Here is a 136,075-nt window from a genome sequence, read left to right on the forward strand (position 1 = left end):
CCTGAGGCGCAGGAGAAATCCGCCTTTATCACCCCCTTTGGACTGTACGAGTCCACAGTCATGCCCTTCGGCATGAAGAATGCCACTTTCCAGTGGATGGTCAACCACCTGCTTCGGGGACTGGAGGACTACGCGGTGGCGTACTTAGACGATATCGCCATCTTCAGTTCCACCTGGGAGGAACACCTTCAGCATCTCCAGGAGGTGCTCAAGCATCTTCACCAGGCAGGCATGACTATCAAGCCGGGAAATTGCCAGATGGGCATGCGCGAGGTCCACTACCTGGGGCACCGGGTAGGCGGGGGTTTCATGAGTCCGGAGCCAGGAAAAGTGGACGCAATCGTCCAAACGATGAACAGGTGAAGTCCTTCTTGGGCACTGCAGGGTACTATAGGCGGTTCATACAGGACTATAGCGCCCTTGCAAAACCCTTGACGGACCTCACCAAGCAGAGGCTACCCCAAACAGTCAACTGGACAGATGACTGTGAGGCGGCTTTCCAAGCTTTGAAAGCAGCCCTGTGCAGCTCTCCAGTGTTGAGAGCAGTCGACAGCAGTCGCCCGTTTCTGGTACAGACCGACGCCAGCGAGTTTGGCCTCGGTGCTGTGCTCAGCCAGGTCGACTCGGGGAACCAGGAGCACCCCGTGCTGTACCTGAGCTGGAAACTTTTGCCGAGGGAAGTGGCATACTCGACCATCGAGAAGGAGTGTCTGGCCATGGTGTGGGCACTTCAATGTTTGCAGCCTTACCTGTACGGGCGCACCTTCACGGTGGTAACCGACCACAACCCTTTGAGCTGGTTGCACACAGTGTCCGGAACCAATGGAAGGTTGCTCCGCTGGAGCCTTGCCCTTCAACAGTACGACTTTATTGTAAAACACAGGAAGGGCAGTGAAAACGGCAATGCCGATGGGTTGTCCCGCCGGGGCGAACCCGCTGAGGTGCGCATGGCCGATTACCGACAGGTAATTCTTCCGTAGCGCCCTCTTAAGGGGGGAGGTGTTATATACAATGTCTGAGAAGCATGAGTTTTTTTTAATCTTTTCTGTAAAAGATGTTTCTAGAACTTTCTGGAAAAATCTGGCTTTCTATGAGAAAATAGACTGTCAGCAGCTGCAGCCGCCCCCGCTAACCCCCCTTTCTCTTTACACACACACACACTGCTAGCTGTGAATCCTGAACCAGGACACTTTCTGTTACAAACATTTGGCTTCTCTGCAAGCCAGGAATGTTAATTAGTTTGAAGAAAAAAAAAGAGGGGAAAGATCTTTGTCTGAAAACCACGAGGCTTGATTGCAGCTATGGGTGATATTAAAGAGACCGCATATTAAAAACCATACATAGCAGAGACAGAACAATTATATTTTTGCGATCTGCGCGGTCCCAGCTTCAGTACCATGCCTCTCGCGTAGTCCTCAGATGTCCAGAGACCGAGATATGGAGTACACCCAAACTGAAGGTCCCAGTTATGCCATGTTTGGTATTTTCGTATTCTATTCGGTGAATCACAAACAATGATGCCCCATGTGGGTCGGTACGGGTTTTTACCGCTTAGATATAGCTATTCTAAGTTTTGTAGTTTAATTCTAAAGCCAAGAGGGAGAAGGTGGGACTTCTCCAGACTGCCCCTTCGGTGATGTCACACAGACTCTGGTCTATAGCATTCCCTGTGATATCCCAGCTCAGTTGGACCAGAGTTTTGAGCTGACCAGAACTCAGATGAGCGGAGACGTGTGGCTCCGCCTTCTCCCTGCAAGCCGCATGGCTGCCTGATCTCCAAGCACACGTGAGTGTATTTCTACTTTCATGCATATTTTGTTTATACTTGTCTACTGTACATGTCTTATGTCTCAATTTTATAGCAACTTTTATCTGTATAACCACTGCCCTACTTTTTCGGGGAATAAATGATTTAATATTCAGTCTGTCTTCATGCTCTAAGAAACGAACTAAGCGCCTCTTTTAGATAATCGCTACTAATTTGGGGTTTGCCACGGACCCTCTTAATTAACTCTGTGAATTAAGTAAACCGTGACTGGTGGCAGCATTGTGTACGGCTGTTGAGGCTAGTGGCAGTCCAGAAGGGTCTTATATTGCTGAATGAGGGGCTGCGGCCACAGCATTGATAATTCCCTTACTGCAGTAGCCTAACCGCCGGCCCACAACCAGCAGCCCATCCGGTGACTAATTATCCTAGGTGCAGTTCCCTGACTGACCTGAGGGTAAGTGGGGTGCCGGAGAGCTGCGAGTTCCAAAGTGGAACTGAGAAAGAGGGATATACATAAATCCCCGCAGTTCGTAGAAGACTGATAGCAGTGGTGGGGAACCCAAAATACCCCCCTGCGGCAAATTGTTAGAGCGAGATTAGCTTGCTGGATATTTTTGTCACATGGTGTCAGTGGTGGGATAACTAAGATAAGCCCCACTGTGCCTGTGATAACCGTGTGCCGGCAGTGTGTCCAAGTCCCTCCGTCCACTGATACACCCGTGTCAGTGGTGGGACAGTGACATAGTGGTTGTGACGAACAGCCCATGGCCGTTCGTCCACTTACGGAGGCGACTAACGGGGGCCCTGCTGCCACCAAAACGCGACGGACAGCGGACCCTGTGTCACCACTATGTCACAGTCCCACCACTGACACGGGTGTATCAGCGGACGGAGGGACGAGACACAATGCCGGCACACGGCTATCACAGGCGCAGTGGGGCTTATCTTAGTTATCCCACCACTGGCACCATGTGACAAAAATATCCAGCAAGCTAATCTCGCTCTACAATTTGCCGCAGGGGGAGTTTAATTTGGATGCCCCACCACTGCTATCAATCTTCCAAGTACTGCGGGGATTTATGTATATCCCACTTTCTCAGTTCCACTTTGTAACTTGCAGCTCTCCGGCGCCCCCCTTACCCTCAGGTCAGTCAGGGAACCGCACCTAGGATAATTGGTCGCCGGACGGGCTGCCTGTTGTGAACCGGCAATTAGGCTTCTGCAGTAAGGGAATTATCAGCTGTGGCCGCAGCCCCTCATTCAGCTATATAAGACCCTTCTAGACTGCCAGCAAGCCGCAATAGCCGTGCACAACGTGCTGCCACCAGCCACGGTTACTTAATTCACAGTGTTAAATTAAGAGGGTCCGTGGCAAACCCCTTGAATTAGTAGCGATTATCTATCAAAGGCGTACAGTTCGATTCTTAGAGCATAGAGACAGATCTAAATAATTATTTATTTTCCGAAAGAGGACAGTGATTACAGATAAAAGTTGCTATAAAATTGAGACATAAAATATGTACAGTACAGGTATAAAATAAAAGTGGAGAAAACAAAGAGAGTACACTCACAGTTCCATATTGTTCCTTAGGCAGACCATGCGGCTAAGGTGGGTGGAGGCGGAGCTGCACTTCTCCGCTCATCTGGGGATCTTTCTAGCACGACGACTTGAGCTGTTCAGCTCTGGTTTTGTCCAGGAAATGCTTTATAGACTTGCTATGTGACATCACGGAGAGATGCATGCTGGGTTAATCCCACCTCTCTCCTTTGGATGTAGAATTACACTAGAAAACTTATACTAATCATAACTCCGTGGGGGCAGCCCGCAGAGACATATATAGGGCATCATTGGTTGGGATTTGTTGAGTACAATAATTCAAGACCAAATATGCAGTAGTTCTGATACACCGTTTAGCTGGAACACATATCTCCGGTTCTGAAAGGATTACGCTTCGCCAGAACCACGGCAGCGACGCTGTGACCGCCCGGATTACAAAAATGTGATTTTCATATCTCTAGGGTATTTGGTTCTTATGGTATAGTCTCTCATAGTTTTATTCGTTTCAAACAAAGAAGTTTTTCCCGCTCTGAAGAGGAGAGAAGGAAACAAATGGTTGTAGCAGCAGGGGGGTCTCCTATTACTAGTGCGAACACAGGCTGTAGAGGAGGGGGGGTGGCACTGCTCTGTGTGTGTGTGAAGGGAGGAGGGATGAAGCTGCAGAGCTAGCAGCCTGGATTGTCATATCTGCCGGATCTTTCTGGAAAGTTACAACAGAAAACATCATATTTTGTGGACAAAACCCCATACCTCACAGACATTGTACATCACAGTGGTGACACAGGGTCCGCTGTCCGTCGCGTATTGGTGGCAGCGGGACCCCCATTCGTCACGCAGTGGGGAACAGCGAACGGGCTGTTCCTCACAATACACATTATAGATGGCGCACTCTTCATTATTGTATAGTAATTCTACATAATATACACATTATAGATGGCGCGCTCTTCATTCCTGTATAGTAATCCTACATAATATACACATTATAGATGGCACGCTCTTCATCCCTGTATAGTAATCCTACATAATATACACATTATAGATGGCGCGCTCTTCATCCCTGTATAGTAATCCTACATAATATACACATTATAGATGATGCGCTCTTCATCCCTGTATAGTAATCCTACATAATATACACATTATAGATGGCGCGCTCTTCATCCCTGTATAGTAATTCTACATAATATACACATTATAGATGGCGTGCTCTTCATCCCTGTATAGTAATCCTACATAATATACACATTATAGATGGCGCGCTCTTCATCCCTGTATAGTAATCCTACATAATATACACATTATAGATGGCGCGCTCTTCATCCCTGTATAGTAATCCTACATAATATACACATTATAGATGATGCGCTCTTCATCCCTGTATAGTAATCCTACATAATATACACATTATAGATGGCGCGCTCTTCATCCCTGTATAGTAATTCTACATAATATACACATTATAGATGGCGTGCTCTTCATTCCTGTATAGTAATCCTACATAATATACACATTATAGATGGCGCGCTCTTCATCCCTGTATAGTAATCCTACATAATATACACATTATAGATGGCGCGCTCTTCATCCCTGTATAGTAATCCTACATAATATACACATTATAGATGATGCGCTCTTCATCCCTGTATAGTAATCCTACATAATATACACATTATAGATGGCGCGCTCTTCATCCCTGTATAGTAATTCTACATAATATACACATTATAGATGGCGTGCTCTTCATTCCTGTATAGTAATCCTACATAATATACACATTATAGATGGCGCGCTCTTCATCCCTGTATAGTAATCCTACATAATATACACATTATAGATGGCGCGCTCTTCATCCCTGTATAGTAATCCTACATAATATACACATTATAGATGATGCGCTCTTCATCCCTGTATAGTAATCCTACATAATATACACATTATAGATGGCACGCTCTTCATTCCTGTATAGTAATCCTACATAATATACACATTATAGATGATGCGCTCTTCATCCCTGTATAGTAATTCTACATAATATACACATTATAGATGGCGTGCTCTTCATTCCTGTATAGTAATCCTACATAATATACACATTATAGATGGCGCGCTCTTCATCCCTGTATAGTAATCCTACATAATATACACATTATAGATGGCACGCTCTTCATTCCTGTATAGTAATTCTACATAATATACACATTATAGATGGCACGCTCTTCATCCCTGTATAGTAATTCTACATAATATACACATTATAGATGGCGCACTCTTCATTCCTGTATAGTAATTCTACATAATATACACATTATAGATGGCGCGCTCTTCATCCCTGTATAGTAATCCTACATAATATACACATTATAGATGGCACGCTCTTCATCCCTGTATAGTAATTCTACATAATATACACATTATAGATGGCGCACTCTTCATTCCTGTATAGTAATTCTACATAATATACACATTATAGATGGCACGCTCTTCATCCCTGTATAGTAATTCTACATAATATACACATTATAGATGGCGCACTCTTCATTCCTGTATAGTAATTCTACATAATATACACATTATAGATGGCGCGCTCTTCATCCCTGTATAGTAATCCTACATAATATACACATTATAGATGGCGCTCTTCATTCCTGTATAGTAATTCTACATAATATACACATTATAGATGGCACGCTCTTCATTCCTGTATAGTAATTCTACATAATATACACATTACAGATGGCGCGCTCTTCATTCCTGTATAGTAATTCTACATAATATACACATTATAGATGGCGCGCTCTTCATTCCTGTATAGTAATTCTACATAATATACACATTATAGATGGCACGCTCTTCATTCCTGTATAGTAATTCTACATAATATACACATTATAGATGGCGCGCTCTTCATTCCTGTATAGTAATTCTACATAATATACACATTATAGATGGCGCGCTCTTCATTCCTGTATAGTAATTCTACATAATATACACATTACAGATGGCGCGCTCTTCATCCCTGTATAGTAATTCTACATAATATACACATTATAGATGGCGCGCTCTTCATTCCTGTATAGTAATTCTACATAATATACACATTATAGATGGCGCGCTCTTCATTCCTGTATAGTAATTCTACATAATATACACATTATAGATGGCGCGCTCTTCATCCCTGTATAGTAATCCTACATAATATACACATTATAGATGGCGCGCTCTTCATCCCTGTATAGTAATTCTACATAATATACACATTATAGATGGCACGCTCTTCATTCCTGTATAGTAATTCTACATAATATACACATTATAGATGGCGCGCTCTTCATCCCTGTATAGTAATTCTACATAATATACACATTATAGATGGCGCGCTCTTCATTCCTGTATAGTAATTCTACATAATATACACATTATAGATGGCACGCTCTTCATTCCTGTATAGTTATTCTACATAATATACACATTATAGATGGCGCTCTTCATTCCTGTATAGTAATTCTACATAATATACACATTATAGATGGAGCGCTCTTCATCCCTGTATAGTAATTCTACATAATATACACATTATAGATGGCACGCTCTTCATCCCTGTATAGTAATTCTTCATAATATACACATTATAGATGGCACGCTCTTCATTCCTGTATAGTAATTCTACATAATATACACATTATAGATGGAGCGCTCTTCATCCCTGTATAGTAATTCTACATAATATACACATTATAGATGGCACGCTCTTCATCCCTGTATAGTAATTCTACATAATATACACATTATAGATGGCGCACTCTTCATTCCTGTATAGTAATTCTACATAATATACACATTATAGATGGCGCGCTCTTCATTCCTGTATAGTAATTCTACATAATATACACATTATAGATGGCGCTCTTCATTCCTGTATAGTAATTCTACATAATATACACATTATAGATGGAGCGCTCTTCATCCCTGTATAGTAATTCTACATAATATACACATTATAGATGGCACGCTCTTCATCCCTGTATAGTAATTCTTCATAATATACACATTATAGATGGCACGCTCTTCATTCCTGTATAGTAATTCTACATAATATACACATTATAGATGGAGCGCTCTTCATCCCTGTATAGTAATTCTACATAATATACACATTATAGATGGCGCGCTCTTCATCCCTGTATAGTAATTCTTCATAATATACACATTATAGATGGCACGCTCTTCATTCCTGTATAGTAATTCTACATAATATACACATTATAGATGGCACGCTCTTCATTCCTGTATAGTAATTCTACATAATATACACATTATAGATGGCACGCTCTTCATTCCTGTATAGTAATTCTACATAATATACACATTATAGATGGAGCGCTCTTCATCCCTGTATAGTAATCCTACATAATATACACATTATAGATGGCACGCTCTTCATTCCTGTATAGTAATTCTACATAATATACACATTATAGATGGCGCGCTCTTCATCCCTGTATAGTAATTCTACATAATATACATATTATAGATGGCACGCTCTTCATTCCTGTATAGTAATTCTACATAATATACACATTATAGATGGCGCGCTCTTCATCCCTGTATAGTAATTCTACATAATATACATATTATAGATGGCACGCTCTTCATTCCTGTATAGTAATTCTACATAATATACACATTATAGATGGCGCGCTCTTCATTCCTGTATAGTAATTCTACATAATAGTATTAAGTTACGTACCGGTAACGGTATTTTTCGGAAACCCATGACAGCACCACGAGAGAGGGGATCCGCCCTTCGGGAACAGGAAACCTACAGATACAAAAGGGCGGCACCTCTCCCACGCATCAGTTGGATTACAGAGCTTGAGAGGCTACCATGGTTAGTACACCGCATATACACAATCTATACAACCTATCTATCCTATTTACAATTCTTTAAACCATCTCCCACATAAAGTGAATGTGCAAAAAAAATCCTCTAAAGGGGTGCACCCTTATACGTGAACAAGGGAGGGAACTAAGGGTGCTGTCATGGGCTTCCGAAAAATACCGTTACCGGTACGTAGCTTAATACTTTATTCGGACTCCCATGACAGCACCACGAGAGAATTACAGAGATGTAAACTAATTTAGGGAGGGACTACAGCCTGCAGCACCCTTAGCCCAAAGGTGAAATCTGAGGAGGCACCCATGTCTAACTGATAGTGGTTAAAAAAGGTGGAAGGAGATGACCAGGTGGCCGCCTTACATATCTGGTCAATTGATACTCCAGATCTCTCTGCCCAAGATGATGCCATGGCACGAGTGGAATGCGCCCTCAGGTTCTGTGGAGCCGGACCGCCACCTGCTGTGTAGGCAAGAGAGATAGCCTTGCTAATGTGCGCTTTGACACTCTACACCCTTTCCTGGGACCTTGGAAGGATAAAAATAATGCGTTCTCCCTCCTCCAAGGATCCGTGGCTGCTAAATATTTAAGTAGGCATCTCTTAACATCTAGAGCCTGAAGTTTTTGTTCTTTAGGATTGGTTGGATTAGGGAGGAAGGAAGGCAGAACTATTTCTTGTGTCCTATGAAAATGAGATGCTACCTTGGGAAGGTATGCCGGGTCTGGCCTTAGGATTACTCTATCCTGTAAGAATTCTGTGTGAGGGGGCAATCTGGAGAGTGCCTGTATGTCACCTATTCTACGTGCAGATGTTATTGCTACCAAAAAGGCTGTCTTAAGTGATATCATTTTTAGTGAAGCAGAATCCAGAGGTTCAAACAGTTCTTCTGTCATGGCTGTCAGGACTAAATTTAAGTCCCAAGGTATACACCTATCTTTGCGTATGGGTCTCGATCTGGTAACTGCCTTAATGAATCTCGCCACCCAATGGTTGCCGGCAATGTCGCATGCAAATAGGGCCCCTAAAGCTGAAACCTGTACTTTCAATGTACTAGTGGATAGGCCCAACTCGAGACCCCTCTGGAGGAATTCCAGAATCTGTTTTACAGGTATTCCATCTCTGATATTAAACTCAAAGGTGGACAGGAATTGCCTCCAGGTTCTAGCATAGATACCTGTGGTGGTTTGTTTCCTACTTTTTAGGAGTGTATTGATTACATTTTTTGAGAAACCTCTATCCCTCAATAGTGTCCTCTCAAACACCATGCCGTCAAACGGAGTCCCGCTACTTGTGGGTGGTTGACTGGCCCCTGGTAGAGGAGATCTGGAAGGTTCGGCAGTACCCAGGGATCGCTTACTGACATGGTCCTCAACCATGCAAACCAGGTCCTTCTGGGCCAGAAGGGGGCTATCAATATGACTCTTGCCCGATCTTCTCTGATCTTCCTCACTACCAGAGGTAGAAGGTTCAAAGGCGGAAAAGCATAAGCCAGCCAGAAGTCCCATTTTATTAGGAGGGCGTCCACGGCCAGTGGAATTTCCCTGGGATTTAGGGAGCAGAAAGTTTTTTCCTTCCTGTTTTCTTTGGTGGCAAAGAGGTCCACCTCCGGTTGACCCCATTTGCGGACAATCTGGTTGTAGATGTCTGAATTTAAAGCCCATTCTCCCTGCTTTAGGGCCCTGCGGCTTAGAAAGTCTGCCTTCAGGTTGTCTTTTCCGCTGATGTGGAGCGCGGTTAAAGATAGAAATTTTTTCTCGGCTATCTGAAGGAGACGTTCCGTTATCCGCATCAGGGCGTTGGAGCGGGTTCCACCTTGGTGGTTGACATAGGCTGCCGCTACCTGGTTGTCCGAGAGTATCCTCACATGATGGCCCTGTAGATACATAATGAGTTTTTTAATGGCCAACTCAATCGCCAGTAGCTCCCTCTGGTTAGATGAGGTCTCAGCATCGGAGTCCCACTGTCCCTGTACCTCTATGTCCCCCATATGGGCTCCCCAACCCCAAGGACTAGCGTCTGTGGTTATTACGCGGGTTATCTGTATCACCCAGGGCACCCCTTAGGCTAAATTTCCGACATCGAGCCACCACCTAAGAGATGTAATAGTTGAGGGGCTTAGCAATACTTGACCCTGCAAGGAGCCCTCTAAAGTCCTGCTATTAATCAGGACGTCTTTCTGAAGGGCCCTAGTGTGGAATTGTGCCCATTTGACCGCTGGGATACATGAGGTTAGGGAGCCTAACAGGGACATGGCCTGCCTGAGGGTCATGGAGGGTTTATCGATTGCCCGAAGAACCTGCTGCTGTATCTGCTGTACTTTATCTACGGGTAACAGACACTGCTGAGTTTCTGAATTTAACAGCAAGCCTAGAAACTTCTGGACCTTTAAGGGCTGAAACCATGATTTCTCGTAATTTATTATCCATCCGAGGTTCTCTAATCTAGACTTAGCTTTTTCTATCTGAGATAGACAATGGCCCACTGAATTTCTCACAATCAAAAAATCATCTAAGTATGGGATAATTAAGATGTCAACTTCCCGTAAATGGGCCATAACTTCGGCCACTATTTTTGTAAATACCCGGGGCGCTGCTGAGAGACCAAAGGGAAGGGCTCTATATTGATAATGACGGATTATACCGTCTATTGATACCGCCACTCTCAGGAACTGCTGGAAATCTGCGTGGATGGGCACATGATAGTATGCGTCTTTCAAGTCCTCGACCGCCATAAAACACCCCTCAAACAGCATCTTTATTGTAGAGTTGATGGACTCCCTTTTAAAGGTGCGATTAACCAAAAATTTGCAAAGGAAACGTAAATTAATAATCGTTCTAAAAGTTTTATCCGGTTTTTGGATTAGGAATAAGGGAGAGTAGAAACCTCTTCCTCTCTCAGATTCTGGAACCTTTATCAGAACGTTTTTCAGGCACAGGTTCAAGACCTCTGCTTCTAAAGCCGCTTGCTCGAGGGGTGAAGACCTTAAGGGTGTTGGTTTAAAGGTATCTCGTGGGATCTGAGTAAACTCCAACCTGAGTCCGGTGGATATCACATTCCGCACCCAGTCACTATTGGTGACCCGTGACCATGCTGGGAGGAAGGATGACAGTCTACCCCCCACGGGAATTGCTAGTCATTGGTTCTGTCTTTTCCGCTCTCTTGACGAGCGCCTCAACATGAAGCCCGTACCTCTTCTTCTTCTATCCTCCCATCTGGGACGGTCTCTATTAGGTGAAGGATTGCGCCTTCTCCCTTGACCGAATCTCCTTCTATTAAACGGACGTCAGTAAGATGCTGACCAAAGATTTGGGAATTTTTTCTTATCATCCCCGGCCTTCTCCAGCAGTTCGTCCAGGACTGCTCCGAATAAATATTCCCCCTCACATGGGATAGTACAGAGTTTCACCCTGGACTGAATATCTCCCTGCCAGCCGGGCCGCATTAGAGAGTCCCGCTGCCCTGGCAGCCATTCTGACTGCACCAGCCGAGGCATCTGCTAGGAAGGCTGCGCCATCCTGGATTATTGGTAGGGCCCCAAGGATTGACTGTATGGATGTTGCTTGTTTCAACTGCGACTCTAACTGGTCCAACCAGACCATCATGGACCTGGCCGTGCAATTTGATGCTACTGCTGGTCTTAAGGAACCGGCTGCCATCTCCCAGGTATTCTTAAGGAAGGTATCTGCCTTCCTATCTAGAGGATCTTTAAGGGACCCCATGTCCTCAAAGGGTAGTGAGGACCTTTTTGAAGCTTTCGCAATAGCTGCATCTAATTTGGGGGCTTTGTCCCAAGTATTTATTGCAGAATCGTCAAAGGGATATCTCCGCTTGAGGGCTGGTGGTAGCGACCCTCTTTTATCTGGCTTTTTCCACTCTCTGTGGATGAGATCCTGAATCTTTTCGTTTAATGGGAAGACTCTACGTTTCCTCTGCTCCAGCCCCCGGAACATGACATCCTGCATGGATAATTGAGGCTTCGGCTCCTCCACCTCCATTGTCCCTCTGACTGCTTTCACTAACTTGTCTACTCGGTCAAGCAGCAGGCAAAACCGACCCGAGTCCTCTTCTTCTGAGGAGGACGAGGGAGATGAAATATGGGAGTCCTTACTTCTCCTCCACTCTGTCGAGGAATCCGACTCCACCGGGTCCTCACCCCTTAAACTTTCTGGTTGGGACAGGGATTTTAGGGTTTCCTTCATCTCTGCCCTAACTATATCCCTTAAACACGCCGCTACTGCGGGCGACTCCTCCGCCACTGTCTGCTGGATACAGGGGGGACACATCCTTTTGGGGCATGGGTCTGGTATCGGGCATGCACAGAGTGCGCATTCCCTGTGTTTGGTTTTAGTCGTAGCTTTCTTCCCCTAGAATGAAACACAGAAGGAGGCCCCGTCACTGAGTGAACATTCACGAAGATCACTTACCAGTGCCACAATCAAGTACCGGAGAATGAGGGGGATTTTTCTCAGTCGACGCTCCAGTCCGCCTAGAGGAGCCTTTATGACTGGATTGGTCACTTCTTCCCGGATGTTCCTCACTGTCACGGGTCTCTTTCTTCTGTCTGACCTGCCTAAGGTCATCCAGGGGCGGCAGTGAAGATTGTCGCTGTTGCCGCCGTTGCTGCTGCTTTTGCTGCTGCTGCTGCTCCTGATTGCTCTCCATTACTGCTCGCAATAATGTGGCCAAGGCAAGGCACCCATCTAGGGTCCTGCCTATATACCCCTCCTCCGGACAGCAGAATTTCTCCTACCGCGCCCTCCCCTAATAGGGCCCCCCTCCCCAGCTGGCGCCGCTTTGGCAGGAGAACCGACGCTTACCAGTGTCCTCCCGATGGGCGCCGCCATCTAGGGGACCCCGCGCCTGCACAGTGGCGCCGCCGACCAGGAAGCGCCCCCAGACTCCGCCCCCTAACGTCACCGCGACCCCGACGTGACCGGAAGTCACGCGGGACGCCCGGGCGCTCCACTATGGAGCGCTCCCCGGCCCCAGCGCCCTGCAGCCGCGCCGGCCCCCCCCAACCACCGCGATCGCCCCGCTGGAGATGGGAACCCCCGGGGGCATACTTACTGGCGGCGGCTTCCACTCCTGGAGACGGATCTCCTCCGGACGCCGCTCCCTGCTGTATACGCCACCACCGTGCCACCCAACCTGGGCCACCGTGGCATCCTCCAGAAGCTCCGCACCAGGCCGAGGTAGGAGACCCCCGCGCTACCTGTACCAGCCGGCCGGCCGGCCTGGGCTCCGGTCTGTAGGATCCCATCCCCTCAGGAACAGGAAACCAACTGATGCGTGGGAGAGGTGCCGCCCTTTTGTATCTGTAGGTTTCCTGTTCCCGAAGGGCGGATCCCCTCTCTCGTGGTGCTGTCATGGGAATCCGAATAAATACACATTATACATGGCGCGCTCTTCATTCCTGTATAGTAATCCTACATAATATACACATTATAGATGGCGCGCTCTTCATTCCTGTATAGTAATTCTACATAATATACACATTATAGATGGCACGCTCTTCATCCCTGTATAGTAATTCTACATAATAGACACATTATAGATGGCGCGCTCTTCATCCCTGTATAGTAATTCTACATAATATACACATTATAGATGGCACGCTCTTCATCCCTGTATAGTAATTCTACATAATATACACATTATAGATGGAGTGCTCTTCATCCCTGTATAGTAATTCTACATAATATACACATTATAGATGGCGCGCTCTTCATCCCTGTATAGTAATTCTACATAATATACACATTATAGATGGCGCGCTCTTCATCCCTGTATAGTAATTCTACATAATATACACATTATAGATGGCGCGCTCTTCATCCCTGTATAGTAATTCTACATAATATACACATTATAGATGGCGCGCTCTTCATCCCTGTATAGTAATTCTACATAATATACACATTATAGATGACGCGCTCTTCATTCCTGTATAGTAATTCTACATAATATACACATTATAGATGGCGCGCTCTTCATCCCTGTATAGTAATTCTACATAATATACACATTATAGATGGAGCGCTCTTCATCTCTGTATAGTAATTCTACATAATATACACATTATAGATGGCGCGCTCTTCATTCCTGTATAGTAAGTCTACATAATATACACATTATAGATGGCGCGCTCTTCATTCCTGTATAGTAAGTCTACATACAGTGGGGAAAAAAAGTATTTAGTCAGTCAGCAATAGTGCAAGTTCCACCACTTAAAAAGATGAGAGGCGTCTGTAATTTACATCATAGGTAGATCTCAACTATGGGAGACAAACTGAGAAAAAAAAATCCAGAAAATCACATTGTCTGTTTTTTTTTTCATTTTATTTGCATATTATGGTGGAAAATAAGTATTTGGTCAGAAACAAAATTTCATCTCAATACTTTGTGATATATCCTTTGTTGGCAATGACAGAGGTGAAACGTTTTCTGTAAGTCTTCACAAGGTTGCCACACACTGTTGTTGGTATGTTGGCCCATTCCTCCATGCAGATCTCCTCTAGAGCAGTGATGTTTTTGGCTTTTCGCTTGGCAACACAGACTTTCAACTCCCTCCAAAGGTTTTCTATAGGGTTGAGATCTGGAGACTGGCTAGGCCACTCCAGGACCTTGAAATGCTTCTTACGAAGCCACTCCTTCGTTGCCCTGGTGGTGTGCTTTGGATCATTGTCATGTTGAAAGACCCAGCCACGTTTCATCTTCAATGCCCTTGCTGATGGAAGGAGGTTTGCACTCAAAATCTCACGATACATGGCCCCATTCATTCTTTCATGTACCCGGATCAGTCGTCCTGGCCCCTTTGCAGAGAAACAGCCCCAAAGCATGATGTTTCCACCACCATGCTTTACAGTAGGTATGGTGTTTGATGGATGCAACTCAGTATTCTTTTTCCTCCAAACACGACAAGTTGTGTTTCTACCAAACAGTTCCAGTTTGGTTTCATCAGACCATAGGACATTCTCCCAAAACTCCTCTGGATCATCCAAATGCTCTCTAGCAAACTTCAGACGGGCCCGGACATGTACAGGCTTAAGCAGTGGGACACGTCTGGCACTGCAGGATCTGAGTCCATGGTGGCGTAGTGTGTTACTTATGGTAGGCCTTGTTACATTGGTCCCAGCTCTCTGCAGTTCATTCACTAGGTCCCCCCGCGTGGTTCTGGGATTTTTGCTCACCGTTCTTGTGATCATTCTGACCCCACGGGGCGGGATTTTGCGTGGAGCACCAGATCGAGGGAGATTATCAGTGGTCTTGTATGTCTTCCATTTTCTAATTATTGCTCCCACAGTTGATTTCTTCACTCCAAGCTGGTTGGCTATTGCAGATTCAGTCTTCCCAGCCTGGTGCAGGGCTACAATTTTGTTTCTGGTGTCCTTTGACAGCTCTTTGGTCTTCACCATAGTGGAGTTTGGAGTCAGACTGTTTGAGGGTGTGCACAGGTGTCTTTTTATACTGATAACAAGTTTAAACAGCTGCCATTACTACAGGTAATGAGTGGAGGAAAGAGGAGACTCTTAAAGAAGAAGTTACAGGTCTGTGAGAGCCAGAAATCTTGATTGCTTGATTCTGACCAAATACTTATTTTCCACCATAATATGCAAATAAAATGAAAAAAAAACAGACAATGTGATTTTCTGGATTTTTTATTCTCAGTTTGTCTCCCATAGTTGAGATCTACCTATGATGTAAATTACAGACGCCTCTCATCTTTTTAAGTGGTGGAACTTGCACTATTGCTGACTGACTAAATACTTTTTTTCCCCACTGTAATATACACATTATAGATGGCGTGCTCTTCATCCCTGTATAGTAATTCTACAAAATATACACATTATAGATGGCGCACTCTTCATCCCTGTATAGTAATTCTACATAATATACACATTATAGATGGCGCACTCTTCATCCCTGTATAGTAATTCTACATAATATACACATTATAGATGGCGCGCTCTTCATCCCTGTATAGTAATCCTACATAATATACACATTATAGATGGCGCACTCTTCATCCCTGTATAGTAATTCTACATAATATACACATTATAGATGGCGCGCTCTTCATCCCTGTATAGTAATCCTACATAATATACACATTATAGATGGCGCGCTCTTCATCCCTGTATAGTAATTCTACATAATATACACATTATAGATGGCACGCTCTTCATCCCTGTATAGTAATTCTACATAATATACACATTATAGATGGCGCACTCTTCATCCCTGTATAGTAATTCTACATAATATACACATTATAGATGGCGCACTCTTCATCCCTGTATAGTAATTCTACATAATATACACATTATAGATGGCGAACTCTTCATCCCTGTATAGTAATCCTACATAATATACACATTATAGATGGCGCGCTCTTCATCCCTGTATAGTAATTCTACATAATATACACATTATAGATGGCACGCTCTTCATCCCTGTATAGTAATTCTACATAATATACACATTATAGATGGCGCGCTCTTCATCCCTGTATAGTAATCCTACATAATATACACATTATAGATGGCGCGCTCTTCATCCCTGTATAGTAATTCTACATAATATACACATTATAGATGGCGCGCTCTTCATCCCTGTATAGTAATTCTACATAATATACACATTATAGATGGCGCGCTCTTCATCCCTGTATAGTAATTCTACATAATATACACATTATAGATGGCGCACTCTTCATCCCTGTATAGTAATCCTACATAATATACACATTATAGATGGCGCGCTCTTCATCCCTGTATAGTAATCCTACATAATATACACATTATAGATGGCGCGCTCTTCATCCCTGTATAGTAATTCTACATAATATACACATTATAGATGGCACGCTCTTCATCCCTGTATAGCAATCCTACATAATATACACATTATAGATGGCGCGCTCTTCATTCCTGTATAGTAATCCTACATAATATACACATTATAGATTCCGCGCTCTTCATCCCTGTATAGTAATTCTACATAATATACACATTATAGATGGCGCGCTCTTCATCCCTGTATAGTAATCCTACATAATATACACATCATAGATGGCGCGCTCTTCATCCCTGTATAGTAATTCTACATAATATACACATTATAGATGGCGCGCTCTTCATCCCTGTATAGTAATCCTACATAATATACACATCATAGATGGCGCGCTCTTCATCCCTGTATAGTAATTCTACATAATATACACATTATAGATGGCACGCTCTTCATCCCTGTATAGTAATCCTACATAATATACACATTATAGATGGCGCGCTCTTCATCCCTGTATAGTAATTCTACATAATATACACATTATAGATGGCGCACTCTTCATCCCCGTATAGTAATCCCACATAATATACACATTATAGATGGCCCGCTCTTCATCCCTGTATAGTAATCCTACATAATATACACATTATAGATGGCGCGCTCTTCATCCCTGTATAGTAATTCTACATAATATACACATTATAGATGGCACGCTCTTCATCCCTGTATAGCAATCCTACATAATATACACATTATAGATGGCGCGCTCTTCATTCCTGTATAGTAAGTCTACATAATATACACATTATAGATTCCGCGCTCTTCATCCCTGTATAGTAATTCTACATAATATACACATTATAGATGGCGCGCTCTTCATCCCTGTATAGTAATCCTACATAATATACACATTATAGACGGCGCGCTCTTCATTCCTGTATAGTAATTCTACATAATATACACATTATAGACGGCGCGCTCTTCATTCCTGTATAGTAATTCCACATAATATACACATTATAGATGGCGCGCTCTTCATTCCTGTATAGTAATCCTACATAATATACACATTATAGATGGAGCGCTCTTCATCCATGTATAGTAATCCTACATAATATACACATTATAGATGGCGCGCTCTTCATCCCTGTATAGTAATTCCACATAATATACACATTATAGATGGCGCGCTCTTCATCCCTGTATAGTAATTCCACATAATATACACATTATAGATGGCGCGCTCTTCATCCCTGTATAGTAATTCCACATAATATACACATTATAGATGGCGCGCTCTTCATCCCTGTATAGTAATCCTACATAATATACACATTATAGATGGCACGCTCTTCATCCCTGTATAGTAATTCCACATAATATACACATTATAGATGGCACGCTCTTCATTCCTGTATAGTAATTCCACATAATATACACATTATAGATGGCGCGCTCTTCATCCCTGTATAGTAATTCTACATAATATACACATTATAGATGGCACGCTCTTCATCCCTGTATAGTAATTCTACATAATATACACATTATAGATGGCACACTCTTCATTCCTGTATAGTAATCCTACATAATATACACATTATAGATGGCGCGCTCTTCATCCCTGTATAGTAATTCTACATAATATACACATTATAGATGGCACGCTCTTCATCCCTGTATAGTAATTCTACATAATATACACATTATAGATGGCGCGCTCTTCATCCCTGTATAGTAATCCTACATAACATACACATTATAGATGGCGCGCTTTTCATCCCTGTATAGTAATTCTACATAATATACACATTATAGATGGCACGCTCTTCATCCCTGTATAGTAATTCTACATAATATACACATTACAGATGGCGCGCTTTTCATCCCTGTATAGTAATTCTACATAATATACACATTATAGATGGCGCGCTCTTCATCCCTGTATAGTAATCCTACATAACATACACATTATAGATGGCGCGCTTTTCATCCCTGTATAGTAATTCTACATAATATACACATTATAGATGGCGCGCTCTTCATCCCTGTATAGTAATTCTACATAATATACACATTACAGATGGCACGCTCTTCATTCCTGTATAGTAATCCTACATAATATACACATTATAGATGGCGCGCTCTTCATCCCTGTATAGTAATTCTACATAATATACACATTATAGATGGCACGCTCTTCATCCCTGTATAGTAATCCTACATAATATACACATTATAGATGGCACGCTCTTCATCCCTGTATAGTAATTCTACATAATATACACATTATAGATGGCACGCTCTTCATTCCTGTATAGTAATCCTACATAATATACACATTATAGATGGCGCGCTCTTCATCCCTGTATAGTAATTCTACATAATATACACATTATAGATGGCACGCTCTTCATCCCTGTATAGTAATTCTACATAATATACACATTATAGATGGCGCGCTCTTCATCCCTGTATAGTAATCCTACATAACATACACATTATAGATGGTGCGCTCTTCATCCCTGTATAGTAATTCTACATAATATACACATTATAGATGGCGCGCTCTTCATTCCTGTATAGTAATTCTACATAATATACACATTATAGATGGCGCCCTCTTCATCCCTCTATAGTAATTCTACATAATATACACATTGTAGATGGCGCGCTCTTCATTCCTGTATAGTAATCCTACATAACATACACATTATAGATGACGCGCTCTTCATCCCTGTATAGTAATTCTACATAATATACACATTATAGATGGCGCGCTCTTCATCCCTGTATAGTAATTCTACATAATATACACATTATAGATGGCGCGCTCTTCATCCCTGTATAGTAATTCTACATAATATACACATTATAGATGGCACGCTCTTCATCCCTGTATAGTAATTCTACATAATATACACATTATAGATGGCACGCTCTTCATCCCTGTATAGTAATTCTACATAATATACACATTATAGATGGCGCGCTATTCATCCCTGTATAGTAATCCTACATAATATACACATTATAGATGGCGCGCTCTTCATCCCTGTATAGTAATCCTACATAATATACACATTATAGATGGCACGCTCTTCATCCCTGTATAGTAATCCTACATAATATACACATTATAGATGGCGCGCTCTTCATCCCTGTATAGTAATTCTACAAAATATACACATTATAGATGGCGCGCTCCTCATTCCTGTATAGTAATCCTAAATAATATACACATTATAGATGGCACGCTCTTCATCCCTGTATAGTAATTCTACATAATATACACATTATAGATGGCACGCTCTTCATCCCTGTATAGTAATTCTACATAATATACACATTATAGATGGCACGCTCTTCATCCCTGTATAGTAATTCTACATAATATACACATTATAGATGGCACGCTCTTCATCCCTGTATAGTAATTCTACATAACATACACATTATAGATGGCGCGCTCTTCATCCCTGTATAGTAATCCTACATAATATACACATTATAGATGGCACGCTCTTCATCCCTGTATAGTAATCCTACATAATATACACATTATAGATGGGGCGCTCTTCATCCCTGTATAGTAATTCTACATAATATACACATTATAGATGGCGCGCTCTTCATCCCTGTATCGTAATTCTACATAATATACACATTATAGATGGGGCGATCTTCATTCCTGTATAGTAATTCTACATAATATACACATTATAGATGGCGCTCTTCATCCCTGTATAGTAATCCTACATAATATACACATTATAGATGGCACGCTCTTCATCCCTGTATAGTAATCCTACATAATATACACATTATAGATGGGGCGCTCTCCATTCCTGTATAGTAATTCTACATAATATACACATTATAGATGGCGCGCTCTTCATCCCTGTATCGTAATTCTACATAATATACACATTATAGATGGGGCGATCTTCATTCCTGTATAGTAATTCTACATAATATACACATTATAGATGGTGCGCTCTTCATCCCTGTATAGCAATCCTACATAATATACACATTATAGATGGCGCGCTCCTCATTCCTGTATAGTAATCCTACATAATATACACATTATAGATGGGGCGCTCTCCATTCCTGTATAGTAATCCTACATAATATACACATTATAGATGGGGCGCTCTCCATTCCTGTATAGTAATTCTACATAATATACACATTATAGATGGCGCTCTTCATCCCTGTATAGTAATCCTACATAATATACACATTATAGATGGCACGCTCTTCATCCCTGTATAGTAATCCTACATAATATACACATTATAGATGGGGCGCTCTCCATTCCTGTATAGTAATTCTACATAATATACACATTATAGATGGCGCGCTCTTCATCCCTGTATCGTAATTCTACATAATATACACATTATAGATGGTGCGCTCTTCATCCCTGTATAGCAATCCTACATAATATACACATTATAGATGGCGCGCTCTTCATCCCTGTATAGTAATTCTACATAATATACACATTATAGATGGTGCGCTCTTCATCCCTGTATAGCAATCCTACATAATATACACATTATAGATGGCGCGCTCTTCATCCCTGTATAGTAATTCTACATAATATACACATTGTAGATGGCGCGCTCTTCATCCCTGTATAGTAATTCTACATAATATACACATTATAGATGGCGCGCTCCTCATTCCTGTATAGTAATCCTACATAATATACACATTATAGATGGCGCGCTCCTCATTCCTGTATAGTAATTCTACATAATATACACATTATAGACGGCACGCTCTTCATCCCTGTATAGTAATCCTACATAATATACACATTATAGATGGCGCGCTCTTCATTACTGTATAGTAATTCTAAATAATATACACATTATAGATGGCGTGCTCTTCATCCCTGTATAGTAATCCTACATAATATACACATTATAGATGGCGCGCTCCTCATTCCTGTATAGTAATTCTACATAATATACACATTATAGACGGCACGCTCTTCATCCCTGTATAGTAATCCTACATAATATACACATTATAGATGGCGCGCTCTTCATTACTGTATAGTAATTCTAAATAATATACACATTATAGATGGCGTGCTCTTCATCCCTGTATAGTAATCCTACATAATATACACATTATAGATGGCGCGCTCTTCATCCCTGTATAGTAATTCTACATAATATACACATTATAGACGGCACGCTCTTCATCCCTGTATAGTAATCCTACATAATATACACATTATAGATGGCGCGCTCTTCATCCCTGTATAGTAATTCTACATAATATACACATTATAGATGGCACGCTCTTCATCCCTGTATAGTAATTCTACATAATATACACATTATAGACGGCACGCTCTTCATCCCTGTATAGTAATCCTACATAATATACACATTATAGATGGCGCGCTCTTCATTACTGTATAGTAATTCTAAATAATATACACATTATAGATGGCGTGCTCTTCATCCCTGTATAGTAATTCTACATAATATACACATTATAGATAGCGCGCTCCTCATTCCTGTATAGTAATCCTACATAATATACACATTATAGATGGGGCGATCTTTGTGATGTACAATGTCTGCAAGATATGTTTTCTGTTGCAATGTGCTAACAAACCCTCCATTTTCTTTGAGAAGCTGCCTGCCAGTGTCTCAGTTACATTGCACACTACAGCAGCTTCCCTTCCCCCGAGTGCCATAAACCAATTTCCTGTCACCCCATTTGGCTTCTCATGTGCCTCGGCTGAAAGAGAAGAAAAAAAAGTGCGGGAAAAACTTCTTTGTTTGAAACAAATTAAACTATGAGAGACTATACCATAAGAACCAAATACCCTAGAGATATGAAAATCATATTTTTGTAACCTGAGCGGTCCCAGCTTCGAGACCGCGTATGTTTCGAAGTTCTACCCTGTCCAGAACATGAGATAGGATTTGCGCCCAAATGGACGGTCATATCGCATAGATGTTTGATGTTTTCTTGATGGGCTCATTACGCTGGGAAACATGATACCACTGATGAGTCCATACCAGCTTCTCCCATAAAGTTATAGCTAATCTAAGTTTTGTAGCCAAAACATAACTTGGATAAGAGAGGTGGGATCAACCCAGAATGCACCTCTCTGTGATGTCACATAGGAAAGTCTATAAGGCATTTCCTGGGCAAACCAGCTCAGAACAGCTGCAGAGTCCGTGCTGACAAGAACTCAGATGAGCGGAGAAGTGCAGCTCTGCCTCCACCCACCTTAAAGCCACATGGTCTGCCTAAGGAACAATATGGAACTGTGAGTGTAATCTCTTTGTTTTCTCCACTTTTATTTTATACCTGTACTGTACATATTTTATGTCTCAATTTTATAGCAACTTTTATCTGTAATCACTGTCCTCTTTCGGAAAATAAATGAAATAATTATTTAGATCTGTCTCTATGCTCTAAGAATCGAACTATACGCCTTTGTTAGATAATCGCTACTAATTCAAGGGGTTTGCCACGGACCCTCTTAATTTAACACTGTGAATTAAGTAACCGTGACTGGTGGCAGCGCGTTGTGCACGGCTATTGCGGCTTGCTGGCAGTCTAGAAGGGTCTTATATTGCTGAATAAGGGTCTGCGGCCACAGCATTGATAATTCCCTTACTGCAGAAGCCTAATTGCCGGTTCACAACAGGCAGCCCGTCCGGCGACTAATTATCCTAGGTGCAGTTCCCTGACTGACCTGAGGGTAAGGGGGGCGCCGGAGAGCTGCGAGTTCCAAAGTGGAACTGAGAAAGTGGGATATACATAAATCCCCGCAGTACTTGGAAGATTGATAGCAGTGGTGGGGCATCCAAATTAAACTCCCCCTGCGGCAAATTGTAGAGCGAGATTAGCTTGCTGGATATTTTTGTCACATGGTGCCGGTGGTGGGATAACTAAGATAAGCCCCAACGGTGCCTGTGATAGCCGTGTGCCGGCATTGTGTCACGTCCCTCCGTCCGCTGATACACCCGTGTCAGTGGTGGGATTGTGACATAGTGGTGACACGGTCCGCTGTCCGTCGTCTTTTGGTGGCAGCGGGACCCCCGTTAGTGTCGCCCGTAAGTAGACGAACGGCGGTGGGCTGTCCGTCACATATTGGTGGCAGAGCGGTGGGATAATCCTAGAGCATTAGTGATTTGGTTTGAGCAATCATTCCTCTCACTAAAAACCTGCACGGTTCCTGCGGGAATCCTGCATCATAGGTTTTGGAGAACAGACTCAGTGGTTACTAGTCCTAAGACATTAGTGTGTACTTGCAAGTATCCCCCTCCCGTTTCTTCGTTTTTCTTTTTCTATCTTTTATTTGGCAACCATGGCGGCAAAAGGAGAACCTTGGTACAACCGGCAGACAAAGGAAGTTCTTGCTGCGTTATGCACGTACCAAGGCCTTGACGCCACGAACAAAAACAGAGCTCAAATGATCGCGGCTCTAGTGCAGCTGGACAACGACCAGAATCCAGCGAGCGCAGAAGTTGGCCCAAGTTGCAATGGGGCTGCAGCAGAGGCTCCACTCCTGAGCGCTGGCCCCACATTCAACCAGAACGGGGTGGACCCCTATCTGCAAATGGCCTTGGACGAACTCCCCGCCGAAGACAGGGATGGGAGGGTGAGGCTGATCCAGCAATATCGGCAGGAGGCCCAAGCCGAACGTGAGCGCCAAGCTGAGGCTGAGAGGGTCGAGCGTCAAGCCCAGGCTGAGAGAGCTGAGCGCCATGCAGAAGCTCAGAGGGCCCATGAGCTGAAGCTGCTCCAGCGGGGGTGGAATGCCCCCACAGCCCGAAGCCGTGAGCCCAGCAGCGTCCAGACTCCTAAACCCCGGCCAGAGCATTTTCCCGTGATGGAAAAGGATGGGGACTTGGACACGTTTCTGCGAGCCTTTGAGAAAGCCTGCAGACAGTACCGACTGCCCGAAGACCAATGGGCCAGGTACTTGACCCCAGGGCTAAAGGGCAAAGCTCTGGAGGCGTTTGCTTCTCTTCCGCAAGCGCATGATGATGACTATGACGCCATAAAGCAGGCGCTGATCGCCAAATACCGTCTGACACCTGAGGTATACCGAAAGAAGTTCCGGCACCTCCAACGTGGCCCACACGATAGCTACAGTGATGTGGTGCAAGGACTCAGGACCCACTTTGACCAGTGGATCCATGGACTGTCCGTTGAAACCTTTGAGCAGCTACGGGACCTGATGATCAAAGACCAGTTCCTGCATCTCTGCCCAGCTGAGGTCCGACAGTTCATCCTGGACCGCGAACCAACGAACGCGGACAAAGCGGCGCAGATTGCCGACAACTACGAGGCCAACCGGAAGCCAGAGACGCGGAGGCCAGTCACCACCAGCTGGAGAGGGGGTAAGCCTGCACCCAACCCCAATGCCCCAGCTAGCCGTCCCTCCGGAGGCCCTGTCCCTGTTGCCAACAACAGGCCGGCTGCTGACTGTCGCCTGTGTCAACACTGCAAGCGGCCTGGTCACTTCTCTTACACCTGTCCGGATAGGCCGAAGAACCCCCCAGCCAAGGCCCCCGGGCCCAACGCCTCTGTTCTTTTGGTGGGAGGTGTGGTTGGGAGGGCTGACGACAACGTTCAACCTGTTCAGGTGGGGGCCCGTCTTGCTACAGGCCTCAAGGACACCGGGGCTGAACGAACCCTCATCCGTCCTGGACTGGCGGCCCCTGAAGAGTTTGTTGAGGGGAAAACCCTGACTGTCACCGGGATTGGAGGCACCCGTTGTCCCTTGCCAGTGGCACGAGTTTATCTCGATTGGGGTGCTGGGAGCGGGTTGAGGGAGGTGGGAGTGTCTGAAAATTTGCCCACTGATGTTTTATTGGGGACTGACTTGGGGAGGATGGTTGCATACTATGTCCCTGACACCCTTCCCCAAACTGATAATAAGGGTAACGTTAACCCTGATGATGTTGATGATGGGAAACTGAATGTGTTACCTGCTAATGCCTTGATGAGTAATGATGCAACTAACAACCATTCTTTCCCAAGGTATGATGCTGATGCTGATGTGAATGTACCAAAGCAAACTGATAACCATTCTTTTCCTAGGAATGATGATGTTGATGTATCTGTGCCGACTGAACCCGTTAACCCTTTCTTTGAAACGGTAGATGTGTCCACAGGTACCGAGGTGCTCAGCCCCGTCACTCTGCGGAGTGAGACGGCTGAGGAACCCCTGGCAGGAGCAAGCAACGGTGCTCAAGAGAATGGGGAGGTGCATGGGGACCATGAGGAAGGTAATGCCATGCAGCTGACCAGTGCCACCGAGGAAGGTGTTGGACTAGTAGCACTGCTCCTAAAGTGTTGGGGGTGGATGGGGAGGGAGAGCCCAGGGCAGCACCGGCTGGTGGGTCTGTAGAAATCCCCAGGGAGACAGCATACATAGCAGCTGTCACACGCAGTCAGAGTGCCCAGATCGCAGGTAACGCACTGTCTTCTGGACCCTCTGCTGCTACAGGAGAGACTGAACCAGAGGTGAACCCAGAGCCGGTTCCAGAGGGTCCCAGTAAAGGAGGTACCCTGACGTCACTTCTGGCAGCCTCCAGCATTGAGTTCCAGGCTGCTCTGCACTCAGATGCCAGCCTGGAGAAATTGAGAGGTCTCGCCGAGACGCCCACCTCCAAGCCTGATAAGGAGAGGGTGTTCTGGGAACGAGGAAGGTTGTACCGGGAGACAGTACCCGGAGATCCTAAAAAGGAGTGGTTGAGGGAAAGACAGCTGGTCGTCCCCTATCAGTTCAGAACCGAGTTGTTGCGGATTGCCCATGAGATTCCACTCGCTGGACACTTGGGGATCAGCAAAACAAAGGCACGGCTGTCTCAACACTTCTATTGGCCCAAGATGGGGACAGATGTAACACACTACTGCCGCTCCTGCGCCACCTGTCAAAAAGTGGGTAAGGTGGGGCCTGCTCTTAAGGCTCCCCTTATTCCTTTGCCGGTGATAGAGGAGCCTTTCCAGAGAATCGCGGTGGACATTGTAGGACCGCTGTCCGTCCCCAGCAGCTCCGGAAAGCGATACATTCTCACCGTGGTAGACTACGCTACCCGGTACCCAGAGGCAGTAGCTCTGTCTTCAACCAGGGCAGATAAGGTGGCTGACGCACTGGTGACCATCTTTTCAAGGGTAGGATTTCCCAGGGAGATGCTTACCGATCAAGGGCCCCAATTCATGTCTCGCCTAATGGAGGCTCTCTGTGAGAAAATGCAGGTGACGCACCTGGTATCGAGTCCGTATCACCCACAGACTAATGGTTTGTGTGAACGCTTCAACGGTACCTGTGACGAACAGCCCACCGCCGTTCGTCCACTTACGGGCGACACTAACGGGGGTCCCGCTGCCACCAAAACGCGACGGACAGCGGACCCTGTGTCACCACTATGTCACAGTCCCACCACTGACACGGGTGTATCAGCGGACGGAGGGGCGTGACACAATGCCGGCACACGGCTATCACAGGCGCAGTGGGGCTTATCTTAGTTATCCCAACACTGGCACCATGTGACCAAAAATATCCAGCAAGCTAATCTCGCTCTACAATTTGCCGCAGGGGGAGTTTAATTTGGATGCCCCACCACTGCTATCAATCTTCCAAGTACTGCGGGGATTTATGTATATCCCACTTTCCCAGTTCCACTTTGGAACTCACAGCTCTCCGGCGCCCCCCTTACCCTCAGGTCAGTCAGGGAACTGCACCTAGGATAATTGGTCGCCGGACGGGCTGCCTGTTGTGAACCGGCAATTAGGCTTCTGCAGTAAGGGAATTATCAATGCTGTGGCTGCAGACCCTTATTCAGCAATATAAGACCCTTCTGTACTGCCAGCAAGCCGTAATAGCCGTACACAACGCGCTGCCACCAGTCACGGTTACTTAATTCACAGTGTTAAATTAAGAGGGTCCGTGGCAAACCCCTTGAATTAGTAGCGATTATCTATCAAAGGCGTATAGTTCGATTCTTAGAGCATGGAGACAGATCTAAATAATTATTTCATTTATTTTCCGAAAGAGGACAGTGATTACAGATAAAAGTTGCTATAAAATTGAGACATAAAATATGTACAGTACAGGTATCAAATAAAAGTGGAGAAAACAAAGAGATTACACTCACAGTTCCATATTGTTCCTTAGGCAGACCATGCGGCTTTAAGGGGGGAGGAGCCACACGTCTCCACTCATCTGGAGTTCTTGTCAGCACGGATTCTGCAGCTGTTCTGAGCTGGTTCTGCCAGGGAATGCCTTATAGACTTTCCTATGTGACATCACAGAGAGGTGCATTCTGGGTTGATCCCACCTCTCTTATCCAAGTTATGTTTTGGCTACAAAACTTAGATTAGCTATAACTTTATGGGAGAAGCTGGTATGGACTCATCAGTGGTATCATGTTTCCCAGCGTAATGAGCCCATCAAGAAAACATCAAACATCTATGCGATATGACCGTCCATTTGGGCGCAAATCCTATCTCATGTTCTGGACAGGGTAGAACTTCGAAACATACGCGGTATCGAAGCTGGGACCGCTCAGGTTACAAAAATATGATTTTCATATCTCTGCTTGGTACGGTTTTCGCAGGGCAGGCTCTTATAGTTTTATTCAAACCTCTTTGTTTCAAACAAAGAACCATCCCGCACTTTTTTCTCTCAGCTGTGGAGAGGAAACAAATGGTTGTAACAGCAGGGGGTCTCCTATTACTAGTGCGAACACAGGCTGTAGAGGAGGGGGGTGGCACTGCTCTGTGTGTGTGTGAAGGGAGGAGGGGTGAAGCTGCAGAGCTAGCAGCCTGGATTGTCATATGTGCCGGATCTTTCTGGAAAGTTACAACAGAAAACATCATATTTTGTAGACAAAACCCCATACCTCACAGACATTGTACATCACACCTCCCCCCTTAAGAGGGCGCTAAGGAGGCATTACCTCTCGGTAATCGGCCATGCGCACCTCAGCGGGTTCGCCCCGGCGGGACAACCCATCGGCATTGCCGTTTTCACTGCCCTTCCTGTGTTTTACAGTAAAATCGTACTGTTGAAGGGCAAGGCTCCAGCGGAGCAATCTTCCATTGGTTCCCGACACGGTGTGCAACCAGCTCAGTGGGTTGTGGTCGGTTACCACCGTGAAGGCGCGCCCATACAGGTAGGGCTGCAAACGCTGCAGTGCCCACACCATGGCCAGACACTCCTTCTCGATGGTCGAGTATGCCACTTCCCTCGGCAAAAGTTTCCGGCTCAGGTACAACACGGGGTGCTCTTGGTCCCCCGAGTCGACCTGGCTAAGCACAGCACCGAGGCCAAACTCGCTGGCGTCGGTCTGTACCAGAAACGGGCGACTGCTGTCGACTGCTCTCAACACTGGAGAGTTGCACAGGGCTGCTTTCAAAGCTTGGAAAGCCGCCTCACAGTCATCTGTCCAGTTGACTGTTTGGGGTAGCCTCTGCTTGGTGAGGTCAGTCAAGGGTTTGGCAAGGGCGCTATAGTCCTGTACGAACCGCCTATAGTACCCTGCAGTGCCCAAGAAGGACTTCACCTGTTTCTTGGTCCTGGGGGTGGGCCAGGACACGATTGCGTCCACTTTTTCTGGCTCCGGACTCATGGAACCCCCGCCTACCCGGTGCCCCAGGTAGTGGACCTTGCGCATGCCTATCTGGCACTTCCCCGGCTTGATGGTCAGGCCTGCCTGGTGAAGACGCTTGAGCACCTCCTGGAGGTGCTGAAGGTGTTCCTCCCAGGTGGAACTGAAGACGGCAATATCGTCTAAGTACGCCACGGCGTACTCCTCCAGTCCCCGAAGCAGGTGGTTGACCATCCGCTGGAAAGTGGCAGGGGCATTCTTCATGCCGAAGGGCATGACCGTGGACTCGTACAGTCCAAAGGGGGTGATAAAGGCGGATTTCTCCTGCGCCTCAGGGCTCAGGGGAATCTGCCAGTATCCCCGACTCAAATCCATGATGGATATGTAGTTGGCGTTTGTCAACCGCTCGAGCAGATCCTCGATGCGCGGCATCGGGTGGGCATCAGAGGTTGTGATGGCGTTGAGCCCCCTGTAGTCCACGCAGAACCGGGTGGTTCGATCCTTTTTAGGCACGAGGACTACAGGTGAAGCCCACGCACCTTTTGACCGTCGAATCACTCCCAGCCTTAACATCTCATCGACCTCTCGGCGCATGACTTGTTGCACCGTTTCAGAGATCCGATAAGGTGTTCGCCGTAATGGGGCGTGATTCCCGGTGTCCACCTCATGAACCGCTAACTCCGTCCTCCCAGGACGGTTGGTGAACACGGGCCGGAAGAGTTCCAGGGTGGCCATCAACTGCAACCGCTGGGACACGGTGAGCGAACCACTTATCTCCATGTCCTCAATGGACCCATTGGCCTTGGCCTGGGCCAGCATGTCCAGGAGGGAATCTTCCTCCCCATCCTCTGGCAGATTGCAGACCGGTAGGACGCAAGCTTCACGTTCGTAGTGCGCCTTCAGCATGTTGACGTGAAAGGCCTTGCGCCTACCCCGAGCATGGTCAAGCGTGACCACGTAGGTGACCGGGTTGAGCTGTTGGTGGACGACGTACGGGCCTTCCCAGGCTGCCTGAAGCTTATCCGTTGGTACAGGGACCAGCGCCCACACCTTTTGACCCACCTGGTAGGTCCGCTCCCGGGCGTTCTGGTCGTACCAGTGCTTCTGGTCAGCCTGAGCCTGCGTCATGTTGTCATGCACCAACTGCGTCAAGGTCTGCATCTTGTCACGGAAGCGCATGACATAATCCACGATGGACACTTCTGTGGGGTTTGGCTCATCTTCCCAGGATTCTCTTATCAACCCAAGGGGTCCCCGGACTCGCCTGCCATACAGGAGCTCGAAGGGGGAGAACCCGGTCGAGGCCTGCGGAACTTCTCTGTAAGCGAACAGCAGGTGTGGGAGGTACCGCTCCCAGTCGCGCCCTTGGGTCTCAACCAGTATGCGGAGCATCTGTTTGAGGGTACCGTTGAAACGTTCACACAAACCATTAGTCTGTGGGTGATACGGACTCGATACCAGCTGCGTCACCTGCATTTTCTCACAGAGAGCCTCCATTAGGCGAGACATGAATTGGGGCCCTTGATCGGTAAGCATCTCCCTGGGAAATCCTACTCTTGAAAAGATGGTCACCAGTGCGTCAGCCACCTTATCTGCCCTGGTTGAAGACAGAGCTACTGCCTCTGGGTACCGGGTAGCGTAGTCTACCACGGTGAGAATGTATCGCTTTCCGGAGCTGCTGGGGACGGACAGCGGTCCTACAATGTCCACCGCGATTCTCTGGAAAGGCTCCTCTATCACCGGCAAAGGAATAAGGGGAGCCTTAAGAGCAGGCCCCGCCTTACCCACTTTTTGACAGGTGGCACAGGAGCGGCAGTAGTGTGTTACATCTGTCCCCATCTTGGGCCAATAGAAGTGTTGAGACAGCCGTGCCTTTGTTTTGCTGATCCCCAAGTGTCCAGCGAGTGGAATCTCATGGGCAATCCGCAACAACTCAGTTCTGAACTGATAGGGGACGACCAGCTGTCTTTCCCTCAACCACTCCTTTTTAGGATCTCCGGGTACTGTCTCCCGGTACAACCTTCCTCGTTCCCAGAACACCCTCTCCTTATCAGACTTGGAGGTGGGCGTCTCGGCGAGACCTCTCAATTTCTCCAGGCTGGCATCTGAGTGCAGAGCAGCCTGGAACTCCATGCTGGAGGCTGCCAGAAGTGACGTCAGGGTCCCCTCTTTACTGGGACCCTCTGGAACCGGCTCTGGGTTCACCTCTGGTTCAGTCTCTCCTGTAACAGCAGAGGGTCCAGAAGACAGTGCGTTACCTGCGATCTGGGCACTCTGACTGCGTGTGACAGCTGCTATGTATGCTGTCTCCCTGGGGATTTCTGCAGACCCACCAGCTGGTGCTGCCCTGGGCTCTACCTCCCCATCCACCCCCAACACTTTAGGAGCAGTGCTACTTATGGGCCAGTTACCTTCCTCGGTGGCACTGGTCAGCTGCATGGCATTACCTTCCTCATGGTCCCCATGCACCTCCCCATCCTCTTGAGCACCGTTGCTTGCTCCTGCCAGGGGTTCCTCAGCCGTCTCACTCCGCAGAGTGACGGGGCTGAGCACTTCGGTACCTGTGGACACATCTACCGCTTCAAAGAAAGGGTTAACGGGTTCAGTCGGCACAGATACATCAACATCCTCATCATCCTTCCTAGGAGAAGAATGGTTATCAGTTTGCTTTGGTACATTCACATCAGCATCAGCATCGTACCTGGGGAAAGAATGGTTGTTAGTTGCATCATTACTCATCAAGGCATTAGCAGGTAACACATTCAGTTTCCCATCATCAACATCATCAGGGTTAACGTTACCCTTATTATCAGTTTGGGGAAGGGTGTCAGGTACATAGTATGCAACCATCCTCCCCAAGTCAGTCCCCAATAAAACATCAGTGGGCAAATTTTCAGACACTCCCACCTCCCTCAACCCGCTCCCGGCACCCCAATCAAGAAAAACTCGTGCCACTGGCAAGGGACAACGGGTGCCTCCAATCCCGGTGACAGTCAGGGTTTTCCCCTCAACAAACTCTTCAGGGGCCGCCAGTCCAGGACGGATGAGGGTTCGTTCAGCCCCGGTGTCCTTGAGGCCTGTAGCAAGACGGGCCCCCACCTGAACAGGTTGAACGTTGTCGTCAGCCCTCCCAACCACACCTCCCACCAAAAGAACAGAGGCATTGGGCCCGGGGGCCTTGGCTGGGGGGTTCTTCGGCCTATTCGGACAGGTGTAAAAGAAGTGACCAGGCCGCTGGCAGTGGTGACACAGGCGACTGTCAGTAGCCGGCCTGCTGTTGGCAACAGGGACTGGGCCTCCGGAGGGACGGCTAGCTGGGGCATTGGGGTTGGTTGCTGGCTTACCCCCTTTCCAGCTGGTGGCGACTGGCCTCCGCGTCTCGGGCTTCCGGTTGGCCTCGTGGTTGTCGGCGATCTGCGCCGCTTTGTCCGCGTTCGTTGGTTCGCGGTCCAGGATGAACTGTCGGACCTCAGCTGGGCAGAGATGCAGGAACTGGTCTTTGATCATCAGGTCCCGTAGCTGCTCAAAGGTTTCAACGGACAGTCCATGGATCCACTGGTCAAAGTGGGTCCTGAGTCCTTGCACCACATCACTGTAGCTATCGTGTGGGCCACGTTGGAGGTATCGGAACTTCTTTCGGTATACCTCAGGTGTCAGCCGGTATTTGGCGATCAGCGCCTGCTTTATGGCGTCATAGTCATCATCGGCTTCTGGCGGAAGAGAAGCAAATGCCTCCAGGGCTTTGCCTTTTAGCCCTGGGGTCAAGTACCTTGCCCATTGGTCTCTAGGCAGCTGGTACTGTCTGCAGGCTTTCTCAAAGGCTCGCAGAAATGTGTCCAAGTCCCCATCCTTTTCCATCACGGGAAAATGCTCTGGCCGGGGTTTAGGAGTCTGGACGCTGCTGGGCTCACTGCTTCGGGCTGTGGGGGCATTCCCACCCCGCTGGAGTACCTCCAGTTCATGGGCCCTCTGCGCCTGGCGCTCGGCTCTCTCAGCCTCCGCTCGGCGCTCAGCTCTCTCAGCCTGGGCTTGACGCTCGGCTTGGGCCTCCTGCCGATATTGCTGGATCAGCCTCACCCGCCCATCACTGTCTTCGGCGGGGAGTGCGTCCAAGGCCATTTGCAGATAGGGGTCCACCCCGTCCTGGTTGAATGTGGGGCCAGCGCTCAGGAGTGGAGCCTCTGCTGCAGCCCCATTGCCACTTGGGCCAACTTCTGCGCTCGCTGGATTCTGGTCGTTGTCCAGCTGCACTAGAGCCGCGATCATTTGAGCTCTGTTTTTGTTCGTGGCGTCAAGGCCTTGGTACGTGCATAACCCAGCAAGAACTTCCTTTGTCTGCCGGTTGTACCAAGGTTCTCCTTTTGCCGCCATGGTTGCCAAATAAAAGATAGAAAAAGAAAAACGAAGAAATGGGAGGGGGATACTTGCAAGTACACACTAATGTCTCAGAACTAGTAACCACTGAGTCTGTTCTCCAAAACCTATGATGCAGGATTCCCGCAGGAACCGTGCAGGTTTTTAGTGAGAGGAATGATTGCTCAAACCAAATCACTAATGCTCTAGGATTATCCCACCGCTCTGCCACCAATATGTGACGAACAGCCCACCGCCGTTCGTCCACTTACGGGCGACACTAACGGGGGTCCCGCTGCCACCAAAACGCGACGGACAGCGGACCCTGTGTCACCACTATGTCACAGTCCCACCACTGACACGGGTGTATCAGCGGACGGAGGGGCGTGACACAATGCCGGCACACGGCTATCACAGGCGCAGTGGGGCTTATCTTAGTTATCCCAACACTGGCACCATGTGACCAAAAATATCCAGCAAGCTAATCTCGCTCTACAATTTGCCGCAGGGGGAGTTTAATTTGGATGCCCCACCACTGCTATCAATCTTCCAAGTACTGCGGGGATTTATGTATATCCCACTTTCCCAGTTCCACTTTGGAACTCACAGCTCTCCGGCGCCCCCCTTACCCTCAGGTCAGTCAGGGAACTGCACCTAGGATAATTGGTCGCCGGACGGGCTGCCTGTTGTGAACCGGCAATTAGGCTTCTGCAGTAAGGGAATTATCAATGCTGTGGCTGCAGACCCTTATTCAGCAATATAAGACCCTTCTGCACTGCCAGCAAGCCGTAATAGCCGTACACAACGCGCTGCCACCAGTCACGGTTACTTAATTCACAGTGTTAAATTAAGAGGGTCCGTGGCAAACCCCTTGAATTAGTAGCGATTATCTATCAAAGGCGTATAGTTCGATTCTTAGAGCATGGAGACAGATCTAAATAATTATTTCATTTATTTTCCGAAAGAGGACAGTGATTACAGATAAAAGTTGCTATAAAATTGAGACATAAAATATGTACAGTACAGGTATCAAATAAAAGTGGAGAAAACAAAGAGATTACACTCACAGTTCCATATTGTTCCTTAGGCAGACCATGCGGCTTTAAGGGGGGAGGAGCCACACGTCTCCACTCATCTGGAGTTCTTGTCAGCACGGATTCTGCAGCTGTTCTGAGCTGGTTCTGCCAGGGAATGCCTTATAGACTTTCCTATGTGACATCACAGAGAGGTGCATTCTGGGTTGATCCCACCTCTCTTATCCAAGTTATGTTTTGGCTACAAAACTTAGATTAGCTATAACTTTATGGGAGAAGCTGGTATGGACTCATCAGTGGTATCATGTTTCCCAGCGTAATGAGCCCATCAAGAAAACATCAAACATCTATGCGATATGACCGTCCATTTGGGCGCAAATCCTATCTCATGTTCTGGACAGGGTAGAACTTCGAAACATACGCGGTATCGAAGCTGGGACCGCTCAGGTTACAAAAATATGATTTTCATATCTCTGCTTGGTACGGTTTTCGCAGGGCAGGCTCTTATAGTTTTATTCAAACCTCTTTGTTTCAAACAAAGAACCATCCCGCACTTTTTTCTCTCAGCTGTGGAGAGGAAACAAATGGTTGTAACAGCAGGGGGTCTCCTATTACTAGTGCGAACACAGGCTGTAGAGGAGGGGGGTGGCACTGCTCTGTGTGTGTGTGAAGGGAGGAGGGGTGAAGCTGCAGAGCTAGCAGCCTGGATTGTCATATGTGCCGGATCTTTCTGGAAAGTTACAACAGAAAACATCATATTTTGTAGACAAAACCCCATACCTCACAGACATTGTACATCACAGTACCCTCAAACAGATGCTCCGCATACTGGTTGAGACCCAAGGGCGCGACTGGGAGCAGTACCTCCCACACCTGCTGTTCGCTTACAGAGAAGTTCCGCAGGCCTCGACCGGGTTCTCCCCCTTCGAGCTCCTGTATGGCAGGCGAGTCCGGGGACCCCTTGGGTTGATAAGAGAATCCTGGGAAGATGAGCCAAACCCCACAGAAGTGTCCATCGTGGATTATGTCATGCGCTTCCGTGACAAGATGCAGACCTTGACGCAGTTGGTGCATGACAACATGACGCAGGCTCAGGCTGACCAGAAGCACTGGTACGACCAGAACGCCCGGGAGCGGACCTACCAGGTGGGCCAAAAGGTGTGGGCGCTGGTCCCTGTACCAACGGATAAGCTTCAGGCAGCCTGGGAAGGCCCGTACGTCGTCCACCAACAGCTCAACCCGGTCACCTACGTGGTCACGCTTGACCATGCTCGGGGTAGGCGCAAGGCCTTTCACGTCAACATGCTGAAGGCGCACTACGAACGTGAAGCTTGCATCCTACCGGTCTGCAATCTGCCAGAGGATGGGGAGGAAGATTCCCTCCTGGACATGCTGGCCCAGGCCAAGGCCAATGGGTCCATTGAGGACATGGAGATAAGTGGTTCGCTCACCGTGTCCCAGCGGTTGCAGTTGATGGCCACCCTGGAACTCTTCCGGCCCGTGTTCACCAACCGTCCTGGGAGGACGGAGTTAGCGGTTCATGAGGTGGACACCGGGAATCATGCCCCCTTACGGCGAACACCTTATCGGATCTCTGAAACGGTGCAACAAGTCATGCGCCAAGAGGTCAATGAGATGTTAAGGCTGGGAGTGATTCGACGGTCAAAAAGTGCGTGGGCTTCACTTGTAGTCCTCGTGCCTAAAAAGGATCGAACCACCCGGTTCTGCGTGGACTACAGGGGGCTCAACGCCATCACAACCTCTGATGCCCACCCAATGCCGCGCATCGAGGATCTGCTCGAGCGGTTGACAAACGCCAACTACATATCCATCATGGATTTGAGTCGGGGATACTGGCAGATTCCCCTGAGCCCTGAGGCGCAGGAGAAATCCGCCTTTATCACCCCCTTTGGACTGTACGAGTCCACGGTCATGCTCTTCGGCATGAAGAATGCCCCTGCCACTTTCCAGCGGATGGTCAACCACCTGCTTCGGGGACTGGAGGAGTACGCGGTGGCGTACTTAGACGATATTGCCGTCTTCAGTTCCACCTGGGAGGAACACCTTCAGCACCTCCAGGAGGTGCTCAAGCGTCTTCACCAGGCAGGCCTGACCATCAAGCCGGGGAAGTGCCAGATAGGCATGCGCGAGGTCCACTACCTGGGGCACCGGGTAGGCGGGGGTTCCATGAGCCCGGAGCCAGAAAAAGTGGATGCAATCGTGTCCTGGCCCACCCCCAGGACCAAGAAACAGGTGAAGTCCTTCTTGGGCACTGCAGGGTACTATAGGCGGTTCGTACAGGACTATAGCGCCCTTGCCAAACCCTTGACTGACCTCACCAAGCAGAGGCTACCCCAAACAGTCAACTGGACAGATGACTGTGAGGCGGCTTTCCAAGCTTTGAAAGCAGCCCTGTGCAACTCTCCAGTGTTGAGAGCAGTCGACAGCAGTCGCCCGTTTCTGGTACAGACCGACGCCAGCGAGTTTGGCGTCGGTGCTGTGCTTAGCCAGGTCGACTCGGGGGACCAAGAGCACCCCGTGTTGTACCTGAGCCGGAAACTTTTGCCGAGGGAAGTGGCATACTCGACCATCGAGAAGGAGTGTCTGGCCATGGTGTGGGCACTGCAGCGTTTGCAGCCCTACCTGTACGGGCGCGCCTTCACGGTGGTAACTGACCACAACCCTCTGAGCTGGTTGCACACAGTGTCCGGAACCAATGGAAGATTGCTCCGCTGGAGCCTTGCCCTTCAACAGTACGATTTTACTGTAAAACACAGGAAGGGCAGTGAAAACGGCAATGCCGATGGGTTGTCCCGCCGGGGCGAACCCGCTGAGGTGCGCATGGCCGATTACCGAGAGGTAATGCCTCCTTAGCGCCCTCTTAAGGGGGGAGGTGTGATGTACAATGTCTGCAAGATATGTTTTCTGTTGCAATGTGCTAACAAACCCTCCATTTTCTTTGAGAAGCTGCCTGCCAGTGTCTCAGTTACATTGCACACTACAGCAGCTTCCCTTCCCCCGAGTGCCATAAACCAATTTCCTGTCACCCCATTTGGCTTCTCATGTGCCTCGGCTGAAAGAGAAGAAAAAAAAGTGCCGGAAAAACTTCTTTGTTTGAAACGAATAAAACTATGAGAGACTATACCATAAGAACCAAATACCCTAGAGATATGAAAATCATATTTTTGTAACCTGAGCGGTCCCAGCTTCGAGACCGCGTATGTTTCGAAGTTCTACCCTGTCCAGAACATGAGATAGGATTTGCGCCCAAATGGACGGTCATATCGCATAGATGTTTGATGTTTTCTTGATGGGCTCATTACGCTGGGAAACATGATACCACTGATGAGTCCATACCAGCTTCTCCCATAAAGTTATAGCTAATCTAAGTTTTGTAGCCAAAACATAACTTGGATAAGAGAGGTGGGATCAACCCAGAATGCACCTCTCTGTGATGTCACATAGGAAAGTCTATAAGGCATTTCCTGGGCAAACCAGCTCAGAACAGCTGCAGAGTCCGTGCTGACAAGAACTCAGATGAGCGGAGAAGTGCAGCTCCGCCTCCACCCACCTTAAAGCCACATGGTCTGCCTAAGGAACAATATGGAACTGTGAGTGTAATCTCTTTGTTTTCTCCACTTTTATTTTATACCTGTACTGTACATATTTTATGTCTCAATTTTATAGCAACTTTTATCTGTAATCACTGTCCTCTTTCGGAAAATAAATGAAATAATTATTTAGATCTGTCTCTATGCTCTAAGACTCGAACTATACGCCTTTGTTAGATAATCGCTACTAATTCAAGGGGTTTGCCACGGACCCTCTTAATTTAACACTGTGAATTAAGTAACCGTGACTGGTGGCAGCGCGTTGTGCACGGCTATTGCGGCTTGCTGGCAGTCTAGAAGGGTCTTATATTGCTGAATAAGGGTCTGCGGCCACAGCATTGATAATTCCCTTACTGCAGAAGCCTAATTGCCGGTTCACAACAGGCAGCCCGTCCGGCGACTAATTATCCTAGGTGCAGTTCCCTGACTGACCTGAGGGTAAGGGGGGCGCCGGAGAGCTGCGAGTTCCAAAGTGGAACTGAGAAAGTGGGATATACATAAATCCTCGCAGTACTTGGAAGATTGATAGCAGTGGTGGGGCATCCAAATTAAACTCCCCCTGCGGCAAATTGTAGAGCGAGATTAGCTTGCTGGATATTTTTGTCACATGGTGCCGGTGGTGGGATAACTAAGATAAGCCCCAACGGTGCCTGTGATAGCCGTGTGCCGGCATTGTGTCACGTCCCTCCGTCCGCTGATACACCCGTGTCAGTGGTGGGATTGTGACATAGTGGTGACACAGGGTCCGCTGTCCGTCGTCTTTTGGTGGCAGCGGGACCCCCGTTAGTGTCGCCCGTAAGTAGACGAACGGCGGTGGGCTGTCCGTCACACTTCATTCCTGTATAGTAATTCTACATAATATACACATTATAGATGGCGCGCTCTTCATCCCTGTATAGTAATCCTACATAATATACACATTATAGATGGGCGCTCTTCATTCCTGTATAGTAATTCTACATAATATACATATTATAGATGGCGCGCTCTTCATCCCTGTATAGTAATCCTACATAATATACACATTATAGATGGCACGCTCTTCATCCCTGTATAGTAATCCTACATAATATACACATTATAGATGGCACGCTCTTCATCCCTGTATAGTAATTCTACATAATATACACATTATAGATGGCACGCTCTTCATCCCTGTATAGTAATCCTACATAATATACACATTATAGATGGCGCGCTCTTCATCCCTGTATAGTAATCCTACATAATATACACATTATAGATGGCACGCTCTTCATCCCTGTATAGTAATCCTACATAATGTACACATTATAGATGGCGCGCTCTTCATCCCTGTATAGTAATCCTACATAATATACACATTATAGATGGCACGCTCTTCATCCCTGTATAGTAATTCTACATAATATACACATTATAGATGGCGCGCTCTTCATCCCTGTATAGTAATCCTACATAATATACACATTATAGATGGCACGCTCTTCATCCCTGTATAGTAATCCTACATAATATACACATTATAGATGGCACGCTCTTCATCCCTGTATCGTAATTCTACATAATATACACATTATAGATGGCACGCTCTTCATCCCTGTATAGTAATCCTACATAATGTACACATTATAGATGGCACGCTCTTCATCCCTGTATAGTAATCCTACATAATATACATATTATAGATGGCGCGCTCTTCATCCCTGTATAGTAATCCTACATAATATACACATTATAGATGGCACGCTCTTCATCCCTGTATAGTAATCCTACATAATGTACACATTATCGATGGCGCGCTCTTCATCCCTGTATAGTAATTCTACATAATATAGACATTATAGATGGCGCGCTCTTCATCCCTGTATAGTAATTCTACATAATATACACATTATAGATGGCGCGCTCTTCATCCCTGTATAGTAATTCTACATAATATACACATTATAGATGGCGCGCTCTTCATCCCTGTATAGTAATTCTACATAATATACACATTATAGATGGCGCGCTCTTCATCCCTGTATAGTAATTCTACATAATATACACATTATAGATGGCGCGCTCTTCATCCCTGTATAGTAATTCTACATAATATACACATTATAGATGGCACGCTCTTCATCCCTGTATAGTAATTCTACATAATATACACATTATAAATGGCTCGCTCTTCATCCCTGTATAGTAATTCTACATAATATACACATTATAGATGGCGCGCTCTTCATCTCTGTATAGTAATTCTACATAATATACACATTATAGATGATGCGCTCTTCATCCCTGTATAGTAATTCTACATAATATACACATTATAGATGGCGCGCTCTTCATCCCTGTATAGTAATTCTACATAATATACACATTATAGATGGCGCGCTCTTCATTCCTGTATAGTAATTCTACATAATATACACATTATAGATGGCACGCTCTTCATCCCTGTATAGTAATTCTACATAATATCCACATTATAGATGGCGCGCTCTTCATTCCTGTATAGTAATTCTACATAATATACACATTATAGATGGCGCGCTCTTCATCCCTGTATAGTAATTCTACATAATATACACATTATAGATGGCACGCTCTTCATCCCTGTATAGTAATTCTACATAATATACACATTATAGATGGCGCGCTCTTCATCCCTGTATAGTAATTCTACATAATATACACATTATAGATGGCGCGCTCTTCATCTCTGTATAGTAATTCTACATAATATACACATTATAGATGATGCGCTCTTCATCCCTGTATAGTAATTCTACATAATATACACATTATAGATGGCGCGCTCTTCATCCCTGTATAGTAATCCTACATAATATACACATTATAGATGGCACGCTCTTCATCCCTGTATAGTAATCCTACATAATATACACATTATAGATGGGGAGCTCTTCATTCCTGTATAGTAATTCTACATAATATACACATTATAGATGGCGCGCTCTTCATCCCTGTATAGTAATCCTACATAATATACACATTATAGATGGCACGCTCTTCATCCCTGTATAGTAATTCTACATAATATCCACATTATAGATGGCGCGCTCTTCATTCCTGTATAGTAATTCTACATAATATACACATTATAGATGGCGCGCTCTTCATCCCTGTATAGTAATCCTACATAATATACACATTATAGATGGGGCGCTCTTCATTCCTGTATAGTAATTCTACATAATATACACATTATAGATGGCGCGCTCTTCATCCCTGTATAGTAATCCTACATAATATACACATTATAGATGGGGCGCTCTTCATTCCTGTATAGTAATTCTACATAATATACACATTATAGATGGCGCGCTCTTCATCCCTGTATAGTAATTCTACATAATATACACATTATAGATGGCGCGCTCTTCATTCCTGTATAGTAATCCTACATAATATACACATCATAGATGGCTCGCTCTTCATCCCTGTATAGTAATTCTACATAATATACACATTATAGATGGCGCGCTCTTCATTCCTGTATAGTAATTCTACATAATATACACATTATAGATGGGGCGCTCTTCATCCCTGTATAGTAATCCTACATAATATACACATTATAGATGGCGCGCTCTTCATCCCTGTATAGTAATTCTACATAATATACACATTATAGATGGCGCGCTCTTCATTCCTGTATAGTAATCCTACATAATATACACATCATAGATGGCTCGCTCTTCATCCCTGTATAGTAATTCTACATAATATACACATTATAGATGGCGCGCTCTTCATCCCTGTATAGTAATTCTACATAATATACACATTATACAGTAGATGGCGCGCTCTTCATCCCTGTATAGTAATTCTACATAATATACACATTATAGATGGCGCGCTCCTCATTCCTGTATAGTAATCCTACATAATATACACATTATAGATGGCACGCTCTTCATCCCTGTATAGTAATTCTACAAAATATACACATTATAGATGGCGCGCTCCTCATTCCTGTATAGTATGTGGGGATGTGGCTCGCTTAGGTGCAGCGGGAGACAAATATGAGACAGGTTCTTCAACAGTGCTTGCGGTTTATTCACAGCATAAACGCACAAGGCAACGTAACACCAAACAAATGGCCTTTTAGCTCAGGCAAAATAACACAAAATGTCCGTAGTTGTAGACTCAGAGCAGGAGTCTCAGCAAACATGGGAGGCTTAGTCCTCCCCACACACAACACCCTGGTTCAGGAGCAGGCCACATTATAAGGCTGTAGCCACACCCACAAACTCAGCAGCTGACTGGTCACCTGACTGTGACCTCACCACAGGTCCTTCACACAACCACAATAATAATATCTGGTACGCTTTACTTATGCCTTACATTATAGAGACAAGCCATTTATGAGGCACATATCTCCCATCGATTACACGACCCTTAGCCCTGCCACATACCTCCCCCCTCTGCCTAAAGCCGTGGGGCTTGGCACTTTCACCTACCAGGCAAGGGATTCTGGAGAGGGCATCGGCATTCCCATGTAGCTTCCCAGCCCTATGCTCTACATGGAAGCTGAAGTCTTGTAGGGCTAAGAACCAGCGGGTGACCCTAGCATTCTTGCCCTTTGTTTCCCTCATCCACCTGAGTGGGGCATGGTCGGATATTAATCTAAACTTCCGTCCCACCAGGTAGTACCGTAATGTGTCCACTGCCCATTTTATGGCCAAACACTCCTTCTCTACAACTGAGTAATTTCTCTCACAAGGAGTCAACTTCCTACTCAAGTAGAGAACAGGATGCTCCTCCCCACGTATCTCTTGGGAGAGGACTGCTCCTACCCCGACATCTGAGGCATCTGTCTGGAGGACAAATTCACGTTTAAAGTCTGGGGCCACCAAAACGGGTTGCTTGCAAAGAGCTCCCTTCATTTCTTGGAAGGCTGACTCTGCTTCTTCGGACCAGCTGACCATCACTGACTTCGTCCCCTTAAGCAGATCAGTTAGAGGTGCAGCCATTGTGGCGAAGTTTGGGATGAACCTCCTGTAATATCCCACAATCCCCAGGAAAGCTTTAACTTGCTTCTTTGACAGAGGTCTCGGCCATGTCTGAATTGCTTCCACTTTATTGATTTGGGGTTTGATCTCGCCACGCCCCACTACATATCCGAGGTACTTGGCTTCTTCTCTCCCCAAGGCACACTTCTTCGGGTTTATTGTAAACCCCGCCTCTCTTAGAGCGTCAAACACTGTTTGGACCTTCTCCAGGTGAGTCTCCCAGTCCGGGGTAAAGATGACGATATCATCTAGATATGCAGCAGCATATAGCTTATGAGGCGCAAGGATTCTATCCATCGCCCTCTGGAAGGTTGCTGGAGCTCCCTGTAGGCCAAACGGCATCCGGACATACTGGAAGCACCCGTCTGGTGTGGAGAATGCCGTCTTCTCCTTGGCTTCCTGTGCCATGGGAATCTGCCAATATCCCTTTGTCAGATCCAAAGTGGTTATGTATCTGGCCGGTCCAAGTCTCTCGATGAGCTCATCAACGCGTGGCATGGGATAAGCGTCGAACTTGGAGACCTCATTCAGCTTTCGGTAATTGTTGCAGAACCTCCATTCACCATCAGGTTTTGGGACCAGGACAATCGGGCTCGACCAGCCGCTCTTGGATTCCTCAATGACCCCGAGCTTCAACATATGCTGCACCTCCTTGGAGATTACCTCTCGCCGGGCCTCAGGAATACGATAGGGTTTCACGTTCACCCGCACATGTGGCTCGGTCAGAATTTCGTGCTCCACCACCTTCGTGCTCCCCGGCAACTCTGAGAACAGGTCGCGGTTTTTCTGGAGTAACTCCCGGCACTGCTGTTTCTGGGCCTTCGACAGAGTCTCCGCTATGGTAACGGCTCCAACCTCCCCTTCTAGGTTGCCCAGCAAGCACGGAGTTACCCCTGGCTCTCTATCTTGCCATGGCTTGATAAGGTTAATATGGTAAACCTGGTATGGCTTCCGTCTTCCGGGTTGGTGGATCTTGTAGTTTACGTCTCCCAGCTTCTCCACCACCTCATATGGCCCTTGCCACTTGGCCAAGAACTTACTTTCCACCGTCGGGATTAGCACGAGAACTCGGTCTCCCGGATTGAACTGCCTCACTCTGGCTGACCGGTTGTAGACCCTGGCCTGAGCCTCTTGTGCCTGGCGGAGATGTTCTTTAACAATGGGCATCACCTTCGCAACCCTCTGCTGCATCAGTGCCACATGCTCAATGACGCTTCTGTGGGGCGTGACTTCGGCTTCCCAGGTTTCCTTGGCTATATCTAGGAGACCTCGTGGATGCCGGCCGTACAGAAGCTCGAAGGGGGAGAACCCCATGGAGGCCTGGGGAACTTCACGGATAGAAAACAGTAAATACGGTAGGAGACAATCCCAGTCTCTACCATCTTCCTCTATGACTTTTCTCAGCATGCTCTTCAGTGTCTTGTTAAACCTCTCAACAAGGCCATCTGACTGCGGATGGTACACTGAAGTCCTTAACTGGGAAATTTGCAAGACTATGCACAATTCTCTCATCACTTTGCTCATAAAAGGTGTCCCCTGGTCGGTCAGGATCTCCTTCGGCAAACCCGTCCGGGAAAACACATGGACCAGCTCACGGGCTATACTCTTCGCGGAGGAGTTTCTCAGGGGAATGGCCTCAGGATAGCGTGTGGCATAGTCCAGGATGACTAATATATACTGATGCCCCCGAGCTGATTTAACTAAGGGACCGACCAAGTCCATGGCAATTCTCTCAAATGGCACCTCAATAATGGGCAGTGGCACAAGAGGGTTCCGAAAATGAGATGTGGGGGCAGTTAACTGACATGTCGGGCAGGACCTGCAATAGTTTACTATTTCCCGGTGACACCCAGGCCAATAGAACCTCTGTACAATCCGTTCCTGGGTTTTTTCCACCCCCAGGTGTCCCCCCAAGATGTGTGAATGGGCCATCTCCAACACTTTTCGTCTATAGGGGCCTGGTACTATTAACTGCTCTGCCACCTCCTCCCTTATTTTTGTGACCCGGTACAACAATTCCCCACTCAACATAAAATGGGGAAACCTTGTATCTGCTCCTGGCTCTTGTGCAACCCCATTAATGACGGTGACATTGTTAAAGGCTTCCCTTAGTGTGGGGTCCCTATGTTGGGCAGTCCCAAAATTCTCCCCGGCCACCCCTAACTCCGGGATGTCAGGTACAGGGGACCCTTCCTCTTCATCCCCAACAAGGACACATAAAGGAAAGTCGTCTGCCTCTGGTGGTGGCGATACCTCAGTGGGTTGGATTGGTTCCCTGCTCTTGCTAGCACACTCAGAACCCCTCCCCCACAGATCCCAAAACAGACAGAAATCCCGGCCAATAATTATGGGATGCAACAAGTCTCGAACAACACCAACTTCATGCGACTCGGTGCCATGCGCCGTTTCAATCTTCACCCTAGCCATAGGGTAGTCCTTTGCATCGCCATGTATGCACCGAACACCAATCTTTTTACCCGGGAGTATGTTTAGAGGAAAACTGGCCCTCACAAGGGTCACCAAGCTCCCGGAGTCCAGAAGCGCCATTGCTGCTCGACCGTTCACCTTCACGGGACACTCTTGTGGCCCCTTGTTAGGTAGCGAGTTCACACTGCAAGCTGGATATGCGTAGTATGAACTACGGCGTCCCATGCTGCAGTCCATCTGCTCGGTGGTCTGGGGACAACGGGCCGCTATATGTCCTGGCTCATGACATTTCCAGCAAATAACACCCGAGAGGACCTTGGGCACCGCCTCCCCCACCCCTTTTGACCTTGGACGCACCACGCCTTTTTGTGACTCCGCCCCCTGCTGGGACCCCCAATACGGAATGGGCTGCTTCCCCAGGGAACCTTCCATCCCCTGGTATCTCTCGACCAGCCCAACCAGTTCATCAGCATTTTGGGGATCACCCTGGGCAACCCAAGTCTGTAGAGGTCTCGGCAGAGAATGCACAAACCGATCCATCACAACTCGCTCTACCATCTGTGCCGGGGAAGCCGACTCTGGCTGCAGCCATTTCTGGACCAGGTGCAACAGGTCAAACATTTGGGAGCGCGGGGGTTTGTCCCGGTGATAGGCCCAACGATGCACTCTCTGTGCCCTGGTAGTCATTGTTACCCCCAAGCGGGCGAGAATTTCCGCTTTTAATTTGGGATACTCTCTGGCATCTTGTACCGTCAGGTCAAAGTACGCCTTCTGGGGCTCCCCCGTTAGGTATGGGGCCAGGACCTCCGCCCACCGCTCTGGCTGAAGTTTTTCCCTCTCAGCCACCCTCTCAAACACCGTCAGGAAGGCCTCCACATCATCCTCAGGGGTCATTTTTTGTAATGCGCGTCTTACTGCCTTCTCGACGTCGGTGGCATCAGCCTGACCTGGGGTTGGGGCGCTCGTCCTGCCCTCCTGGATGGCGGTTGCCAGAAGCTGCATCTGCTGCCGTTGTTCCTGCTGGCTCTGCTGGAACTGCTGCCGCTGCTCCTGCTGGCTTTGCTGGATCTGCTGTAACAACAGCTTGTTGGTTTCCTGCTGCAGTGCCTGGGACTGGACCAGGTGTTTCAGCAGGTCCTCCATGATTCCAGGCAGTGCTTGTTGCCCCGCTGCAAACTTCACCCAGGACATGCAGCAACTGTCTCAAGTCTCTGCTGGGACCGCTGCCCGCACGTGTACCACCAATTGTGGGGATGTGGCTCGCTTAGGTGCAGCGGGAGACAAACATGAGACAGGTTCTTCAATAGTGCTTGCGGTTTATTCACGGCATAAACGCACAAGGCAACGTAACACCAAACAAATGGCCTTTTAGCTCAGGCAAAATAACACAAAATGTCCGTAGTTGTAGACTCAGAGCAGGAGTCTCAGCAAACATGGGAGGCTTAGTCCTCCCCATACACAACTCCTTGGTTCAGGAGCAGGCCACATTATAAGGCTGTAGCCACACCCACGTTCCCAGCAGCTGACTGGTCATCTGACTGTGACCTCACCACAGGTCCTTCAAACAACCACAATAATAATATCTGTTATGCTTTACTTATGCCTTACATTATAGAGACAAGCCATTTATGAGGCACATATCTCCCATCGATTACACGACCCTTAGCCCTGCCACAAGTAATCCTACATAATATACACATTATACAGTAGATGGCGCGCTCTTCATTCCTGTATAGTAATCCTACATAATATACACATTATAGATGGCACGCTCTTCATCCCTGTATAGTAATCCTACATAATATACACATTATAGATGGCACGCTCTTCATCCCTGTATAGTAATTCTACATAATATACACATTATAGATGGCGCGCTCTTCATCCCTGTATAGTAATTCTACATAATATACACATTATAGATGGCGCGCTCTTCATCCCTGTATAGTAATTCTACATAATATACACATTATAGATGGCACGCTCTTCATCCCTGTATAGTAATTCTACATAATATACACATTATAGATGGCGCGCTCTTCATCCCTGTATAGTAATTCTACATAATATACACATTATAGATGGCGCGCTCTTCATCCCTGTATAGTAATTCTACATAATATACACATTATAGATGGCGCGCTCTTCATCCCTGTATAGTAATCCTACATAATATACACATTATAGATGGCACGCTCTTCATCCCTGTATAGTAATCCTACATAATATACACATTATAGATGGCGCGCTCTTCATCCCTGTATAGTAATACTACATAATATACACATTATAGATGGCGCGCTCTTCATCCCTGTATAGTAATTCTACATAATATACACATTATAGATGGTGCGCTCTTCATCCCTGTATAGTAATACTACATAATATACACATTATAGATGGCGCGCTCTTCATCCCTGTATAGTAATTCTACATAATATACACATTATAGATGGTGTGCTCTTCATTCCTGTATAGTAATCCTACATAATATACACATTATAGATGGCGTGCTCTTCATCCCTGTATAGTAATTCTACATAATATACACATTATAGATGGCGCGCTCTTCATCCCTGTATAGTAATTCTACATAATATACACATTATAGATGGCGCGCTCTTCATCCCTGTATAGTAATTCTACATAATATACACATTATAGATGGCGCGCTCTTCATCCCTGTATAGTAATCCTACATAATATACACATTATAGATGGCACGCTCTTCATCCCTGTATAGTAATCCTACATAATATACACATTATAGATGGCGCGCTCTTCATCCCTGTATAGTAATTCTACATAATATACACATTATAGATGGCGCGCTCTTCATCCCTGTATAGTAATCCTACATAATATACACATTATAGATGGCGCGCTCTTCATCCCTGTATAGTAATTCTACATAATATACACATTATAGATGGCACGCTCTTCATTCCTGTATAGTAATCCTACATAATATACACATTATAGATGGCACACTCTTCATCCCTGTATAGTAATCCTACATAATATACACATTATAGATGGCACGCTCTTCATCCCTGTATAATAATTCTACATAATATACACATTATAGATGGCACGCTCTTCATTCCTGTATAGTAATCCTACATAATATACACATTATAGATGGCACACTCTTCATCCCTGTATAGTAATCCTACATAATATACACATTATAGATGGCACGCTCTTCATCCCTGTATAGTAATTCTACATAATATACACATTATAGATGGCACGCTCTTCATCCCTGTATAGTAATTCTACATAATATACACATTATAGATGGCGTGCTCTTCATCCCTGTATAGTAATTCTACATAATATACACATTATAGATGGCACGCTCTTCATTCCTGTATAGTAATTCTACATAATATACACATTATAGATGGCACGCTCTTCATTCCTGTATAGTAATTCTACATAATATACACATTATAGATGGCGCGCTCTTCATCCCTGTATAGTAATCCTACATAATATACACATTATAGATGGCACGCTCTTCATCCCTGTATAGTAATTCTACATAATATACACATTATAGATGGTGCGCTCTTCATCCCTGTATAGTAATCCTACATAATATACACATTATAGATGGCGCGCTCTTCATCCCTGTATAGTAATCCTACATAATATACACATTATAGATGGCACGCTCTTCATCCCTGTATAGTAATTCTACATAATATACACATTATAGATGGTGCGCTCTTCATCCCTGTATAGTAATCCTACATAATATACACATTATAGATGGCACGCTCTTCATCCCTGTATAGTAATTCTACATAATATACACATTATAGATGGCGCGCTCTTCATCCCTGTATAGTAATCCTACATAATATACACATTATAGATGGCACGCTCTTCATCCCTGTATAGTAATCCTACATAATATACACATTATAGATGGCACGCTCTTCATCCCTGTATAGTAATTCTACATAATATACACATTATAGATGGTGCGCTCTTCATCCCTGTATAGTAATCCTACATAATATACACATTATAGATGGCGCGCTCTTCATCCCTGTATAGTAATCCTACATAATATACACATTATAGATGGCACGCTCTTCATCCCTGTATAGTAATTCTACATAATATACACATTATAGATGGTGCGCTCTTCATCCCTGTATAGTAATCCTACATAATATACACATTATAGATGGCGCGCTCTTCATCCCTGTATAGTAATCCTACATAATATACACATTATAGATGGCACGCTCTTCATTCCTGTATAGTAATCCTACATAATATACACATTATAGATGGCGCGCTCTTCATCCCTGTATAGTAATCCTACATAATATACACATTATAGATGGCGCGCTCTTCATCCCTGTATAGTAATCCTACATAATATACACATTATAGATGGCACGCTCTTCATCCCTGTATAGTAATCCTACATAATATACACATTATAGATGGCACGCTCTTCATCCCTGTATAGTAATCCTACATAATATACACATTATAGATGGCACGCTCTTCATTCCTGTATAGTAATTCTACATAATATACACATTATAGATGGCGCGCTCTTCATCCCTGTATAGTAATCCTACATAATATACACATTATAGATGGCACGCTCTTCATCCCTGTATAGTAATTCTACATAATATACACATTATAGATGGCACACTCTTCATCCCTGTATAGTAATCCTACATAATATACACATTATAGATGGCACGCTCTTCATTCCTGTATAGTAATTCTACATAATATACACATTATAGATGGCGTGCTCTTCATCCCTGTATAGTAATCCTACATAATATACACATTATAGATGGCACGCTCTTCATTCCTGTATAGTAATTCTACATAATATACACATTATAGATGGCACGCTCTTCATCCCTGTATAGTAATTCTACATAATATACACATTATAGATGGCGTGCTCTTCATCCCTGTATAGTAATTCTACATAATATACACATTATAGATGGCGCGCTCTTCATCCCTGTATAGTAATTCTACATAATATACACATTATAGATGGCACGCTCTTCATCCCTGTATAGTAATTCTACATAATATACACATTATAGATGGCGCGCTCTTCATCCCTGTATAGTAATTCTACATAATATACACATTATAGATGGCGCGCTCTTCATCCCTGTATAGTAATCCTACATAATATACACATTATAGATGGCACGCTCTTCATTCCTGTATAGTAATTCTACATAATATACACATTATAGATGGTGCACTCTTCATCCCTGTATAGTAATCCTACATAATATACACATTATAGATGGCACACTCTTCATCCCTGTATAGTAATCCTACATAATATACACATTATAGATGGAGCGCTCTTCATCCCTGTATAGTAATTCTACATAATATACACATTATAGATGGCGTGCTCTTCATCCCTGTATAGTAATTCTACATAATATACACATTATAGATGGCGCGCTCTTCATCCCTGTATAGTAATTCTACATAATATACACATTATAGATGGCGCGCTCTTCATCCCTGTATAGTAATCCTACATAATATACACATTATAGATGGCGCGCTCTTCATTCCTGTATAGTAATTCTACATAATATACACATTATAGATGGTGCGCTCTTCATCCCTGTATAGTAATTCTACATAATATACACATTATAGATGGCGCGCTCTTCATCCCTGTATAGTAATTCTACATAATATACACATTATAGATGGCGCGCTCTTCATCCCTGTATAGTAATTCTACATAATATACACATTATAGATGGCACGCTCTTCATCCCTGTATAGTAATTCTACATAATATACACATTATAGATGGCGCGCTCTTCATTCCTGTATAGTAATTCTACATAATATACACATTATAGATGGTGCGCTCTTCATCCCTGTATAGTAATTCTACATAATATACACATTATAGATGGCACGCTCTTCATTCCTGTATAGTAATCCTACATAATATACACATTATAGATGGCGCGCTCTTCATTCCTGTATAGTAATTCTACATAATATACACATTATAGATGGCGAGCTCTTCATTCCTGTATAGTAATTCTACATAATATACACATTATAGATGGCGCGCTCCTCATTCCTGTATAGTAATTCTACATAATATACACATTATAGATGGCGCGCCCTTCATTCCTGTATAGTAATTCTACATAATATACACATTATAGATGGCGCGCTCTTCATCCCTGTATAGTAATTCTACATAATATACACATTATAGATGGCACGCTCTTCATTCCTGTATAGTAATTCTACATAATATACACATTATAGATGGCGCGCTCCTCATTCCTGTATAGTAATTCTACATAATATACACATTATAGATGGCGCGCTCTTCATTCCTGTATAGTAATTCTACATAATATACACATTATAGATGGTGCACTCTTCATTCCTGTATAGTAATTCTACATAATATACACATTATAGATGGTGCACTCTTCATCCCTGTATAGTAATTCTACATAATATACACATTATAGATGGCACGCTCTTCATCCCTGTATAGTAATTCTACATAATATACACATTATAGATGGTGCACTCTTCATCCCTGTATAGTAATCCTACATAATATACACATTATAGATGGCACGCTCTTCATTCCTGTATAGTAATTCTACATAATATACACATTATAGATGGCACGCTCTTCATTCCTGTATAGTAATTCTACATAATATACACATTATAGATGGCGCGCTCCTCATTCCTGTATAGTAATTCTACATAATATACACATTATAGATGGCGCGCTCTTCATCCCTGTATAGTAATTCTACATAATATACACATTATAGATGGCACGCTCTTCATTCCTGTATAGTAATTCTACATAATATACACATTATAGATGGCGCGCTCCTCATTCCTGTATAGTAATTCTACATAATATACACATTATAGATGGCGCGCTCTTCATTCCTGTATAGTAATCCTACATAATATACACATTATTGATGGCGCGCTCTTCATCCCTGTATAGTAATTCTACATAATATACACATTATAGATGGAGCACTCTTCATCCCTGTATAGTAATCCTACATAATATACACATTATAGATGGAGCACTCTTCATCCCTGTATAGTAATTCTACATAATATACACATTATAGATGGCGCGCTCCTCATTCCTGTATAGTAATTCTACATAATATACACATTATAGATGGCGCGCTCTTCATCCCTGTATAGTAATTCTACATAATATACACATTATAGATGGCGCGCTCTTCATCCCTGTATAGTAATTCTACATAATATACACATTATAGATGGCGCGCTCCTCATTCCTGTATAGTAATCCTACATAATATACACATTATAGATGGCGCGCTCTTCATCCCTGTATAGTAATTCTACATAATATACACATTATAGATGGCGCGCTCTTCATTCCTGTATAGTAATTCTACATAATATACACATTATAGATGGCGCGCTCCTCATTCCTGTATAGTAATTCTACATAATATACACATTATAGATGGCGCGCTCTTCATTCCTGTATAGTAATCCTACATAATATACACATTATAGATGGCGCGCTCCTCATTCCTGTATAGTAATTCTACATAATATACACATTATAGATGGCGCGCTCTTCATTCCTGTATAGTAATTCTACATAATATACACATTATAGATGGCGCGCTCTTCATCCCTGTATAGTAATCCTACATAATATACACATTATAGATGGCGCGCTCTTCATTCCTGTATAGTAATTTTACATAATATACACATTATAGATGGCGCGCTCTTCATCCCTGTATAGTAATTCTACACAATATACACATTATACATGGCTCACTCTTCTTCCCTGTACAGTAATTCTACATAATATACACATTATAGATGGCGCGCTCTTCATCCCTGTATAGTAATTCTACATAATATACACATTATAGATGGCGCGCTCTTCATCCCTGTATAGTAATTCTACATAATATACACATTATAGATGGCGCGCTCTTCATCCCTGTATAGTAATTCTACATAATATACACATTATAGATGGCGCGCTCTTCATCCCTGTATAGTAATCCTACATAATATACACATTATAGATGGCGCGCTCTTCATCCCTGTATAGTAATTCTACATAATATACACATTATAGATGGCGCGCTCTTCATCCCTGTATAGTAATTCTACATAATATACACATTATAGATGGCGCGCTCTTCATCCCTGTATAGTAATTCTACATAATATACACATTATAGATGGCGCGCTCTTCATCCCTGTATAGTAATTCTACATAATATACACATTATAGATGGCGCGCTCTTCATCCCTGTATAGTAATTCTACATAATATACACATTATAGATGGCGCGCTCTTCATCCCTGTATAGTAATTCTACATAATATACAAATTATAGATGGGGCGCTCTTCATTCCTGTATAGTAATCCTACATAATATACACATTATAGATGGCACGCTCTTCATCCCTGTATAGTAATGTTGCTCTTCATCCCTGTATAGTAATTCTACATAATATATACATTATAGATGGCGCGCTCTTCATCCCTGTATAGTAATTCTACATAATATATACATTATAGATGGCGCGCTCTTCATTCATTTATAGTAATCCTACATAATATATACATTATAGATGGCGCGCTCTTCATTCCTGTTTAGTAATTCTACATAATATACACATTACAGATCGCGCGCTCTTCATCCCTGTATAGTAATTCTACATAATATACACATTATAGATGGCGCGCTCTTCATCCCTGTATAGTAATTCTACACAATATACACATTATACATGGCTCACTCTTCTTCCCTGCACAGTAATTCTACATAATATACACATTATAGATGGCGCGCTCCTCATTCCTGTATAGTAATCCTACATAATATACACATTATAGATGGCGCGCTCTTCATCCCTGTATAGTAATTCTACATAATATACACATTATAGATGGCGCGCTCTTCATCCCTGTATAGTAATTCTACATAATATACACATTATAGATGGCGCGCTCTTCATCCCTGTATAGTAATTCTACATAATATACAAATTATAGATGGGGCGCTCTTCATTCCTGTATAGTAATCCTACATAATATACACATTATAGATGGCACGCTCTTCATCCCTGTATAGTAATGGTGCTCTTCATCCCTGTATAGTAATTCTACATAATATATACATTATAGATGGCGCGCTCTTCATTCCTGTATAGTAATTCTACATAATATATACATTATAGATGGCGCGCTCTTCATTCATTTATAGTAATCCTACATAATATACACATTATAGATGGCACGCTCTTCATCCCTGTATAGTAATGGTGCTCTTCATCCCTGTATAGTAATCCTACATAATATACACATTATAGATGGCGCGCTCTTCATCCCTGTATAGTAATTCTACATAATATACACATTATAGATGGCGCGCTCTTCATTCCTGTATAGTAATTCTACATAATATACACATTATAGATGGCGCGCTCTTCATTCATGTATAGTAATCCTACATAATATATACATTATAGATGGCACGCTCTTCATTCATTTATAGTAATCCTACATAATATATACATTATAGATGGCGCGCTGTTCATTCCTGTTTAGTAATTCTACATAATATACACATTACAGATCGCGCGCTCTTCATTCCTGTATAGTAATCCTACATAATATATACATTATAGATGGCACGCTCTTCATCCCTGTATAGTAATTCTACATAATATATACATTATAGATGGCACGCTCTTCATCCCTGTATAGTAATTCTACATAATATACACATTACAGATCGCGCGCTCTTCATCCCTGTATAGTAATTCTACATAATATACACATTATAGATGGCACGCTCTTCATCCCTGTATAGTAATTCTACATAATATACACATTATAGATGGCGCGCTCTTCATCCCTGTATAGTAATTCTACATAATATACACATTATAGATGGCGCGCTCTTCATTCCTGTATAGTAATCCTACATAATATATACATTATAGATGGCACGCTCTTCATTCATTTATAGTAATCCTACATAATATATACATTATAGATGGCACGCTCTTCATCCCTGTATAGTAATTCTACATAATATATACATTATAGATGGCACGCTCTTCATCCCTGTATAGTAATTCTACATAATATACACATTACAGATCGCGCGCTCTTCATCCCTGTATAGTAATTCTACATAATATACACATTATAGATGGCACGCTCTTCATCCCTGTATAGTAATTCTACATAATATACACATTATAGATGGCGCGCTCTTCATCCCTGTATAGTAATTCTACATAATATACACATTATAGATGGCGCGCTCTTCATTCATGTATAGTAATCCTACATAATATATACATTATAGATGGCACGCTCTTCATTCATTTATAGTAATCCTACATAATATATACATTATAGATGGCGCGCTGTTCATTCCTGTTTAGTAATTCTACATAATATACACATTACAGATCGCGCGCTCTTCATTCCTGTATAGTAATCCTACATAATATATACATTATAGATGGCACGCTCTTCATCCCTGTATAGTAATTCTACATAATATATACATTATAGATGGCACGCTCTTCATCCCTGTATAGTAATTCTACATAATATACACATTACAGATCGCGCGCTCTTCATCCCTGTATAGTAATTCTACATAATATACACATTATAGATGGCACGCTCTTCATCCCTGTATAGTAATTCTACATAATATACACATTATAGATGGCACGCTCTTCATCCCTGTATAGTAATTCTACATAATATACACATTATAGATGGCGCGCTCTTCATTCCTGTATAGTAATCCTACATAATATATACATTATAGATGGCACGCTCTTCATTCCTGTATAGTAATTCTACATAATATACCCATTATAGATGGCACGCTCTTCATCCCTGTATAGTAATTCTACATAATATACACATTATAGATGGCACGTTCTTCATTCCTGTATAGTAATTCTACATAATATACACATTATAGATGGCGCGCTCTTCATTCCTGTATAGTAATCCTACATAATATACACATTATAGATGGTGCACACTTCATTCTTGTATGGCACGTATGCTTTCTGTTGTGGACTTATGATCGTCCATAGGGGTAATTTAGACATATCGCACATGTGCATTTGTGGCTGAGGGTTTCCTCTGTGCATTAGACACTGTGATGTGTATAAGACGCAGGTTACTGGTTATTTATTATCACATGAATAAGAACTGAACACAAATACCAGGCCAAAATATTTTATACTGCTATCCCCAGGATGTTCTGCTTTTTAGTCTTTCTTAGATTTTAATTTGGATTTTTCAATAAAAGTTTCTTTTTTATTCACTCTTGTCAGGAACAGCCCACCGCTGCCACCAAATTGTGACGAACGGCGCGGCCAGTGCCACCAATAGGTCACGATCACTGACACGGGTTTGTCAGCGGACGGAGGGACGTGACGCACTGCCGGCACACGGCTATCACAGGCACAGTGGGGGCTTATCTCAGTTATCCCACCACGGGCACCATGTGACAAAAACACAGCAAGCTAATCTTGCTCTAACAATTTATCGCAGGGGGGTATTTTGGATGCCCCACCACTGCTAACCACCTTCCAAGAACTGCGGGGATTTATGTATATCCCACTTTCTCAGTTCCACTTTGGAACTCGCAGCTCTCCGGCGCTCCCCTTACCCTCAGGTCAGTCAGGGAACTGCACCTAGGATAATTAGTCGCCGGGCGGGCTACTTGCTGTGCATGGGCCGCTAGACTACTGCAGTAAGGGAACTATCAATGCTGTGGCCGCAGCCCCTCATTCAGCAATATAAGACCCTTCTGTACTGCCAGCTAGTCTCGCCAGCTGCGCACACCACGCTGCCACCAGCCACGCTTTACTTAATCACAGAGTTAATTAAGAGGGTCCGTGACTAACCCCAAATGAGTAGCGATTATCTAAAAAAGGCGCATAGTTTGTTTCTTAGAGCATGGAGTCAAACTGATAATTTTACAATTTATTGCCCAAAATCGGGCAGTGATTACAAATAAAAGTTGCTATAAAGTTGAGACATTAAATATGTACAATACAAATATAACATAAAGGGATTAAAATACAGAAAGAAATTACACTTACAGTTGCATATTGTTCTTTAGGCAACCCATGTGGCTTGGGGGAGGGGCCAGACGTCCCAAGACATCCGCACGTCTTGTCAGCATGAAAACACAGCTCCAACTGACTGGAATTTGCTAGGGAATACCTATAGACTAGGGTCTGTGACCTCACGAAATGGGCGGTCTGGAGAGGTCCAACCTCCCTCTCTCCAACTTATGATTTGGCTACAAAACTTAGAATAACTATATCGAAACGAGAAAAGCCCATACCAACACCCATAGGGCATCATTGTTTGTGATTTACCGAATAGAATCCGAAGACACCAAGCATGCCATACTTAGGACACTCCGTTTGGGAGCAATCCATATATCAGTTTCTGGAGAGGTTATAACTGAAAATTAGAAATTAGTAAGCTGGTTTCGTTGCCTACGCAGTGATATGGTTATTATATCTCTGAGGTGTATGGTTTTTACAATATAACTTGTTTTAATACTTCCCATATAGTGGCATCCAGCCTCGGCCAGAACAAAGATATTTTCCCCCTAGCTGTGCTTCGAGAGGAAATGCCCGGTATCAGGTTTCAGATGCCGGCAGAAAGCACACACACAGACTGCTGTTAAGGGGGGCAAAAGGAGGGGGCTGTAAGGGAAGTGCTGCCAGCTGACAGTGTTAGGGTGAGTGGAACGCACCAGATATAAATAATAGAAGGTGCGTTCGCCTCCCGAGGTCCGCTGTGCGGTAGATAACAAGACCGCTGCTGGACAGTGGCAGATACGCAAGAGGTGCAGTAGGGCGCTTGGGTTTACGTCACCCGAGAGCCTAGGATCGGCTCTGTTCAGACACAGGGACCTCTAAACATAAACAAGAGGCAGACGCTGGCCCTGTTAGCCTTGCAGGATAACCAGTGGGTGGCTTTGCAGCCGCCAATAGATGCTGCTACTGCAGCGCGGCGGTAATGATAGCCTCTGAACGGCGGTGCCGGAAGAGCCAGACACCGTCGGACGCTAGTGCGGTGTGCACTGTGGCGAATAACTTGTCACTATCTTCCGCTGACTAATTACCAACACTCTGTCACCATTCGTATTATCAGAGGGAAGGGGTTTCTTAATAAGTCAGTCACCAGAACATGCATCCATCACCATTCACACATAGCAATCTTAGTCTACACTAGCGCATGGCCGAGCCGCCATGCGGGCTTTTTATAGCCATGCGCTTCCGGGACCTTCCACTACCCTGGAAAGGACCAATCAGATCCGACGCAGGACCTGAGCATGTGACCCCTGCTCTCCAGTGAGAGGTCACGTTACTGGCATGCCCAGTAGCACGGCACGAGGACTTAGCCTCTAGAGCGGTTCCCTGCAGGACAGGTTGCGCTACCAATGCTGCACCAGAGGTGGCAGCAACATCCAGGCTCACAGAATGAGTCTGAGCAGCACGCCTGGCTCGCCGTGATTGCTGAGCAGGGCCCAGAGTGGTCGAAGCGGAATGTGAGACCACTGAATGTACGGCTCTGGATTCGTGCTGTGCAGAGCCAGAAATCCGGTGCTTAACATTACCCCCCCTCCTAGGGCCCCCCTCAAAAGCGGCGATCAGGAGCGGTGCGTGGATGTTTTCCTCCGGCTCCCAGGTTCGAGCCTCGGGCCCATGACCCTTCCAATCCACTAAATAAAAGTTTTTGCCATGGACAAACCTGCGCCCTACGATGGCATTAACCTCAAACTCGTCAGACAAGTCTGGCGACCCGGCCGATGACTCAGAAAACCGGGCCATGTGAACTGGTTTGAGGAGGGACACATGAAACATGTCCGAAATGGCTAAATGTGGGGGAAGAGCCAGGCGGTAAACCACCGAGCTAATTCGCTCGAGGACCTTGAAAGGTCCAATGTAATGCGGCGTGAACTTGGGGGACTCGACCAGCAGTTTGATATTTCGGGTGGAGAGCCACACCATGTCACCAGGGGAGAAACTTGGAGCGGGTCGCCGATGCGTGTTGGCGGACGCCCTCATCCTTTCGTTAGAGGCACGGATAGCATCCTGAGTGCTATCCCAAATGTCCCGGGCCTCCACTGCCCAGTCTCCCACCCTGGAATCAGCAGAGGCCACTGGCATCGGGACAGGGACCCGTGGATGTTGGCCGTAATTTAGGAGAAAGGGCGTCTGACCAATGGAATCAGCCACCACATTGTTTAGGGCAAATTCAGCCCATGGTAGCAAGGATGCCCAGCCGTCCTGCCTGGCAGAGACAAAATGCCACAGGTAGGTAACCAAGGTCTGATTGGCTCTCTCAACCAAGTCGTTCGTCTTGGGATGGTACGCGGAGGACAGATTTAGCTCGATGCTGAGTAGGCTGCAGAGCTCCCTCCAAAACTGAGACGCAAACTGGGGACCTCGGTCACTCACGATTTTGTCCGGCATGCCATGTAAACGGAACACGTGCTTTATGAACAAAGTGGCAAGACCACGAGCGGAAGACAACCGTGCGAGTGGCACCAGGTGCACCATCTTGGAAAAATGGTCGGTGACCACCCAGATGATGTACTGCCACCAGACTTGGGCAGGCCAACCACGAAGTCCATGCCAACCATCTCCCAAGGTCTGTCCGCCACTGGCAGGGGATACAAGAGCCCTGCCGGCCTCTGTCTAGAGGACCTGTTCCGAGCACACGAGACGCATGCTTGCACGTATTCCTTGACGTCTCGAGCCATATGCGGCCACCAATATGACCTTGCCAGGAGTTCAGTGGTCCGTTTATTGCCAAAGTGACCACCCACCCTGGAGGCGTGTGCCCAGGCGAGGACCTCCTGCCGTAGCTGAGGAGGCACCAAGGTCTTGCCTGGTGGCACTGACTCGAGAGCCACTGGAGCCACGGTCGTGAAACTCTCCGGCGGGAGAATTAACCGAGGCTCAGCCTCTCCTTCTTCCGCAGAAACCACCGAGCGTGAGAGAGCATCCGCACGGACTTTCTTCTCTCCTGATAGATAATGCAAGGTGGAGCGGAAGCGGGAGAAGAAGAGCAACCATCTGGCCTGACGAGAATTCAAGCGCTGGGCCGTCTGTAAGTAGACCAGGTTTTTATGGTCCGTATATACTTGATAATAATACAGCACAGTACAAAAAGAGGACTTGAAAATCCTCCAATAATGAGAACAGCAAAAGAACAACAAGGTTTACCCATACAGGCCTCCAAACAAATGCACTATCAGGATGCAGTGGATCCATATAATAAAGATGGCAACACAGGTGCAAAAATACCAATCAAGCAACTGCTCCAGCCTACCAATACATGGAGGGGGCGATTGCCTGGTATGTTGATGCACAAAACAACTTGTATGCGGCGCTGTTCACACTATGGCCCGCACAGCATCCAGGCCAGCCTAGTACCAACACCCTTCTATTAGTTCAGGCGGGCTGCCCAGCGCTAAAAAAATGCATGCCGTGTGAACAACAGACACCGCAGTTTACAAGACCAAATGGGCCCAACTGCACCCCGAATAAAAAGCGCAAAAAACACATTTTAAAAAAAATGTGGAGTATTAGCTGATATTTTGGCCAAAATACGTGAGCCCGTAACCTACGTCAAAGATCTCCACGCTTACGGGTACCTAACACTAAATAATAATACAGCACAGTACAAAAAGAGGACTTGAAAATCCTCCAATAATGAGAACAGCAAAAGAACAACAAGGTTTACCCATACAGGCCTCCAAACAAATGCACTATCAGGATGCAGTGGACCCATATAATAAAGATGGCAACACAGGTGCAAAAATACCAATCAAGCAACAGCTCCAGCCTACCAATAAATGGAGGGGGCGATTGCCTGGTATGTTGATGCACAAAACAACTTGTATGCGGCGCTGTTCACACTATGGCCCGCACAGCATCCAGGCCAGCCTAGTACCAACACCCTTCTATTAGTTCAGGCGGGCTGCCCAGCGCTAAGCGTGGAGATCTGAGGTAGGTTACGGGCTCACGTATTTTGGCCAAAATATCAGCTAATACTCCACATTTTTTTTAAAATGCGTTTTTTGCACTTTTTATTCGGGGTGCAGTTGGGCCCATTTGGTCTTGTAAACTGCGGTGTCTGTTGTTCACACGGCATGCATTTTTTTAGCGCTGGGCAGCCCGCCTGAACTAATAGAAGGGTGTTGGTACTAGGCTGGCCTGGATGCTGTGCGGGCCATAGTGTGAACAGCGCCGCATACAAGTTGTTTTGTGCATCAACATACCAGGCAATCGCCCCCTCCATGTATTGGTAGGCTGGAGCAGTTGCTTGATTGGTATTTTTGCAACTGTGTTGCCATCTTTATTATATGGGTCCACTGCATCCTGATAGTGCATTTGTTTGGAGGCCTGTATGGGTAAACCTTGTTCTTTTGCTGTTCTCCGTATATACTTGGAAAGGGAACCGAGCTCCCTCTGGGAGATGCCTCCACTCGGAAAAGGCCAACTTCATGGCTAACAACTCCCTGTCACTGATGGAGTAATTCTTTTCTGCCGGTGAGAAGGTCTTTGAGAAAAAGAAGCAAGGATGCTTCCGACCTTGAGCATCCTTCTGGAAAAGGACTGCTCCTGCACCGACGGACGAGGCATCTACCTCCAGAATAAACGGTTTATTCACATCGGGACGATGTAAAATGGGAGCGCCAGCAAAATGAGATTTTATAGCCGAGAAGGCCTTGGAGACCTGTTCAGTCCAAGCGTTGGGGTTAGCTCCTTTGTTAGTGAGAGCAACCAGAGGAGCAACCAGTGTGGAAAAGTGTGGTATAAACTGGCGGTAATAATTGACGAACCCCAAAAAGCGCTGCACCGCTTTGAGTGATTGGGGTTCTTGCAAGTCCATCACCGCTTGCAGTTTGGCTGGATCCATAGCCAATCCCTGGGCCGAGATGATGTAGCCCAAGAGCGGCAAGGACTCCTGCTCAAACTGACACTTTTCCAGCTTGGCAAAAAGAGAATTCGCCCGTAAACGGTCGAATACCCTGCAGACGTCTCTCCGGTGGGTGGTCAGATATGGCGAGAAGATGAGTATGTCATCCAGATAGACCACCACCGAGGTAGAGAGCATGTCGCGGAAGACGTCATTGACAAAATCTTGGAAGACAGCAGGCGCATTACACAGGCCGAAGGGCATGACCAGATATTCATAGTGGCCATCCCTGGTATTAAAGGCTGTCTTCCACTCGTCTCCCTCGTGAATGCGGATCAGGTTGTATGCCCCCCGTAGATCTAGTTTCGTAAAGATCTGGGCCCCTCACAACCTGTCAAACAATTCAGAGATCAGCGGAAGAGGGTATTTATTTTTTACTGTTATGGCATTGAGACCTCTGTAGTCAATGCAGGGACGTAACTCTCTGCTCTTCCTCTGAACGAAGAAGAACCCTGCGCCAGCCGGCGACACCGACTTTCTGATAAAACCTCTCGCCAGGTTCTCCCGGATATATTGAGACATGGCCTCCGTCTCGGGGAGAGATAACGGGTACATACAACCCCTAGGAGGTTCTGTGCCTGGCATAAGGTCTATTGGGCAGTCGTAAGGACGGTGTGGCGGAAGCGTCTCCGCAGACTTCTTAGAGAAGACGTCTGCGTACTGGTGGTAGGGTTTAGGGAGCGCGGAGAGATCCACAGGCACTTCAGTGGAAGCTACTTGAACCGTGCCCCTCAGACACCTTTCCTCACAGTCCTTGCTCCAACCCAGTATACTCCCCGAAGCCTAATCAATATGAGGAGAGTGGCAACGAAGCCAGGGAACGCCGAGAAGCACCTGGTTGATGCCATCTGGCAATATGAGCAGGGACAGAATCTCACGATGAGAGGGTGAGATAGAGAGACCAAGTGGGGCTGTCTGGTGGGTCACCTGAGATGATAAAGGTGCCCCATTTACCACCCTAATGGTCAGAAGTTGTGGTAGTAACACCAAAGGGATGGCATGTTTCTGGGCGAAGGTCGAGGACATAAAGTTCCCTTCGGCCCCGGAATCCACGGTAACCTCTGCCTCCCAGGTGGAGGACCCTGTTAGCACCACCGCGACTGGTCTCGCAGCCGCCTCCGCACTCACCGCTGGCCCTGCCGCTTCTGCTTCCGGCCTGGGTTCCTCCTGCCTCTGCTCCAGCGCGCACCCCCGGTCTTCCTGGCGTACCCCTCCTCTACCCTCAGCCGTGCGCACTGTGCCTCTGCGCACGCACCAGAGTGTCAGACCGCGCGTCCTTGCAGTACGGACACCCGCCAGCGTGACCTGACCCGGATCCACCTCCTGGCCAATCAGGAGCTACCACCAGGTATTTCAGGCCGCCCTCCCTTAGGGGAGGCGCCTGACTATCGAGTTAGTTCTCGCTGCGTCCAGGCCCTGCTCGCTTCTGCTAATCCCTTGCTCCAGCTCGCTCTCCCAGCTCCTGCTTCCCTTCCGCTTGTTTCTCTGCTAACCCTTCTGTGTGTTTTCCTTTTGCAGTCCGGTTTACCGCTGCCTACGCCGGGTTCCCGCTGTCCTCCCTCGTCCGTCAGCAACCCTCTCTCCATTCCCTGGACCCTGGTTACCCCGGACGCCTCTCTGGGTTCCCCACTGCCCATCTGCTGCTCACCCTCTCGAGCCGACCCCTGGTCCTGGCTGCTGTGACGTTTGAACTCCTTGAGCCTGCTCCCAAACGGTCCCTGTATAGGGGTCGGTCCACCTGGTGCGCTCGCTCGGGGAGGGTTCGACGTCACGGCCTGGTGGGTCCACTCTTGCTCCCGTCACCAGTAGCGTAACAGAACCACTGTCTAAGGTACCCCGGAATACCAGTTTGGGTGAGAAGGGTTTCGTATAGGACTGCCCACCGCCTACAACCACTGGACGTGGACGTTTTTTCGCCCGCAGAGGACACGTGCTAGCCGGGTGACCAAACTGTCGGCACCGATAGCAACGTACGGAGCCTCGCATCGGATGTGGCTTTGGGCCTGTGCGAGACACCTCCATAGGATCGGAGGTTGCAGGCTCCTGTGCGGGATATATTAGCGGCTCGGTGAAGGTGGGAGCCAGATTAACCCTTCGTCTGGATTGTGCACGTTCCAGCCCGCGCTCCGTAAACCGGAGGTCAATACGGGTGGAAACTGCAATCAGTTCCTCCAGACTTGTGGGAACCTCTCTAGTAGCTAGAGCATCTTTAACGTGCTCAGCTAACCCTCTCCAAAACACCGGGACTAGAGCTTTGTCCGGCCACTCTAATTCGGAAGCCAATGTCCGGAACCGGACGGCATAATGGCTGACCAAGAGCGACCCCTGTGTTAGGGATAGCAATTGGAGAGAAGTATCGTGCGTGATCCGTGGTCCCAAAAAAGCCTGCTTCAGGGCCGTGAGGAACTGAGCAGCACCCTGAACCACAGGATCATCACGTTCCCACAATGGCGTGGCCCACTGTAATGCCCTGCCAGACAGTAAAGAGACAATGAATCCCACCTTAGCCTGCTCTGTAGGGAACCGTGCAGCCAGTAACTCGAGCTGAATTGAGCACTGGCTGATGAATCCCCTACAGGTGGCGCAGTCACCTGAAAACTTGTCGGGGAGCGGGAGGCGAGAAATTGTCGGCGTGGGAATAGTGTGGGCACACGTGAGACAGCCTCAGCGACTGTCTGAGCAGCAGCTAGCGCAGCATTCGCAGCTGAGTTGGTGCTCTCAATAGCCGCCAACCTGCTCTCCAGCTACCGAACGTAGAGCTGCAGCTGCTGTACGTCTGCCATTACCAGCCAGACCCTGGCGCTAGTGTAATGTTAGGGTCGGCGGAACGCACCGGATCTAAATAATAGGAGGTGCGTTCGCCGCCCGGGGTCCTCCGTGCGGTAGATGACAAGACCGCTGCTGGACAATGGCAGATACGCAAGAGGTGCAGTACGGCGCTCGGGTTAACGTCACCCGAGAGCCTAGGATCGGCTCTGTTCAGACACACGGACCTCTAAACATAAAGAAGAGGCAGACGCTGGCCCTGTTAGCCTCGCAGGATAACCAGCTGGTGGCGTTGCAGCTGCAAACGCCAATAGACACTGCTACTGCAGCGCGGCGGTAATGATAGCCTCTGAACGGCGGTGCCGGAAGAGCCGGACACCGTCGGACGCTAGTGCTAAGTGCGGTGTGCACTGTGGCGAATAACTTGCCACTATCTGGCGCTGACTATGTACCAACACTCTGTCACCAATCGTATTATCAGAGGGAAGAGGTTTCTTAATAAGTCAGTCACCAGAAAATGCATCCATCACCATTCACACATAGCAATCTTAGTCTACACTAGCGCATAGCCGAGCTGCCATGTGGGCTTTTTATAGCCATGCGCTTCCGGGACCTTCCAGTAGCCTGGAAAGGACCAATCAGATCCGATGCAGGACCTGAGCATGTGACCCCTGCTCTCCAGTGAGAGATCACGTTACGGGCATGCCCAGTAGCACAGCACGAGGACTTAGCCTCTAGAGCGGTTCCCTGCAGGACAGGTTGCGCTACCATTGCTGCACCAGAGGTGGCAGAAACATCCAGGCTCACAGAACGAGTCTGAGCAGCACGCCTGGCTCACCGTGATTGCTGAGCAGGGTCCAGAGCAGTCGGAGTGGAATGGGAGACCGCTGAATGTACGGCTCTGGATTCCTGCTGTGCAGAGCCAGAAATCCGGCGCCTAACACAGTGGACAATGTCCTCAGTAGTGTGAAATGGGAGATTTCTAGAAGGTTCCAACAGAAAACATCATACTTTATAGACATTTTACATTACACCTCCCTCTTTTAGAGGGCGCTATGGAGGCATTACCTCTCAGCAATCGGCCATGCGCACCTCAGCGGGTTCACCCCGGCGGGACAACCCATCGGCATTTCCATGTTCGCTGCTCTTTTTGTGTTGTACTGTAAAGTCATACTGTTGAAGGGCAAGGCTCCAGCGGAGCAACCTTCCATTGGTTCCGGACACTGTGTGCAACCATCTCAGAGGGTTGTGGTCGGTTACCACCGTGAAGGTGCGCCCATACAGGTAAGGCTGCAAACGTTGCAGTGCCCACACCATGGCCAGACACTCCTTCTCAATGGTGAAGTATGCCACTTCCCTCGGGAAAAGTTTCCGGCTCAGGTACAACACGGGGTGCTCTTGGTTCCCCGAGTCGACCTGGCTGAGCACAGCACCGAGGTCAAACTCGCTGGCGTCGGTCTGTACCAGAAACGGGCGACTGCTATGGACTGCTCTCAACACTGGAGAGCTGCACAGGGCTGCTTTCAAAGCTTGAAAGGCCGCCTCACAGTCATCTGTCCAATTGACTGTTTGGGGTAGCCTCTGCTTGGTGAGGTCAGTCAAGGGATTTCCAAGGGTGCTATAGTCTTGAACAAACCGCCTATAGTACCCTGCGATGCCCAAGAAGGACTCCACCTGTTTCTTGGTCCTGGGGGTGGGCCAGGACGCGATTGTGTCCACCTTGTCTGGCTCCGGACTCATGGAACCCCCGCCTACCCGGGGCCCCAGGTAGTGGACCTTGCTCATGCCCATCTGACACTTTCCCGGCTTGATAGTCAGGCCTGCCTAGTGAAGACGCTTGAGCACCTCCTGGAGATGCTGAAGGTGTTCCTCCCAGGTGGAACTGAAGATGGTGATGTCCCCGGAGCAGGTGGTTGACCATCCGCTGGAAAATGGCAGGGGCAATCTTCATGCCGAAGGCATGACCGTGGACTCGTACAGTCCAGAGGGGGTGATAAAGGCGGATTTCTCCTGCGCCTCAGGGGAATCTGCCAGTATCCCCGACTCAAATCCATGATGGATATGTACCTTGCTTTTGCCAACCGCTCAAGCAGGTCCTCGATGCGCGGCATCGAGTGGGCATCAGAGGTTGTGATGGCGTTGAGCCCCCTGTAGTCCACGCAGAACCGGGTGGTTCGATCCTTTTTTTTTTTTTTAATCAGATAGTTTTTATTCACATTTTCATTATAACAAACAAGTGAAAAACAACTGTATCACCATCCATCCCACCCTCCCCCCCCAACACCCCACACCCCCAGCCCGGTCCACAAAAGAAATAAGAAAATTATACACAAAAAGCACAAACCTTATGAAAATATAAAATACATGCACATAGACACAGTGGATAACAATGTCGACCAAAATCAGCTATTAGACGAATAGGTTCGCTGCCGGCAGACCCGGGGTGTCCAGCCAACCAGCCCAAATTTGCTCAAAAGTATTCGGTCGTCCCCTCTTAAGGTATATGGCTTTTTCTCTATAGAGTTTATAGTTTAATTTATTGATATATTCTGTCCGAGATGGCACCTTATCTAAAATCCAATGGTATGCTATCAGCTTCCTAGCAGCATAAAGTATTCTGGCAACTGCGGTTTGAAGGTATTCATCTCCCCCCACATCCTGCACATAACCCAAGAAACAGACAACGGGATCTCTCGGGATATCCTGTCCTGTAGTCACATGGATCAAATTAAGGACCAGAATCCAAAATACCTGCAGGCAGGGGCACGTCCACAACATATGTAAGATATAAGCATTCTCGAGCATACATTTAGGGCACTGCGAATCCATCCTCATCCCCATATCAAATAACCATTTAGGGGTTCTATAAACTCTATAAAGAATATACAATTGGGACAAACGATTGGGTTCGCTAAGAGACAGCCTGGGGACCATCTGCAGAATAGATTCCCATTGATCCCCTGAAATGGCGCCCAACTGTTGCTCCCACTTCGCCAGCGCTCCTATCGGATGCTTCACCAAAACCATTGAAAGAAGTCCACCGTACACAAACGAGATTAAACCCCTAGTGGATGCCTGCAGCCCAAGCCTGCTGACAATAGCATCCTGGTGTGTATATATATATATACTATTCATTTGGTCCAGCACTGTGTAGGCATGCCGCAACTGCAGATACTGGAAGAACATAGAGTGTTGGAGCGGAAAATCCCGTCTCAGTGTGTCAAAGGACTTAAAAACCCCATCCTCCACTAATTGCGACAGCCACCAGATACCTATTCGCCTCCATTGCGCAAAACCTTTAAGCGACCTCATTTGCGGCAAATACAGGTTATCCCAAATAGGGGAGTATTTTGTGAAACCCGTGATTCCTCTTAACTGTTTAATTTTATCCCACACTTTAATCATGAGAAGGACCGTAGGATATCTAGACGCCCAAGGACTAAATCTGCCCGCCTCTAAGTTGGATAACAGCGACCCCTGACCCACAAGAGACCGGAAAATCAACTGGCCCCCCGCTGTCTCCGCTGGGAAGCCCTCCATTCCACCCGCCATGTGCTGACATTGAGAGGAGAGAAAGTAGAGCCACGGATTGGGCAGCGCCAGCCCCCCCTCCTCTTTAGATTTTTGTAAGTGTTCCAATTTGATCCTTGCACCCTTTTTTAACCAAATAAGTTCTCTAAATATCGCATTAATTTTGTGAAACCTATTTTGAGGGAGCCAGACTGGGGAGTTGTGAAGAACATACAGAAGCTGCGGCATGATCACCATTTTCAGTAAGTTCACTCTCCCCACCACAGAAAGATGCAACTTAGCCCAGGCCTTAACCTTCCCCTTAATCCTGGCCATCAGTGGCGAGAGATTCAAATATTCAAAATCCATTAGTTTATTAGATATCATAATACCCAGATATTTGAAAGTTGTTACAACCGGCACCTGTGTGACGTTGATTGGGATCGGATCTAAAGGGAGAATCGCAGATTTTTCCCAGTTAATAACTAGTCCCGAGACAGCGCCAAAAGAATTAAGGAGCAGCATCACGTTATGTAATGATCTATCAGGGTCAGCCAAGAACATAAGCAAGTCATCAGCATAGAGTGCTACCTTCTCCTCCTGTCCTCCGTATCTGAACCCCTCGATGCCCTTATCATATCTTATTCTGGAGGCCAGAGGCTCTATTGCTAAAGCAAAGAGTAGCGGGGACAGAGGGCAGCCCTGCCTCGTACCTCTATAAAGAGGAAAAGGGTCAGACAGTGATCCATTTGCTCGTATTCTTGCTTTTGGTTTGGAATATAGGAGCCTGATCCAGCTAATAAAACCCGGACCAAACCCCATACAGCGAAGTGTAGCCCAGAGGTAGGTCCACTCTACACTGTCAAATGCCTTGGCGGCATCCAGAGACAGGACCACCCTCCCCCCCGCATTATCCGCCCTCACCTGCATGTTCAAATACAGTCGCCTAATATTTATGGCTGTAGACTTACGAGGCATGAAACCCGTCTGATCCGAATGTACTAACGATTCCACCACCTTCGAAAGTCGAGTGGCCAAAACCTTAGCCAGGAGCTTAATGTCCACCGTCAGGAGGGAAATGGGTCTATATGACGCCGGGAGTGTCGGGTCTTTGTCCTTTTTTGGCAGCACAGTAATAATAGCTTCACGCATAGAAGATGGGAGAGCTCCAGAACTGAGACTATCATTGAATACAGCCAGCAAGGTAGGGAGTAGTACAGATTTATACTTTTTGTACACCTCAACCGGTAAGCCATCCACCCCCGGCGCCTTACCATTGGACATAGATCCCAAAGCCTCTTCAAGCTCCCCCAAGTCCAGCGGCTCATCAAGCATACGTCTCGCCTCGTCAGTTAGACGTGGGAGTATAGCGGGCCCAAAAAAGTTGTCAAGGTCTTCAGTCGAGGCCCTGGTGTGTGAGGAGTATAACTCGGTATAAAAAGTCTCCAAAATTCTCAAAATACCCGGTGTGTCATTGAAAAGTTGCCCACCCACATCCCAAAGGCCGGCTATAAACGAGGACCCCCGCTGTGGTGAAGTTATAACCGAGAGCAAATGACCAACACTCTCCGCATTTTCAAAATATTGAACTGACTGAAACATACGTTTTCGTTTCGCAGTTTCTAGCGTCATTTTAGTCACCTTCAACTGTGCCTCTTTTAGCCTTTTCTGACTGGCGGAAGTGAATTGCATGGAGAGAGCCTTTTCCGCATCCTCCAGCTCATGAAGTATAATCTGAGATTCTGCTCTGGAATTAGATTTAAGCTTTGAAATCTCACGTATATACATGCCCCGCAGGTATGCCTTCAGAGTCTCCCAAACAGTCAAACTAGATGCTGAACCCAAATTAAACCTGAGATGTTCCTGTATCTCAAAGCTAGAGCTATCATTCTTATCCACTAGCTGCATCCAAAACGGATTAAGTCGCCATAACGGTTTAGTTTTCAATCTATTATCCCCCCCCTTGATTGTAATGGACATGGGCGAGTGATCTGACACTGTTCTCAGCAAATAATTAATGTCTAAAATTTTTCTCAGCATCAAATCATCACCCATAGCCAAATCAATGCGTGACACTGAGACAAAGGTAGAGGAGAAGCATGAATATTGGTAGACATCAGGATTACGACTTCTCCATAAGTCAGTCAGGGCTAGCTCATGTAACAAAACTCCGAAAGGCGTACGATTACCTCCCGGTTTCAGGGGTGCATGATTAACTCTATCCCAGTGGGAGTCCAAAACATTATTAAAGTCCCCCACCACCATATAAGGGACCCCCGGAAAGTCCCTCAACATGGTATGAATTTTATATATAACTTTGCTACTATATGGCGGGGGGATGTATATAGAAATGAGTATCATTATCTCAGCAAAGAGTATGCAGAATAGAAAGACGAATTGCCCCTCCGTGTCCACCACCACCTGATTGCATGTAAACTGGGCACCTGAACAGACCAGTATGCTAACTCCCCGGGAGTATTGAGAGTACATGGAATGATACCCATGTTGTATCCACCTCTTATTTAATATACCAAGTGTCTCAGGAGTAAGATGCGTCTCTTGTAAACATACAACAGTTGGCTTCTGATCCATTATAAAGGAAAATATGGCCTGTCTTTTTACTGGGGACTTTAGCCCTCTAATATTCCAGCTAAGTATTTTAACGTCACCCATTCTCAAGTCGATATACAGTCGGTGCCAATATCCACCGTGTCATAGTAGAGCTTACATTGTTGTGCACAAAAGTTACATAGGACCCGACAAACCCCTAGAACCCCCCCTCCCCCCCCAGAACTCTCCCCAACATGTCCCCCGGCAGCGCCAAGGGTATTTCAAACAAGGGTGATGTTATTCCCTTCCACATCAGTCAACGGGCGTTTCACTTCCTAACTGCTGCCCACACATAACAGAATGAGTCCCCACAGCACATGGCAACCATCTATAGCAAAACGACAACATGTCGAGCAGTTTCCTGCAACAGAACCGAAAGTCAAGACACCAGACAGCGCAGAAGTGTCCAAAGTAGCAAATACATCATCAGCCGCATTCCCGGTCTTCCTCATCCTTCCTCAGCTGCTGTTCATTCAGATCCAGCCAGTCCATAGCATCTTTAGCATCCAGAAAAAAGTGAATTTTGCTCCGGGCCTCGACCCGCAGCTTGGCCCGGAATATCATAGAATATCGGATACCTATGGCCCTTAGACGTTTTTTGAAGTCCATAAATTTAGCTCTCATTCTTTGGACTTCTGGCGAGAAGTCAGGGTGAAAAGAAACTCTGGAGCCATCAATAGAAAGGTCAGGATGTTCCCTTGAATATCTAAGGATATTATCCCTGTCCCTGTAGTGGAGAATTTTAGCCAAGATAGGCCTCGGTTGGTAACCAGGAGGAGGGCGGGTAGGAAGCCTGTGAGCACGTTCCACAGCATATAAATGAGTTAGATTATCAGTTCCTATTTTCTCCTTAATCCAGGCTTCGATAAAAACAGTAGGATTTTTGCCTTCATAACGTTCAGGCATGCCAACAATGTGGACGTTGTTCCGTCTAGACCTGTTCTCTAGGTCATAAGTTTTGGCCCACACAGCAACCATATCTCTTTTAAGTTCTTTATGATGCTGCGCTGACTTAGACATAGTACCCTCCACAACTCCGACTCGTTTCTCAAGTTGCCCGGTTCTGTCTTTAACGGTGTGTTCATGCCTCACATTTTGCATGGATTCTTGTAAATAACCCAGCTGAGTGAGCACAGAAGAAATAGCAGACCCACACTGCATAACTGCCATCAGCACATCTTTGATAGTAGGTTCAGTTGGCATTTGCAGCTGCAGTGCTTGGAGCTGACTTTTGTTTTGTTCCACTAGTTCTCCCCAGCTGGTTGCAGCGTCCTGCTTCTCCCAACCACCAGAGCCTGTGGCCTCCTTCTCTCCCCTCTCCCCCACCTCCGGATCCATACCTCCACCTGCAGACTCCAGCTCTTCATCTGTCTCCTGGAGGGACTCGCGCTCTGCATCCTCCACTCTGGCAAAGCGTCTCAGTCGGGCTGCCACCTCCCTGTTCCTGGCCTCACTGTCTGCAGCTGCTTCCTCCAGAGCACGCACTGTGGTAGCAGCGCCATCTTGGGACCCAGGCCCCAGCTCATTAGTCACTCTTCTCTGACCTTTTTTTGGCATGATTTAGGGCTAGAGGCTGAATGTCTCTGTCCAGTGGCACCCGCAGGTCTCAGGAATGCACACAGATTAGTTACTGACTGTGCTGTGGGGATATAATGGCAGTAATCAGTAGCTGTGTGTGGGAGCTCAGCAGACCCACGTCCTCCTCACATGCTGCTAGGCCACGCCCCTGGTTCGATCCTTTTTAGGCACGAGGACTACAGGTGAGGCCCACGCGCTTTTTGACCGTCGAATTACCCCCAGCCTTAACATCTCGATCTTTTGGCACATGACTTGTTGCACCTCCTCAGAGATCCAATAAGGTGTTCGCCGTAGTGGGGCGTGATTCTCGGTGTCCACCTCATGAACCGCTAACTCTGTTCTCCCAGGTCGGTTGGTGAACATGGCCCGGAAGGGTTCCAGGGCTTCCACCAACTGCGACCGCTGGGATACGGTTAGCAAACCACTTATCTCCATGTCATCAATGGACCCATCGGCAGTGGCGTAGCAACTGTTTGTGGCGCCCGGGGCGGTCAAAAAATTTGCCGCCCCTTTGGTCGTTGATAATCCGGATGCATCCGAAAAGACCACACTACACTCAAAGATGTCTGCTGTTATTATTTCTAAATTTATAGACTTTCATCTTCTTGATGATGCTGGATGAAGACCTAATGGCTTTTTTTTATAATAATTTGTAATAATGTGACAGAAAAAAAACAGAAAGTACAAATTATTTTCGAAACTTGGGTTTTGTTTTAAAAATAAAACATTCTAAGTATATAATAATATGCAATCATGTGTCCTTTTGTGAATACACTTAAAAACAGATAAAAAAAATTAGAAGGCTGGCACAAAAATGGGCATCAAAGTGGGCTATGAGGTATGGTATTGAAGGGGTTAAATGGCTTTGTGCCGCTGATCTGACACGTGATTTACATACCTTGTGATGCCACACATCAAGTTCATGTCAATCCAGCCTGGCACAAATGGGTTATGGGCATCAAAACTGCCATCAAAGTGGGCAGAGAACCAATTTTCACACATGTGAATAAGTAACAGCTAAATTTAAGGGGTTAAATGGCTTTGGGCCACTGATCTAACACCTGATATACATACCTAGTGATGCCCCACATGAAATCCATGTCACTCCAGCCTGGCACAAATGGGTTCTGGGCATCAGAACTTTGATGCCAGTTCAGGTGTTAGATCAGTGGCCCAAAGCCATTTAAGCCCTTCAATACCATACCTCATAGCCCACTTTGATGCCCATTTTTGTGCCAGCCTTCTAATTTTTTTTATCTGTTTTTAAGTGTATTCACAAAAGGACACATGATTGCATATTTATTATGTACTTTTATTTTTATTGAAAAACCTGAAAAAAACAAAATAAAAAATAGACGAATAAGAAACTGCCGAATAAGAAACCAACTTCAGCATCGTCAATCTCCAGGACTCAAGGCCTGAGGCTGTCAGGGACCAGGTTGACCGGGCGGTGTGTGGCAGGCCGCAGGCAGGTCACGTGTCTCCCTCGTCCTCCCCTCACAGATATCACGGGCAACCCGGCAGCGCTTCCCGCCGTCCCCCTCACTCACCGTCTCCTGTGTCCCTCCCGGGATCCGCTCTGAGTCCTGCTGCGCCGGCTCAGCGCGAACACCTCCTCCAGGAGCGGACGGGTCTCTGAGTGCGCCCGCCGCCCAGCACCGGCTCAGGAGCGGACAGCAGCCAAGGCTCCAGTCCAGCAAGCCAGGTAGTAGAAGAATTTGAAAGCGCCTGCACTGTGCGCCTCCGCGGAGTCCGCGCTGTTCTCCCACAGGCCACAGTGACAGAGGAGAGGAATTGAATTGCTGCCGCGCCGCCCCCACACACGTGCCGCCTGGGGCGGACCGCCCCCCCCGCCACGCCACTGCCCATCAGTCTTGGCTTGGGCCAGCATGTCCAGGAGGGGGTCTTCCTACCCATCCTCGGGCAGGTTGCAGACCGGTAGGACGCAAGCTTCACGTTCGTGGTGCGCCTTCAGCATGTTGACGTGAAAGGCCTTGCACCTACCCCGAGCATGGTCAAGCGTGACCACGTAGGTGACCGGGTTGAGCTGTTGGTGGACGACGTATGGGCCTTCCCAGGCTGCCTGAAGCTTATCCGTTGGTACGGGGACCAGCACCCACACCTTTTGACCCACCTGGTAGGTCCGCTCCCGGGCGTTCTGGTCGTACCAGTGCTTTTGGTCAGCCTGAGCCTGCGTCATGTTGTCATGCACCAACTGCGTCAAGGTCTGCATCTTGTCACGGAAGCGCATGACATAATCCACGATGGACACTTCTGTGGGGTTTGGCTCATCTTCCCAGGATTCTCATCAACCCAAGGGGTCCCCGGACTCACCTGCCATACAGGAGCTCGAAGGGAGAGAACCCGGTCGAGGCCTGCAGAACTTCTCTATAAGCGAACAGCAGGTGTGGGAGGTACCGCTCCCAGTCGCGCCCTTGGGTCTCAACCAGCATGCGGAGATTCTGGTTGAGGGTACCGTTGAAGCGTTCAAACAAACCATTAGTCTGTGGGTGATACGCACTGGATACCAGGTGCTTCACCTGCATTTTCTTACAGAGAGCCTCCATTAGGCGAGACATGAATTGGGTCCCTTGATTGGTAAGCATCTCTCTGGGAACTCCTACCCTTGAAAAGATGGTCACCAGTGCGTCAGCCACCTTATCTGCCCTGGTTGAAGACAGAGCTACTGTCTCTGAGTACCGGGTAGTGTAGTCTACCACGGTGAGAATGTATCGCTTCCAGAGCTGCTGGGGACGGCCAGCGGGCCTACAATGTCCACCGCGATTCTCTGGAAAGGCTCCTCTATCACCGGCAAAGGAATAAGGAGAGCCTTAAGAGCAGGCCCCGCCTTACCCACTTTTTGACAGATGTTACAGGAGCGGCAGTAGGTCGTGACATCTGTCCCCATCTTGGGCCAATAGAAGCGTTGAGACAGCCGTGCCTTTGTTTTGCTGATCCCCAAGTGTCCAGCGAGTGGAATCTCATGGGCAATCCGCAACAACTCAGTTCTGAACTGTAGGGGGACGACTAGCTGTCTTTCCCTCAACCACTCCTTTTGGGGATCTCCGGGTACTGTCTCATGGTACAACCTTCCTCATTCCCAGAACACCCTCTCCTTATCAGGCTCGGATGTGGGTGTCTCGGCGAGGTGTCTCAATTTCTCCGGGCTGGCATCTGAGAGCAGAGCAGCCTGGAACTCCTTGCTGGAGGCTGCCAGAAGTGACGTCAGGGTTCCTTCCTTACTGAGACCCTGAGAACCGGCTCTGGGGTCACCTCTGGTTCAGTCTCTCCTGTAGCAGAAGAGGGTCCAGAAGACAGGGCGCTACCTGCGATCTGGGCACTCTGACTGCGTGTGACAGCTACTACGTATGCTGTCTCCCTGGGGATTTCTACAGACCCACCAGTTGGTGCTGCTATGGGCTCTACCTCCCCATCCACCCCCAACACTTCAGGAGCAGTGCTACTTATGGGCCAGTTACCTTCCTCGGTGGCACTGGTCAGTTGCATGGCATTACCTTCCTCATGGTCCCCCATGCACCTCCCCATTTCCTTGAGCACCATTGCTTGCTCCTACCAGGGGTTCCTCAGCTGTCTCACTCCGCAGAGTGATGGGGCTGAGCACTTCGGTACCTGTGGACACATCTATCGTTTCAAAGAAATGGTTAACAGGTTCAGTCGGCAGAGATACATCATCATCATGATTCCCAGGAAAAGAATGGTTATCAAATTTCTTTGGTACATTTACATCACCATCAGCATCATTCCTGGGGAGAGAATGATTGTTAGTTGCATCATTACTCATCACGTCATTAGCAGGTAACACATTCAGTTTCCCGTCATCATCAACACCAGGGTTAACGTTACCCTTATTATCAGACTGGGGAGGGGTGTCAGGGACGTAGTATGCAACCATCCTCCCTAAGTCAGTCCCCAATAAAACATCAGTGGGCAGGTTTTCAGACACTCCCACTTCCATCAACCCGCTCCCAGCAACCTATTCAAGGAATACCCGGGCCACTAGCAAGGGACAGCGGGTTCCCCCGATCCCGGTGACAGTCAGGATTTTCCCCTCAACAAACTCTTCAGGGGCTGCCAGTCCAGGACGGATGAGGGTTCGTTCAGCCCCGGTGTCCTTGAGGCCTGTAGCAAGACGGGCCCCCACCTGAACAGGTTGAACATTGTCGTCAATCCTCCCAACCACACCTCCCACCAAAAGAACAGAGGCGTTGGGCCCAGAGGCCTTGGCTGGGGGGTTCTTTGGCTTTTCCGGACAGGCTTGACGGAAGTGACCAGTCCGATTGCAGTTGAAACACAGGCGACTGTCAGTAGTAGGCCTGGTGTTGGCAACAGGGACAGGGCCTCCGGAGAGACGGCTAGCTGGGGGCACTGGGGTTGGTTGCAGGCTTACCCCCTCTCCAGCTGGTGGTGACTGGCCTCCGCGCCTCTGGCTTCCAGTTGGCCTCATAGTTGTCGGTGATCTGCGCCGCTTTATCCGCATTCGTTGATTTGCGGTCCAGGATGAACTGTCGGATCTCAGCTGGGCAGAGATGCAGGAACTGGTCTTTGATCATCAGGTCCCGTAGCAGCTCAAAGGAATCAACGGACCGTCCATGGATCCACTGGTCAAAGTGGGTCCTGAGTCCTTGCACCATATCACTGTAGATATCATGTGGGCCACATTGGAGGTTCCGGAACTTCTTTCGGTATACCTCAGGTGTCAGCCGGTATTTGGCGATCAGGGCCTGCTTTATGGCATCATAGTCATCGTCGTCTTCTGACGGAAGAGAAGCAAACGCCTCCAGAGCTTTGCCTTTTAGCCCTGGGGTCAAGTACCTTGCCCCTTGGTCTCTAGGCAGCTGGTACTGTCTGCAGGCTTTTTCAAAGGCTCGCAGAAATGTGTCCAAGTCCCCATCCTTTTCCATCACGGGAAAATGCTCTGGCCGGGGTTTAGGAGTCTGGACGCTGCTGGGCTCACTGCTTTGGGCTGTGGGGGCATTCCCCCCTCCGCTGGAGCACCTCCAGTTCATGGGCTGTTGTGAGTTCATTCTCCCCTTCACCTTTAATGTCTGATGAACTCCCTCTGCTGGTGAAGACAGGTAGTGAAATTGATTGGGATGGGAAGAACTTGCCATCTGAACAGGCGGAGTGTGATTGGACATCTGGAATTTCTGAGTGGATATAAGGCAGCCGACGCCCTGCAGGGCTGCTGGTGATCCATTCTGCTCTGATCTCTTGTGTCCAGTTTAGTTCCTGTTTACTAAAAGCTAAGTTTTTGCCCTGCTATTATTCCATGAGATTTTGTTTGGTTTCCTTAGTGTTTGTATTCAGCCAGTCCTGGTTGGGACTGGCTGAATTCCATTTTTGTCTCTGATCAGTTGATCTCTTTGCTCTGTTTTCAGAATATACCTGAGTGCTGTTATAGTGATTTTGAAGTCTAGCGATTTCAGGGCCTTTTTCCCTATCAGATGGTTGGGACATTTTTGGTAGGGTTTTTTGCGGATTGCAGCCAGCATCTTTTCTGTCCTGTCCTATCTAGTTAGTTGGGCCCCATCGTTTGCTCAGCCTGTCTTTCTGTTTATGTTTTTATGTTTTTCACTGACAATACATGTTGGGGGCTGTCTATTGCTTTGGGGTCTGCTCTGGGGCAGTTTAGATTTCCCCTTTCTTTCTTTAGGCTTATGTAGTTCTCCGGCTGTGACGAGGGGTTTAGGGCACCGTAGCAACCCCCCACGGCTACTGTTAGTTGTTGTGAATAGGATCACGGGTCTGCAATCCGATAGCTACCAACCTCTCCGGTTTTCTGGACTTTGCTTGTATTTTTGTTTTCTCCTCCTCCGGTGACTCATTTATAAAAATGGGCCCTCTGCACCTCGCTCTCGCTGCTCCGCCTCTGCTCGGCACTCAGCTCCCTCCGCCTCCCGCTCGGCTCGCTGCTCCGCTCTCTCCCGAACTTGCTGGATCAGCGTCAGACATCCATCACGGTATTTTGCAGGGAGTGCGTCCAAGGCCGCTTGCAGGTAGGGGACCAGCCCGCTCTGGTTGAATGTGGGGCCAGCGCTCAGGAGTGGAGTCTCTGCTGCAGCCCCATAGTCACTTGGGCCAGCTTCTGCGTCTGCTGGGCTCTGGTCGTTGTCCAGCTGCAACAGAGCCGCGATCAGTTGATCTCTGGTTTTGTTTGTGGCGTCAATGCCTTGGTATGTGCATACTGCAGCAAGGTTTTCCTTTTTCTGCTGTCTGTACCAGTGTTATCCTTTTGCCCATGGTTGCCAAATAAAAGATAGGAAAGAAAAACGAAGAAGGGAGGGAATACTTGCAAGTACACAAAAATGTCTCAGGACTAGTAATCACTGAGTCTGTTCTCCAAAACCTATGATGCAGGATTCCCGCAGGAACCGTGCAGGTCTTTAGTGAGAGGAATGATTGCTCAAACCAAATCACTAATGCTCTAGGATTATCCCACCAAATGTCAGGAACAGCCCACCACTGCCACCAATATGGGACGAACAGCAAGGAGGCACGCCGCTGCCAAATTGTGACGAGCAGCGTGGCCTGTGCCACCAATAGGTCACGATCCCACCATTGACACGGGTTTGTCAGCGGACGGAGGGACGTGATGCACTGCCGGCACACGGCTATCACAGGCACAGTGGGGGCTTATCTTAGTTATCCCACCACGGGCACCATGTGACAAAAACAAAGCAAGCTAATCTTGTTCTAACAATTTATCGCAGGGGGGTATTTTGGATGCCCCACTACTGCTAACCACCTTCCGAGAACTGCGGGGATTTATGTATATCCCACTTTCTCAGTTCCACTTTGGAACTCGCAGCTCTCCGGCGCCCCCTTACCCTCAGGTCAGTCAGGGAACTGCACCTAGGATAATTAGTCGCCGGACGGGCTGCTTGTTGTGCACGGGCCGCTAGACTACTGCAGTAAGGGAATTATCAATGCTGTGGCCACAACCCCTCATTCAGCAATATAAGACCCTTCTGTACTGCCAGCTAGTCTCGCCAGCCGCGCACACCACGCTGCCACCAGCCACGCTTTACTTAATCACAGTTAATTAAGAGGGTCCGTGACTAACCGCAAATTAGTAGCGATTATCTAAAAAAGGCGCATAGTTTGTTTCTTAGAGCATGGAGTCAAACTGATAATTTTACGATTTATTCCCCAAAGTCGGGCAGTGATTACAAATAAAAGTTGCTATAAAGTTGAGACATTAAATATGTACAATACAAATATAACATAAAGGGATTAAAATACAGAAATAAATTACACTTACAGTTGCATATTGTTCTTTAAGCAACCCATGTGGCTTGGGGGAGAGACCAGACGTCCCAAGACATCCGCACGTCTTGTCAGCATGAAAACACAGCTCCAACTGACTGGAATTTGCTAGGGAATACCTATAGACTAGGGTCTGTGACCTCACGAAATGGGCGGTCTGGAGAGGTCCAACCTCCTCTCCAAGTTATGATTTGGCTACAAAACTTAGAATAACTATATCTAAACGAGAAAAGCCCGTACCAACACACATAGGGCATCATTGTTTGTGATTTACCGAATAGAATCCGAAGACACCAAGCATGCCATACTTAGGACACTCCGTTTGGGAGCAATCCATTTATCAGTTTCTGGAGGTTATAACTGTGAAAATTAGGAATTAGTAAGCTGGTTTCATTGCCTACGCAGTGATATGGTTATTATATCTCTCAGGTGTATGGTTTTTACAATATGACTTGTTTTAATACTTCCCATATAGTGGCATCCAGCCTCGGCCAGAACAAAGAGATATTTTCCCTCTAGCTGTGCTTCGAGAGGAAATGCCCGGTATCAGATGCCGGCAGAAAGCACACACACAGACAGCTGCTAAGGGGGGCAAAAGGAGGGGGGGGAAGTGCTGCCAGTGGACAATGTCCTCAGTAGTGTGAAAGGGGAGATTTCTAGAAGGTTCCAACAGAAAACGTCATACTTTATAGACATTTTACATTACACTAGAAACAAGTGCTGGATTATCACTAACTTCCTAAGTCCCATCCATTCCTTCCCAACCGGGATTTCTCATCCGAGCACTTCCCATAAATCTCACCAAGCATTGAGGTGAGCTGAAAGCAATTTTTTTCAATAGATTAATGGTAGGCATGGGTGATGTCTACATAAAAATTCTTTCCTGAAGTCATGTAAAAAAAAGCCGGCCTGCAATTTGCCAGGACACATGCTGAAAAATATGAAGATTCCTGGGATTCTGGAATTTTTTTTGGAACTGATGGATTCAAAACTGTGACATTGCAAAGGTCAGGAATACAATGAAAATGCATGGTGCCTGCAGTGAAACATGGTGGTGGCAGTGTCCTTATGTGGGACTACATGAGCACTGCTGGTGTCGAGGTCTATATGTTATTGATGGTATCATGAATTCACAAATGTTCTGCTTTATAGTGAAAGAGAAGCTGCCATCACTCCGTGCTCTTGGTAGACCTGCACTTTTCCATCATGACAATGGTTCAAGCACACATGTATGGCCAATATTGCATATTAACGAGCATCATAAAAGTGATTCCATGGCCAAGTGTTTTCTGATCTGAACCCCAAACACCTATGGTGAATTCTGAAGAGACAAGTTGCCATCACTTTTCATCCAGCATCCAGGCGCTAAGAAAGCTCGTTATTGAAAAAGAGAAAGAAGATAGATGATGTATTATGTAACCAACTTATGTAAAAAGGCCTAGAAGACTTGGTGCTGTCATTAAAAAATCATGGAAAACATACAAAATGATAGATGTAGTAGCTTTTGATGTGGGGTGTACTCATTTTTTATCAACTAATTTGTGTAACCCTAAAGATTTGGTAATGAAAACTATATTAACCTATCTTACATGTTTTGATTACAATAAAAGTTCCATGAAGTGTTGGCAACATTTTAGAAATTGTTCTTGTGTTCAGTGAGATATTAATAAAAATCTTACCGAACAAAGGGGGTGTACTCATTTATGCTAAGCAATGTTTATTAACATTTATAAAACACAGAACATTAGTTTCTTTCCTGCATGCCTTCTCTCCTGTTTTACAAGATACGATTTATGTATGAAAGATTTCCACCATTCTGAATATGCTTCTATGTGTGACTTCTCTCGTGGCTCACAGGACTTGATTTTTTTGTGAAGCATTTCTCACAGACTTAACATGAATACGGCTTCTCTCCTGTGTGAATTCTCTCGTGTAGAATAAGACTCGTTTTAACCGTGAAAGACTTCCCACATAGTGAACATGAATACGGCTTCTCTCCTGTATGAATTCTCTGATGTTTAATAAGATTCCTTTTAACCGTGAAAGACTTCCCACATTCTGAACATAAATACGGCTTCTCTCCTGTGTGAATTCTCTCGTGTAGAATAAGACTCGTTTTAACCGTGAAAGACTTCCCACATAGTGAACATGAATACGGCTTCTCTCCTGTATGAATTCTCTGATGTCTAATAAGATCCCCTTTATATCTGAAGGACTTCCCACATTCTGAACATGAATACGGCTTCTCTCCTGTGTGAATTCTCTGATGTCTAATAAGATTCCTTTTATTTGTGAAAGACTTCCAACATAGTGAACATGAATACAGCTTCTCTCCTATGTGAATTCTCTTGTGTATAATAAGACTCGTTTTAACCGTGAAAGACTTCCCACATAGTGAACATGAATACAGCTTCTCTCCTGCATGAATTCTCTCATGTGTATTAAGATTTGCTTTAAGCGTGAAAGACTTCCCACATTCCGAACATGAAAATGGCTTTTCTCCTGTGTGAATTCTCTCATGTAGAGCAAGCTTTGATTTCAATAAAAAACATTTCCCACATTCAGAGCATGAATATGACTTCTCTCCTGTGTGATTTCTCTGATGTTTAACAAGAGTCCCTTTATTTGTGAAGGACTTACCGCATTCCGAACATGAAAATGGTTTTTCTCCTGTGTGAATTCTCTCATGTACAATAAATTGTGATTTATTTGTAAAGCATTTCTCACATTCTGAACATGAATACTGCTTCTCTCCTGTATGAATTTTCTGATGTGTAATAAAATTACATTTTTGTGAGAATGTCTTCCCACATTCCAAACAAGAAAATGTTTTTTCTCCTTTGTGAATTGTCTCATGTGTAGCAAGATCTGATTTATATAAAAAACATTTCCCACATTCTGAACATGAATATGGCTTCTCTCCTGTATGAATTCTCTGATGTGTATTAAGACTTGCTTTAACCGTGAAAGACTTCCCACATTCCAAACATGAAAATGGCTTTTCTCCTGTGTGAATTCTCTCATGTGTAGCAAGACCTGATTTACATGAAAAACATTTCCCACATTCTGAACATGAAAATGGCTTTTCTCCTGTGTGTATTCTCTGATGTGAAACAACTTGTGATTTATAGGTAAAGCATTTCCCACATTCTGAACAGGAGTATCTCTTTTTTCCTTTGTGTTTTCTTTGTGCTAACAAATCTGAGCTTGTAGTAAGTTGCTTGTCACACTGAAATCTTGTATCCACGTTGTCACCTGGAATTGTGGTAACAATGTGAGATTGCTCAGGAGAGGGTTCCTCAGGATTAGGAGTATAAGAAAGTGAAGTGCTGTGAAGTCCAGGAGCTCCATGAAGGGTATTGAGGTTTTCTCCATTAGACTGCTTCCTGATATCTTCTTTACAGTTTAGTGATAACCAGTTATTCTCACAAGGATTTCCTATAGGGATGAAAGATAGATTGGATGTGATTTTTTTGACAACACAAAAGGGATTTCTAATTTTTTTTATGGCACTCAAAATGAAAACCCTCGTAAGTACCGGTAATAAGAAAGACAACTACATGGCATAACATTAAACATGACGACGGGTAAAATGAATAACACTTATAAACTGGTGACATTGGCACAAGTCAGGGGTGGCAGAGACTACACAGCAATAGACAGTTCTTAAAGGAAACCAGTCATCAGGAATTACCCCACTAATGTATCACCAGTGCCATTCACTCTCTTAGCAAGCTTCCTATCATGCCCTTAGTGTAGAAAAGTGTCCACGCAATTAAAAATGGAGCTTTAATATTCAGTACCGTACGCAAATGAGATCGACTATTCACAAAAGTGGCTGTACATCCAGGAGCCGTCCAGCTCCAGCCACTGTAATCACGTCCTCAGTTTGCCTAAGGCAGTGTTTCTCAACTCCGGTCAAGACCCACCAACAGGGCAAGTGTCTCAAACCCGCCGCTGACATGGGACGCCAGCGGACAGAGGGACGTAACGTACTGCCGACACACGGCTATCACAGGCACAGTGGGGGCTTATCTTAGTTATCCCACCACTGGCACCATGTGACAAAAATACAGCAAGCTAGTCTGTTGTGAGTTCATTTTCCCCTTCGCCACTGAGGTCTGGTGAACTCCCTCTTCTGATAAAGGAAGGTAGTGAGCCTGATTATCAAGCACCTGAGCCTAATGATGATGACTGGCTGCGTGGAGTCACGGACTGGATATAAGGCTGTCGACGCCCTTCTGTCCTGCGGGTGATTTCTCTGTGGAATTCTAGGAGACCAGTCTGATTCCTGCTCCTCAAAAGCTAAGTTTTCTGCTTTGCCTTTTAGTATTTGTGTTTTGGTTTGCCTTGCTTTTTTGGATTCTGCCATTCCCTGCTGGGGTGAGCTGAATTCCTTTTTGCCTGTTGCTCTGTCTTCAGAAAATTCCTGAGTGCTGACAGTCCTTTTGAAGCCTAGCTTCTTCAGGGCCTTTTTCTCTGTCAGTCTGTTGGCTCTTATTTTCATAGGGTTTTTCACGGATTGCAGACAGCAGCCTTCCTATCCTGTCCTGTCTAGTTGGCTTGGGCCCCATCTTTTGCTCAGTCTATCTTTCTGTCTGTGTTAGTGTTTTTTCTTCTTGCTTCACCGTCATTATATGTTGGGGGCTGCCTATTGCTTTGGGGTCTGCTCTGGGGCAGTTTAGATTTCCCTTTCTGTCTTTAGGCTATGTAGTTCTCTGGCTGTGATCGAGGGGTCTAGGGCATCATAGGAACCCCCCACGGCTACTGCTAGTTGTGTTGATAGGTTCAGGGATCTGCAATCCGATAGCTGCCAACTTCTCTGGTTTTCTGGACTTAGCTAGCATTTCTGTTTTTGCCTCCTACGGTGACTCATTCATAACGCTAGTCTTGCCCTAACAATTTATCGCAGGGGGGTTATTTTGGATGCCCCACCACTGATAACAACCTTCCACGAACTGCGGGGATTATGTATATCCCACTTTCTCAGTTCCACTTTGGAACTCGCAGCTCTCCGGCGCCCACCTTATCCTCAGGACAGTCAGGGAACTACACCTGGGATAATTGGTCCCCGGGCAGCTGCTTCAATGAGGTCTGGCCACCCGGCACGCTGTAGTGAGGGAATTATCAATGCTCTGGCCGCAGCCACCCAATTAGCTTATCAAATCCCTTTCCGTCACAGCCAGCAATACCCGGGGCCCAAATCACATTTCGCCGCCACCAGCTATGATTCACTTAATCAATGAGTTAAGAGGGTCCGTAGCAAACCCCCAAATTAGTAGCAATTATCTTAAAGGCGCATAAGTTCCTTTCTTAGAGCATGAAGACAGACTGATAATTTTAGGATTTATTCCCCAAAAGGAGGGCAGTGATTACATAGATAAAACGATTTTACAAAGTTGAGACATTAGATATGTACATTGCAAATATAAAACAGATGAAAAGCAGAAATCAAACTTACAGTTGCTTAATGGTCTTTAGGCAAGCCATGTGGCAGGGGGATGGGCAGCAGCCATACATCCCCGTTCATCTGCGAACCTCTTGGCATGACGCCTCTGGCAGACTTGACTGGTTTGTTCAAAGGAATGCCTTATGGCCTCTGCTGTGTGACATCACAGAAGGGGTTGCCTGGAGAGGTTGAGCCCCCTACTCTGGAAGTTACAATCTACTTACAAACTTATAATAATTATATCTAGCCGAGGAAAGCTCGTATAAAGACGCACATGGTATCATTTGTTGTAGTTCGTTGAATACAATAAAACAAAACCAGACACGCTGTAGTTATGACACACCATTTGGGAGTAATCCATATCTCAGTTCCTGGGGGTGTTAGAACCGTGAAAATTAGGGATCAGAACGTCGGTCCTACGCAGGGATGTGATTATTATATCTCTGCCGCGAGCGAGGTGCACGCTAGAGCTTCTTTTAATATCTCTCATTGCTGAATTGGCCTCATGGCTTCAAACAAAAGAAATCCTTTCCCTTAGCTAATCAACATTCCTTGCAGGGGAGAGGGGACAAATGCTTGCAGAGGAAGTGTCCTATTACCAATGCAGACACAGCTGTGGGTGAATAAGGGGGGGGGGGGTTTCAGCGGTGACAGGCAGATTTTCTCATCAGTAAAGCAGCAAAGGGAGATTCTAGAATGTACCAACAAAATCATATCTCACTTAAACATTACAGCAAGTTTTCAGGATTTCCTTAGTATTGCACAGGTGAAAATTTCATCACCTATGCAATAATGAAATCCTGAAAACTTGACCTGTTGGTGGGTCTTGTGGACTGGAGTTGAGAAACACTGGCCTAAGGGCATGATAGGAAACCTTAGAAGCCTGCAACAGCACTGAAGGCACATTAACCCCTTAAGGACCAAGACACTTTGTACACTAATGGCCAAGCCTCATTTTACAGTTCTGACCAGTGTCACTTTAAGAGGCAATAACTCTGGAGCTTCCACACATCCCAGTGATAGTAAGAAGACTGTTTTTTTGTGACATCGTACTTCATGTCAGTGGTAAATTTTGGTCATTTGTGTTTATTTATGGAAATTTCAAAAATTTGACAAAAAATGTGAGTATTTTGCAGTTTGCAAACTTTGAATTTATATGTCTTTATACCAGATAAGTAATTAATGACATTTACCACTTGTCTAGTTTACAGCAGCATCATTTTTAACTCCATTCCGGCATCTGGTGTACTAGTACGCCAATGTCGGACACCCTCCATTTGATGTGAGCTCCGGCATTGAGCCCTCATCTTCTCCGGCACATGTCAGCTGTTTAAAAACATCAGCTCGGCACGCAAAAATTAAGCCCTCACCCAACCCGAGATCACGAAAACTGGAGACGCTACGGGTATCGGAAAATGGCGCAAGTTTTTTATTTTTCAATTTGAAATTTTTTTCCTGTTATCCAGTACACAATATCATAGAATCATAGAATCGTAGAGTTGGAAGGGACCTCCTGGGCCATCTGGTCCAACCCCCTGCTCAAAGCAGGATTCGCTAAATGGTAAAACCAACGGTGTCGATCACAAGTACAACTTGTCCCGCAAAAAACAAGCCCTCACATGGCCATTTTGACCAAAAAATAAAAGTTATGGCTCTCTCTATCTCTAAAAGTGACTCAATTTTAAAAACTGCACCCCTCAAGGTGCTCACAACCACATTCAAGAAGTTTATTAACCCAACATGTGCTTCACAGAAATTAAAGCAACATGGAAGGAAAAAATTAAATTTTACTTTTTCCTACAAAAATGTTATTTAGCCCCAAATTTTGCATTTTTACAAGGATAACAGGAGAAAATGGACCACATAATTTGTTGTGTACTTTCCCCTGAGTATGCCGATACCCCATATGTGGGGGAAAACTACTGTTTTGGCGCATGGCAGGGTTCGGAAAGGAAGGAGCGCAATTTGATTTTTGGAGTGCAAAATCGGCAAAAATAGATAGTGGATGCCATGTTGTGTTGGAGAGCCCCTGATGTACCTAAACAGTGGAAACGCCCACAACTGACCCAAATTTAGAAAATACACCCATCAAGGAATGTAAAGGTATGGTGAGCATTTTGAAATCACAGGTGCTTCATAAAATTTTAAGACTGTGAGAATGTATCATTTTAACAAAGAAATCATCCAGAGGTGCAGCGAGCAAATTGACTCCATTTGTGGTTCACAAAATGTTATACCAATGAACGGTGAAGAAAAAAAAAATTATATTTTTACCACTGTAATGTTTTAGCCCCAGATTTTACATTTTCACAAGAGAAAATGGGTAAAGATGACCACATAAATTATTGCACAATTTTTGCTGAACGTGGCAATACCCCATATGTGTCTGTACAGTACTGCTTAGCAACATGGCGAGACTCAGGAGGGAAGAAGCGCTATTTGACTCTTGGAGAACAAATTTTCTAGAGGCATTTTGGGGTAAACAACATTTTGGATCACATTTATCCTTTGCTCCACGCTGAGCACTTACATCAAGGTTTCCATCTAAATCTACAAAATACGTGATTCAGATGACATTTCCGAGGGATCCATTCCCTATAATGAGGCAGTAGTTACTCTGGACTCTGTCTGGCCTCTGTTCAGTGGTGTCCTTTTATGTGCTGCACAAAACTGTGGTCGATCGCTCTTTAATGCACGCTTAAAAAGACGGTCACTGCCGAACCATAGGACAGAGTGCGTCCACAGTGCCTCCATCTTCCTTATTGTAGAGAATCTTCCGCCAGAGGTTCTGTCTGAATCAAAAGCTCAGACATGTATATGGCAGCATGGGACTTATGTAACAAAAATATTAAAGTAAAGGATGGAATATTAAAAAATGTATAATTAGAAAAATTAAATATGTGCTTCCTAAATCATTATAAAGAGGTGGGAAGGCGGCTCCGATATTCATCGGTGCACCGCCAGACTCTGTACAGGAGCAGTCACGCCATCACCGGACACTTCTGTAGTGAGCAGTGAATAAAGCTCTGCTGCACTGGAGACTTCACACGAAATCACACACCGGTCATCATTGTCACACGCCAATCACTATTACAGACTAGACATTATGACATGAAAAAACCTCAAAAGTCCAATATCCGGGGTTCAAGAATCAATTGTCAAACCAGAAAGCACCAGAACAAAAAAAACCTTTAAAATTTAACTTTTGATAGAGTCATTAAAACAACCCATATAAGGATAACTAAATATACCAGGGGGTAAAAGGTCAGCTATTTATATAGAAGAAATGTTTTTTTTACCATATATATATACAGGGGCAAAAAGGCTAAATTGTCCTATTAGGCCTTATAGTGACCCTTCCTGACCACGGAGGTTGGCACCCTAGTTGCAGACGATATGGCGCCCCCGCTCAACGTCGGCGTCCCTAGTTACGCCCTAGACCACCCTGCGTATACAAAAAAGGACACAAAAAAGAAAATACACACACACACCTACGGTACCAAAAAAACACAAACAAAAGTGAAGAGACAATAAGTCTCAATTAAAAGTGCTATAGCGCTGTAAACCTTATCTCGTAGTATAATCTTCTCTCAAAATTTTTTGAGAGATTGCAGCTTTAATGGGACTTATCTCGTAGTCAAAAATACGAGCTGCAGTAGACGAAAATACTTGGGCTTAATACCCTATTCAATAATTTATAAAAAAACGTCTACCAAGGGGTTAAACCACAATTCACAATAAATGCAGCTTCCAATAGAACTTATCTCGTAGTAGAAAACAACATAAGCTGCTACCAAATCATACCTGGGTTTAATCCCCCATCATCTATAGGGAGACTGAGAAAATTCAACAGCACAAATAGAACAATTATATAAGGACACACATTTAAACTTAAGCACACTGCATATATTAGGTGCCAGAAAAAATGCTGACATAAATGTGCTCTCTGCACCATGTGAAATGTTGGAAAAGCAGAGATATATAATCGCCCAGTCTTCTATGCAACAAAAAAAGGGTAACAATGGATAATAACTAGTGTTGAGCATTCCGATACCGCAAGTATCGGGTATCGGCCGATACTTGCTGTATCGGAATTCCGATACCGACTTCCGATATTTTTTCAATATCGGAATTCGGCATCGGAATCGGAAGTTCAGTTGATTGACGGCCTGACGTCATCATGATGCGCGGTGTGTGCGCATCATGATGCGCCGTCATTTCGGGCCTTCCGGGGGTCTCTGCCGGCCTGCCGGGGGGCTGTGCCGGCCTGCCGGGGGGCTGTGTGGACTGCCCGGGGTCTGTACCGGCCTGCCGGGGGGCTGTGCCGGCCTGCCGGTGGTCTGTGCACCCTGTGGGGGTCTGTACCGGCCTGCCGGGGGGCTGTGCCGGCCTGCCGGGGGGCTGTGCTGATGTCCGGGGGTCTGTGCAAGCATCGTCCGATGGGACTACAAGTCCCATCGGGCGATGCCTGCTACCATGACAGTGATTGACACATTAGCCAATGATGGGACAGTAGTAGTCCCATCATCCGGCTAATGTGTTAAATGTTAAAAAAAAAAAAAAAAAAAAATACTACATACATACTACATGCATGCTACATACATACTACATGCATGCTACATACATACTACATGCATGCTACATACATACTACATATATACTACATACATACTACATACATACTGCATGCTACATACATACTACATACATACTACATGCATGCTACATACATACTACATATATACTACATACATACTACATACATGCTACATACATACTGCATGCTACATACATACTACATACATACTACATGCATGCTACATACATACTACATATATACTACATACATACTACATACATGCTACATACATACTGCATGCTACATACATACTACATGCATGCTACATACATACTACATATATACTACATGCATGCTACATACATACTACATGCTACATACATGCTACATACATGCTACATACATGCTACATACATGCTACATGCATGCTACATACATACTACATGCATGCTACATACATACTACATGCATGCTACATACATACTACATGCATGCTACATACATACTACATGCATGCTACATGCATGCTACATACATACTACATGCTACATACATACCACATATATACTACATACATACAATACATTCATACAATACATACATAGACATACAGTACATATAACATAGAGTAACATACTTACCAATACTTGTCACATTGTTCCCCGAAGCCATTGTCTTTTCCGGGATAAATATTAACATAACAAACCACAAAAATACTCACCCACGATCCGAAGCAGTCCACGAGTGTGTCCCACGACGATCTTGGGTAGAGAACTGCAGCATCAGATGATGCTGCCGTTCTCTACGGGCTGCAGGAATCCAATGACGGAAGGTAGGTATCCTTCCGCACTGTATTCCTCCGCCACTTAAAAAAAAAAAAGTCCCTAGTCTCACTTTATGCCATTGCTGTGTGGGAAATTCCCACACAGCAATGGCATAAAGTGAGACTAGGGACTTTTTTTTTTTAAGTGGCGGAGGAATACAGTGCGGAAGGATACCTACCTTCCGTCATTGGATTCCTGCAGCCCGTAGAGAACGGCAGCATCATCTGATGCTGCAGTTCTCTACCCAAGATCGTCGTGGGACACACTCGTGGACTGCTTCGGATCGTGGGTGAGTATTTTTGTGGTTTGTTATGTTAATATTTATCCCGGAAAAGACAATGGCTTCGGGGAACAATGTGACAAGTATTGGTAAGTATGTTACTCTATGTTATATGTACTGTATGTCTATGTATGTATTGTATGAATGTATTGTATGTATGTAGTATATATGTGGTATGTATGTAGCATGTAGTATGTATGTAGCATGCATGTAGTATGTATGTAGCATGCATGTAGTATGTATGTAGCATGCATGTAGTATGTATGTAGCATGCATGTAGCATGTAGTATGTATGTAGCATGCATGTAGTATGTATGTAGCATGCATGTAGTATGTATGTAGCATGCATGTAGCATGCATGTAGTATGTATGTAGTATGTATGTAGTATGTATGTAGTATGTATGTAGCATGTATGTAGTATGTATGTGGTATGTATGTAGCATGTAGTATTGTATGTAGTATGTATGTGGTATGTATGTAGCATGTAGTATGTATGTAGCATGTATGTAGCAGGCATGTAGCATGTATGTAGCATGTATGTAGTATATATGTAGTATGTATGTAGCATGTAGTATGTATGTAGCATGCATGTAGTATGTATGTAGTATTTTTTTTTTTTTACATTTAACACATTAGCCGGATGATGGGACTACTACTGTCCCATCATTGGCTAATGTGTCAATCACTGTCATGGTAGCAGGCATCGCCCGATGGGACTTGTAGTCCCATCGGACGATGCCTGCACAGACCACCGGCAGGCCGGCACAGCCCCCCGGCAGGCCGGCACAGCCCCCCGGAGCCTGCACAGCCCCCCGGCAGGCCGGCACAGCCCCCCGGCAGGCCGGCACAGCCCCCCGGAGCCTGCACAGCCCCCCGGCAGGCCGGCACAGCCCCCCGGCAGGCCGGCACAGCCCCCCGGCAGGCCGGCACAGCCCCCCGGCAGGCCGGCACAGACCACCGGAGCCTGCACAGACCCCCTGGCAGGCCGGCACAGCCCCCCGAAAGGCCCGTACAGACCCCAGAGAGGCTGTACAAGGGCAGGAAAGGGTTTTTCTTATTCCGATACCGGAAGTCCCATAGACTTGAATGGGACTTCCGGTATCGGAATCGGCGATACCGATACTTTTTTTAAAGATCGGCCGATACCATCCGATACGATACTTTGAAGTATCGGACGGTATCGCTCAACTCTAATAATAACCCCATCAAATGCCAGATAAATGCTCTCTCCGTCAAATGATACCAGACGCAGAGACAGACATAATGTTATGCATAGACTATGCAGTGTTGCTTATAGAAAAGGACAGATTTCTTAATATATCTGTTCCATCATGAGGTACACAATTTTCCCCCAGCGTCCATTAATCATCAGTCTGCAAGGTATAGTGTACAAAAAAGGTACTTATCAGCCATTCATGGAAACGAAACCCAATTTTTTTCTTCTATATAAATAGCTGACCTTTTACCCCCTGGTATATTTAGTTATCCTTATATGGGTTGTTTTAATGACTCTATTAAAAGTTAAATTTTAAGAGTTTTTTTTTGTTCTGGTGCTTTCTGGTTTGACACTAGACATCATCACATACCTGTGGAAACATCTACCGGAATCTCCTCCTTCCCGTCACTCACACACGGCTGATCCCCCCTCGTCATCGCTTCTTCTTCTGTCTCATCCTTCACTTTATTCCTAGTTGGATCTTCCTCCTGATATATCAGATGTAACAATCAGCACAATACGAGAAACCACCAAAATCTGTGACACCTATGACCTCTATCAGAAATGTCCCCCATATACAGATCCGGTACAGGGCTCAGCGCCGTCTACCTGATGATCCTCCGGGATGTTGCGATTCTCCTCTGAACAGTCCTGGGAATACAGAGGACGGGGACATCTTTCTGGTGGATTTCTTTCCACGAGTTCATCTGTAGGAAACACACAGTGATGGAATACAGCGGCATGTTAACCCCATTCACCTCGAAGCCTGTGTTCACCTTCCTGACCAGGCCAATTTTTACAATTCCGACCAAAGTCACTTTATGAGGTCAAAACTCTAGAACGCTTCAACGGATCCCTCTGATTCGGAGGCTGTTTTCTCATGACATATTGTACTTTATGATATTGTTAAAATTTCTCTGATATGAATTGCACTTATTTGTTAAAGAAACGGAGATTTGGCAAAAATGTTGAAAATTTTGCAATTTTCAAATTTTACTTTTTATGCCCTTAAATCAGAGTCATATCGCACAAAATGGTTAATAAATAACATTTCCCACATGTCTACTTCACATCACCACAGTTTAGGAAACATTTTTTTTTTGTTAGGACATTATAAGGTTAAAAGTTGACCAGAGATTTTACATTTTTACAACAAAATTTGCAAAACCATTATTTTTTAGGGACCACCTCACATTTGAAGCGACTTTGAGGGGCCTATATGACAAAAATACCCAAAAATGACCCCATTCTAAAAACTGCACCCCTGAAGGTACTCAAAACCACAGTCAAGAAGTTTATTAACCCTTCAGGTTCTTAACAGGAATTTTTGGAATGTGGAAAAAAAAAACATTTACTTTTCTTTCACAAAAATTTTCATGTAGACCTAATTATTTTTACTTTCACAAGGGTAACAGGAGAAAATGGACCATGTATTTTGTTGTGCAATTTCTCCTGAGCATGCCGATACCCCATATGTGGGGGAAATCTACTGTTTGGGCACACGGCAGTGCTCAGACGGGAAGGAGCGCCATTTCACTTTTTGAATGTAAAATTTACTGCCATAATTCGCAGTCGCCATGTCACGTTTGGAGAGCCCCTGATGTGCCTAAACAGTGGAAACCCCCACAAGTGACCAAATTTTAGAAATTATAACCCTTTGGGAATTTATCTACAGATGTAGTGACGATTTTGACTCCATGGGTGTTTTCCAGAAAAAAGCAGCAGTGGATGTTTCTGAGTGAAAATTGCAAATTGCAGTTGTAGTGACCAGTACATTATGCCCAGCCTGTGCTTCTGGAGACATGCACCTGTAAATCAGGCGGGCTCTCATCACTACAGAAATGCCAAACATGTGGGCGCTAAATGTTGTTTAGGCACACTGGGATTCAGAAGGGAGGGGGGCATTCGGATTTGGGAGAATTTGCAGAATTTCTTTAGGGGAGCGAGAAGCCATTTAGCTTTTCCAGAGCCTTTTGTGCTACCAGTAAGGTGGAAGCACCCTATATTTCCTTTAACAAATGACAGACCTGAGTTGAGACTTTCTTTTTCTGTGGAGTGAGTTGAAGCTTTTATTGGGATCATTGTACATAACTTTTGGGATCACATTTATCCTGTGCTCTACGCTGAGCACTTACTTTGGGGTTTACATCTAAATATCTGAGTGACGTGACAAATGAAACCCGAGGAATCCATTCAATATAATGAGGAAGCAGATTTACTCTGGACTCCGTCTGGCCTCTGTTCAATGGTGTCCTTTTCAGAACTGCACAATACTGTGGCCTTTTATGCAATCCTAAAAAGACGGATACCGCCGGATCACAGGTCCTATGGCGTCCACAGTGCCTCCATCTGTCTCATTATAGGCAATCTTCTGCCGGGGGTTCTGTTTGAATGACATACTTCAGAGATTTACACAGAAACCCCGGGGTAAGCGCTCAGTGCAGAGCGCAGGATAAATGTGCGCCGAGCATTACTGCGATCTTTGGGTGGCAGAATGAAAAAAATTCAACAGCATGTGAAGAATTAGTTTTCTTTATTTTTCGCTCCTCGTGCGGTATAAGTGATTAGACGACTTTATTCTTTGGTTCGGTGCGATTACAGCGATACCAGATTTATATCGGGTTTTTATGTTTGGCAGCTGTCACACACTAAAAGATATTTTTTATTGCGAAAACTAGTTTTTGCATCACCATATTTTGAGAGCTATAATTTTTTCATATTTCGGCTGACAGAGTCATGTGAGGGCTTGTTTTTTTGTGGGACGAGCTGACTTTTTTTTGGTACCAGTTTCGGGCACATGACATTTTTTGATCGCATTCAATTCCAATTTTCAGAAGACAGAATGAACAAAAACCAGCATTTAATTAATTGCTTTTTGCTTTATTTTTTTTTATACCGTTCAGCGTGTGGTAAAATTGGTATGGCAGCTTTTTTCTTCGGGTCAGTACGATTACAGCGATACCTCATTTATATTTTTTTATGTTCTGGCGCTTTTACATAACTATTTTATGGAAAAAAATAATTATTTTTACATCGCTTTATTCTGAGAGCTATAACTTTATTTTTCTGCTGTTGGAGCTGTATGGCGGCTTGTTTTTTGCTGGATAAGATGACGTTTTCAGCAGTACCATTTTTATTTACATACGTCTTTTTGATCTCGTTTTATTGCACGTTTTATTAGGCGGTATGATGATAAAGCATTGTTTTTAGCCTCGTTTTTTCACTGAAGGGGTTAACAAGTAGAATAGTATTATAGATCGGGTTGTTACGGACGCGGCAAATATGTGTACTTTTATTGTTTTTTATTTACATAAATAAGTGTATTTATTGGAAATATATATATTTTTTCTTCATTTAGGACATTTTAAAAAAAATATCTTTACACATCACTATATAATGTCTGATCTCTAATCTGACTCTTTGCTTAGTAACAGATCAGCAGCGATCTGACAGGCAGTGAAGGAGGCGTCTCAGGTCCTGCTGTCAGCAGGCGCTCGCAAGACATTTCCCTGCCGGACCCAGAAGGACCCCGTGGCCATCTTGGTGCCGTTGGTCTCCATAGAGACCCTCAGAACATGTCCTGAGGGATGCATGCAGGGAACTGATTCCCTGCGCGATGCTTCTCTATGCCGCAGTCACTATTGACAGCAGCATCATATGGGTTAAATGCCCGCGACTGGTGCTAGCCCCGATCGTGGGCATTGCTGCGTGGAGTCAGCTGTCACATACACCTGCACCCGATCGCCGTGGCGCTCAGCGTGAGGCCGTGCGATCAATGCGCCGTACTAGTATTGCTGTTTGCAGGAACGCACCTCACGCAGAGCAGTACGGCACATTTCGGGAAGGGGTTAAAGTTTGGACACCCCTGGACAAAATTACTATTATTGTGAACAGTTAAGCAAGTTGAAGATGAAATTAGCATTTTAGGCAAAAAAAATAAAAGGAAAATGTGCCAATGCAAAAGTTTGGGGACCCTGCAGAGTTAGTACCAAGTAGCATCTCCTTTTACAAGCATCACAGCTTGTAAACGTTTTTGTAGCCAGACAAGAGTCTCAAATCTTGTTTGCGGGATTTTCCTCTATTCTTCCTTGGAGAATTCCTCCCGTTCTGTGAGATTCCTGGGGCGTCTTCCATCCTCTGCTATACTGAGGTCTAACCACAGATTTTCAATGATGCTCAGATAAGGGGACTATGAGGGCCATTGTAAAACCTTCAGTTTGCGCCATTTGAGGTAATCTATTGTGGATTTTGACGTGTGTTTAGGACCATCATCCATTTGTAGAAGCCATCCTCTTCCTCTTTTCACCTTCAGCTTTTTTACAGATGTGTTATGTTTGCATCAAGAATTTGTTGAAATTTTATTGAGTCCATTCTTCCCTGTACCTGTGAAATGTTCCCTGTACCATTGGCTGAAGCACATCCCCAAAGCATGAATGATCCCCATGCTTAATGGTTGGCGAGATTTTCTTTTCCTGGAATTCTGTTCCTTTTTTCTCCACACATACCTTTGATCATTGTGGCCACAGAGTTCTATTTTATCCTCATCGGTCCACAGGACTTGTTTCCAAAATGCATCAGGCTTGGTTAGATGTTCTTTTGCAGACTTCTGACGCTGAATTTTATGGTGAGGAAGCTGGAGAGGTTTTCTCCTTATTACTCTTCCATGAAGGCCATATTTTTGCAGGTGTCTGTGAACAGTAAAACAATGTACAACTCCATTCTGCTAAATCTTTCTGAAGGTCTTTTGCAGTCAAGAGGGGGTTCTAATTTGCCTCTCTAGAAATTCTACAAGCAGCTTTCACTGAGATGTTGCTTGGTCTTCCAGACCTTATCTTGACCTCCACTGTTCCTGTTAACTGATATTTCTTAATTACATTTCTAACTGAGGAAAGGGCAACTTGAAAACACTTTGCTATCTTCTTATAGCCTTGTCCTGCTTTCTGGGCCTCCATTTTCAGAGTGCTAGGCAGCTGCTTAGAAGAAGCCATGGCTGATGTTTTTTGCCAAAAGGTTAGAGGAGGCAAGGTTTTTATGAAGTATGACTGGGCCTTTCCTAACGATGATAGTGAGGAAGCCATAACCACAACAGGCTAATAAAGGTCTGAAACCTTCGTCAAAGTTATCATAGTTCACAAATCTCTGAGGGTGCCCAAATTTTTGAATTGTCCTATTTTCCTTTCTGTAATTTATTAAATTAAAAAAAATGATTAAACATATTTTTTTTTACCTAAAATACAAAGAAAATGTGCCATCTTTAACTTTAAGCCTTTTAGAGATCATTTCATTTTCAACTTGCTTAACTGTTCACAACAGCAATTTTGACCAGGGGTGCCCAAACTTTTACATACCTCTATAGATTGTGTCATGTGATAAGATGATGGGAGTAGTAGTAGGTGACCACAGCACAGACATGACAGTCTCCCCTCCTCACCCTGCTGATCGGCCCATATTGCAATCGTCTCTTGTGCTCCATGTATAACCGCAACCTTAATATCAATCAGATCTTCACCCTAAAAAGAAAAATGTAAGATGAGCTCAGGTCCCATCACTTCATGGTCAGATGTTGTGGGGGCTTCAATGTCATCTACCTGATGATCCTCCGGGATGCTGTGATTCTCCTCTGGACAGTCCTGGGGATACAGAGGACGGGGACATCTCTCTGGTGGATTTCTCCTCCTGGATCCATCTGTGGAGACACACAGACTGAATACATGACCTGCCGTGTATCTGTCTATATATGAGACACGTCTCTCAGAACCGGTAATTCTAGGTTTATGTATCAGGGACTAAATTACATTGTTGTGGTCCTCACCACCGGTACCGGGGTCCCAGCACATTGTGGGCCCCAAGTATGAAGTGATAATCAGCGAGGCCAAAGCCTAATGCTCTCTGCTCTGCACCCGGAGGATGAGGACCCTGAGGAAGGGGGACAGAGAAGACCCTCGTCAGTCAGATGGAGGAGCCGCACTAAGAAAAACAACTTCTGCAAGTTTCCGCTCCACCAGGGATGGAACCACAGAGGAGCTGGAGAAAGCTCCACATTTCTATCCAGCGGTTTCTTCTCCCCTAATTCACCGTTATGGAGATTGGCGGAAGGACGGTTACCATTTACCAGTTATTGTTTTTTGAGAGTGTCAGTAACTGGGGGTGTGTGGATGCCCCCAGTTGTCAGGGATTTATTATATGCCACTAATTGTCACGACTTTATTATTTATTTATTGGTCTTGGCTCATATAACCACCTACAACTTTTGTTTCCACTTCAGTTCCGGTTTTGGAACTTGCAGCTCGCTGGCGTCCCCCTTGCCCTTAGGTTAGTCCGGGAACTGCATCCAGGATAAGTAGTCATCAGAAAGGCTGCCTTGCCGTGTACTGGTTATTGGGCACTCTGCAGTGAGGGTGGTATGTATATTCCCAGGCAGGAAATACACACATAAACCTCCGTTCCATCAGTGTCAGGGTCTCCCAAATACCCCAGAACACTTTGCTGCCACCAGCTCCTCGTTTGGCATTTAAAATCAATATCGGGTCAGGAGCCAACCCACACGGTAGTGTAATTAGCGTGGAGGTCGTGGTGGTACGTTTATAGAGCAAGGAAAAACGAAACTAGTAAATTTATAGATTTACTCCAGAAAATATACGTAGTTTACAAAATTAGAAAAAGATGTTACAAAAGAGACAAGATACGGTATATACAGACAATACAAAGTAAAATGGATTAAAATATTAAACTTACACATCTCAGTCACTGGCACGCCGTGTGGAGCTGGGGAAGGGGAGTTCCCAAGGACAAAGATATAGTCCACAGCACAGATGGTAGATCGCCGTCTCCCAAGGTCTGAATAACTGTCATGTCGGACACTGTTCGCACTAGGGTGTCCGGAAGACAGCGGTAATACCCCATCCCACCACATGGTTCTCAGCGGCGCTGGTTGGTCTTCTGATCCGGCTTGGATTGGGTTAACCAGGTTGTCATTCTGGCTGAGGGCTTAGCCACGCCCTCTGTCTTTAAATTGTCCTGCTTGACTATGGGCGTCGCCGACTATAGCTCTTGCCTTGTGCTAGCGATACCGGTCTGGAGTGGTGGTCTAAGGAGCATACGGTTTCTGGTGTAGTATATTCCGTTGTTGCCATTTTGCCTCCCTGTGTTGTATTTTTTGGTTGCCCTTGCACATTATTGTATTCTCCTGTGTGTACGTGGTGTGGTGTGTTTCCTTTATCCCTGTCTATACTTATTTGTGGGGTCTGGTGTTTGGTCTCCTCACTGGGTGGAGGGTGGTGGGTTCAGCTTAGGTCTGGACAGGAGACAAGGACAGGGTGGAGGCCCAGGCAGGCACACCTTCAGTGTAAACCCTGTGTTGAGGGACAGACAGGGTTTCCCCTAGTCTGAGGGACACCGCAGGGGCCCCGGGGTTTCAGCCTAAAGTTACCTAGGCTTCCCGCGACATTATAGTCGGCCCAAGAAAAAAAAAAAGGATTATTTACCATGGATCCTATAGTCTCCATAACCAAGCAGCTGGAGGCTCTGTCCATACAGGTCACTGAACTGAGGGTGGCGGTCCAACAACAAGGCCTGTCAGTTCCTGCTGTGCAAACTGAGGCAGCAGTCAGGGCAGTTGAACCCAAGTTACCTCTTCCTGAATGATTTTCTGGTGATTGCTGTAAGTTCGTTGTATTTTGTGAATCCTGCAAATTGTATTTTCGTATGCGTCCACTCTCCTCAGGAAATGAGGCTCAGCGTGTGGGCTTGGTAATTTCCTTGCTGAGTGATGATCCACAAGCATGGACGTTTTCACTACCCTCTGATTCACCTGCATTTGAGTCCGTAGACTTTTTTTTTCTGCTCTTGGTTTAATCTATGACGATCCTGACAGACTGGCGTTAGCAGAGTCTAAAATACGCTCTCTACTCCAGGGTGAGCGACTGGCGGAGGATTATTGTACGGAATTTCGTCGCTGGGCTGTGGACACTCAATCGAATGACCCTGCACTAAGGAGTCAATTTTTGCATGGGGTTTCTGGAAGGGTTAAACAAGCTCTGCTAATGTATGAGACTCCCGCCTGTCTGGAGGCTGCTATGGTGCTTGTAGTACGTATTGATCGCCGCTTTCGTCAGAGGTCGCAGGAGACATTGCCTGTGGGGGGGGGGGGCAGTCTCTGGTGAGGTTGCCTCGGTTGGATCCATGGAACCTATGCAGATCGCTGGTATATCACATACACATAACAAGCATGAATGTCCCTTGCCCAGAAAGCAAGGGGTCTGTTTTTTTGTGGGGAAAAAAGGACATTTTATTAATGCTTGCCCCCTGGTACCTAAGAAAGACATGCCGGCGGAAAACTGCTAGGCTCAGAGGGTTTGGAGGAGTCTAGTCTGAGCCTTTGCATATCCTCCGTGGTGGTCTCCCAGTGTATGCTCCCTGCCAAGGTAGTAATCGGGGGCCAAGAGCTGTCGATTACGGTATTTGTAGATAGTGGTTCAGCCGCTAATCTCATTGATGAAAAGTTTGCGCGTACAGCGGGATTTAAGGTGGAGACGCTGCCTAATCCTATCCAGGTGGTTACCATCAATGCCTCCCCTCTCTCACAAGGGGAGATTAAAGAGTTTGTGGCTGATGTAAAACTCCACATTGGGGTCCTACACTCTGAGCGGGTAACATGTAAGGTGCTCAGTAATTTACCTGCTCAGGTAGTTCTGGGGTTTCCATGGTTATCTATGCACAATCCGGTGATTGATTGGAAAACCCAGGACATAATCCAGTGGAGCAGATATTGCCAGGAGAGTTGTCTGGCCACGTGTATCTCCGCTGTGACTCCCAGCATCCCGGAGCCACTGCTGGACTTTGCTGATGTATTTTCTGAAAGAGGTTGTTCAGAGCTGCCACCGCACCGACCCTATGACTAGGGGTCAACCAGGTGTCTGGTGCCAAATGGTTTTCCAAGCCTGACCTCAGGGGGGCGTACAATCTCATAAGAGTCCGTCAAGGGGATGAATGGAAGACGGCATTTAATACCCCTGAGGGTCATTTTGAGAATTTGGTGATGCCATTTGGGTTAACGAGCGCGCCAGCAGTATTTCAACATTTCATAAATGATGTCTTTTCTCATCTCTTGGGGAAATTTGTTATTATATAACTTGATGACATTCTTATTTACTCACGCGACCGTGATGCACACATAGAGCATGTTAGGCAGGTATTGCAGTTGCTTAGGGAGAACAAGCTCTATGCCAAGCTTGAGAAATGTGTATTTGTCATCCAAGAATGACCTTTTTTGGGTTATGCAATTTCCGCCTCAGGGTTTAAAATGGACACCGCTAAGGTGCAAGCGGTGCTGCAGTGGGATCGGCCTGATAATCTCAAGGCGCTTCAGCGATTCCTGGGCTTTTCCAACTATTATAGGAAATTTATTAAGAATTTTTCTGATTGCTAAACCGCTCACCGACATGACTAAAAAAGGTACCAATTTTTCTGACTGGTCTGAGGCTGCTGTGCGCGCATTTGAATTCCTCAAAAACAGTCTTGCTTCAGCTACCATCCTGGTTCAGCCTGATGTCTCCCTACCATTTACCGTGGAGATGGATGCATCTGAGGTTGGAGTGGGAGCGGTACTGTCTCAGGGTCCATCCTTGGGCAAATTGCATCCGTGTGCCTACTTCTCCAAGAAGCTGTCGCCTGCCGAGCGTAATTACGATATTGGTAACAGGGAATTGTTGGCCATCAAGTTGGCATTTGAGGAATGGCGACACTTCTTGGAGGGGGCTGTCCATCAGATTAGTTATAACAGACCATAAAAATCTGCTTTAGAGTCTGCTAAACGCCTGTCCCCCAGACAGGCTCGCTGGGCGTTATTCTTCACCCGGTTCAATTTTTTTGTGACATACCGACCAGGTTCTAAGAATACTAAGGCGGACACCTTGTCCAGATGTTTTCCAGGTGGAGATCCACGTGAGGATCTGGTGCCTATCCTCCAAAAGGGAGTCGTGGTCTCGGCTCTCACGACAGATGTTGAGGCAGAGATTGCTGAGGCTCAGGAGGAGGTACCGCCGGATCTGCCTTCTAATAAATCGTTTGTGCCACTACATCTACGCTTAAAGGTGTTAGGGGAACATCACGATACTGTCCTGGCGGGCCACCCAGGGGTTAAGGGCACTCTGGAACTTGTATCGCGTTGTTTTTGGTGGCCCAAAATCCGGCAGGACGTGGCCTCATACGTGTCAGCCTGTACCATGTGCGCACGGGCCAAGACACCACGCTCCCGTCCTGCTGGCACGTTGCATCCTCTCTGTGTGCCCAGTAAGCCATGGACTGAGATTTCCATGGATTTCATTACGGATTTGCCCTCCTCGGCTGGGAACACGGTCATTCAGGTAATAGTTGATCGGTTCTCTAAAATGTCGCATTTCGTTGCTTTGCCATCTTTGCCCAATGCGAAGACCCTTGCTCAGGTATTTATTCGCGAGGTGGTCAGACTTCATGGTGTCCCGTCTGACATTGTATCTGATAGAGGTACACAGTTTGTGGCAAAATTTTGGAGAGCTTTTTGTTCACGCCTAGGGATTAAATTGTCTCGTTCATCAGCTTTCCATCCGCAGTCGAATGGGCAGACTGAGCGTATGAACCAAATCCTGGAAAAATACTTACGCTGTTTTGTGTCTGACAATCACGAAGAGTGGTCGGTGTTTCTTCCTCTGGCTGAATTTGCGATAAACAATCATTGTCAGGAATCGTCTGGGGAATCTCCTTTCTTTTGCGTTTATGGTCAACATCCCCAAATCTGTACCTTGCGCCAAGGGTGCTCTGCGGGCATCCCTGAGGAGGACCAGTTGGTAGCACAATTGTCATCCGTTTGGAGGAGAGTAAAGCAGCGCTTGCTGAATGTAGGTTCTAGGTACAAACGTGTGGCTGACAGCAGATGTGTGCCAGGTCCGGACCTGTGTGTGGGTGTCTACAAGGAACATCAAACTCAAAATACCATCGCTTAAGTTGGGTCCCAGGTTCATTGGTCCATTTAGGATCTCCGCATTTATCAACCCTGTGGCATTTCATTTGGAGTTACCTGCCGTATACAAGATACATGTTTCACAAGGCGTTACTTAAGAAAGTCGTGGGTGCTGTTGATGTTTCTCCCGTGCCACCACCTCCGGTCTTGGTGGATGGCACGTTGGGAGTTTGAGGAGTCCAAGGTAGTTGACTCTTGGGTATGCGTCGCACTCTACAGTACCTGGTCCACTGGCGTGGCTATGGTCCTGAGAAGACTTGGGTGCCAGCTTCGGACATACATGCTGACCGACTGATTAGTGTTTCATCGCCGCCATCCGGATAAGCCGGGTCCACGCAGTGGCGTAGCAACTGTTTGTGGCGCCCGGGGCGGTCGAAAAATTTGCCGCCCCTTTGGTCGTTGATAATTCGGAAGCATCCGAAGAGCCCACACTACACTCAAAGATCTAATTTTTAGTCTGCTACTAACTCTGCTATTATTTCTAAATTTCTAGACTTTCAACTTCTTGCAGTTCTCTATATATATGTATGTATTAGCTTGATGATGCTGGATGAAGACCTAATGGCTTTTTTTAATAATAATTTTTAATAATGTGACAGAAAAAAAACCAGAAAGTACAAATTATTTTGGCGGACAGGGGGCGGACACTGACAGCTTGGGGTCCCTGTGCAAGAAATGTGTCCGGGCCCCCCTCCTTTTATGGCGTCAAAGCTACGTGTGTGTGTGTATATATATATATATATAGATAGATTTATTGATATTATATAGCCACACACACACATACAGGTATATATTACATAGTCTCCTTTATTATGTATATTGCTGTCCCATACACAGTGCCTTCTCTTGTTATGTACAGTTCTGTCCCTTACATATTGGATTATATAGAGCCCTGTTTTTTATTACATACCGTCCTGTCTTGTTAGCTGTATGTATAATGCAATGATGGCTGATGGAGCATGGGAAAGCTTCCTTTCTAATGGAGGAGCTGATGGACTGGTCGTCTGGTCACCGGCTCCTCGATCAGCAGTCATTTTATATCTAACAAGAGAGGGGACCATGTAATAAAAGAGGGCGCTGTGAATAACAAAAATAACAAAAATACACTATGTAAGAGACAGCACTATACATAACAGCAGAGGAAGCTATATAATAAGGGACGGCACCATATATAACTAGAGAGGATGGTAGGTAATAAGGGGCGGTGTTATACATAATAAAAGAGGAAACTATGTAACTAAGGATGGTGTTATACAGAATTAGTGAGTACACTATATACTAAGGGACTGTGTTAGACATAATAAACGATAATGTCTTCCTCCACCTCCCCCTGTTCCTAAGGCCATTATAAGTCCCCCTTCCTCCCATCCCAATCCCCCACACCCCTCATTGTCCTCCTCCCCTCGCATCCCATTATTGTCCTCTCCCCCACCTCCATCATTTTCTTCTCCACCACTATCTTTGCTTTCTCCCCCACCACTCCCATCATTGCCCATTCCACCACCTCCATCATTTCCTCCTCCTCCACCACCCCCATTTATTGCCCTTTCCACCACCACCATCATTGCATTCTCACCCACCACCCCATCATTGCCCTCTCGACCATCACCCCATCATTGTCTTCTCCCCATCACTGCCTTCTCCATCACCCCATCACTGTGCCTTCTCCCCATCACTCCCATCATTGCCTGCTCCATCACCCCATCACTCCCATCATTGTCTGCTCCATCACCCCATCATTGCCTGCTTCATCACCCCCATCATTGCCTGCTCCATCACCCCATCACTGCCTTCTCCATCACCCCATCACTGCCTGCTTCATCACCCCATCACTCCCATCATTGTCTGCTCCATCACCCCATCACTGCCTGCTCCATCACTCCCATCATTGTCTGCTCCATCACCCCATCACTGCCTGCTCCATCACTCCCATAATTGTCTGCTCCATCACCCCCATCATTGCCTGCTCCATCACCCCCATCACTCCCCTCATTGCCTGCTCCATCACCCCATCATTGCCTGCTCCATCACCCCCATCATTGCCTGCTCCATCACCCTATCACTGCCTTCTCCATCACCCCATCACTGCCTGCTCCATCACCCCCATCACTCCCCTCATTGCCTGCTTCATCACCCCATCATTGCCTGCTCCATCACCGCCTGCTCCATCACCCCCATCACTGCCTGCTCCATCACCCCATCACTGCCTGCTCCATCACCCCCATCATTGTCTGCTCCATCACCCCATAATTGCCTGCTCCATCACCCCATCATTGTCTGCTCCATCACTCCCCTCATTGCCTGCTCCATCACCCCATCATTGCCTGCTCCATCACCCCCATCATTGCCTGCTCCATCACCCCCATCATTGCCTGCTCCATCACTGCCTGCTCCATCACCCCATCATTGCCAGCTCCATCACCCCATCATTGCCTGCTCCATCACCCCATCATTGTCTGCTCCATCACCCCATCATTGTCTGCTCCATCACCCCATCATTGCCTGCTCCATCACCCCATCATTGCCTGCTCCATCACCCCATCATTGTCTGCTCCATCACCCCATCATTGCCTTCTAGACCATCACTCCCATCATTGCCTGCTCCATCATACACACAGACACACACACAGACATACATACATACATACACACAAGACACCACCTCTCTCCTCTCACCTGTCCGCAGCATCGCCCGCGCTTCCTCCCTCACACAGCAGCGGCCGCTGAATGATGACGTCACTCAGCGGCGCTCCTCTGTGTGAAACAGGAAGCGCGGCCTCCGGGCAGGAAGCAGGACGGACCATTGCCGCTCCGCTCCTGCTATTCACTCTTGCAGGCAGCGGAGCTGCCGTGATCGCATCGCTCCCTGCCCGCCGCTGCACTGCACTGCAGGGTGGAATTGCTGCTGCCGCGCCGCCCCCACACACATGCCGCCTGGGGCGGACCGCCCCCCCCGCGCTACGCCAGTGGGTCCACGACATTGTGAGCTTCCTGGGGTCCCTCGTAGAAGGCGGGGTACTGTCATGTCGGACACTGTTCGCACAGGGTGTCCGGAAGACAGCGGTAATACCCCATCCCACCACTTGGTTCTCAGCGGCGCTGGTTGGTCTTCTGATCCGGCTTGGACTGGGTTAACCAGGTTGTCATTCTGGCTGAGGGCTTAGCCACGCCCTCTGTCTTTAAATTGTCCTGCTTGACTATGGGCGTCGCCGACTATAGCTCTTGCCTTGTGCTAGCGATACCGGTCTGGAGTGGTGGTCTAAGGAGCATACGGTTTCTGGTGTAGTATATTCCGTTGTTGCCATTTTGCCTCCCTGTGTTGTATTTTTTGGTTGCCTTGCACATTATTGTATTCTCCTGTGTGTACGTGGTGTGGTGTGTTTCCTTTATCCCTGTCCATACTTATTTGTGGGGTCTGGTGTTTGGTCTCCTCACTGGGTGGAGGGTGGTGGGTTCAGCTTAGGGCTGGACAGGAGACAAGGACAGGTTGGAGGCCAGGCAGGCACACCTTCAGTGTAAACCCTGGGTTGAGGGACAGACAGGGTTTCCCCTAGTCTGAGGGACACCGCAGGGGCCCCGGGGTTTCAGCCTAAAGTTACCTAGGCTTCCCGTGACAATAACAGCCTGAGAGAGCCTTATACCTTTTCTTTGCTGACGTCACTGGTGGGGGGGAGCTAGGGAGTGTACTCCCCTTTTTAAAGTTACTAAAAACTTATAAGTGCCATAACTCTGGCTGCGAGGCTCACAAAGTGATAACAGGGGTATCCTTTTTCTTGTTACGACATTATCTTTCTTTTGATACCAAACATCGTATATATATGTATTATTGGGAAGCATACACACTTTACTCGGCTTCTGGTGGGCGCAGAAGTCGACAAACGTTGCTGTGTGTAGCTTCCATTATGCAGATTCCGGAAATATATTTGTCCCGTCCCTATACTATTTTGTATTATTAGAGTTTTACTAGACAAAGTAAATCTCAAAGCCATGTGCTACAGGAAAACCGGATTTACCTGGTCAAAAGCCACATTCCCGAGGGAAGGGGGAATGGCTAGGATAGAAATACACATAGGCAGGGGAACTGCAGCTATGTGAGGGGGATGAGAGTGAGCTGTGCCAGCACTGCACAAAAGCAATGGGGGAGGGGGCAGCACGAGCTCTGGAAGTGGACATAAAGGTCTGGGACTTAGGCCGGGGTCACACTAACCGATGCAAAATACGGTCCGTAGTTTACATGCGTAATACGGATGAATGACCCCTAAATAGTGCTCCGTATGTCATCCGTAAGCAAGGTGTGGTTGCATGTTTTGCGCATGTCTGCATCCGTATACAATCCGTATGGCAAGATTTTCTCGCAGCCTTGCAAAATGGACATTTAACGGTTTTGAGGCCTGCTAACTATTTAAATCATTAGCCTGCACCCTATTTATTGCCTCAGGAACAGGTTGCTGCCTCCATTCTGGCCATTTGTGTCCTTGCCTTCACTAGGTGTGTTGCTGTTGTATGTGCAACATGGCAAACAGTCTGAGTTTCAACACAACTGAGCAGGTTCTCTTCAACTGGCTTTTGTCACGCCGCTTTGGCCAACCATACCAAGTGATAGTGGATCCGTGGAGGAGGAGACGCATGTGGGTCCATCCACTTTTGAGGCAACGACTCACAAGAGGTCATTTTCACCGCCTCTATTCTTCTATGCGGCAGCATCCTGTAAAATTCTACCAATACTGTCGCATGAGCCTTGCAACATTTGATCGACTCTTGGAGACAGTGCGCCCTGAGCAAACCTATATCTGCAGAGGAGCGACTTCTACTCACAATACGATATGTACTACACAACCACATTCTCTATGTTCATAACGTGTTGGCCAAAGTATGTATTTTTGGCTTATTGGAGTAAGTTTAATGCCCTCATCTTAGTCCACATATTTCAACTTACAGACCAGAATGTTATGTGTAATATGTACTGAATATCACTTAGCAATTGTGCAACCAAATATGTGTGTGTTAGTCGCTCTGAATTCCTAACAAGTTTGGTATGTATGTACCTGCTTTTTTGGAATTTGTGCATTCTAAAATCTTCCTATACTGTTGTTCTTCAGCTTCCTGTCCAATGGCCTGTCTTATGCCGCCCTCCACCATGAGTTTCTCATTGGAAGATCTACCATTTCTGGCATAGTCAGGTCAACATGTATTGAAATCTGGACAAGACTACATCAAGTCATCATGCCCGAGCCCAGGATGGAAGACTGGTTGAGGATATCAAGGGACTTTGAGGAGGAATGCCAGTTTCCAAATTGTATTGGGGCCCTTGATGGCAAACATATCCGGGTGCGTAAGCCGCCGAACTCTGGCTCCCAATTCTTCAATTATAAACAATACTTTTCTGTTGTATTGTTGGCTCTGGCCGACCCTCAATACAAGTTTATAATTGTTGACATTGGGGCCTATGGAAGGACGGGAGACTATCGAGTCTTCAATACTTCCATTATGGCTCGGCGGCTACGCACCAACCAGTTGGATCTACCACCACCACGCCAGCTACGAGGCTCCACTTAAGAATCTGTCCCTTATGTCCTTGTGGCAGATGAGGCGTTTCAGTTAACATGCAATGTCATGAGGCCATATCCCCAGCGCAACCTTGACCACAGGCGCAGAATTTTTAACTTGCGCCTATCACATGCTTGGCGACTAGTGGAGTGTTCCTTTGGCATTCTTTGTGCCAAATGGCGGGTACTCCAGTCTGCCATTCAGCTGAGTGAACAAAATGTTGATGAAGTAGTTAAAGCCTGTGTGGTTCTTCATAACTTCACCAGGATACATGATTGTTCCTCCTCTGCTGGTGTTGTGCGTGGGTCGGACAATGTGCATAGGGTGAGACCACCTATCAACCCTCAACGTAGACCGCTCTCTGGGCTCAAAGTGCGTGATATTTTCACTAATTACTTTATGTCACCTGAGGGGAAAACTTCTTGGCAAGAGCATGCTGTATCTATGTTATAATTTTTGGTTTTATATGTGTCTAAATATATATATTTATACCCCTTCTGATTCTATGACTGTTTAATTGCATTGGTAAGAGTATGTTAGTATGCTGACACAGTTTTTGAGAATAGAGACAGAGACGTAAACTGGAGTAGACAAATTTTTACTTTTGCCTTTTTTTTTTAAATGACAAACATATTATTGCCATATGATAACTGGGGCAATGGGCCAATTGGCCTTTTTGCAGATGTGAACATTTTAGAAAAATACAATTTTCACACATATCCAAAAAAAAACAGAATGCAAGAACAAAATTGCTACATTAGACATTTTGAATCCAAAGGAAAAAAGAGGTGGTCTCCATCATCAAAATTATATAAAAAAGATAAAACTCACATTTATTAGGAAGGTTTTCAAATCATATTAATAAGCCAAAGCCACCATGACAGGCAAGGCTACCTTACGCGTTTGACACATATTACATGTCTGTAAAAAAGACAATATTTCACCGCGCTATACTGGGAAAGTCAAAGGATCAAAATAGACTACTCACTTGATAAAGCATAGAAAAGGCGTGCTGCCCTTATTCAATTAGTCACTTTTTTGGCAACTATATTCCCAAATCAAGGCGAACAGCCTCAAGAACATCACGCTTTCTCTATGTATTATCAAGTGAGTAGTCTATTTTGATCCTTTGACTTTCCCAGTATAGCGCGGTGAAATAGTCTTTTTTACAGACATTTAATATGTGTCAGAAAAGCGTAAGTAGCCTTGCCTGTCATGGTGGCTTATTAATATGATTTGAAAAACCTTCCTAATAAATGTGAGTTTTATCTTTTTAATATAATTTTGATGATGGAGACCACCTCTTTTTCTTTGTATTGGGATTTAGAGCACCAGTTGAACCACACTGGACATCTCCTGGCATCAGACCGCTTATGGACACTGATGTACGGAATGCGTAAAGAATTTGCATGTTTTTATGCTCTTATAAATTGTGGAAAGTTGGGGAAGGAGAAGGAGGAAGAGCAGCCTGTGGTTGCTGCTGGCTACTTTGCCCAACATTGCCCTGTGTGGGGGCATACTGTTGCCCATGATGTGGGTAGTGTCCTTCCTCTTGGGATTGTTGGGGGTACTGGCCAGAGTAATAATGAAGAGGGGCATCTTGTTGTCTCGGGTAGGCCTGTGTATCATACCCACCAATATAGCCATGTCGTTCCCAACCAGGTTGGGACCAGCCTCCAACACTGGGTGGGAAAAAGTGGCCATATTGTTGGGGTTGGCTAGAGGCAGACATATGTTGCTGGTGTTGTAAAGGTTGGGTAGGGGGAGGAAGGGGGTGAGGTGTAGGCCCACATGTGTGAGGATCCTCAGAGCCTGCTTGAGCAAGCATCTGTGTGGGTGGTTTCATGCGCATTAGATTTCGGAGGGAAAGCTGCCACCTCTCCAGATATTCAAACAGCTCATATGGGGTATTGGGGGGTGTGCTTGCATCAAGCAGGATTTGAAAACATCCTCGAATACGGAGCCTCACCTCACGGGAAAGGGCACGAAGATAAAGGGGCAGGCTACGTGAGTATGCCTCCTCCCCATCACCTGTATTCACTCTAGCCAGATAGTTGAGGACCCCTGTGTCCACATTGGTCCGGGTATCTTGGGCTGGGATTTGGCGCCTTCTTCATCCTCGCCAGGATGTTACAGCAGGCTGTGGGGAGCCCCGGATCTGGGCAGTTGGGCTGTTGCTCATGTTGCCTTGCTCCTCCAGTATGGCTGATGGTGCAGCAGCAGATGGTCCTGGTCGTGGGGTTTGTGTTCTCCTGAGAGGATTCTCCACCCATGCTTCTTGTAGGGGGAGAAGATGGGCCAGCCACCTCATCCCCTATAGGATCAATGATGGGCTCTGTATCTGAGCCAGATCCTCTATCCGTAAGGTTTGACTGAGTTCTGTTATGTACACTAGTACAATGAGCATCTCCATATTGAGGAAATATGGCGCCATGACGCTGCTGTACTCCGTGGAGGCGTACTTCCTGGATGTCTGGAGCGCTTTTTGAGCTCATTTGTATATCTAGGCTTCCTGATGATGGATTGGCCCATTTCCTGTCACCAGCCAAAAGACTTGCGTATTTCTCACAAGTCACACGTGTGGTCCGTGTGTAATCCGTATTTTTTGCGCACCCATAGACTTGCATTGGCGTACTACGCTGACAATCGCAGCATGCTGCGATTGGCACGGACCGTAGAATACGGACGAGAAATATACGGCTGTTGGGAGCAAACCCATAGAGAATCATTGGTCCGTGTGTAATGTGTGCTTTTAACGCCTCTCACTCGTCCGTAATCCTCTCTAGTGTGACTCCGGTCTAACCCATATTTCCAGAGAGAGCTCATGAGGTCACCATGAGGACACGGCCTCTCTCGTGGGCAGGATCCTCTAGGATCACTAAGAGGAGAGAACCTGCCGTCCTCCTATTAAAAGATGAGTTACTGCGTATTTATTCTTTTTTATATAGCGATAAATCTCAACATTCGCCTCGATATAAACACTAAAACAGGCAGAAAGTGTGCGGAAAGTTCTTTGTATCTGAAGGAGGAAAGTGCCCATGTACGGCTGACGGTGACAGCGCTCGGGAGGACGGTGTTGTGGGAGCCCCCGGTACACAGCGGTTAGTGCCTATCAATGTGTAATATAAGAGGACACTAGAGAGCAGGCACCGGGGTCATGGGCGCTGACTGAGGGACACGGGGAGCCAAGGAGAGATTGTCTGGTCAGATTCCACAGAAAAGCCCCATAATACATATTCTACTGAACGAACAACCCTTTACTGGAGACTTACACTGATTATTACCATCATTGTGCGGCCCGTTGTCCCTGCAGGGCCAACACCTGCGTCACCATCCCACTTATATCGTTATACTCAGACCTCATGAAGCGGAGGAGCGGACCCCGACATTTTGCTGTCGTTGAGCCCTTGAGCCTAGAACACCCCGTCCCGTGCATTCTGACATCTCTTTAACCTCTTCCTGATATCTAGTGCTCATACATGAAGGATGCCAGGTGCGCGTCTGTGGAGTGAGCTCAGACTGCTGACGTTTAAGCACTTCAATGCTGCCGACAGCCTGACAGTGCCATTTAAAGGGAACCTGTCATATAATAATGGTAATAGCCTGTAGATACAGGGTTAATCTGCAAGTTAACACCTGCCCAGTGTCAGTGAGCCCCGCTGCGAGGAGGAACTGAACCTTATTCCACCTGGCAGTGTTGAGCTTCCAGTCATAGAGTTTCAGCCAGCGCAGCTACAGTCACCTCTCAGTGTATAGAGAGCGGCAGTTACCGCACCCCCGACACTGACTGACAGCCAGCTCAGCATTAGGGCTCAACATTAGAGCTGGCTGTCAGTTAGTGCCGGGGAACAGATTCAGCCACTTCTCACTGTATACTGAGAGGTCATTGAAGCCGCACCGGCTGCACCTCTATGGCTGGAAGCCGATCGCTGCTGGGGGAATAAAGTAAATTTCCTCCTGGCAGAGGGGCTCTCAGTGCAGGAGCCGGGCAAGTTCAAACCATTATTAACCTGCAGGTTAACCCCATGTCTGAAGGTTGATAATGTTATTATACACGACAGGTTCCCTTTATGTGGTTGGGTGCCCTAAGTCCCCTGCGCGGTGATACGATCTTCTCCTCCAGTACGGAAAGTTCTGTGCTTCTACGCCTGGAGAGCGAGTGGTGAATAGACGCAGGGCCGGAGAACTGCTGGAAAGCCTCCATGTCAGACTGACGGGTGATCGGCTCCACCACGTTCCATCTTTATGTCAGGACAGTGACTCGTGTCCCGAGGTTTGAGGGGCGGTCCTGTGCCGATATTTATCCAGGACTTTGTGCACAGAACGGAGAAAGTGATTTGTCACAAAGAAGACAGAGAATGAAGGAGAGTCCAAAGAAGGTGACACAAGTGTCAGCCAAGAGGGAGGAGCCGGACGTCGACCACGACTGATGAAGACATTGAGCCTGCACCGATTCTGAGGGACGGACGAGAGACAGCGGATTAGGGGGAAAATAATCAGTAAATTAACCCCGACTTTGCTGAGTAAAAATCCACAACAGATATAGGGACTGAAAGAACTCACAGGAGAGAACGGACAGAAGGACGAGACATCTGCAGACAAAATGTGACCGATGCTCTAAGGAAGGAGAAAGATTCTGAAAGAAGCCGACGAGAACGAAGACTCAAGACTGATGAAGACGAGACGACAGCGGAGAAACCGCGACTCACAGATCAGAAGAAAACAATCAGGGAAATGAAAGCTGTTGTCAGACGGAGAAAATGTAGAGAAAACCAGAGCAAGTCTGGAGAAAACTCATCTATTATAGGAGGACGCCGGAGAGACGTCATCACATCCACCGGAGCCAACAAGGAGCCTCGCTGCTCACCTCGTGGTGTAAGAGGCCGGAGCTCCTCCATCATCACGGCCTGGTACCGATCCTGGTGTCCTTCTAGATACTCCCACTCCTCCATGGAGAGATAGACAGCGACGTCCTGACACCTTATAGGAACCTGACAACAACGACACCGTCATCACCCAGAATCCTCCAGTCCTGTATAATATCCCAGCAGTCTCCTCTCCGCTCATCACCCAGAATCCTCCAGTGCTGTCCTGTATAATGTCCCAGCAGTCACCTCTCCGCTCATCACTCAAAATCCTCCAGTGCAGTCCTGTATAATGTCCCAGCAGTCACCTCTCCGCTCATCACCCAGAATCCTCCAGTGCCCTCCTGTATAATGTCCCAGCAGTCACCTCTCCGCTCATCACCCAGAATCCTCCAGTGCAGTCCTGTATAATGTCCCAGCAGTCACCTCTCCGCTCATCACCCAGAATCCTCCAGTGCCCTCCTGTATAATGTCCCAGCAGTCACCTCTCCGCTCATCACCCAGAATCCTCCAGTGCAGTCCTGTATAATGTCCCAGCAGTCACCTCTCCGCTCATCACCCAGAATCCTCCAGTGCCCTCCTGTATAATGTCCCAGCAGTCACCTCTCCGCTCATCACCCAGAATCCTCCAGTGCAGTCCTGTATAATGTCCCAGCAGTCACCTCTCCGCTCATCACCCAGAATCCTCCAGTGTCGTCCTGTATAATGTCCCAGCAGTCACCTCTCCGCTCAGTAGCTCGATCATCTTGTTGCTGAGCTCCAGGATCTTCTTGTTCCTCTCATGTATCGGGGAGTGCGGGGGAGGCTCTGTGATGGGGCCCGGGCTCCGCCCTCCTGACTCCTGGAGATGGATGATGGGAGTCACACAGTCCCCCGGTGTCTTCCTCACTAGTGTGTAATCCTGTGTATGGAGAGAGACACTTAGGCCCCTCTACAGCTCTTATAGGGAATCCCCATGACAACTCCTCCGGACAGAGAGCTCCACAGAATCCCTGCTCTTACAGTAGAGAATCCTTCTCTCCTATTCTGGATTTCCTCCTCCCGGTGTCGGACTCGTCACATCACACAATAAAGCTGATAGAAATGTAGAGGAGTTACCTCTCCGCTCAGCAGGGAGATGATCTCCAGGGCGCAGTGGAATAATCTCCTGGTGGTCTCATTCCTGTCCTCGTCCATCCTCGGGGGTCATTCAGGAGGAGGAGGGATGAGCACTGGATCAGCTGGAGGGATCTCGTCCTGCCGGCGTCTTCATGATGAAGGAGAAGATGGAAATCACAGGGGACGAGAGAACGACAATCACCAAAATCTGCCCAAATATCAACATTTATCAGGAAGAATCTGGAGGAAAAGCCACAAAACTCCACCGCGGCCTCCTCCGCCGATCTGACCGCTCATCATCAGCCTCGTAGGAGGACGGTCACCGTGGCAACTCCACCGCCAGCGGGGGACGGTCACCGTGGCAACTCCACCGCCAGCGGGGGACGGTCACAGTGGCAACTCCACCGCCAGCGGGGGACGGTCACCGTGGCAACTCCACCGCCAGCGGGGGACGGTCACCGTGGCAACTCCACCGCCAGCGGGGGACGGTCACCGTGGCAACTCCACCACCAGCGGGGGACGGTCACCGTGGCAACTCCACCGCCAGCGGGGGACGGTCACCGTGGCAACTCCACCGCCAGCGGGGGACGGTCACCGTGGCAACTCCACCGCCAGCGGGGGACGGTCACCGTGGCAACTCCACCGCCAGCGGGGGACGGTCACCGTGGCAACTCCACCGCCAGCGGGGGACGGTCACCGTGGCAACTCCACCGCCAGCGGGGGACGGTCACCGTGGCAACTCCACCGCCAGCGGGGGACGGACACCGTGGCAACTCCACCGCCAGCGGGGAACGGACACCGTGGCAACTACACCTCCAGCGGGGGACGGACACCGTGGTAACTACACCTCTAGCGGGGGACGGACACCGTGGTAACTACAGCTCCAGCGGGGGACGGTCACCGTGGCAACTCCACCGCCAGCGGGGGACGGTCACCGTGGCAACTACACCTCCAGCGGGGGACGGACACCGTGGTAACTACACCTCCAGCGGGGGGACGGTCACCGTTGCAACTACACCTCCAGCGGGGGACGGTCACCGTGGCAACTACACCTCCAGCGGGGGACGGTCACCGTGGTAACTACACCTCCAGCGGGGGACGGTCACCGTGGCAACTACACCACCAGCGGGGGACGGTCACCGTGGCAACTACACCTCCAGCGGGGGACGGACACCGTGGCAACTACACCTCCAGCGGGGGACGGTCACCGTGGTAACTACACCTCCAGCGAGGCACGGTCACCGTGGTAACTACACCTCCAGCGGGGGACGGTCACCGTGGTAACTACACCGCCAGCGGGGGCCGTGAGGGGAGGAGGAGACGCTGCACATCCCCCATACAATGCTGCCCGTCCCCAACACTGAGGAGCCGCAGTCACATGGAGCAGGAGCCTCCACAGGAACAGCTCTGATCTCCCCCCACACTCTCCTCTCACAGATTCACCACAAACCCTCCTGTCATCTCACCGGAATGGCGGGAACCGGAAATCTGCTGCTGGCTGACCCCAGAGAACACGAGCTGCGCACACCCGGGACGGAGCGGCTGCACTGAGCGCGGGAGGACCTGTGGTGACGTCACAGTCACGTGACCAAGGGCGGGGCTGAGGAGAGAAGGGGGTGAAGGACCTGTGGTGACGTCACCGTCATGTGACCAGGGGGCGGGGCTCAGGAGAGAAGTGGGGAAGGAACTTTAGTTACCATGCAGTCATATGACCATAATGAGGTCACCGCAGCCGACTCTGACTCCACAGCCTCCAGGTAATAACCCTGTATCCGCCCCACAGCCTCCAGGTAATAACCCTGTATCCGCCCCACAGCCTCCAGGTAATAACCCTGTATCCGTCCCACAGCCTCCAGGTAATAACCCTGTATCCGCCCCACAGCCTCCAGGTAATAACCCTGTATCTGCCCCACAGCCTCCAGGTAATAACCCTGTATCTGCCCCACAGCCTCCAGGTAATAACCCTGTATCCGCCCCACAGCCTCCAGGTAATAACCCTGTATCCGCCCCACAGCCTCCAGGTAATAACCCTGTATCCGTCCCACAGCCTCCAGGTAATAACCCTGTATCCGTCCCACAGCCTCCAGGTAATAACCCTGTATCCGCCCCACAGCCTCCAGGTAATAACCCTGTATCCGCCCCACAGCCTCCAGGTAATAACCCTGTATCTGCCCCGCAGCGTCCAGGTAATAACACTGTATCTGCCCCGCAGCCTCCAGGTAATAACCCTGTATCTGCCCCGCAGCCTGCAGGTAATAACCCTGTATCTGCCCCGCAGCCTCCAGGTAATAACCCTGTATCTGCTCCGCAGCCTGCAGGTAATAACCCTGTATCTGCCCCGCAGCCTCCAGGTAATAACACTGTATCTGCCCCGCAGCCTCCAGGTAATAACCCTGTATCTGCCCCGCAGCCTGCAGGTAATAACCCTGTATCCGCCCCACAGCCTCCAGGTAATAACCCTGTATCCGCCCCACAGCCTCCAGGTAATAACCCTGTATCCGCCCCACAGCCTCCAGGTAATAACCCTGTATCCGTCCCACAGCCTCCAGGTAATAACCCTGTATCCGCCCCACAGCCTCCAGGTAATAACCCTGTATCCGTCCCACAGCCTCCAGGTAATAACCCTGTATCCGTCCCACAGCCTCCAGGTAATAACCCTGTATCCGCCCCACAGCCTCCAGGTAATAACCCTGTATCCGCCCCACAGCCTCCAGGTAATAACCCTGTATCCGCCCCACAGCCTCCAGGTAATAACCCTGTATCCGCCCCACAGCCTCCAGGTAATAACCCTGTATCTGCCCCACAGCCTCCAGGTAATAACCCTGTATCCGCCCCACAGCCTCCAGGTAATAACCCTGTATCCGCCCCACAGCCTCCAGGTAATAACCCTGTATCTGCCCCACAGCCTGCAGGTAATAACCCTGTATCTGCCCCACAGCCTCTAGGTAATAACCCTGTATCTGCTCCACAGCCTCCAGGTAATAACACTGTATCTGCTCCACAGCCTCCAGGTAATAACCCTCTATCTGCCCCACAGCCTCCAGGTAATAACCCTGTATCTGCCACACACCCTCCAGGTAATAACCCTGTATCTGCCCCACAGCCTCTAGGTAATAACCCTGTATCTGCTCCACAGCCTCCAGGTAATAACCCTGTATCTGCTCCACAGCCTCCAGGTAATAACCCTGTATCTGCTCCACAGCCTCCAGGTAATAACCCTGTATCTGCCCCACAGCCTCCAGGTAATAACCCTGTATCTGCCACACAGCCTCCAGGTAATGACCCTGTATCTGCCACACAGCCTCCAGGTAATAACCCTGTATCTGCTCCACAGCCTCCAGGTAATAACACTGTATCTGCTCCACAGCCTCCAGGTAATAACACTGTATCTGCTCCACAGCCTCCAGGTAATAACCCTGTATCTGCCCCACAGCCTCCAGGTAATAACCCTGTATCTGCCCCACACCCTCCAGGTAATAACCCTGTATCTGCCCCACACCCTCCAGGTAATAACCCTGTATCTGCCCCACACCCTCCAGGTAATAACCCTGTATCTGCCCCACACCCTCCAGGTAATAACCCTGTATCTGCTCCACAGTCTCCAGGTAATAACCCTGTATCTGCTCCACAGCCTCCAGGTAATAACCCTGTATCTGCTCCACAGCCTCCAGGTAATAACCCTGTATCTGCCCCACAGCCTCCAGGTAATAACCCTGTATCTGCCCCACAGCCTCCAGGTAATAACCCTGTATCTGCCCCACACCCTCCAGGTAATGACCCTGTGCCATCCCCGGCGCTCTCCTCACTCCTCCATCTCGCAGTTCTCTCCTGCTGTATTCGGCTCCTCACATATTCTCTCCCTGCAGTCAGTGACTCTATAGCCGCCATTTTTTGGCTCTTCTCTTTCCTGAGCTTCTGTCTCAGTGCGGACGGTTTCGCCTTTGGAATTCCTGCTTCTCACTGAGCCAGGTGGAGCGAACCTCTCCAGTCACCAATTCTATTTAACCCTTCATGGACGGTGCCTCGTGTCACTGTGTGTATCCGGCATTTTACTTTCCATCATGTGACGGAGACTTGGGGTTTTATGTTTTTCTTTATGTCTATTCTACTTTACGTTAAAAGAAAGATGAGCCCCGCCCCCTGATCACATGACGGTGACGTCACCACAGGTCCTTCCTCTCTCAGTGCAGCCGCTCCATCCCAGTTGGGATGAGCCTAGACTGTATGGGCTCATTCCAGGTCCTAACTGCAGCCCATACAGTCTAGCCAGCTCACTACTGAAGATGCCAGACTGTATGGCTCCTGTCAGGTATATACAGTCATATGTAAAAGTTTGGGCACCCCTATTAATGTTAACCTTTTTTCTTTATAACAGTTTTGGTTTTGGCAACAGGTATTTCAGTTTCATATATCTAATAACTGATGGACTCAGTTATATTTCTGGATTCAAATGAGGTTTATTGTACTAACAGAAAATGTGCAATCTGCATTTAAACAAAATTTGACCGGTGCAAAAGTATGGGCACCCTTATCATTTTCTTGATTTGAACACTCCTAACTACTTTTTACTGACTTCCTGAAGCACTAAATTGGTTTTGTAACCTCATTGAGCTTTGAACTTCATAGCCAGGTGTATCAAATCATGAGAAAAGGTATTTAAGGTGACCACTTGCAAGTAGTTCTCCTATTTGATTCTCCTATGAAGAGTGGCATCATGGGCTCCTCAAAACAACTCTCAAATGATCTGAAAACAAAGATTATTCAACATAGCTTTTCAGGGGAAGGATACAAAAAGTTGTCTCAGAGATTTAACCAGTCAGTTTCCACTGTGAGGAACATAGTAAGGAAATGGAAGAACACAGGTACAGTTCTTGTTAAGCCCAGAAGCGGCAGGCCAAGAAAAATATCAGAAAGGCAGAGAAGAAGAATGGTGAGAACAGTCAAGGACAATCCACAGACCACCTCCAAAGACCGGCAGCATCATCTTGCTGCAGATGGTGTCACTGTGCATCGGTCAACAATACAGCGCACTTTGCACAAGGAGAAGCTGTATGGGAGAGTGATGCGAAAGAAGCCGTTTCTGCAAGCACGCCACAAACAGAGTCGCCTGAGGTCTGCAAAAGCACATTTGGACAAGCCAGTTACATTTTGGAAGGTCCTGTGGACTGATGAAACAAAGATTGAGTTGTTTGGTCATACAAAAAGGCGTTATGCATGCGCTGTATTGTTGACCGATGCACAGTGACACCATCTGCAGCAAGATGATGCTGCAGGTCTTTGGAGGTGGTCTGTGGATTGTCCTTGACTGTTCTCACCATTCTTCTTCTCTGCCTTTCTGATATTTTTCTTGGCCTGCCACTTCTGGGCTTAACAAGAACTGTACCTGTGTTCTTCCATTTCCTTACTATGTTCCTCACAGTGGAAACTGACAGGTTAAATCTCTGAGACAACTTTTTGTATCCTTCCCCTGAAAAGCTATGTTGAATAATCTTTGTTTTCAGATCATTTGAGAGTTATTTTGAGGAGCCCATGATGCCACTCTTCATAGGAGAATCAACTAGGAGAACTACTTGCAAGTGGCCACCTTAAATACCTTTTCTCATGATTTGATACACCTGGCTATGAAGTTCAAAGCTCAATGAGGTTACAAAACCAATTTAGTGCTTCAGGAAGTCAGTAAAAAGTAGTTAGGAGTGTTCAAATCAAGAAAATGATAAGGGTGCCCATACTTTTGCACCTGTCAAATTTTGTTTAAATGCAGATTGCACATTTTCTGTTAGTACAATAACCCTCATTTGAATCCAGAAATATAACTGAGTCCATCAGTTATTAGATATATGAAACTGAAATACCTGTTGCAAAAACCAAAATTGTTATAAAGAAAAAAGGTTAACATTAATAGGGGTGCCCAAACTTTTAAATATGACTGTATTATTGTAGATACAGACTGTATGGGCTCCTGTCAGGTATATATTATTGTAGATATAGACTGTATGGGCTCCTGTCAGGTATATATTATTGTAGATACAGACTGTATGGGCTCCTGTCAAGTATATATTATTGTAGATATAGACTGTATGGCTCCTGTCAGGTATATATTATTATAGATACAGACTGTATGGGCTCCTGTCAGGTATATATTATTGTAGATACAGACTGTACGGGCTCGTGTCAGGTATATATTATTGTAGATACAGACTGTACCGGCTCCTGTCAGGTATATATTATTGTAGATATAGACTGTATGGGCTCGTGTCAGGTATATATTATTGTAGATATAGACTGTATGGGCTCCTGTCAGGTATATATTATTATAGATACAGACTGTACGGGCTCCTGTCAGGTATATATTATTGTAGATATAGACTGTACGGACTCCTGTCAGGTATATATTATTGTAGATACAGACTGTATGGGCTCCTGTCAGGTATATATTATTGTAGATACAGACTGTATGGGCTCCTGTCAGGTATATATTATTGTAGATACGGACTGTACGGGCTCCTGTCAGGTATATATTATTGTAGATATAGACTGTATGGGCTCCTGTCAGGTATATATTATTGTAGATATAGACTGTACGGGCTCCTGTCAGGTATATATTATTGTAGATACAGACTGTACCGGCTCCTGTCAGGTATATATTACTGTAGATACAGACTGTACCGGCTCCTGTCAGGTATATATTATTATAGATACAGGCTGTACGGGCTCCTGTCAGGTATATATTATTGTAGATACAGACTGTATGGGCTCCTTTCAGGTATATATTATTGTAGATATAGACTGTACGGGCTCCTGTCAGGTATATATTATTGTAGATATAGACTGTACGGGCTCCTGTCAGGTGTATATTATTGTAGATATAGACTGTACGGGTTCCTGTCAGGTATATATTATTGTAGATACAGACTGTACGGGCTCCTGTCAGGTATATATTATTATAGATATAGGCTGTACGGGCTCCTGTCAGGTATATATTATTGTAGATACAGACTGTATGGGCTCCTTTCAGGTATATATTATTGTAGATATAGACTGTACGGGCTCCTGTCAGGTATATATTATTGTAGATATAGACTGTACGGGTTCCTGTCAGGTATATATTATTGTAGATACAGACTGTACCGGCTCCTGTCAGGTATATATTATTATAGATATAGGCTGTACGGGCTCCTGTCAGGTATATATTATTGTAGATACAGACTGTATGGGCTCCTTTCAGGTATATATTATTGTAGATATAGACTGTACGGGCTCCTGTCAGGTATATATTATTGTAGATATAGACTGTACGGGTTCCTGTCAGGTATATATTATTGTAGATATAGACTGTACGGGCTCCTGTCAGGTATATATTATTGTAGATATAGACTGTAAGGGCTCCTGTCAGGTATATATTATTGTAGATATAGACTGTACGGGCTCCTGTCAGGTGTATATTATTGTAGATATAGACTGTATGGGCTCCTGTCAGGTATATATTATTGTAGATATAGACTGTACGGGCTCCTGTCAGGTATATATTATTGTAGATATAGACTGTACGGGCTCCTGTCAGGTATATAATATTGTAGATACAGACTGTACCGGCTCCTGTCAGGTGTATATTATTGTAGTTACAGACTGTGTGGGCTCCTGTCAGGTATATATTATTGTAGATATAGACTGTATGGGCTCCTGTCAGGTATATATAATTGTAGATACAGACAATACGGGCTCCTGTCAGGTATATATTGTAGATATAGACTGTATGGGCTCCTGTCAGGTATATATTATTTTAGATATAGACTGTACGGGCTCCTGTCAGGTATATATTATTTTAGATATAGACTGTACAGGCTCCTGTCAGGTATATATTATTACACAAAGAGAAGGCACAGAATAACAAATGTGCAGAAATACCTTGCAGTAAGACATATGACAGCAGTCAGCAAGTGCTGATAAAAAGATGACAACAAATACAGGGTATTTAGTCGATACGGTTTTTTGCAAAAAAATGTATACCAAGCTGCTCCACCTCGTCCAGGTAACCCTTATTGAAGCAGTCCCTATCTAATGTATTTAAAACCTGAACATATGAACAGTGTCTAAATTAACAGGTTTAAGACAGGCGCTTTCTAGTATGGGCACGTGGTTTAAGACAGCTCTTTATGTGCATGTCACACAAAAGAAGGGTGGGTTCTCTCAAATCATGCATAAGCACGAAAAAAAAAACTGGATTAAAAACACATGTGACATGCACAAATGTGAACAAGTCGGTCTGACACTGTTCACACCACTCACTAGCTGAAACACAAACAGAAGGCATAGAATAACAAATGTGCAGAAATACCTTGTAGTAAGACATATGACAGTAGTCAGCAAGTGCTGATAAAAAGATGACAACAAATACAGGGTATTTAGTCGATACGTTTTTTTGCAAAAAAATGTATACCAAGTTGCTCCACCTCATCAAGGTAACCCTTATTGAAGCAGTCCCTATCTAATATATTTGAAACCTGAACATATGAACAGTGTCTAAATGAACAGGATTAAGACAGTCATATGTCTTACTGCAAGGTATTTCTGCACATTTGTTATTCTGTGCCTGTATATACAGTAATGACCCCCTACAAGCAATTAAAGAAAAAAGTGGAGTAACCATAAACCACAATAGAATGTAGAAAAGATAAAAAATGGATCTTTATTATCACATATTAAAACAATATCAGACATTTATGAACACATAATAGAGGTAGATATAAAAGAAATAATCCCAGTGTAGCGCAAAGTAAGCTTCCCTACATATAAGGTGACAGCAAGCAGAGGAACCATATGCTACAAATATAATTAGGGCTTAGTCTAGACACCAAAGTGTGCTGTGCAACTTATCCAGAGACAGTGTCTCTATATTTATACCTAAAACATCCGGGTGCTATCTATAACTTAATGCCAAGATAATGTAAGCAATTTCTGGCTCAAGAAAATATATCCATCAGTTCTGGGATCATACCCAATATCCATAACGCTCAGGCCACTTACCCATAAAGGAATAATAATGCAGGGAGGATACCGCGCTCAACCCCGACGCCCGTTTCGCCTCGGCTTTCTCAAGGGGAGGTGCCTATCCTCAAGCACCCATATATAAATGCAGCGTTCCAGGTGTTGCTGATCAAAAGCGGTGCATGCCCGGTGTAGCCGCATGGTAACCGCGCGATGACCCGCCGCCATCAGTGAGCAGCACGCGTGTGTGGTGAAAGACACCACTAGACGTCATCAACACGCGCGCAGCCCACAGTATGATGACCCCCTACAAGTAGTGACTTAACCCCTTCCTGACCAGTGGCAGCGTATGCGTCATGAAAGTCGGTGCCAATCCGACCAATGACGCATATGCTGTGTCATGGATTTAAAGCCCCCTGCGGGTCGGGTGACCGGGGTCAATGAAAGGTCTCCCAACCCGCAGATACAGGGGGCTTTGTACTTCACCACAGGGCGGTGGCTTCGCCCCCACGTGGCTACGATCGCTCTGATTGGCTGTTAAAAGTAAAACAATCAGAGCGATAGTAATATTTCAATGAAATTTGATGAAATATTACAAACCAGCCATGGCCGATGCTGCAGTAGCATCGATCATGGCTGGAGACACCGATCTGCCCCCCCCACACGGTTAACGGGGGCGATCTGCCCCCCGCCGCTGAATGACAGCGGCGATCGGCTGCCACTGTCATCATCTGCTCCCCCCGCCTTCCGATCACCTCCCCTCCCACCCCTCCCCTGGTACCTTTCCGAGTGCCGCTCCCGGTGTCCCGCGGTCCTGGATCATGGGCACCGCCATCTTAGAAAATGGCGGGCGCATGCGCAGTGCACCCGCCAGAATCTGCGGCTGCAGATTTCATTCATTCATTTTGATCACTGTGATAAACTTTAACAGCGATCAAAGTAAAATAAAAAGTAAATACCCCCCCTTTATCACCCCCATAGGTAGGCACATATAATGAAATAAAGAAAATATTTTTATTTTTCCATTAGGATTAGGTTTGGAAATAGGGTTGGAATTAGGGTTAGGGTGCAACTAGGGTTTGGGTTGGAATTAGGGTTGGAATTAGGGTTAGGGGTGTGTAGGGGTTAGGGTTAGGCTTGTGGTTAGGGTTGGGATTAGGGGTGTATTGGGATTAGGGTTGGAGTTAGAATTGAGGGGTTTCCACTGTTTAGGCACATCAGGGGGTCTCCAAACGCGATATGGTGCCACCATTGATTCCAGCCAATTTTGCCTTCAAAAAGTCAAATGGTGCTCACCCCCTTCCAAGTCCCAACGTGTGCCCAAACAGTGGTTTACCCCAGCATATGCGGTATCAGCGTACTCAGGAAAAATTGCACAACAACTTTGGGGGGCTAATTTCTCCTATTACCCTTAGGAAAATAAAAAATAGCGTGCTAAAAATTCATTTTTGAGGAAAAAAAATTATTTTTTATTTTCACTGCTCTGTTATAAACTTTTGTAAAGCACTTGGGGTTTCAAAGTGCTCACCACACATCTAGATACGTTCTTTAAGGGGTCTAGTTTCCAAAATGGTGTCACTTGTGGGGGTTTTTCTCTGTTTAGGCACACAGGGGCTCACCAAACGTGACATGGCGTCCAATTACGATTGGAGCTAATTTTCCATTCAAAAAGTCAAATGGCGCTCCTTCCCTTCTGTGCACCGAAACAGTGGTTTATGACCACATATGAGGTATCCGTGTACTCAGGAGAAATTGCCCAACACATTTTTGGATCCATTTTATCCTGTTGCCCATGTGAAAATAAAAAAAAACTGAGGCTAAAAGAAAATTTTTGTGAAAAAAAAGTATTTTTTTTTTTTAAGGATCAATATGTGAAACACCTGGGGGTTCAAAGTGGTCACTATGCATCTAGATAAGTTCCTTGGAGGGTCTAGTTTCCAAAATGGGGTCAGTTGTGGGGGAGCTCCAATGTTTAGGCACACAGGGGCTCTCCAAACGTGACATGGCAACCGCTAAATATTCCAGCATATGTTCCATTCAAAAAGTCAAATGGCGCTCCTTCCCTTCTGAGCCCTGCTGTGCACCCAAACAGGTATCCATGTGCTCAGGAGAAATTGCCTAACAAATTTTAGGATCCATTTTATCCTGTTGCCCATGTGAAAATGAAAAAATTGATGCTAAAAAGAAAATTTTTTTCCACGTTGCTTTAAGTTCCTGTGAAGCACCTGAAGGGTTATTAATCTTCTTGAATGTAGTTTTGAGTAGCTTGAGGGGTGCAGTTTTTAGAATGGTGTCACTTTTGGGTGTTTTCTGCCGTATAGACCCCTCAAAGTGACTTCAAATGTGAGGTGGTCCCTAAAAAAATGGGTTTTTTTTTGTAAATTTTGTTGTAAAAATGAGAAATCGCTGGTCAACTTTTAACCCTTATAACTTCCTAACAAAAAAAATTTTGTTTCCAAAATTGTGCTGATGTAAAGTAGACATGTGGGAAATGTTATTTAGTAACTTTTGTGTCACATAGAATAAAAATTCAAAATTTGAAAATTGCAAAATTTTCACCAAATTTCTGATTTTATCACAAATAAACGCAAAAATTATCGACCTAAATTTACTACTAACATGAAGCCCAATATGTCACGAAAAAATAATCTCAGAATTGCTAGGATCTGTTGGAAGTGTTCCAGAGTTATTACCTCATAAAGGGACACTGGTCATAATTGCAAAAAATGGCCTGGTCATTAAGGTCAAAATAGGCTTGGTCATGAAGGGGTTAAGATACAATGACCAACTTTCTACTCTGCTTTCTGTGCCACTTTGAGGCATGGCAGGAACAACGTAGGAATGTTCTCCCATGTGGTCTGATGTCTGGCGGGTACAGTCTCGAAACGTCCTCACGTGTGGCCTGAGGCACGGTCTGTCGAAGCGTCCTCACGTGTGGCCTGAGGCACGGTCTGTCGAAGCGTCCTCACGTGTGGCCTGAGGCACGGTCTGTCGAAGCGTCCTCACGTGTGGCCTGAGGCACGGTCTGTCGAAGCGTCCTCACGTGTGGCCTGAGGCACGGTCTGTCGAAGCGTCCTCCCGTGTGGCCTGAGGCACGGTCTGTCGAAGCGTCCTCCCGTGTGGCCTGAGGCACGGTCTGTCGAAGCGTCCTCACGTGTGGCCTGAGGCACGGTCTGTCGAAACGTCCTCACGTGTGGCCTGAGGCACGGTCTGTCGAAACGTCCTCACGTGTGGCCTGAGGCACGGTCTGTCGAAACGTCCTCACGTGTGGTCTGAGGCAAATGTGAACAACATCTTATACTCACCTACGGGGCGGTCTGGTATTATGTTTGTCACTGCATCCTACATCATCCACACAACCTCCCCCATGACGCTTCTGTGCAGGAACACGTCTCTGCCCTGCCGATCACAAAGCAAAGTATTGCAGAGAAAAGTGAGCCTGCACCGGAGCGCGATGGAAGACAGTGTGTGGATGGACTTAGGACGCGTCGTCGACTCAAAGGATAGGAGGAGGCACCGAATTAAGACTAGCGAAGCCCATTGGATGGGACTGACCCGCAGGCAAATCTAATTAAAAAAAAAAAGTTATACAGATTGGCATTCTAGAATGTTGTGTATATATAAGGGCATTCAGATAGTGGTTGTGCTTTATAAAATGCTGTATATAGCGGGTATACAGGTAGTGGTCGTACTATATACACAACATTCTAGAATGCTGTATATGGCGACATACAGGTAGTGGTAGTACTTTATATAGGGGGGGGGGCCATAAACAATGATTGAATACCCCGTAGTAAAAAAACAGCAATAATGCATGAAAATACGAGGTACTTGGTTATCACGCTCGATTCAAAAAAAATAGCAAGAGCCATAAGCCATCTACCACTTCACAGTGACCCTAATTGGGACAGTGATAACTAATATTAAAACCCTTTATATATTGATGTGGTTTCCCATTCCTGTGTCCACTATTTGGGCCTAATCCTTCTCAGTCCTTATCCACATGCAAGTCACAGGACAAAGCGGTAAGGTTTTTAATATTAGTTAGGACTGTCCCAATTACGTCCCGTGAAGTGGTGGGACGACTTTGGCTTTCTTTTTAATAAAGAACATGTTAACTAAATCCCCTATATCATTGTCATGCACTATGCCATTTACTGCGGGGTTTTCAGTCATGTTTGTGTTTTTTTTCTGCTCAGTGGCCAGTGTGAACGTGCGCTTACACGCTACTTGCACACCAGTTTGTATCGTTCTTTATGGGGAATCCTGGTGCCCGGTTCCCTTTAGGCAGGCTTACATCTATGCAGCTTGTACAAGTGAACTTCACTGTCTCAAAAGTGGTTTACCTGTCTAAGGCTAGTTTCACACTAGCGTATCTACACGCAGCGCCGCTAAGCCCCGCCCCCTCCAGTCATCTCCTCCTACTATCGCACATAGCGCTGCATGCGATCTGCGCACCCTATCTTTAGCATAGGGTGCGCAGACCGTGCGTCAGTAGGATTTTGCGTGCGCTGCGCCCTTTTGACAGTGTGCCGAACGCACCATGTTGCATTTCGGGGCACTGGGCACACCGTCAAAAGAACGCAGCGCACGCAAAATCCTACTAGTGCACGGTCTGCACACCCTATGCTAAAGATAGGGTGCGCAGATTGCATGCAGCGATGTGCGATAGTAGGAGATGACCGGAAGGGGCGCCGTGCGCTGCGTGTAGATTCGCTAGTGTGAAACTAGTCTAACCCAGTTATTACAGCACCTTCCATGTGTCACACAGATGCATCATGGGCTTGTCCATGCATGAAATAAAAGGCTAAATTACAACATGGAGACTTATAAATCAGAGCAATGTTTTATTTACATTCAGAACCAGTTTAAGAGGAACAAATTAAGATTTCCCACAGAAATCTCAGACTTTTACTTACAGAAATATTGGCTAAATAACATTCTTACATATATAGAAACCTTTCTAATTTTATAAAAGTGCATTTTTTGCATAGAAAACTTTTGCTTGTTTCCTGTAATGCATTTCTTATGTATTGTACAACTGTAATATGCTGTTGGTGCATGCGGGCAGGACTGATGGGTCTGTGGCTCGGCCCCCCGGGGCCTGCTTCCAGTGTCTAGGACCAGATATCATACCAGCCTTAAATAGTGAAGGAGACGTCAGCCAACCCAGAGAGACATCCAAGGTGGGAACACCCCATCATGCCAAAGGGAGTCTGCTAGATCCAGGCCTAGTAGACAGGCGCTGATGGGTTTGTGGACGCCAGGAGGGGGCAGGCCTGAAGGAAAGTTTCTTTTCCTAGCGGGTAGGAGAGTTGTCCTGTTGGTGGCTTTTTCGGACTGAACATTTCCAAAACAACCACAATTGGACTGTGCACCTCTTGGGAAGCAGGATTTTAGTCTTCTGTTGCAGAAGAAAAGTATTCTTACCCTGATAGGTAGAGGGCAGGAAGCACTAGAAAGTTGGCGTGCATGATTGTTCAGGGTGCTGGCGGTGTGGCCCGGCCACCAGAGGCTAAACGAGAGCCTGGATTTTTTTTTTTTTTTGAGTAGGGTTGCAGGAGCCTCTGTCAAACGTGGAGGCCGCATAAATAGGAAGGTTTCCCCAGGAGATAGCTAGGACATATTTGTCTTGTCCCTTCATTTTTTTTAATCGAACCCCCTCATTGCCTGGTAAGATATACCTGTCCTGAAGATTTCAAATCCTAACCTTTACACAGACTTTCGGGCGACTGGCAGGTAACGGATTTGTCTTCCCTCCCTACTCAATCTGGCTCTGGGGGGGCGAGAGGGGAGGGGATTAGTGGCAAGGACCGTCCACTGGAAAACCGCAAACACTCTTGATGTGTTAGGGCCCTGCCTCGTAGACCACAGATGATATGGTAGTGATAATTCTAGGTGGGCGATCAGAGTGATAACTCCACTCTGTCGCCCTATCTGAAAGAAAAAGGGAAATAGTTAATAAAAAAAAACCAAGACCTAAGGCAGAAACCAGCCTGGGTGGTCTGGACCCATGTCTGCCTCCTTCTGACACTAAGCTAAAACGGATTAGCTTCATGCCAGTTGGTGGTGGACCCTCCTAGCATAAGCAGCATACAACCATAGTTTTTTCTGTGCCCCAATGAAGCATTAACCACCCCGCACACCAACCAGAGGGCCACACAGGGTAACCCCCCCTGTCCCATCATAAACCTCCACCTCACACTAATCAGTGGACCCCACAGGATAAACCCATCAAAGCCCAAATGCCCCCTTCCCCCAAGCGTAAATCCCCATTAGATGCCCGCTCAAGCATAAATCCCCATCATGCACCCTCCACCCCCAAGCATAAGCCCCCATCGGACGTCCACACGCCCTCAAGCATAAGCCCCCATCGGACGTCCACACGCCCCCAAGCATAAGCCCCCATCGAACGTCCACACGCCCCCAAGCATAAGCCCCCATCGGACGTCCACACTTCCCCATGCATAAGCCCCCATCGGACGTCCACACGCCCCCAAGCATAAGCCCCATCGGACGTCCACACGCCCCCAAGCATAAAACCCTATCAGACGTCCACCCCCCAGAATGAACCCCCATCGGACATCCACCTCGGCATAAACCCCCATTGGACGTCTCCCCCCCCCCCCCCCCCCCAGCATAATCCCTCATCGGACGTCCACCCCCCTTAAGCCTAAGCCCCTATTGGATGCCATTCCCAGCATAAAACCGTCATTGGACATTCACCCCCCCCGCATAAAACCTCATCGGACGTCCACCCCTGACCCCTCCCCAGCATAAACCTCATCGGTCGTCCACCCCCTCCCAGCATAAGTCCTATCGGATGTCCAGCTTCCCCATCATAAACCCCCGTCGGATGTCCACGCCCCGTCGGACACCCCCCCCCCAAGTATAAACCCCCACCAGATGGCACCTCTTCCCCAAACAAAAAGCCCTACCAGTCGAGCGCCTACCCCAAAATCAATCCACTCCTTTCAAGTCACAACAGATGCAGACAGGCCCCATTGCCCCAGCATCAAGTCCCCAAGACATTCAGACACCACAATTGTGCATTAAATCCCCCCCCTGTCCCAAGATCCCAACCAGACCAGGAGGAGTTAATGCACGCTTGTGGGGTATGTTTGGCCCTGGGGGGCCCTACTGGGGATAATGCATGCTCGTGGGGTCTGGTTGGGCTTCTGGGGGTCGATTAACGCATGCTTGTGGGGTCTGGTAGGGCCCCGGGGCAGGGTTAATGCACGCTTGAGAGGTCTGGTTGGCCCCTGCATTTGACCCCCAAGGAGCCCACCAGACCACAAAAGCATGCATTAACCCCCTCCCCGTGAGCCCAACCAGACAAGCGTGCATTAAACCCTCCATGCTTGTGGGATCTGTTGGGCTTCTGGGGTGGGTTAATGCAGGGTCCACCCAGACCCAGCAAACGTGCATTAACCCCCCGGGGCCCAACTAGACCCCAAAAGCATGCATTAACCCCCCCTGGAGCCCAACCAAACCACAAAAATGTGCACTAATCCCCCCCACAGTAAGGAGCCCACCCAGACCCCACAAGCATGCATTAATCCCGCCGGAAACCCAAACAGAACCCACAAGCGTATATTAACCACCCCTGAGATCCAACCAGAACCCATAAGCATTCAATAATCCCCCAGGAGCCCAACCAGACCTCACAAACATGAATTAAGCCCCCCGGGATCCAAACAGAACCCACATGCATGCATTAACCCCCCCCCCCCCCCCGGGACTACCCAACCCTGCAAGCGTGCATTAACTCCCCCGGGACCAAACCAGAAACGGCAAGCGTGCATTAACCCCCCCCGGGACCCAACCAGACACGGCAAGTGTGCATTAACCCTCCTGGGAGCCCAAGCGGACCCCACAAGCATGCATTAGTACCCCCCCGAAGTACAACCAGAGCCCACAAGCGTGCATTAACCCCCAACCAGACCCCACAAGCCTGCATCATTAACCCCCCTCTCCCGGGACTACCAGACACCACAAGCGTGCATTAACCCCCCTCTCCCGGGACTACCAGACACCACAAGCATGCATTAACCCCCCTCTCCCGGGACTACCAGACACCACAAGCGTGCATTAACCCCCCTCTCCCGGGACTACCAGACACCACAAGCGTGCATTAACCCCCCTCTCCCGGGACTACCAGACACCACAAGCGTGCATTAACCCCTCTCTCCCGGGACTACCAGATACCACAAGCGTGCATTAACCCCTCTCTCCCGGGACTACCAGACACCACAAGCGTGCACTAACCCCCCCAGTACCCAGCCAGACCCCGGGAGCGTGCATTAACACCCCCCCCCGGAGACCCAACCAGACCCCTCAGATGTGCATTAACCCCCCCAGGACCCAACCAGACCCCACAAGCGTGCATTAACCCCCCCGACCCAAACAGACCCCACAAACCAGCCTTAACCCTGGGAGCCCAAGCAGACCCGACAAGTGTGCAATAACCCCCCCCCCCCCCCGACAAAACAGACCCTGCAAGCGTGCATTAACCCCCCTGGGAGCCCAAAGCAGACCTCACATGCATGCATTAGTACCCCCCGAAGTACAACCAGACCCCACAAGCGTGCATTAACCCCCACCCCCCTCTGTCTCAGCTGTCTCTCTGGTGCCGGCGGCTGTGAGCAGTGTGGAGTGAGGTCGGCGGCGTCAGTGACAGGCAGGAGGATTTAGTAAGTAACAGGTTGGTGTCTTCTTAGATGTTTGGGTGATGGGGGCTGATACTTGGGGCTAACTAGTGGGATTTGGGGGCTTATCTGGGAGCTGTTGGGCTCCTGTAGGGGGATTAATGCACGCTGGTGGGGTCTGGTTGGGTCCGGGGTGGTTAATGCATGCTTACGGGGTCTATTTGGGGTCGGGGGGGGGGGTTAATGCACGCTTTTGGGTTCTTTGGGTAGGGGTTAATGCACGCTTACGGGGTCTGTTTAGGGTCTGGAGGGGGTTCATGCTTGCTTGTGGGGTCTGCTTGGGCTCCCAGGGGTGTTAATGCATGCTTGCAAGGTCTATTTGGGGTCAGGGGGGTTATTGCATGCTTGTGAGGTCTGTTTGGGGCAGGGAGATTGGGGTATAATGCACGCTTGTGGGGTCTGGATGTACTTCAGGGGGTACTAATGCATGCTTGTGGGGTCTGGTTGGGGCCGGGGGGTGGGGGGTTAATGCACGCTTACGGGTCTGGTGGGGACCGGGGGGGTTAATGCATGCTTGTGGGGTCTGGTTGGGGGTGGGGGGGTTAATGCACGCTTGTGGGGTCTGGTTGTACTTCAGGGGAGGGTACTAATGCATGCTTGTGGGGTCTGTTTAGGGCAGGAGGTTGGGGTTAATGCACGCTTACGGGTCTGGTGGGGTCCGGGGGGGTTAATGCATGCTTCTGGGGTCTGGTTGGGGCACGGGGGTGGGGGGGTTAATGCACGCTTGTGGGGTCTGGTTGTACTTCGGGGGGGTACTAGTGCATGCTTCTGGGGTCTGTTTGGGGCAGGGGGTGGGGGTTAATGCACACTTTGGGGGTCTGTTTGGGGCAAGGGTGGGGGTTAATGCACGCATGTGGGGTCTGTTTGGGGCAGGGGGTGGGGGTTAATGCACACTTGTGGGGGTCTGGTTGTACTGGGGGGGTTACTAATGCATGCTTGTGGGGTCTGGTTGGGGCAGGGGGTTAATGCACGCTTGTGGGGTCTGGTTGGGGCTGGGGGGTGGGGGTTAATGCACGCTTGTGGGGTCTGGTTGTACTTCGGGGGGGTACTAATGCATGCAATACAAGCGTGTATTAACCCCCCCGACCCAAACAGACCCCACAAGCCAGCCTTAACCCTGGGAGCCCAAGCAGACCCCACAAGTGTGCAATAACCCCCCCCCCCCGACAAAACAGACCCTGCAAGCGTGCATTAACCCCCCCCTGGGAGCCCAAAGCAGACCTCACATGCATGCATTAGTACCCCCCGAAGTACAACCAGACCCCACAAGCGTGCATTAACCCCCACCCCCCTCTGTCTCAGCTGTTTCTCTGGTGCCGGCGGCTGTGAGCAGTGTGGAGTGAGGTCGGCGGCGTCAGTGACAGGCAGGAGGGTTTAGTAAGTAACAGGTTGGTGTCTTCTTAGATGTTTGGGTGATGGGGGCTGATACTTGGGGCTAACTAGTGGGATTTGGGGGCTTATCTGGGAGCTGTTGGGCTCCTGTAGGGGGATTAATGCACGCTGGTGGGGTCTGGTTGGGTCCGGGGTGGTTAATGCATGCTTACGGGGTCTATTTGGGGTCGGGGGGGTTAATGCACGCTTTTGGGTTCTTTGGGTAGGGGTTAATGCACGCTTACGGGGTCTGTTTAGGGTCTGGAGGGGTTCATGCTTGCTTGTGGGGTCTGCTTGGGCTCCCAGGGGGGTTAATGCATGCTTGCAAGGTCTATTTGGGGTCAGGGGGGTTAATGCATGCTTGTGAGGTCTGTTTGGGGCAGGGAGATTGGGGTATAATGCACGCTTGTGGGGTCTGGATGTACTTCAGGGGGTACTAATGCATGCTTGTGGGGTCTGGTTGGGGCCGGGGGGTGGGGGGTTAATGCATGCTTATGGGTCTGGTTGGGACCGGGGGGGTTAATGCATGCTTGTGGGGTCTGGTTGGGGGTGGGGGGTTAATGCACGCTTGTGGGGTCTGGTTGTACTTCAGGGGAGGGTACTAATGCATGCTTGTGGGGTCTGTTTAGGGCAGGAGGTTGGTCTCCAAGAATCACTGCGTTGAGAAACACGTGATGGTGTCTCCGCAGTGTCGGATGTTGATCTCCATGAGTTCATTCATCCTCCTCTTCATAGTCTTTTTACTAGGCATTGCTCCTACCAGCCAGTTTCCTACTCCACACTGATGAGGGGCAATACCCCGAAACAGCTGTATGTGGATGGATACCATGTTTTGGCATAGGTGGTTTCCTTTATTGGAGACTGCCCTTCCCGTGGTTGTTCCTTCCCGGGCAAAGACCTGGCTAGTCATTGCTTGCGTTGAGAAACACGTGATGGTGTCTCCGCGGCTACTGTTTTGCACCCTATGCTAAAGATAGGGTGCGCAGATCGCATGCAGCGATGTGTGATAGTAGGATGAGACGATCGGAGGGGGCAGGGCTTAGCGGCGCCGTGCGCTGTGTGTAGATACACTAGTGTGAAACTAGCCTTAGACAGGTAAACCACTTTTGAGACAGTGAAGTTCACTTGTACAAGCTGCATAGATGTAAGCCTGCATAAAGGGAACCTGTCACCAGGATTCCCCATAAAGAACGATACAAACTGGTGTGCATGGAGCGTGTAAGCGCACGATCAAACTGGCCA

At 46.7% G+C, this 136,075-nt stretch overlaps 1 protein-coding gene across 1 annotated transcript; it reads right to left on the reverse strand.

The window, feature by feature from the left end:
• Positions 1-82,614: 82,614 nt before the first annotated feature.
• On the reverse strand, positions 82,615-117,499 carry LOC141054887 (uncharacterized). Its single transcript, XM_073551775.1, has 9 exons — positions 117,236-117,499; positions 115,770-115,917; positions 115,393-115,572; positions 114,674-114,797; positions 98,852-98,949; positions 98,695-98,773; positions 93,873-93,970; positions 93,634-93,751; positions 82,615-84,352 (listed from the first exon to the last, which is right to left on the reverse strand). The coding sequence occupies exons 2-9, from the start codon at positions 115,845-115,847 to the stop codon at positions 82,806-82,808; spliced, it is 2,322 nt and encodes a 773-aa protein (XP_073407876.1). The 5' UTR covers positions 115,848-115,917; positions 117,236-117,499; the 3' UTR covers positions 82,615-82,805.
• Positions 117,500-136,075: the final 18,576 nt, after the last annotated feature.

This window comes from Dendrobates tinctorius, unplaced genomic scaffold (genome assembly GCF_039654945.1).
Source record: "Dendrobates tinctorius isolate UK_male_01 unplaced genomic scaffold, ASM3965494v1 ptg000180l, whole genome shotgun sequence".
NCBI lineage: Eukaryota > Metazoa > Chordata > Amphibia > Anura > Dendrobatidae > Dendrobates > Dendrobates tinctorius.

Coding starts and splice junctions, on each gene's coding strand:
- LOC141054887 (XM_073551775.1), bottom strand. CDS start 115,847: ATGGACGAGGACAGGAATGAGACCACCAGGAGATTATTCCACTGCGCC. Junction 98,950..114,673: donor CCGGCCTCTTACACCACGAG/GTGAGCAGCGAG, acceptor GTGTCTCCACAG/ATGGATCCAGGAGGAGAAAT. Junction 98,774..98,851: donor GCATCCCGGAGGATCATCAG/GTAGATGACATT, acceptor TTTTCTTTTTAG/GGTGAAGATCTGATTGATAT.